This window comes from Vigna angularis, chromosome 10 (genome assembly GCF_016808095.1).
Source record: "Vigna angularis cultivar LongXiaoDou No.4 chromosome 10, ASM1680809v1, whole genome shotgun sequence".
Lineage (NCBI taxonomy): Eukaryota > Viridiplantae > Streptophyta > Magnoliopsida > Fabales > Fabaceae > Vigna > Vigna angularis.
This window is the reverse complement of record NC_068979.1, coordinates 9,031,251-9,150,169: the sequence shown is the minus strand read 5'-3', so window position 1 is coordinate 9,150,169 and position 118,919 is coordinate 9,031,251. Positions and strand designations below refer to the sequence as shown.

Sequence of the window (118,919 nt, the reverse complement as noted above, 5' to 3'; positions counted from 1 at the left end):
GTGGTGTAAAATAAGAAACGTGGGACTTTGTATGTTTGTTAATGCCACTTTATAAAGTATACAATCAAAATGTATTTTTTTATTTTACATCCAAATTACATAATCCGAAGTATAAAATTTGTACTCTAGCTTGTATAGTTTAAATTATTTCCAAATTAAACATTCTAAAACTCAAAATGATAAAAGGGTAAAATTGAAATTTTCAAATATATGGAATTATTGTGCTGGAAGAAAGTACGAAAGGGAAGTAAGAAACGCCCTTCGATTTGATGATTTACCATCAATGATAACCCAAGAAGAAAATTTGTCTCCGAAACAGCCTATTATACTACATTAACATAACATTAAACTTTTTAGATTACTCTTAGTTCTATAAAATTTTATAAGGTTAAATATGTTTTTCGTCTTTTTAAGTATCACACGATTTTGGTTTTAGTTCCTATTCGAAACTTTGATGGTTTTTAATCCTCATAGTTTTGAAACTCTTACTATTAGTCCTTAAAATTGGACGGCGTTAACTTTTAGTAGATGTGGTAAACGGCGAGACCACGTTTTATCCAAGCTGTCCTCTCCCCTATCTGCTACGTTGGTTTTCTTTTTATTTATTGTACTTTTTGATATTTGCAGGATGCGCTTAATTGGTTGGATCCACACTTGCCAACTTTATTATATTCAATGCAAGAATGACCATTTTGCAGGAATACTCCTCTCTGGTTCTGACTTGAAATCTTTGGCCCCGTTGCTCCCAAACAAATATGGGTTCCAGGTTCAGCAAATGCGAAGGAAGGTGAAGGAGGGATGTCGGGGAAGAAATAAATAGAGGAGAAGTCATGTCCTCTCTGCTATCTATCTTTTCCCCAATCTAATTTATCTCTATCTCTTTCCTCGTTCGTTTCCGATTATCATGGCTGAAAACGTGGTGGCCAATAGGAAGCATTGCAACACCAACGATGTAGTTTCGGACGGCGGTGCCAAGAGGAAGAACGCGACATGGGTCCAGCCACTGCATTGGCCCTCACGCGTCACGAGTTTGGGGAGCACGGCGGCGTCAACCTGTCCATCGAGGCCTCCGCCGCGTTCACAGACATGGAGCCGGAAATCCTTCGCCGAAATCTTCGACTAAAACTACTTTTCCCCAATTGAAAAAAAAAATCTCCCTTATTCAAGATGGTTAGGAATTTCGCTATTCAACGCTTAATCATCTCCCTTAATGTTAGGATTTTCTTTCCTTTTTTTATTTTTTTAAATTTATTTTTATACTTCCTTTCAATTTTCATTGTCGGGTTTGCAAAAGTTGTACAGTTAGGGTTGGGGGTGTGTTTGAAGGAAAGAGCAGATTTTGAATCTGGGTTTTTGTTGGATGGTGGAGAATATGGATATAAAAAAGGGTCTCTGATTCCGCTTTTGGTGACGACCACTGTTAGGTTTGGTCTTGGTGAAACCACTGCTTCTACAGTTGCCAATGCAGCTGTTGGCTTGGATGAAAATGGAGACTCAAAGAGGGAACAGTGGTGGGTGTGAAAGAGATGAGAAACCTCAAACGTGACACACACCTGGCTCACTGTTAGCCACCTCATACAAAAATTTAACGCCGTTTAATTTTAAGGACTAATTATAATAGTTTCAAAACTAAAAGGACTAAAAACCATCAAAGTTTCGAGTAGGGACTAAAACCAAAATCGTGTGATACTTAAGGGACGAAAAACATATTTAACCCAATTTTATATCTACATAATTATCATATTATGTTGTTTGAGGGTGTATGAGATTGAGTGTTTATTTCAAATAGTTTTTTTTTATTTTTTAGTTTTCTTATTTATTCAGATACTTCAATCAATTGAACGTACGTTGTTTAGATACTTCAATCGATTGGATGTACTTACTAAAAATATTATGATGCTCAAGTTAATTCGATACTCAATCAATTTAGAAACTATGATAAATACGTGGTAAAAATCCCAACAATCATACTTTAACTTGTATTTATAAGTTTCTCAGTAACTTTTTCATTAGAGTCAATCTAATTACAGTCTAATTTTGTTAAACATAATTATTGACTTGTTTAGTTTACTTAAATGATTAACTAAATCTAATCCACACTGAATAATTTCTTTTCAGAGATTGGGGTAGTATAATCAGTATGCACCCACCAGTACACATATAGTACATGTATAAATCAATTTTTGATAGCAAATTTTTTAAAATTGTATTTGTTGTTCGATCTTTCCGATGCTTTAAGTTCGTGTAGGTAATCTCCATTACATGTGTGCAATTTCTACTGAAATTAATTCACATATTATTTTCTTCACTAATATTTATATATATATATATATGGGGTTTGCTAACGTGCGTACGCCTGTTTTTCAGTTGGTACGTTTTAGCAATGTGTACCGGATTTTAGTAGACAAAAATATCCTTATATATCATTGATTCTAAGTTTTAAGGTTAAGGGTATTTTAATAATTTTCATTCTCAAAACTAAAAAAAAAGAAACCCCCCAAACCCTTACTCACCTCTCTCATTTCTCTCAATCCTTTCTCTTTCATCTCTCTCACTCCAACCTTTTCTCTTTTCTCTGTCATCCCTACCTTTTCTCTTTTCTCTGTCATCCCTACTGTAGTTCCAATTGAAAAAATCAGAAACATTTGCCTTTAAACAATTTGCCTTTGTAAAGAGTTGAGTCATTGACATATTCACCTTCAGGCAAAGGTTCACTCAAGATCTCTTCAATTTCACCATCTTCACTAACCCTCATCATCTGCATATGTTGAATCATCATCTCTAAAAAGACCCTCCAGGCCAATTACCAATTCTTTTGGATGTCATTATGCTTGTGAAAATTAGATAAAATTATATACGACAAAAATTATAAAATGAAAACTCATTATAAAGTCATTTTTTGTAAGAAATTGTTTAACATTGAGTATTTCTGATTTTTTTCCAGGCCAATTACCAATTCCTTTGATGTCTGCTTGTGAAAATTGGATAAGACAAAAATTATAAAATAAAAACTCATTATAAAATCATTTTTTGTAAGAAATTGTTTAACAACGAGTATTTCTGATTTTTTCCAAGTCAATTACCAATTCCTTTATGCTTGTGAAAATTGGATAAAATTAGATAAGACAAAAATTATAAGATGAAAACTCATTATAAAATCATTTTTTTTGTAAGATTGTTTAACGACAAGTGTTTTTTATTTTTTCAATAGGGGCTACAGTAGGGATGACAAAGAAAAGATTGGAGTGAGAAAAATGAAAGAGAAATGGTTGAGAGAAATTTTTGATTTTTTCAATTGGGGCTACAGTAGGGATGATAGAGAAAAGATTGGAGTGAGAAAGATGAAAGAGAAAGGGTTGAGAGGAATGAGAGAGGTGAGTAAGGGTTTGGGGTTTTTTTTTTTTTTTTTTAGTTTTCAGAATGAAAATTATTAAAATACCCTTAACCTTAAAACTTAGAATCCATGATATATAAGGATATTTTTGTCTAATAAAATCCGGTACACATTGCTAAAACGTACCAACTGAAAAATAGGCGTGCGCGCGTTAGCAAACTTCTATATATATATATATATATAATATGTGTTATATAATTATATAATTATATAATTTTTTACATTTAAATATGCTTTTAATTTTTTAAGATGCCAAACTTGAATTTATTCATTTTTAAAACTTTAATACATTTTAGTTTTTAAACTTTAAAAATGATTAAACTTTAATCTAATTACTTTAATTTTGTTTTACATATGTTTCATGTTAGTATTGTTTAATACGTTTAAAAACGTATTTAATACGTGAAAAAATGTAAAGTAATTGATTTGAAAGAAATACAGTTATTTATTTGTAAAATTTGAGATTAAAATGTATTAAAACTTTATATAAAAATAAATTGTAATTAAATTTCTTTTTTAAAGGAAAATACTAAAAAAGATCCATTGGTGAATCTTACTTTTTCTTATTTGATTATTATAGCTGCATAGAAGTGAGATCCAGTAAAATACAAAATTTTTAGATATTTTAAAGAAGAAAATTTTAGAAAAAAGAAGTATGATGTTGATGAAACACTTAAAGAATTCAGAAAAGAAGTGTATATTAGAAAAAAAAATGAACGTCAGCATAAGATTGAAAGAGAATAAGTTGATGAACTAATGTCAACGGCCATCGATATTTACTGAGAAAACAAGTAGGAAAACCCAATCTCAAAACAGCAACCTCACTTATTGGAAGGAAGATAGTGACAGATACACTGAAACATCCCAATAGCAACAAAATTTAGCCTAAACACATGCAACTCTTCCTGTTCATTCCAAATTTTCTTCTTTCATGTCTATATATAAAATACGTTTCATAAGTTCTCATGGAAACAATCATTATATTTAATTAATCATATTTAAAAATATATTTTAACTGAAGGTAACACCAGTTTATTCTATATTAATAGTTACAAACTTTACAAGTCAATTTTATAAAATTAAATTAAATTTAAAATTTATTTTTAAGATGATATTAAAATTATTCAAAACTTATTTACAATATTTGTTCAATTTATTATATTATCAACTATCGAGAGATTTTATTATTTATTGGATGCCACTTCTTATAAAGGATCATTCAATATCTAGTTTTATATTTAAGAAGTATACATCTCAGTATGAATAGATGTGTTGAATTATCACTTCGACTATGAATAAAACAATTTTACAATACAATATAAACAAGGGAATGCAATATCATTTTACAAATTAATTTTGTAATACTCATAGTAACTTATACAACAACAAAAATTAATAATAAAGAAAATACAATTTAAGTTTTACTAGAATTCACATCAGTAAAATTTGCATATACTCATATTATTATTTTATATATTTTTAATTGATGTAAAATATTCAATATTCAATTATAACTAAAAATATTTATACACTTAACAAAAGTAAAAATTATTATTATATTTATATATATAGTTTATTTTGCATGGAAATATCATTTTAACATGTAAAACAATTTTATATTTTATGGATTCCTAACAAGCTAAAAAAAAACTATTGGCTCTCTTTTAAGCATTACTTCATGCTTCTTTGTAAAACTAATTCATAAATTTATTCAAAATAAACAACTTTGCTTTGAATGGTCCTTTATTTGACATAATTTGGTCTATACAAAATTGAAATATTGATAAAAATATTAACAATTTACATTTATTGTATTGATTAAATAGTTTTTAATATAAATTAGTATATACATTTACATATCATGTAAAATGTAATATCAGTATGTATTTCACTATTAGTATAGACAAATAATATTTTTATCAACTGTTTAATATTTTCGGCTATTCTAATAAGTGAAATCTTCTTGCTTAATATCTTTTGTCATCAATAAATAATAATATTTTTTTGAACTTAAATAAGTTGTTGGCAACTTCAAAATTGATTTGTATTGATATCTTAAAAAAAATATCTCTTATATCCAACATCTGATAAATATGTTTATTCTAATATTTACTTTATTACTTAAAATTTTGAATACTGTTAAAATGTTAATTTTGACAATGTTATGCTAACATATATATATATATATATATATATATATACTTATATTTATATCCTTATATGTTAATGCAAAAAATAACGAAATTATTGTATGGAACAAATTAAACGTATTTATTAAATGTTGAATACTAAAATATTTTAAATATGTGAATTTTAATACGAGAAAATTTTAAAGAGCAAAAGACTTATTTAACCTTAAATTGTTCAAGTAACTCTTAAGTTTGTTTATAGAATAATATTAAATCTGTTCTTAAGTTATATGACGATGACAGATGAAATTTATGTTGACATATCGATCATGACAAGTTATGATAATAGATATGCACCATGTCATAATTAATATTGATTTATATATATTTAAAAAGAACCCAGGAGTAATAATTGACCATTTTGAATTAAAATAGTAAAAATAGTTAGATAATTAAAAAAAAGATAAAACCAAATAAATTTGTTTGCATAACTTTTCTCTCGAAACTTTTATATAAGAAAAAAAAACAGAATTAATTAATTCTAAAATTAAAATTATAATTCAAAATTATTATATATAATAATTTTTGTTTTTTAATTTATATTTTAATCTAAAATACTTATTTTATTTTATTGTGAGAGTTGTTATATAAAAAAGATTTTTATTTATGCTCTAATAAAGTTTTCTCTTGAAAATCAATGTGATGAGCTTGATTATAACGTAGCAAAGTTTGGTTGCTCAATAATATAATACCAGCTGAATGTTGTGTTTCTCATTATAAGCTATTCTTTCCTAATTGTTAAAAGTTGTATTTATTAGATAGCAAGTTACGTTGAATACGGAAGCTAATAAGGACTCGGTCTTCAACAAAAGCAATCATAAGTGAAATGAAACTATAAAAATAAATAAATGTTTTTCTTTCCTTGAGTGAAAAATTATTATAAAACAATAGGAAAAATATACACATTTTTCAGACACTTTTAGGTAATTTCATTCGACAGCATAGAATTAGATTAGATGATAAAAATATCTGTATATAAAATTTGCGGTGAATAATTAATATCTATAAGTATTTCTTAATTATAAATAATTGATATTTTAATATTTATTTATAAAGGGATTGGTGTGAGTATTATATTATCTATATTTACAGATATTATCATTTAAAAAATTAAATTAAAGTTTAATTTATATTCTATTAAATTAAATTTAATTAAAATTAAAAAATTAATTTATATTTTATTAAATTAAATTTTAATTTATACTTAATTTAATTTATATTTTTTATTTTGTAATTTTATTTTAAAAAAAATTTATAAAAACTTTTTTTTAATATCTGGAGTATTTACATATATAAGCTGATTTTAAAATATTAACAAATATTTTTTAAACAGATATATATTATAAATAAAAAAATAAACAATTAATAAAAAAATTTGTTAGAGATGAAATATTGGATAAACATTATTGAAAACCGATGCGATCCATTGTCATCGGTACCTGGAATTCTATGATTACAGATAATAGAAGTCACCTAACAACACAATTAAAATCAATTAGCAAAAAGTAGAAAAATAGTAATATAACTAGAGGTCCTATTTCGGTAGGTCTTATCTGGAGGTTGATATGATTAGATTAGATTAGATACAGTAATCTTAATTAACACAAATAATAATTATTAGTTGGAAGGTAGCATAAAATGAAAGGAAAGAAAACATTACCATATAGATAATCTGAGTTCTAATGTATTTGGTAAATTTTAAAATAATTAATATATTAATAAAAGTGTAGTTTCTTTTTTATAGAAAAAAATAAATAAGTAAAGAAAATGACTTAAGCGTAGGTGTACATTACCATGTCTCCAAAATAATTCATATAATAACATTGAACTTGCACCTATTTGCTTATTGACTCCTCAACTTTGGTCAAACTTGGAGGAGAGAAAAGAACAATCTCTCTTCCTCTCTCTCTCACTATATATATATATATATATATATATATACACGAAACTCATTCTTCTGAGGCAACTATCTTCTCTCTCTCCTTCCAACTAACTTCTTCGTAGCAGTTCTTTTGCAGAAAATTTCTGTGACTCCAGGTTTCCATTTCTTCTTTCTTCTTTCATTTCAACTGTAATTTTCCATTCACAAAGCATGTTTTCGTTTCATATACATTAATCACTGTTTAGAAATCTTAATTTATTTCTTTTCCCTTCTCACTTTCAAAGCCTTTCTTTTTCGGATGCTTTCTGTAATCATCATATACGTAAAAGATAATCCGTTTCGTCGGAAACTTTTTCCCTGCTGAGATCTTCTTAATTTGGGGACGCTCGTGTGTTGCATTTTTACCTGTATGCATGTTTCCGACGCTTGTGTGTTATATACGTATAAATGTACGTATGTAGAATTATAACCTTCTAGATACTGTAGATTTACTGCTTCTTATGTACTTTAGTGTTGTTCATATTTGTTATTAGGATGTGAATTATTATGCAGTTTTTCATCAGATTGCCACTGATATCATTAAAACTCTAACTTATAATTAAGAAAAAACAACACCAATATTGGAAATACCAAAAAATATACCTAATTTTTTTCACGTATATGTCTATGAATAAAAAGTTTTAAGTTGTCCAATAGAAATAAATAGAATAGACAGAAATAGTAAATGAGACTCCCCCATTTTTAAAACCCATAATTATTTTTTATCTTTATCAAAATAACAGCAGAAGTATACTTTGGAGACCACGCTGTATAAAGAAAGTAGGTATTGAAATTTCGATATATACGGCAGCAAAAGTGTAAGTACACATACCAAGCCTCTGATGATAGAATATAGCAGAACTTTCTTTAATATTCTGATAGAGTTATATTTCAATTTTACAACTACTGCAGACACGTGGTATCTAAGAAAATAAGTTTTCTGAAACAGTTTTATAAGCTTTTTTTAGATGTATTTTGCTTATTTTCTTTTGACACCACATCTAATGACTCGGCATTTTTGTATATTTGATCAAGTACCATCATATATCAGATCTAGTTTTTTCACCAAAAAGGAATGTTTGTTACTCTTATTCAGAAAACTAATTAAAAAACATTGTAAAAATCTCACCCTTCCATGCATTCATGTTCATATAAAACCTACTTGTCTTATAGAAGATTTATTGAATATATAATCATATGAAACCCTAATATATAATTGATTCCTAGCGTGAACTTTTTCTTTGGTACAATTTATATTCATAATTACTAATTAAAAAAACACATCTTGCCTTTTTTGGATGGAGGGATATCAACCTTTTATTTTTTGGCTTTTTTGTTGAGTTTGTCTTCATATTTTTTCTTTTATTCAAACAGTACAAGTATGAGATGTACACTTATGGTACCCAGCTAAAAACAAATAAACCGAAATCAGAAAAGATATGTGATCCCATCTATAAATAAATTGAAAAACTAAATTATTTTCAAAATAGATTATGGGTCTGGTATTTTGTTGTGTTGCCATCAATCATTCACCTTTTGAGATAACACTGCAATAAACAGTGGTGGGCTGAAGTTTGAACGTGAAGGCCAAACACGGAACAAAACCACCACTTGGGGAAGGTAGATCTGGGAACGTGCCAAAAACTCTAAAAAGTGAACTATATTCAAACTGTACCATTATATTCTTTCTTGTCGTTATTCACATGGAGAGATTTTAAAAATTTAATAAAGCAATTACCGAAATTAGGAAGTTGGACATTATGGTACATTATGTTGTTATAAATAAATTACTATGAAATCGCGCGGTGTAAAATTAGAAATGTGGGACTTGTATGTTTGTTAATGTCACTTTATAAAGTACACTTTACAGCTTCTTTCTGTGCATGTTTAAGATGTACTCGTAAGTTGGAGAGGAATCTGTCACAACGTTATACGTCCGTATAAAAGATTTCATTTGATTTCAGAAACCCTGTTGTCTCAGGAATCAACGCCTAACGTAACACTGCACCATCTACTCCGACGAATTTGAGGATATTGTCGTGATCTTTGGCTTTGTCTCTAGGAACTGATTTGAAATAATTCACTAGTTTTTTAATTAAAATTTGTTAACACGTTTAAAAACTGATTTGGTGATAAACCACGGCCAGTTGCAGTTTTCGAAACTAAACTCACTAGTTAGTCCGGTAAATATATTGAATATGATACTCACCAATTGGCTGTGACCCCACTTGAAAACACTAGTCAATCATTGGTTACTGTGACACTTTATCACTTTTTTTTTCTGTTCTGGATTCGAATGATTTATGGCTGTTCTTTCCTGTTTATATAGAGGAAAATAAAGCTGGAAAAAAGAGTCCAGTAGTAATATTAAGCAAAGAAAAGAAGTAGATCAGCACAAGAACATCAAAGGAAGATGGGTTTTGTGGAACTGTTGGAGGTGGCTTCTATGCCAATTATTCAAGTCCTTCTTGTCAGTGCATTGGGAGCTTTGATGGCAACTCGGTATTTCGATAATCTTCTTTCGCCTGATATCCGGAAAGCTTTGAACAAGGTAAGATATATGCACGTCATGTAAAACTTGTATGTAATGTTTATTGTGCTAATATACGCCTGTTAAATGTTCCTCCATTATCAGACAACAAATGCAACACAGATTCTGCATGGTTCTTATCAAACATAGTAACCTTTTTTTTGTCGTGTTTTTCTTTCCCTGTTTTGCAGATTGTCTTCCTTATATTCACTCCTTCACTTATATTTTCCAGTTTCGCCAAGAGTGTTTCACTTGAAGATATGATATCATGGTACGAACCGAGAGATTTAGTTTCAACTCTCAAATACTTCGTATGATTTTGAGTCAGTTTTAGAGAAACGCTGATCAGAATGAAAACAGTTTTTGTCAAACATGTAAGAACTATATTTTCAGTCAAAGTTTCTTTATGAACCAATTTTCGTATAAAAGAGATGAGCCAATCCGTCAAATCCTGTGTTATATATTACTAGTTTTATCCATCTATATACTTATTTTTATAAAAGTGACGTTCACTTTTCGTGCCTCCGCCAGCAATGTACTAAAATCTTCACTCATTTTCAAAAAAGGAAACGGATCATATGACCATGTTTGCATTGTTTATTTCTGTCAGAATATAATAACCTCTGTTAGGGGCAGAGAAGATGAGAAATCTCACTCGCTGGCACTGCAGACTACGGAGACATAAGCTTCATTAATTATAACGCAGACTTTGATGTTGTAACATATTTTTGTCACTGATAGTACTGTTGTATTTTTCTGTGCATGTTTGATGATTGAGAGTAGAGTATAAGTAACATATTATTTTTGTATTAATTGGTTGTTTTCGGCCTAACTTTCCATGCAGGTGGTTTATGCCAGTTAACGTTGGACTTACCTTCTTAATTGGAGGAATCATCGGATGGATACTTGTGAAATTACTGAAGCCTAATCTGAAAGTGGAAGGTCTTATTATTGCTGCGTGTTCATCAGGTATGTCATGGCATAGTATGTTCAGAAAGAGTAAAATTTGAAGGAATAAGAAGCTGAAGGTGGAAAAATTGACTATGTATTTAGACATGGATGCATATCTTGATACACTGTAAAATTTATGTCACCATCCCCAATACTTCTTTTTTCATTCCTTCTAAGCCGTGTCTCAATAATTTTATGAGATAAACTTCATCTAATATGTTCTTGTTTCATGAATCCTTCTTTTATCAGGAAACTTGGGGAACCTTCCTCTTGTTATTATCCCTGCTATCTGTGACGAGAAGGGAGGACCATTTGGTGAGCGTGATGTTTGCCGCAGTAATGGACTCTCTTATGCATCTTTCTCTATGGCGGTGAGGCCTCTACTTTCTTACAGTTAAAATTTTGCTAATAGCATATTGTGTTGTGTATCTTATTATCTCGTCTTGTTTTGTTAATTGTACGTAGCTTGGTGGCATCTTCATCTGGACCTACACTTTACAGACTATAAAAAGCAGATCATTGAAATTTAAGGCACTCGAGGCTGCTGAGATCATGAAGGTTCCCAACAAAGAGTTTGATGCTAATGCAGAAACTCTCCTTCTCAAGGATAATGACATCCAAAACACCATAGAAGTGCCCACATCTACCTATTATGGTGACACTGAAAACCAAATTGTAAGACCAACAACTCATGCACTCTCATAGCTATACTTGTTTCAGTAGGAGGGAAGATTTTGAAAATGAAAACTAGTTTACATTTATTCGGCATCAGTTTAATAAAGAATGTGAGAATCTATCTAACTATATGAAAGTGATTATCCACACAGTTCATTTAGTATAATCCTATTTATTCTTTTTTGATACCTGCTCAAAGTATGCATATATCACATATCTGTATCAAACATCCTCGAATACAACTAGTTAATAAAAGGGATGTGAATTCTCAGCCTGTAGACCAAGATCAGTCCAGTGGATCAGAGAAGACCGAATCGCTATGGCATAGAATAGTGGAAGTTATTAGTCAGTTTCTGGAAGAACTCATGTCACCACCAGCAATTGCAACAGTGAGTTTCCTTTTTCTTCTGCTTTCCTTTCTGTTTACTTTGTTAGATTCTTTTCTGGATTTTGGTCTGTAGTTTGTACTACTTCAATGTAATATGGCATTCACCTACTTCCTTATTTGCACTATCAGTTTCTTGGTTTTCTCTTTGGTGGGGTTGCATGGCTAAGGAACCTAATAATCGGAGACAGTGCTCCACTGCGTGTCATCCAAGACTCTCTCCAATTACTAGGGTACGTGACTTTGCTCACAAGACCAAATTGTTCTGCAGTGCAAGTTCTTTTCCAACCAAGCTGTTATCTGATTGAACTCATTGTTTTTCAGGAATGGAACCATTCCTTGCATCACCCTTTTGCTTGGTGGTAACCTCACTCAAGGTATAAAAAAACTAGCCACCATATATATCATATAGCATACTCTTTAACCAATTGCATGGTCCAAAACCTGACTTATCTAAACTTTGTCTTGAAATTACAGTAGGCTTGAAATCGTCTGCTATCAAACCATTGACCCTCATCAGCATCATCATAGGCCGACTTTTCCTGCTACCTTTGATTGGACTGTTCATTGTAAAAGCAGCAGCAAATTTTGGCTTACTCCCGGTTGATCCTTTGTTTCAGTATGTGCTGGTGATGCAGTATGCCATGCCACCGGCTATGAATATCAGTAAGTCAAAAATTGCATTCCACGTACACATGCTTTTAATTGAAGTATCTTTTCTTGATCTTTCATATGCTATAGATTTCTCATTGACAAAATTCAATGCATTCATTACGCAGGTACCATGGCTCAGCTGTTTGATGTAGGAAATGAAGAGTGTTCAGTTATACTGTTATGGACATATAGTGCTGCAGCCATAGCACTCACTGCTTGGTCAACATTCCTCTTGTGGGTATTATCTTAAGGTGTCTTTGGTTCCTGATGACTTTACTAAAACAAAAAAGAGAAAAAAAAAATACAGAAACTCTTCAGAAGATCAAACTCTTGTACATACTATGGCTGTGTGACTGACTCTGTTATACAGCAGTTTTCTTTCACCCCTTCTGTTCTGTTCGAGGTCACATGAAGAAAGAGGAATTTTTAGTGTAATTTTGGCTTTGGTTGTTCTTGTATCAACCTCTGCTACACAACAAGGAAGTTAGATGACTGAAGAGTCAGTCTTCTATGATTAGGTTTTTAGTGTTTTTCTATTTATATAGTTCTCGTTTGGAAAAAGAATAGAAGGTCCAATTTTTCTCATTCTTTGTATTTTATTCATTTTTGTTTCAATTCTTGCAGTTGTAATTTAGTAACGAGTCTATGTTTAATAATAATAAATTGTTATAAAAGTTTCAGTAACTAGTCTTAATTATTGTTTGATAAAAGTTTGTTAAATAATATTTAAGATATTAAAAAACTTTTGGTCGGATTCTATTTTATTTGAATGTTCATATCTTGCAATATAAGAAAGTTATTATTTATAGATTTTCATGGGACAAAGAGCTAATACAAGAATATTAAAGAGTAATTCAGATTTAGGATTTACAGAACTTTTGATAACCAAATTCTTAAAAATCTCATACCTTACAATATTTTATTTTTATACATTTCAAATGCTTATTATTTCTCGATTATAAAAACATACAAAAAAAAAAAATTCGTCCAAGACATGCTTAAATTACAAGAAAATTGATAGGGAAATGCATCTTCTTCCTACGACGTCTTGCGTTTTCATAAATATTTTCTGGAATTTAATTTTTTTATATAAAAATACACAATTTAAAATATATTTTGTATTTTTTATTTTAAATATATGCTTTAAAATATTTTTTGTATTTTAAAATAGAAAAATTATATTTTAATTTGTACAATACAAAATATATTTATATTTTAGATTATATAATTAAAAATGTAAAAAGTTATATTATAAATTCTAAAATCTAAAATATAAAATATGTATGGAGTTACAGGTTGGAATTATAGAGGTGCTAAAAGAAATGGCCGTTGTGAAATGATAAAATGAAATTTTGATTCATTGTCATAAGTTGAATAGAAGGTGTCAGAAATTTACACTTTTATTCTTCACATGGTGCAATTGAATGTATGTTGAAGTAATTGAATTCTTTAATATATTTGATTTTGATGTTGTTTGAGTCATGGAATGAAAGTAAGAATTCTTTATTAGTCTCTTTTAATATTATTGACTATGTTAGTAAATGCAGTTAAGAAATACAAAGTTATTAAGTTAAGAATGTTTAAAAGTAATACATATTTACTTTGAATTTAAAAAAAACGAAAAATTAAATTAAAATTAAATAAAGTTAAATTTATTTTTAATTTTAAAATTTTAACATACAAAATTAAAACTTATATTTTTTTAAAATTTTAATTTAATTTAATTTAATATTTAAATTTAAAAATAAATAAATATATTCAATGACATTAACTTCTATTATTATATGACATGTTAGTATTTGAGTGAAAGATAATTTCATAGTTAAAATAAAATTAACGTACATGACTATATTTAAATTATATCAAAATTTAAGAAAAAATAAATTTTAATTTTACGTTTAAATTTAGAGATTAAAAATAAATTTAAACAGATAAATTTTAATTTTACATTTAAATTTAAAAATTAAAAACAAATTTAATCAAATTAAATATTAAATTTTATTAAATTTGTGTGTTCTATTAAATCTTTGAAATTAAAAATAAATTTAATAAACTAAAATTTAATTAAAAATAAATTTAATTAAATTTTTACTACAAATTTCTATTAAAAAGAAATTAAATTAAATTAAAAAGAAATTTTATTAATTTTGTGTGTTCTATTAAATTTAATTAAATTTTTCTGTTATATTTTTTCATTACATGAAATGGTATAAGTTATTCCTAATAAATTTTCATTTCATTTATTTAAAATTAAAATAAATTATTTAGATATTAATTTGATATTGTAACACCCAAACGGAATGTGAAGTGTATAATAATAAAGTACAAATTATATAACATTTTTGTTAAATTTATTTATTTATTTACTTTTAACAATGCAGAAACAAAACCTATGTTCGTACATTACGCAAAACAAATGTTAATTATCTTTTACAATCATTAAATTAAGTACACTTAAATAAAAATAATATAAAATCCCAACAAATATTATATCCGGTCTTTCTTGTCGAGCTACTTCAAAACCATTTACTCTCGTACAATAATTGCAAATTAAATCACAACTACAACATACAAAGATGAACAACCAGAAATATCATATAATATAACAGAGTATAAACATATTAAAACAGACTAACAAACCATAACATCATATATTGACACAAGATATCATCACAACGTTTCACAAAATTAATGTTGTTCCCTTGTAATTCGCCATCACAACATGTCCTCATTAAAAGGTGATTTGAGTCATCTTTCATCGCAACTTCAAATATATTCCCCTGACTCTTCAAGGACTAACGAATCAAAATACAGATACTATATGCATTAGCACACTATACTCAACACAAGCCAAAGTCATTAGACGAGACATCTACCCTTTTTATTTCCTTGCGCAAAAGAAAAAGTGACACTCAAATCTCTGTCTCATACAAAACATAAACTTATATTATAACGATATGCTCACACATTCGACGAAATTACAAACAAATAACATAATTTACGTGCACAACAAAAACTCATACATATTCTCAACAACATATATTAAAACCAAGCAAAAAATAGACCAAACAACATAACCCAAAGATCTCAATGATTGACTAAGAGAATTTGTTTTACTTAAGCACCCCCCCTGAAATTACCAACTTCACACCCTTGTCCATTAAAACAAAATTTTTGATGCACCCCATGTAATTACTAAGTTCACATCCCTATCCACTAAAACAAAATTTCTTATACACCCCCTCCCCTTTTTACTAAATACAATTTTTTTCAAGTTTTTATTTAATTTTTCTCTCACTCTTATGGTAGGCTCTACGTGGTATACCAATTACTCAACTTTGTCACCTTTTACTCCCTCCCTTTCACGTAAAACACACCCGCCTCTTCCTATTCTCTTCTCTTTTACTTTCATTTTCATTTTTCTTCACACATAAGAGACACTTCATCCTCTCTTCTTATTTTATTTTTCAACTACCCCAACATTTAACTCCATTCCTTCATTTCTCTCTAAACTCTAGTAAGGCACACATTTCTTTCTACTCTTTTATTTTACTTCTTCATACAACCCCAAAACTCAACAACTCACAACTCTAACCACACTTTTAACACTCACTTATTCACTCATCTCTTTTATTAAAAGGAAGAGAAAATTCACCCCTTCACACTCCACATACTCTAAATTTAGAGTGTAGGATGTATGTCACATGCAAACCATAAAAACATAATAAGAAGACTTTCAAATATAACAAAGAAACACAATATATATATATATACACACACACAACTATGAAACACAACAAGAAACCAAAACATGCATTCTTTCACATCCACCACAAGCTTTGAAATATCCATGATACCCATTTTGCACATGCACATGGTTACACCCTTTATATGCAACATCAAAATACAACCCATGCAAGCATCCCATCTTTCATATATAGCATGACAACGAAAATCCCACCCTTTACAAAATATAGATATATCTATGGTTCTCCCTTCACATACAACAACAAAGCATATACCCATGCAAACCCCATCAAGTAACCATGCAAGTTAGAGATTGAAACTAACCCCAACTCCATGCAAAACATATTTCATAGTTGTACCCCTTACATGCAACAACCAAACATATTTCATGGTCACTCCCTTTACCTTTAGTTTTCCATAAAATCTTCAAGAGTTCTTTGATGTCCTAACTCCTCTCCTCTTGTTGCAACACCAAGGTCACTCCAGCTCTTGGCTCCTCTCCAACACACTACTTTGGGTAGCAAAAACATAAACCTTTTTCACCACTCACAAACACTCAGTTTTTTGTGTAGGAACAAAAGTAGTGTTTTCCCTCTAACTTTAACTTACATTCCAACTGACCCTCCTAAATATAACTTGTTTTTGAAGTAAATTGAAACACTCTGCCAAGGAGTCACATGCCCCCAAAAACATACCATACAAAAACAAAGTAATAAAGTTAGGAAGAGACAAAACCCAATACTCTCTTTTGCCAACAAAACAGTGACATCCTTTGCAAAAAAAAAAAAAATCTTCATCAATCTGTAGAGTTTATTTAGAGTTTAAAATTTAGGATTTAGTACTGACATTAATTGATTAATGTTATTAATGTAATTGATTAAAAAGATAGTTTTTGCAATTTTTTCTTTTAAATTTGATTCATTGCGCCAAAACTAACTATAATTAAAATGAGATTAAAATTGATTTTATGAATATTCTAAGTTTTACTATCAATTTAAACGTACACATACTCTATTAAGATCTACTTATTCTATACCATTCACTGCATATGACATTATAAAAAATAATAACTTAATCTTCTTTTTGACACAGTAACAAAAGGATTTAGAAAGACTCATTCTAATGGGTTATGAATTTCACCCAAGTCTAATCATATACTATAACTAGATTATGTCATTTAACATTGACAAATGCGATTTTTGTCACCAGAAGTCAATATGTTCAAGTGGTGGTCTTTGTATGAAATACTATTCGTTTGTACTTTTGAAGAAAATTTTATCATATTTGTCTTCTATACATGCATAAGGGAGAAAATTGTCTTTAAATAATAAGATTGACAAATTTGAACATGATACAAGAAGGAATTATACTACTATTAATAACTTGTTTACTTCACCGGTTGATTTGATTAAAAGGAAAGATTGTTTTCTTCAAACTATTATTAATATTGCACAACGGAAAGATTTAGAAGAGCGTGTTACGGTTAATAACCAAGAAGAGAGAGGTGAATTGATTCTTTTAAAAATTGTGATTTTCTTATAGAACTTTTATCAAATAGTTGGTAAAATAAAAGTGCAAAGATGGGGAAAATCACACAATATTTTATCCTGATTCGAATCATAAGATTTTACGTATAGTCGTTAATCACTATAAATAGTGATTAACTTTTTCACTAAAATAGTATCGTTGTAGATTATAATAAGATTATATAAATATTAAAGGACAGAGAAAACCTTCCTTCAACACACAATGGAAGAACCTGCTCAATCAACTTGAAGAGAACCGCTTCAACCTTAGACCCACTAAGCGCAAGCTTCTCCTATTCACCAGACTTGATTTGAGTATACTAACACTTGAGAACTTCATCAAACTTTTCTTTATTCTTAAATGACTTAGTTAACCTCTTAGAGGTTTAAGAAGGTGTATATAAAGCCCAGGACTCTGGAACTGAAAGGTCTGTTCCTAACTGTCAATGATAATCGATTATCATAAGTGATAATCGATTATTTACTGCCGTTATGGGATTTTCAAAAAAGTGATAATCGATTATTCTAAGAGATAATAGATTATTTACGCATCCTGGACAATATTAAATCAAACAGTGATAAACGATTATTCTGTGTAATAATTGATTATTTACCTAAGTAACTTTTTTCTAAATTGACTCGTGATAATTGATTATCACATGAAATAATTGATTATCTGTGTAATGAATCCCTAAGAAAGGAAACTTTTAAGTATTTTTACATCATCAAAACTAATCCTATACAATTTGTTTCTACAAAAATGCTTTAAACATAGATGCACCAAAAGTCTTCAATTCTTCCGCTTTTAACATCATCAAAACTTCATAATAACTTCAAGATACCAATGTTCCTCATTGGTAACACAAACCTTTTCTTTTTCACAAATAAGAGATATAATTTCTGATCTCGCTCTTTTATTTAATGTAGTTTTGCTAATATAGCTTATTGTGATTCAGATGTAAGCACCTATCAATTCATACTTCCTAACTTTGTTGCTTCTATATTTGTGTCAACACTCAATTTTGTCCGGGTTGTAAAAAATGTGTTTTTATTGGTTTTTTTATTATTTTTCTTTATTTCACCTTCTTGTTTTATTCTATTTTTATGTATTCAGATTTTTGCTTTTAATTCAATTTCTTTTTTTTTTCTTATCCGCAATTTGTTTTAATAGAGTTAATTAATCAAAATAATTAAAAAATTGAAAAATAAAATTAAAACTGAAAATAATAAAAAAAAAATAAAATAAAATTGAAAAAAAAATAGAAAACGTGGAAAAGGGCGCGTATGGAAGGCGTGTCTGAGGGGAGGGGACAAGGTGGTTAAGGAGAATTTTTCCAAGATTTTTGGAAAAAGGGGGACCAGGTAGTTAGAAGGGGATTTTGCCAAGATTTTGGGGAGCAGAATTTTGTTGGATCAGAGAGAGAAAAAAAGGAAAAAGGGTGCACACGAGAAACCATCATCTGGGATCATCACCCAGAATCATCATCGGCACTGGCACCGGCAAGAGGAGGTCACCGGATACACAGCTAGCAGTAGCAGCAGCCATAGCAGCAGGTAGGTCTTTTGTTCACCTGTATGTTCAAATTCATCATGTATGCTTACTGCATAAGCTCCATGCACCCTTGTCTCGCCAGCCCATGCACCATTGTCACAGAATCATCTATCCCACTCATGCTCATATGCACACTACACACTCATCGTTTCCAATACCAAATGGACAAGATTCAACCAACATTAAACCCATCAGTAAACATTAAAAAATTAGGGGAGGCAGAGAGGGAAAAATGGTGTTGCAGGGGGGCATTAGGCCTTCGAGAAAATCCTCGAATGGGGAGGAAGAGGGTGGCTGATTGTTTCGTGGTTGGCGGTTTGGAAGTAGTAGTCTGCTGTGTGGTGGTGGCAGTGGCGTCGCTTAGGTCGTCCTGGTAGGTGATGGTGACCGTGTGGGTGGCCGAGAAGGTGGACGAGTATAGGCACGGGGGGGGGGGGAACATTATCGTGACAGTGGTCGTGTTCGTCGTGGAGGTTTTAGCAATGGTGAAGTTGATGTTGATGGATGATGATAGCACGAGCGGATCGGAGATGAAGACGGAGGAAAACCATCCCTGAGAATCTCTGGTTTTCGAAGAGAGAGAAGTGGAGACGGTGGTGTCTTGGCTGACGGTGGTTCTGGTGGTGCGAGGGGTAGCCGGAGAGGCCAAGGCGCGTTTTGTTTGAGGTGACGGTGGCCGGCTATGGCAGAGGTGGTGATCAGTTGTGGTGCTGAACAAGAGACCTTGAATCTCTGGAGAAGGTGCGAACTGGCGTGAAGGAGTGGGAATGAGGATGAATCTCTGAACCCCTAGGAAATTCTAGGTTAGAAAGCATTGGACTGTGCCAGGCCCAGAAATGACCGTACGTCCGGGAGCCTTGGGCCTCTTTTGGAACGCTCGTTATATAGCGTCCGTTCGCCATCTCCCCAACACGAACGCTCGTTATCAAAATGAACGAGCGCTCGTTAACCTTAAGCCTTTACGTCCGTTCGCCATTCAATAACGAACGTTCGTCCTTAAGCTTCCATTTTTGACCGTCCGTTCGTCGTTTCAAACAACGAGCGTTCGTCCTTAAGCTTCCATATCTCAACGTCCGTTCGTCATGTCAATAACGAACGTTCGTCCTTAAGCTTCCATTTTTGAACGTCCGTTCGTCATGTCAGTAACGAACGTTCGTTCTTAAGCTTCCATTGTTGAACGTTCGTTCGTCATTTCAATAACGAGCGTTCGTCACTCAGCCTCAATTTCTCAACGTCCGTTCGTCATCTCTTCAACGAGCGTTCGTTATTCAGCCTTCGTTCCCAACGTCCGTCCGTTATATCTCTCGACGAACGCTCGTCATTCAGCTCACATTTCTAAACGTCCGTCCGTTATATCCCCCAACGGACGTTCGTCCTCTCCCCAACGAACGCTCGCTATCCTTAATATTATCCCCCAACGGACGTTCGTCCTCTCCCCAACGAACGCTCGCTATCCTTAATATTGTCCCCAACGTCCGTTCAGTCTCTCCAATTTCTTTTGTTTATTTATTTTTCTTTATTGTCTTATTTTATTTTGTTCTATTTATTTATTTTAGACATTTACTTATCCTAAAATATATATTTAATAATACAATATTGATAGTTTAAATAAAAAGAATTTACAAGAAAAGCTTTAAAGGTTTAAAGCGCACGTGTGACCGCTCGCGTCGTCCTTGTGCTAAAAACCTTTTCTTCTTTTCTTAAATAAAATTTCAAAAATACGTTTTAAAGGTTTAAGCACATGTGTGACCGCTCGCGTCGTCCTTGTGCTAAAAACCTCTTCTTCTTCCTTAAATAAATTTACAAGAAAAGTTTTAAAGGTTTAAGCGCACGTGTGACCGCTCGCATCGTCCTTGTGCTAAAAACTTTTCTTCTTTTCTTAAATAAAATTTCAAAAATATGTTTTAAAGGTTTAAACACACGTGTGACCGCTCGCGTCCTCCTTGTGTTAAAAACCTTTTCTTCTTTTCTTAAATAAAATTTCAAAAATATGTTTTAAAGGTTTAAACACACGTGTGATCGCTCGCGTCCTCCTTGTGTTAAAAACCTTTTCTTCTTTTCTTAAATAAAATTTCAAAAATACGTTTTGAAGGTTAAGCACACGTGTGACCGCTCGCGTCGTCCTTGTGCTAAAAACCTTTTCTTCTTTTCTTAAATAAAATTTCCAAAAATATGTTTTAAAGGTTGAACACTCGTGTGATCGCTCGCATCGTCCTAGTGTTCAATACCTTTCTCTCTTATTTACGTAATATTAAACGAGGGTATGAGTGCTCGTGCGATCGTCCGCATCAGCCTAGCACTCAATACTCTCAAGTCTTCCTAAATAAGTAGATAACGGTATGAGTGCTCGTGTGATCGTTCACATCGTCCTAGTGCTTAATATCGTTATCTATCTTTTAAAAAAATAATAATAATTAAAAATATTTAAATATCATTTTAAAGGTATGAGTACTCGTGCGACCGTTCGCGTCGGCCTAGTACTCATTACCTTTTTTTTCTCGAAAATATAAAAAAACATAAAATCCTCAAAAATTAAAAACATCTGGTTTCAAACAACAAACAGTCTTTCAACCTAGAACTACGTAACCCTGATTTCTCATTTTGAATGAGAATACGTAGGAGCAAGGTCAATCCTTGTCGGGCCCACAAAACTAAAAAATATATTTTGTTTATTTAGAATTTTATTTTAAGGGATAGTTAAGCATTTTGAAAACCACATTATATTCGCGTATTTAGTTAAAGGTACTGCCTTATGGGCAGGCGTTGTAGGGTGCTAATACCTTCCTTACACGTAACCGACTCCCGAACCCAGAATCTGGTTTTCGCGGAACGTGTCTTATCATTTTATTGTTTTTTCGTAGTTTTCCAGAATAAACTATGGTGGCGACTCCAAAATCTCTTTTCAAAACCCGTTTCTTTTTGGATCGTCGTCCCGTCGCGATTCCGGTTGCGACAGATGGCGACTCCACTGGGGACTGTTAGAGAGTCGAGCCATTTAATTAAATGCGCGAATTCGATGTGGTTTTGCTTATGTGTTTTTCTTTCCCTTTTCTCTATTATTTGGAATAACTGCAATAATTTTTGAATATTGAACCCTAGGGTAAACAATATGTTTATATCTGCCTGGGAATTTTTTCGGTTGTTTTGCAGGTGAGGGTTTGGGTGTGCATAATTTTCTCCCTTCACACACACACTTCTAGCATATCATGAGTGGGGCCCTATACCCGGGTCTGAGCGTAGCTTAGAATTAGAGGAGTTGTGTAGCGGTGTCACTCTGGGATGTACTTCCTGTTTGGCTATCGTGAGAACTCCAGCTAGAGTCTGTTCTCTTCATATGTGTTTCCACACCTAGTTGATTACTCGACTGTTGTGGAGATGCTATGAAGGGGGCCATAGCTTTAGTGACCTTTGACCTTTAGGTTCAGGGAATCATCCTTGTAAGATTGCATATACTTGACCTTGAACTCTAAGCAGTGAACCTTTGGTAGGGCACGATGGGAGGAATATGTACTTCTGTAACCCTCACGCTGTTCATTTTTTTTATGACATTACATTTCATACCATGCATGTGCTTTGTTTCGTCATTTTATCGTGCATCATATTCATACATCATTTAGTAACATGTTAATTTTAAAGGAAATCACAGGTACCTACTTGACTTCATACGAGATGGATGTTAACACAAGATCCGATGCTACACGACACACCAACTCTTCCGATTTAAGAAAGAAGTATAGTCTAAGGACCCATGTTGGAAATTTGACCGGGCTAATAAACTTGGGCAAGAGGCTTAAAACTATGAAGAGGGAAACCTTTCAGAGAAGATATGGAAATTTGTTGAATTTAATGGAGGTTGAAGTACAAATACCCGCTATCACAGCCTTGGCACAATATTATGATTCTCCGTTTCGATGTTTCACATTTCAAGACTTTCAGTTGGCGCCAACCATAGAGGAGTTCGAGCATATCTTGGGTTTGCCATTGGAAGGCACCACTCCCTATCAACATTTAGAGCATCATGCCTCTATACCCACCATTGCTGCCATTATGAAATTACATCCCAAGGAGCTTGAAGACAGGATGATGATGAGGAATCAAGTGCATGGGTTATCACAGGGATATCTAGAGCAATATTTACATCATCTGGCTGATAAAGAGGATTGGGAAACTTTCATGGATGTATTAGCCCTCACCATATATGGAATTGTCTTGTTTCCCAAAATAGAAGAATTCGTGGATTACACTGCGATAGATGTCTTCGTGGCGAATAAAACCAGATCAGAAAATCCTGTAACAGCAGTTCTTGCGGATGTTTATGGGACCTTGAGTTTTTGCCATGAGAGAAAGGGTAAGAAGATTCTTTGTTGCTTACCGGCGTTGTATACATGGATGACAACTCGCGTGTTTAAGGAGATGGTCGATGTCAAGAGGCTATCGGAGACTTTGTCACACCAAGGGCTTAAAGGTAAAGGAGGAAACGATTGGGCCCGATTCCTTGCTGGCTTGAGCGAAAGAAGTATAAAATGGCGCCTTCCTTGGCTCAGAAATAAACTGGCTATCCAGCATTGTGGTAGTTTTCCTAATGTGCCTCTCATAGGTGCCCGGTACTGTATAAATTACAACCCTCTTTTGGTGCAAAGACAATTTGGGCATCCCATGAAAGGGGCACCTTCATCAGATTACCTTGCTACCCTACTCATTTATTACGAAGATGGGCATTTCATCGAACTGTTGAGAAAAATTAAAAGCGCCTGGGAAAATGTTGTTCGAGCAGAGAAGGACTTGAGGGATGGAGTAGTGGATAGCAGGGTTAGTTATCACACCTGGATTCTGGAGAGAGTGAAAGTAGTCAAGCTGCCTTTCAAGTCAATCAAGGATCAATCAGCTAGTGAAGGACCATCCCAAGCTCCAGAAAGTGAAGAGGTGCAACAACTAAAAACTGAGATGGAGAAATTGAAAATTAGGAATGCTAGGTTGGAAAACGAATTACAAAGGGCGCGTAATGATCTTGTGGATATGAAAAATGATAATGAAGAAAAGTCGCGGGCTTATGAAAATCTTGTCAAAAGCCAGAAGGCTGAGAGGGATTACACATTTCGAGTGAAACAGGATCTAGCTGCCGCGAGTAAGGAATTATCCATGAGGGTAAATGTAAGACCCTTGTAAACTCAAAATTTTACCAAGTTGTAAAAATTTCAAGTTGTAGTGTAAAATAGAATGCTGTCAAAATTTGACATGGTTTACTATTTTATGTATAACTTTTTTTACAATTAGTATTTTGGGTTGATTCGTTTTCCATTGGAAAGTAGACTCAAAGAGCTTCGATTCGGGTACTCATACGCCTAATTCCGACTTCGGGAAGGGGTTCAACCGAACTGTCAAAGTTGTGACAGATGTGCTGTTTGAGTTTTTCTTTGCTGGAATAATCGATTAACAGCTGTAGTTAATCGATTATTACAGAGAAATTTCGTGTTTTAGCCTCTGGACTCGTGTTAATCGATTAGCTACGTCAGTTATGGAAACATAACAGCCTGGAACACGTTTTTTTTGAGCGTGCAAGGTTGGGGAATCTTCCCACAAACCATTCTTTCCGGATTTTGGGGCTGGAAAATGGATTAGGATGGCCAGATGTTGGTCTTTTATTGCTAAATTACAATATCTTGGGTCCTTGCTTGTCTTGGAGCCATTTCTTTAAATCCAAATCAGATTTGGAAATTTGGGGAGAGTGGAGAGCTTTTTGGTGTGAGGAGAACAAAACTCTAAGTGTGCAGAGGTGTTGGAGCTTGCTTGGTCTACCAAGGAAAGGAGGAGTTACTCTCTTGGAAGAAGAAGTTAAGATCTTCAAAAGGTAAGGGGAGCTAATCTATGTATTTTACTTTGTGGAAAATTTGTATGAATTGGATGAAATGTTTTAAGCATATGGAGATGATGTTAGATTGATCCTTGATCTTTGGTTTTCTGTTTGAATCTATGGACTTGTTATTATCAATATGATAAGGTGAGATAATTAAATGATGGATTGAGAATTCTGAATATGAAAGAAGCTTGAAGGTAAAGTTGTAAGGGAAGTTAGATTTAATCTATGAATTCTGCATAAGTTGGATGATGAAATAATTGTGTAAAGTGATGAATATATGTGAATTGGATGATGGAAATTCGTTCTAGCATGTTGGTATATGCGTAAATGAAGTTTTGATGGATTTGGGTGTGAATTAGGGTGGTAAACAAGGAAGTTTTAACTCACTTTTCATGGAATACGAAAATTGTGTGTTTTGCTTAGTTAATGAATTTTTGGTTGGATGAATTGATGGAAGTATGAGATGATTATTGGAATTGTGTATGTTGGATCTGTGTTGACATGAAAATTCGGTGGTAGTGCTGTTAGAAAGGAAATCAAGTGTCTTTATGGTCAATTTGGGCTATTTTAGAGGAAGTGAGGTAGGGATTTTGAGTAAATAAGATCTGCAGTGTTCCTGGACTGTTTGGGGAGTCTAGACAAGTCTATTGTGACTTGTTAGAAACATAAAAGTGGTCTAAAACATGTTCCAAGTAGTAGAATCAAATTTGGGTCCCTAAGTTGTTGAAGTTAGTGTTTTGGAGCTGAAAGTGAACTTTAATCACTTAAAAATGGTAGTAGAAATGCTTAGAATCATTTGGACAAGTTTAATTAAGTCTAAAACGAGAATTAAGAGTCTAAGAAGTTGAGAAAAGTGGTTAGAAATGGTCAAGGGAGGTTCTGCTACCATTCTGCAGAATTCTGCAGAATTCTGCATGATGCGAAAACTGACCGTTCGTCCATTTCGGATTTGGACGATCGGTCATGCCATGTGCTGAGTGGAGTTCGATCAAATGTTGGTTTGGTTAACGTTCGTTCTTGGTAGTAGCGTTCGGTCATAATCATGCTTTGGCTTAGGCATTTAGCGTTCGTCCTTGTCTGGAGAGCGTTCGGTTTTAGGGGATGATATTAATAGCGTTCGGTCATTGGTTTAAATAACGATCACTCAAGTTATGGTTTAGTAACGATCGCTCAGGTGTTGGTTAGTAGCGTTCGTTCATTCGCTGGTTTAGTAGTGTTCGGTCAGTTGATGGTTTAATTAGTGTTCGGTCTTCATAAGGTTTGATCGTGGAGCGCTCGTTCAATCAGTGTTGAATTCAATATGGTGTTCTGTTTTGAGCGTTCGGCCTAGTGTTTGATCTCACAGTGTTCGTCCATGAAGCGCTAGCATTAACAGCGTTCGTCCCAATAGTGCTCGACTAAGAGTAACAACGCTCGTCCCAATAGTGCCGACTAAGAGTAACAGCGTTCGTCCAAACGGTGTCCGTCCAATGGTTTATGACGTTCGTCCAAATAGTTAACTCGCACCTGCACCTTGCAGAATTTGTTTTCGATAGTTTTGGGGGTTCCAGATGTCCGTTTTGGATGTTCTCTAGGTCGTTTTGGGGGTTTTTGACCCTTCCGGAACTGTTGGTGATGGTTTCAAAGCTGTTTGAGTTACCTAAATATGGGTATTAAAAGGATATAAAGAAAATGTGTTATGTGTACATTGTTTTGAGTTGTTAGATATATCTATTTGATATGGAAATGTTGTGTGATCGGTTTGACATTGCATATTGATATGAGAATGATGTTTGGATGGTTAAGTACTGTTGAAATCATGGTTGTATATGATTTGATTATGAGTTTCATGTTAAATGAAGAATTGAGGTTATTAATGATATGGTATTGTGATAATCTCACTTATGCATTTGAATATAGGTTTAATCATTCACTAAGTCCCTATTTTCGCATGGAATCTCAATTTCGTCCCTTTCTTTCTAAAAATATCAATTGGGTCCCAATTTTATGAAAATTGCAACAAATCGATCCTTGCCGTTAAATAGTGTCAAACGGCGTTAAAAAAATTGATGAGTGAATGCTGAGATGACGAACGAGCGCTCGTCCAGCAGCGAACGAGCGCTCGTCCAACAGCGAACGAGCGCTCGTCTAGCAACGAACGAGCGCTCGTCCAGCAGCGAACGAACGCTCGTCGACCACCGAACGAACGGTCGTCTAGTGTGGAACGAACGGTTGTCCAACAGTAAGAGGTCGACGAGCGTCCGTTCTCTGGTGGACGAGCGTTCGTTCGCTGCTGGACGAGCGCTCGTTCGCTGCTGGACGAGCGCTCGTTCGCTGCTGGACGAGCGCTCGTTCGCTGCTGGACGAGCGCTCGTTCGCTGCTGGACGAGCGCTCGTTCGCTGCTGGACGAGCGCTCGTTCGCTGCTGGACGAGCGCTCGTTCGCTGCTGGACGAGCGCTCGTTCGCTGCTGGACGAGCGCTCGTTCGTCATCTCAGCATTCACTCATCAATTTTTTTAACGCCGTTTGGCCAAATTAACGGAAAGGATCGATTTGTTGCAATTTTCATAAAATTGGGACCCAATTGATATTTTCAGAAAGAAAGGGACGAAATTGAGATTCCATGCGAAAATAGGGACTTAGTGAATGATTAAACCTTGAATATATTGAATATATGTTAAGTTCATGGTTGGCGAATATGTGATGATGATATGATATGGGCGTTATGGTATGGTTGGATTGGTATTGTAAGGATTATTGTATATGGGTATTTTGGTCAGATGATGTTATTAAACGAGTGGTGGATAGTAAGCGTTGTGCGTGTTGTCCCGGGGAATCTCTTTAGGTGAGTGATGGGGGGTATACTTGCACTTGTCCGGGGAAGCTCTTGTTCAGAGTGATGGAGGGTGACATTGTGTACTTGCCCGGGGAATCTCCCTATAGAGTGATGGGAAGCAGCACTACACATTGGGGTAATGTGTAACCGCTCGGGGAATCTCTTACATTTATGTAAGAGTGATGGGGGTGACGTGGGGTACTAGTCCGGTGAAGCTCGAGATAATTAAATTGGCGTTGTGCTTGCGGGCCCGGGGAATCTCTTTAGGCGAGTGATGAGGGGTATACTTGCACTTGTCCGGGGAAGCTCTTGATTAGAGTGATGGAGGGTGACTTGTGTACTTGCTCAGGGAATCTCCCTATAGAGTGATGGGAAGCAGCACTACACATTAGGGTAATGTGTAACGGCCCGGGGAAGCTCTGAAAAGAGTGATGGGAGTGACGCTAGTACATATTGGTGTATGTATTTTGATTGATCTGTAATAGTGGTGTATGCATTTTAAATTGATATTTTGATACATATTGGTATATGCATACGGTTAGAGCATAATTCGTACTTGGGTATATAGTTTGATCTGGTTAAGGTGTGGATGATAGCATGTTATTATGAGTATGTTTATGATGTATAAGAATTGTATTTTTGTTAGCTCACCCTTGCTTGTTTGTGCATGTGAATGCGATGATCGTATAATGTGTGATGTTATACGGGAGCAGATGTTATTACAGATGTGATGGCTGATGCTTCTGAACATGCATAAAGGATGAAAGAGAGATGGGATAGATGACTTGGGAATGTATTTTAATATTTTATTCGATCCTGACTATTTGAACATTTTATTTTCGGAATAATCGGTTTGTAATAAATAACGTACTATTTTTCCGTTGACGTTGAATATTAAAATTTGAATTTTTACTTACGTGTTTTACGAAAAAAATTAGTCGACGTAACACCAAATTTCGGGGTGTTACAGTAAATGAGAAGAAGGTGGCTTTAGAAGAGGGAAAGGAGTGGAAGCACCTCTACGAAGAAGCCAAAAGAGATAAACGAGAAGCCCTGAAGAGATTAAGAGAAGCGCAGATTCAGATAGAAAAAGCGGGGCATGAGATGAAAGAGATGGCCATGTCGTTTGAGGCGGATATGAATAGGGAGCGTTGGAAGCTAACAGAAGCAGAGGAAGAGCATCGAACTCTGATAAAACAAATGGAGGAATATATCGAGGAACAGGAGGAGCAATGGAGGTCGATAGAATTTGAAGAAAGGCATCAGGCCTTGATAAAGCGAATGGAAGAGCACATCGCCGAGCAAGAAATGGCTGTAAAGCACTGGAAGGAAAGATTCTCTCAGTTGGCTGCTTTGGCAAACAGGGCAATTGAAGACATCCCCAGGATGGTGTCGAATGCTGAAGCAAGCACTCATTTTTGTAACTCACCAGCGGAAATAGAATTGTTTATTAATCATTGTAAATGGTTGGTGGGAGAGATGAAATCTTTCATTGCCCGGGCGCGGGATTGATGTACATCAGAATCGTGTGTTTTGTTCCTTAGACGATGTAATGGATCAAATTTTCTTTAAATGAAAGATAGGGGATGTTTGGTATCGGCTTGTGTTAATTTTCCATCAGTATTGTCATTATTATCCTGTGATTTCCATTTATCACTAGCATGCATCATGTTTTCTTTTTGCATTTTTCATCCTTATCTAATTTAATTTAATAAAAATAATCAGCAGTACAAGTGAGAGAACAACGACAAGTTTTCCAAGACATCCGTACAGGACCAGAGCTAACTCAAAGGTCATGGAAGATTGGGAGCAGTCACACGAATCTATTAAGGCTGATGTCAGCCAGTTAAAGGATCAGATGGCTTAGATTTTGGCGGCTCTCGAAGCCCTGAAGACTACGGGAGGGGTGACCCCTGCGCAAGTTGAGGGAAGTGCTCAATATTACCCTCCGTTGTTCAATGCTGGGAGCCAATCTGTTTCATTCCCAATGTATGGATTGCCTCCAGGTTACACCCCACCTGTGGGAGAATACACAGAGGGGGAGCAGACTTCATTCTCTTTCCCTACCACTGCTAACGTACCGCTAATCAGTACTCAAGGGCCTGTTGTAATGTCTGCACCTATGGTAAATGAAGGGATGCATGCAAGCATGACTGATGGAATACGAGTAACCCCGGTGCCACCTGTGATTACCGGAGAGGGCTTTTCTACAAGGGCTGCGCCATATACTTTGTTTCAGGGGGTAACTAGTAATGTTGATGGGGCAAAGGATAAACTGGAGAGCCTAGAGGCAAGATTGAGGGCTGTTGAGGGGTATGAAAGTTATGGATTTGGGGATGTTTCTAGATTGAGCTTGGTTCCTGGCGTCAAAATACCACATAAGTTCAAAGCGCCAGATTTTGAGAAGTATAAGGGAAATACATGCCCAAAGAGCCATCTAACCATGTTTTGCAGAAAGATGGCTGCATATGCTTATGACGAGCAGCTGCTCATCCATGTTTTTCAAGATAGTTTGGCTGGAGTGGCGTTAAACTGGTATACCCATTTGGAGCCGACTCGAATTCGTTGTTGGGCGGACTTGGCTGATGCTTTTGTGAAGCAGTATATATACAATACACATGTTGCGCCAGATCGTTTACAGCTGCAAAACATGTCGAAGAAAGACAACAAAAGTTTTAAGGAGTATGCTCAGCGGTGGAGGGAATTGGCTGCACAAGTTGAGCCACCTTTGTATGATAGAGAAATGGTGGCAATGTTTGTAAATACGCTCCAACCACCATTTTATGAACATATGGTGGGAAATGTATCTTCAAATTTTGCCGATATCATCGTGATAGGTGAGCGGATAGAGATCGGGTTGAAAAATGGGAAGATTGCATATGGCTCGTCGGTGGTTGCAAATTCCAAAAAACCCAATTTCAACTCAGGGAAAAGAAAAGAGGGAGATGTGCATGCAACATCTGCAACCCCCGTGTGGAGAGGTCAGGCTCCCACTCATAACTATCGACCATACTGGGATCAACATCCACATGCAGCTAACGCGTCATTTGGTCATCAAATTAGGCCTCAACAACAACCAGGGTACTATCAACCACAATACATTCCGACGAATGATTGGAGGGGAGGGGCAAACGTAGGTTCCAATATGAATGTGGGTCCAAATACTTATCCAAGAAGGAACCAAGAAAGAAATTATGTTAACTTTACCCCAATTCCTACAACTTATACAGAATTATTGCCTCATCTTATCAAACAAGGGCTAGTTGTCGTTTGTCCCCTGAAGCCTTTGCAGCCTCCGTACCCAAGAGGTTATGATGCAGATGCAAAGTGTAGTTATCATGGAGGGGCTGCTGGTCATTCCACTGAGAGGTGTCTGGCTTTCAAGCATAAAGTGCAGACTCTAATTGATTCTGGGTGGTTAAAGTTCCAAGAGGATAAGCCTAATGTCGAGGCTAATCCTTTATCTGGGCATGGAAGTGCTTCGACGAATGCTGTCGAAGTGAAAGAACATGAGCTGGTGAGAAATGTGAAAGAAGTCAGGAGCTCTAGGAGGTTTATTTTGGAGGCGTTGCTGAAAGTGGGTATCTTGAAGGGTGATTATGATGAGAGTATGGCATGCGCGCTCCACCCAGAGGCTGAGCACTCTATTGAGGAGTGTGTTGAGTTTGAAGAAATTATGCAAGACCTGCTAGATCATGGCCTGATGCAGGTATGCTACAAGAATGAGGAGGGAGATGTATTTGCACAAACTGGTGATGAATCCGACATGATTTTACCAAAACCATTGGTGATTCATTTCACTAAGACTACCTCTATCCCACCAACTCAAGGAAGGTCGCCTGTGGTTATCCATGTACCAGCCCCTTTTCCTTACAAGAACGAAAAAGCCGTCCCATGGAGGTATGGGACGCATGCGTCAGGCGAAACGCAAAGCGTTAACCCTGTCGTCAAAAACATATCAGGGATAGGGGGAATGACTAGGAGTGGTCGAATTTTCACATCACCAGAGTTGGCACGAGAAAGGGTTAATGATAAGGAAGCAACGATGGCCGCGAAGGCAAAAGAATTCTTAAAGGGGAAGGGTGCACAGACAGAGGAGATCCCCGACAAGGAAGAGAGGAGAGAAGTTTCTGAAGAGGAGGCTTGTGAATTTTTAAAATTCATACAACAAAGTGAGTATAAGGTGGTGGAACAGTTAAACCATATGTCTGCTCGTATATCCTTGTTAGACTTGCTCATGCATTCGGCATCACACAGAAAGTTGCTAATGAAGATACTCAGTGAGGCTCACGTGGAGCAAGGTATTTCGTTGAATAAATTCGAGGGTATTGTTGGCAATATTGTTGCTAATAATTATCTCACATTTACGGATGAAGAGATACCAGCTGAGGGAAGAGGGCATAACAAGGCTCTTCACGTCTCGGTGAAATGCCTGGATCATGTTATTGCGCGTGTTTTAGTGGACAATGGGTCCTCTTTGAATGTTATGCCGAAAGCAACCTTGGAAAAGCTACCTTGCGAAGGAATGCATATGAGACCGAGTTCAATGATTGTGAGGGCGTTTGATGGTAGCAAACGAGAGGTGATGGGAGAGGTGGATTTACCAATGCAAGTTGGCCCTTGTGTCTTTCAAATAACGTTCCAGGTTATGGATATCCTGCCAGCTTATAGTTGTCTGTTGGGGCGCCCATGGATTCATTCGGCTGGAGTTGTGCCTTCTACACTACACCAGAAGTTGAAGTATGTGATGGGAGATAAGCTGGTGATAGTATCAGGTGTTACCAATAAGGAGTATTGGTAAATCTTGAAGAAATTTGTTTTGATGATGCTACAAGAAGTTTTAGTTGAAGAAGATATTAGAATTAGTTAAAAGCAATTTGTAGAAATTAAATGTAGTAGGAAATTCTTGTAAACCTTGTAAACTTGCATTTTTAACTGCAATAATCGATTATGGAATGGCAATAATCGATTATCACAAAGTCATACAGGAATAATCGATTATCTCTTCATATAATCGATTATCACATTTTGAAAACCCTGTAACGGACTTGAATAATCGATTATCACTTACAATAATCGATTATTCATGGCAGTTGGGAGCTGACCTTTGGCATTCAGTGTACTTGGCTATATATTTTGATTTGGAGAAATCAGAATAAAATGTTGTTGAACAGAAGCTCTTGCAGAATACTGTTTGTCAGAGGAAGTTCTCAGAAGCTATAGTTCAAGTTCCCTTGCTTGGTCTCGTGAACAGGAGAGGCTCGTGTGTCGTGTGTCGATAGTCGGAGCAAGCTCTCTTCGAGTTAGCAAGGTGCTTTGCCTGGTCTCGTGAATAGGAGAAGCTCGCGTTTCGTTTGTCGATAGTCGGAGCGGTTCTCTTCGAGTTGGCAGAGTGTTCTTCTTCCGGTTCGTTCGTCGAAGGAAGGTTTATTTATCTGCTTTATTCACTATTTGTTGTAATCTGTGAAACCATTTTTAGTGAAAAAGGTTAATCACTATTTATAGTGATTAACGACTGGACGTAGAATCTTTTGATTCGAACCAGGATAAAAATTATGTGTTGATCTTCTTATTCCCTACACTCATTTTATTGTACGTACATCAACTGTTTGATAAATTTTCTCTAAGAAAATTGTTTTTCTAAAACGGACCATTAAACTTGATTTGTGACCGTAACACGCTTTCTAAGCATTTTATTCCGCTGCGCGACTCTATAACGGTACCGATTGTTCCAACATCAGGAGAAGAGGATCTTCTTGTGAGTGGGCCATCATCCACACGCTACATTGAGGCAGCTGAAGAAGCTCTCGAGACAGCCTTCCAATCGTTGGAGATTGTGGGAAATGCTTGTGTGGAACCGTTTTCAGTAAATCCTCGTCTATCATGTGCTTCTATTATGATGGCCAAGATTATGATAAAAGAGGGCTATGTATATGGGGAAGGTTTGGGCAAATATCGGCAAGGGCGAGCATTCCCTCTTGAAATCGTTGAAAACAAGAACAGATATGGCTTAGGGTACAAACCTACCAAGGAAGACCGGAAAAGGATGATTGAAGAAAGAAAAGAGCGCAGTCTGGCCCGTGTAGAAAGACGAGGGCCCAGAGAGAGCAAAATTCACATTGTTGACATCAAGGAAAGCTTCCGCAGTGTTGGGTGGATCAATGCTGACCAGATAGCAGCTGTGGAGGATGAAGAAGGGCCTCAAAGTTTGAGCTTTGTGTGGGCTTGCTCCCTTGATACTCAACTCAACAATTGGGAAACACTTGATTTACCTGTGATGCTTAATGTGAACAAAATGTAATAGTTTTAATTAAGCTTATAGTTTCGATTGGGGCTTTAGAACTAAAGTTTTGCGGATAGACTTTTTTCTTTTCACTCAGCGTGACAATAAAGTTGCATTTCATCATCATTTGGCATTTTTCTTTGTTTATCTTATTTATTTATACTTTTTCATAAATTTAAATGATGCAGATGTGACAATGATTGTTTTGAAAATAACGATGTCAATGTTCCTAATTTTGAGCACCCTATCAATAATACGGAAGATGATTTCGAAGATAATGTGGAACCCTCTCCGGAATTGTTGAGATCAGTGGAACAAGAATCTAAGGAGATAAAACCCCATCAGGAGGAGATTGAAATACTCAACTTGGGAGAGAAGGATGAGATAAAGGAGGTGAAAATCGGTACTAGTATGCAAACGGAAGTGAGGGAAAGATTGCGTGTCCTGTTGAAGGAGTTTAAAGATGTGTTCGCGTGGTCTTACAATGACATGCCGGGTCTAGATACCAATATTGTGCAGCATAAGCTCGCACTCAAGCCGGAATGCCCTCCAGTTAAGCAAAAACTGAGAAGAATGAAGCCGGAAATGTCCCTAAAAATTAAAGAAGAAGTCCAAAAGCAATTTGACGCAGGATTTTTGGCTGTGGCAAGATACCCACAATGGGTAGCGAATGTTGTACCAGTGCCTAAGAAGGATGGGAAGGTTCGAATGTGTGTTGACTATCGTGATTTGAATCGTGCAAGTCCGAAAGATAATTTCCCGTTACCACACATCGATACTCTGGTTGATAATACGGCCAAATTTTCGTTGTTTTCGTTCATGGACGGATTCTCAGGATATAATCAAATTAAAATGGCACCGGAAGATATGGAGAAAACGACCTTTATCACGTTATGGGGAACATTCTGTTATAAGGTGATGTCTTTCGGACTCAAAAATGCTGGAGCAACATACCAAAGGGCAATGGTGACACTTTTTCATGATATGATGCATAAGGAAATTGAAGTTTATGTGGATGACATGATTGCAAAGTCGGAATCAGAAGAGGAGCATATTTTCAATCTAAGGAAATTATTTGAGAGACTGAGAAAGTACAAACTCAGGTTAAATCCTACCAAATGCACGTTTGGAGTAAAGTCTGGAAAATTGTTGGGCTTTATTGTCAGCCAAAGAGGGATAGAAGTTGATCCTGACAAAGTAAGAGCGATAACGGAAATGCCTGCGCCCAGAACAGAAAAGGAGGTTCGAGGTTTTTTGGGAAGATTGAACTACATTGCTAGGTTCATCTCCCAATTAACTGCTACTTGTGAACCAATGTTCAAGTTACTACGGAAAAATCAGGCCGTAGTCTGGAATGAAGATTGTCAAGTTGCTTTTGAAAAGGTCAAACAATACCTGCAAGACCCTCCTGTATTGCGTCCACCTATGCCAGGAAGACCGCTCATTTTGTATTTGACCGTATTGGACAATTCAATGGGTTGTGTATTGGGTCAGCATGATGAAGACGGAAAAAGAAAGCATGCTATATATTACTTGAGCAAGAGATTCACAGATTGCGAACAACGATATTCGTCGTTAGAGCGAACTTGTTGTGCACTGGCATGGGCTGCTCATCGTTTAAGGCAATACATGTTGAGTCACTCTACTTGGTTGATATCTAAAATGGATCCTATCAAGTATATTTTCGAGAAGCCCGCTCTCACTAGAAGGATAGCTCGATGGCAGATGCTACTATCGGAGTACGACATTGTATATGTTACTCAGAAATCTATCAAGGGTAGCGCTTTAGCGGAATATTTAGCCCATCAGCCCATTAATGATTATCAGCCAATGCAACCTGAATTTCCTGATGAAGATATCATGGCTTTATTTGCTGAGAACAAAGAGGACAAAAATGAAAAAGCTTGGACGGTATTATTCGATGGGGCCTCGAATGTAATGGGGCATGGAATAGGGGCAGTGCTTATCTCTCCTAAGAATCAATACATTCCAATGACGGCAAGGTTGTGTTTTAATTGCACGAATAATATCGCAGAATATGAAGCCTGTGCTTTGGGTATCCGAGCAGCAATAGAGTCTAAAGCAAAAATTCTGGATGTATATGGAGATTCAGCTTTGGTCATCCATCAATTGAAGGGAGAATGGGAGACTAGGGATACAAAATTAATTCCATACCAAGCTTACATCAGGGGATTAATTGAGTATTTCGATTCTATCACTTTTAATCATATACCGCGAGAAGATAATCAATTAGCAGACGCGTTGGCTACTTTGTCATTGATGTTTGAAGTTGATCAGGATGCAGAATTGCCAATGATTGAAATGAAGAGTCATGCGGAGCCAGCGTATTGTCATTTCATCGAGGAGGAGGTAGATGGTAAACCTTGGTACTTTGATATCAAGCATTATCTTAAGACTCGAGAATATCCAGAGAAGGCATCCGAAAACGATAAAAGGGCGCTAAGGAGGTTGGTTGGCAGCTTCATTTTGAGTGGGGATATTTTATATAAGAGGAATCATGACATGGTTCTCCTTAGATGTGTAGATGCAAAAGAAGCCGAACTGATACTAAAAGAAGTGCACGAGGGTACATTTGGCACGCACATGAATGGGCATTCAATGGCTAGGAAGATACTGAGAGCAGGGTATTTTTGGTTGACTATGGAAAATGATTGCTGTACACATGTGAGAAAGTGTGAGAAATGCCAGGTGTACGCAAATAATATCAATATGCCACCCACGACCTTGAACGTGTTGTCTGCACCGTGGCCCTTTTCGATGTGGGGAATAGATGTCATCGGAGCTATAGAGCCAAAGGCGTCAAATGGACACCGTTTCATATTAGTCGCAATCGACTACTTCACCAAGTGGGTTGAGGCTGCTTCTTATGCTAATGTGACTAGAAAGGTGGTGACCAAGTTCATTAAAAAGGAGTTGATTTGCAGATACGGGCTCCCTAACAGGATCATCACCGATAATGCCACTAACTTGAATAACCAGATGATGACGGAGTTATGTGAGGAGTTCAAAATTCATCATCTTAATTCTTCTCCTTATCGCCCAAAGATGAATGGGGCAGTGGAGGCTGCTAACAAAAATATCAAGAAGATTGTGCAGAAGATGGTGATCACATATAAGGATTGGCATGAAATGCTTCCTTTTGCTTTACATGGTTATCGCACTTCGGTACGAACATCGACTGGGGCAACGCCTTTCTCGCTTGTATATGGAATGGAGGCAGTACTTCCGTTTGAAGTGGAAATTCCGTCCTTACGAGTTTTAATGGAAACCCAATTAGAAGAGGCGGAATGGGTTCAAGCTCGTTTCGACCAGCTCAATCTCATCGACGAAAAAAGATTAACAGTAGTATGTCATGGAAAATTGTACCAAAGAAGAATGAAGAAGGCATTTGACAAAAAGGTACACCCAAGAGAATTTCATGAAGGTGAGCTGGTGTTGAAGAAGATTCTACCCATACAAAAGGATCATAGAGGCAAATGGACTCCAAATTATGAAGGGCCATTTGTAGTGAAGAAAGCATTTTCTGGTGGGGCACTAATTCTCACAAGAATGGACGGAGAGGAGTTACCATTGCCAGTTAATTCTGATGCAGTAAAAAAGTTTTACGCATGATGATTCCGTGATAGTGGTTGCTATTAAGGGGATGTTGATATTATCGTTAAAGATTATTGTACTCTGTGTTTTTTTTAATAAATGAAGTTCGCGTAGTTCATTCATATTTTGGTTGTTTGCATTCCATCTGAAATATTGCATGTCACGCTGAGCTGTTAAGTAGTCAAAGGAAAATGAAAATGAAAATAAATAAGCGCTTGTTGATAAAAGCATCACAGGTATATCAGGTTGGTGAGCTTGGTCCTGGAGGATGTCGAAAAAGGAAAACGAAAAAAAGAAGGTCACATGTTGAGTTTGTTGTTAATAAAGTTGTCAAGGACATAGTATTTTCGAAAAAGGAGTTTTGAAAAAATATCGTTGGTGAGCCTTTTCCTGATTCAAGGTTTTGGGTGTAACCGGTGTTCTTTTCTTGATAAAGCATCTGCATTCACATTACTTGAACCCTAATTTTTTCGTTTCCCACAAGACGAAGGATTTCGCCATATGCCTAATATTGGGGCAGTTTTCATCATGTTACATATCACCGATAATCCGTTGATTAGGGAGATATTAAAAAAAAACAAAAAAAAAAAGGAAAAATGAAGTTGATGTGTCAAGCACTACATAGTTTAGTTTCAGGGTTAAATTCAAGAGAAAGTCAGACAAACAAGATTCGGAGTGACGTGTGGCCGTTTTTCGTTATCCAATCGTCAAAAAACAGTTCATCCAATTGCACCCCTTTTGAGCCAAAATGCATAATTGTTTTCATCACCCTAGACAAGAATCATTAACAGGTCGACGTCAATTTAAAAGGGTACATCATAAGCATCCAAAGATGAGAAAAAATGAATGAAAAGGAAAGTATCATAAAGGATCACAACAGGGGCAACGATAAGAATGATCCAAAAGGGAAAGAAAGAAAAAACAACAATAAATATGCCTGAAGTTCAAATCCCTAAAGACAGTTGACGGGACACCTTGCAAATGATTCTTGTCTAAAGACTTTAACCGTCAAACAATTATTTGGGCCTTCATTATCCTTTCTTTCAAAACCCTTTGACCTTTAACCACGGTACAAGCCCATAAAAGTCCACGCTGACTGAAGACTGTTGATCCTAATCTTTCTCACGAATTTAACTTTGAAACAAAATGATGTGGTGAACGACACAATTCAGTGTTATTTTCAAAAAAAAAAAAAAAAAAAAAAAAAAAAGAGGTCTCCCTGTCAATCGAAGATCATCCAATTTGGGGGGAATCCTTTATACTCAAATCTTTTCACTTTTCCATTGTGCAAAATTGGGGCAGTATGGGAGCACAATATGTTAATATCACTTTTCCCCAAATGAGGGGCACACATACGTTAATTTTTGCTCACAGAAAATCATTATTCATTTGTTTTTCATAGCCATTCTTCCACATCATACAGGGTTCAAGTTAATTTGGATTGCAAAAAGCGATAAAAAGAATTTTAACTCAGGGTTACACTTTCTTCCTGCTCATTAAAGGGTTCTATACCAATCAACGTTGTTTTAAGGAATGCGTTTTGAACATACATTGTGTTTGATGACAATATTAACAATGGATTCCAAGCATGGAATTTTAAAAAAATAAATAAATAAATAAATAAAAAATAATAAAAAAAAAAATGATGAAAAGCGAGAGTAAAAGAAAAGACCAAAATGAAGGTCTCATGTGTCCATGCATCCATGCATCATCATGAGATAACATCATCTTAGAGGAAGCGAGGAGAATTGTTTGCAAAATCTTCATGTTTTACTTGGCATTTATCAACTTTTCAAAGTTACAAATCATGGTTTTAGTTTTCTGTTATCGACCCTCTGCATGGCAATGGTCAGATTTAAATTTCTGTTCTGTGAGTTTGGCCCTCTGCGAGGCAATGGTCAAATCCAGGTTTTAATTTTCTGTTATCGACCCTCTGCATGGCAATGGTCGGATTTAAATTTCTGTTCTGTGAGTTTGGCCCTCTGCGAGGCAATGGTCAAATCCAGGTTTTAATTTTTTGTTATCGACCCTCTGCATGGCAATGGTCGGATTTAAATTTTTGTTTTGTGAGTTTGGCCCTCTGCGAGGCACTGGTCAAATCCAGGTTTTAATTTTCTGTTATCGACCCTCTGCATGGCAATGGTCGGGTTTAAATTTCTGTTCTGTGAGTTTGGCCCTCTGCGAGGCAATGGTCAAGTCCAGGTTTTAATTTTCTGTTATCGACCCTCTGCATGGCAATGGTCGGATTTAAATTTCTGTTCTGTGAGTTTGGCCCTCTGCGAGGCAATGGTCAAATCCAGGTTTTAATTTTCTGTTATCGACCCTCTGCATGGCAATGGTCGGATTTAAATTTCTGTTCTGTGAGTTTGGCCCTCTGCGAGGCAATGGTCAAATCCAGGTTTTAATTTTCTGTTATCGACCCTCTGCATGGCAATGGTCGGATTTAGATTTCTGTTCTGTGAGTTTGGCCCTCTGCGAGGCAATGGTCAAATCCAGGTGTTAGTTTTCTGTTATCGGCCCTCTGCATGGCAATGGTCGGATTTAAATTTTTGTTCTGTGAGTTTGGCCCTCTGCGAGGCAATGGTCAAATCCAGGTTTTAGTTTTTTGTTACTGATACTTTAATTGACATTGGTCATTTGGCATCGTGACTTGAATTATTTTGTTCGTTTTCTTTCATGATTGAAACCCGGACAAAATTAGTGTCTTTATCTTTACTTAGCTTTACTTAAATAATACGAAAAGATTAAATTTTCATATTATTTAGTAATATCTAAGTAAAGAGGGGCAGCTTTCAACACTCAATTTTGTCTGGGTTGTAAAAAATGTGTTTTTATTGGTTTTTTTATTATTTTTCTTTATTTCACCTTCTTGTTTTATTCTATTTTTATGTATTCAGATTTTTGCTTTTAATTCAATTTCTTTTTTTTTTCTTATCCGCAATTTGTTTTAATAGAGTTAATTAATCAAAATAATTAAAAAATTGAAAAATAAAATTAAAACTGAAAATAAAAAAAAAATAAAATAAAATTGAAAAAAAAAATAGAAAACGTGGAAAAGGGCGTGTATGGAAGGCGTGTCTGAGGGGAGGGGACAAGGTGGTTAAGGAGAATTTTTCCAAGATTTTTGGAAAAAGGGGGACCAGGTAGTTAGAAGGGGATTTTGCCAAGATTTTGGGGAGCAGAATTTTGTTGGATCAGAGAGAGAAAAAAAGGAAAAAGGGTGCACACGAGAAACCATCATCTGGGATCATCACCCAGAATCATCATCGGCACTGGCACCGGCAAGAGGAGGTCACCGGATACACAGCTAGCAGTAGCAGCAGCCATAGCAGCAGGTAGGTCTTTTGTTCACCTGTATGTTCAAATTCATCATGTATGCTTACTGCATAAGCTCCATGCACCCCTGTCTCGCCAGCCCATGCACCATTGTCACAGAATCATCTATCCCACTCATGCTCATATGCACACTACACACTCATCGTTTCCAATACCAAATGGACAAGATTCAACCAACATTAAACCCATCAGTAAACATTAAAAAATTAGGGGAGGCAGAGAGGGAAAAATGGTGTTGTAGGGGGGCATTAGGCCTTCGAGAAAATCCTCGAATGGGGAGGAAGAGGGTGGCTGATTGTTTCGTGGTTGGCGGTTTGGAAGTAGTAGTCTGCTGTGTGGTGGTGGCAGTGGCGTCGCTTAGGTCGTCCTGGTAGGTGATGGTGACCGTGTGGGTGGCCGAGGAGGTGGACGAGTATAGGCACGGGGGGGGAACATTATCGTGACAGTGGTCGTGTTCGTCGTGGAGGTTTTAGCAATGGTGAAGTTGATGTTGATGGATGATGATAGCACGAGCGGATCGGAGATGAAGACGGAGGAAAACCATCCCTGAGAATCTCTGGTTTTCGAAGAGAGAGAAGTGGAGACGGTGGTGTCTTGGCTGACGGTGGTTCTGGTGGTGCGAGGGGTAGCCGGAGAGGCCAAGGCGCGTTTTGTTTGAGGTGACGGTGGCCGGCTATGGCAGAGGTGGTGATCAGTTGTGGTGCTGAACAAGAGACCTTGAATCTCTGGAGAAGGTGCGAACTGGCGTGAAGGAGTGGGAATGAGGATGAATCTCTGAACCCCTAGGAAATTCTAGGTTAGAAAGCATTGGACTGGGCCAGGCCCAGAAATGACCGTACGTTCGGGAGCCTTGGGCCTCTTTTGGAACGCTCGTTATATAGCGTCCGTTCGTCATCTCCCCAACACGAACGCTCGTTATCAAAATGAACGAGCGCTCGTTAACCTTAAGCCTTTACGTCCGTTCGCCATTCAATAACGAACGTTCGTCCTTAAGCTTCCATTTTTGACTGTTCGTTCGTCGTTTCAAACAACGAGCGTTCGTCCTTAAGCTTCCATATCTCAACGTCCGTTCGTCATGTCAGTAACGAACGTTCGTTCTTAAGCTTCCATTGTTGAACGTTCGTTCGTCATTTCAATAACGAGCGTTCGTCACTCAGCCTCAATTTCTCAACGTCCGTTCGTCATCTCTTCAACGAGCGTTTATTATTCAGCCTTCGTTCCCAACGTCCGTCCGTTATATCTCTCGACGAACGCTCGTCATTCAGCTCACATTTCTAAACGTCCGTCCGTTATATCCCCCAACGGACGTTCGTCCTCTCCCCAACGAACGCTCGCTATCCTTAATATTATCCCCCAACGGACGTTCGTCATCTCCCCAACGAACGCTCGCTATCCTTAATATTGTCCCCAACGTCCATTCAGTCTCTCCAATTTCTTTTGTTTATTTATTTTTCTTTATTGTCTTATTTTATTTTGTTCTATTTATTTATTTTAGACATTTACTTATCCTAAAATATATATTTAATAATACAATATTGATAGTTTAAATAAAAAGAATTTACAAGAAAAGCTTTAAAGGTTTAAAGCGCACGTGTGACCGCTCGCGTCGTCCTTGTGCTAAAAACCTTTTCTTCTTTTCTTAAATAAAATTTCAAAAATACGTTTTAAAGGTTTAAGCACATGTGTGACCGCTCGCGTCGTCCTTGTGCTAAAAACCTCTTCTTCTTCCTTAAATAAATTTACAAGAAAAGTTTTAAAGGTTTAAGCGCACGTGTGACCGCTCGCATCGTCCTTGTGCTAAAAACTTTTCTTCTTTTCTTAAATAAAATTTCAAAAATATGTTTTAAAGGTTTAAACACACGTGTGACCGCTCGCGTCCTCCTTGTGTTAAAAACCTTTTCTTCTTTTCTTAAATAAAATTTCAAAAATATGTTTTAAAGGTTTAAACACACGTGTGACCGCTCGCGTCCTCCTTGTGTTAAAAACCTTTTCTTCTTTTCTTAAATAAAATTTCAAAAATACGTTTTGAAGGTTAAGCACACGTGTGACCGCTCGCGTCGTCCTTGTGCTAAAAACCTTTTCTTCTTTTCTTAAATAAAATTTCCAAAAATATGTTTTAAAGGTTGAACACTCGTGTGATCGCTCGCATCGTCCTAGTGTTCAATACCTTTCTCTCTTATTTACGTAATATTAAACGAGGGTATGAGTGCTCGTGCGATCGTCCGCATCAGCCTAGCACTCAATACTCTCAAGTCTTCCTAAATAAGTAGATAACGGTATGAGTGCTCGTGTGATTGTTCGCATCGTCCTAGTGCTTAATATCGTTATCTATCTTTTTAAAAAATAATAATAATTAAAAATATTTAAATATCATTTTAAAGGTATGAGTACTCGTGCGACCGTTCGCGTCGGCCTAGTACTCATTACCTTCTTTTTTCTCGAAAATATAAAAAAACATAAAATCCTCAAAAATTAAAAACATCTGGTTTCAAACAACAAACAGTCTTTCAACCTAGAACTACGTAACCCTGATTTCTCATTTTGAATGAGAATACGTAGGAGCAAGGTCAATCCTTGTCGGGCCCACAAAACTAAAAAATATATTTTGTTTATTTAGAATTTTATTTTAAGGGATAGTTAAGCATTTTGAAAACCACATTATATTCGCGTATTTAGTTAAAGGTACTGTCTTATGGGCAGGCGTTGTAGGGTGCTAATACCTTCCTTACACGTAACCGACTCCCGAACCCAGAATCTGGTTTTCGCGGACCGTGTCTTATCATTTTATGGTTTTTTCGTAGTTTTCCAGAATAAACTATGGTGGCGACTCCAAAATCTCTTTTCAGAACCCGTTTCTTTTTGGATCGTCGTCCCGTCGCGATTCCGGTTGCGACAATTTGGTTATAAATGAAACACGTTTTCCATGATGGGTACCTTATGTAATTAAATAAATGAAGTCGTAATCGCCTACATAAAATTATTTTCTAGAAGATAAAAAATCAATATGATACCAACAATGTTTCAAAGTCTGTTATTTTTTCTTTCGACATTCTGTTTTTCAGTATGAAACAAGATGAAAATCCAAAAAGAAACTCTTATTGTCAATCTTCATCTTCTATGAATTTAATTGTTAAATAAGAAAGGGTATAACAATAACAGGGAATGCAAACCATATATTCATCACATCGATATTTTTTTTTACTTCAAAAAAAAGTGTTACACTGAGTTGCAGATTTAGTTACTTGACATATGTCGACATAACATAAACTCAATATAAAAATTTTATAAGGAACTAGCCTGAAACATATTTACTAGGATGGCATAAGTCTTAATTCTTACCAATACAAATTTAAGGGCTGGTATCCAAAATTTCGTATAAGTTTGTTCTTAACAGACACAACCAACCCCATCTCTCTGTATCTATATAACAAAGTACCCCCATGTCAACTCCACAGATTTCCTACAACAAGGCTGTACTCATGGGATTGGCAAAGAAATGCTCTCGGCAAATTAACTTTGGTTGGCTGGATGTGCTTCCAATAAGACCTTGAAGTACAGTGGGTCCCCCATCAAATACATTTTGAAGCATCTTCCTCACAATTAGATGTTTATCTAGAACCATCATTTCCAAGAGAGTTCTACAGTTCTGTCAGAAACCCGAATTAGCATATACACTTAAAACCAACATACAAACACGGTAGCATAAGCAATGACAACATAAAAAATCATATCAACGTTGCTCAAAATCACAAAATGAAAAACAAAAGGGCGTAGTTACAACTACACTGAGATTTGTTTTCATTACACTTACATATTGTTTTCACCACAACACACAACTTTGTTGGATCTCGGCGTAGTTACAACCACACCGAGATTTGTTTTCATTACACTTACATATTGTTTTCACCATAACACATAACTTTGTTGGATCTATAGAGAAGGAGATGCATCGGAAAGACACAATACCAATGAAATCTGAGTCCAACCACATAAGGGATTGACACCACATTCTACCCAAAACCTTAATACAATGAGTTAATAGGTCTTTCATCTTTATATAGTGCTCTACTTTCTTATTTCTATCCAATGCGGGACTTAGACTCACACTTGGATTCCCAACAATCTTCCCCTCAAGGGTGAGTCCCTTCCACATAGGTACACTCCCCCTCCAGCAGAAACATTCCCAACCAACCACAACCACGAGTAGCCCTTCGTACCGCCATTCATCTTAACGGGACTTGCTTACCTGAATACCCTTTGTCGGGAATACTTTCGGTATAGGGACCATTATACTCGTCTGAGCCGGTCATCAAGACTAACCATCGGCTCTAATACCACTATTGGGTCTATCAAGGAAGAGGTTCATCAGGAAGACACAAACACCAATGAGATACGAGCTCAACTATACAAGGGATTGACACCACTCTCTACCCAAAACCTTAAGGTAATGAGTTAATGCGTTTTTCATCTTTATATAGTGCTCTACTTTCTCATTTCTATCCAATATAGGACTTAGACTCACACTTGGATTCCCAACAAACTCCTTTATCAAGGTCTACCATGAATGCAATTGTAATACTTTTAAAATTTAAGGTGGTAATGTATAATGTGAAAATGGCCGACAATGTAACTTTTAAAAACTAAAGGAAGGTTTATGTAGAATTTACAGTAAACAAAAAAAAAACTGAAGTTCGAAATTTAAAAAAAAAAAGAGAAAAAACTGAAGTTCCAATGTAATTGAAGAAAACCACAAGGGGTGTTAGTGTAATTTAGTCAAAAAAAAGAAAAAAATAGTATAAAGCCTTATATTATGTTTATGATCTTTCCTATTATATTTATATAGCTCTATTTGATAAATGACATTGTAATTGTTGTACAAATTAATTAGGTTTAATACCTATTTTGGTCCCTAGGTTTGTACAAAGTAGTCCTACCTTTTTTCAGATGTTCACAGTTGTCTCATTTTGTAAAAATGGTTCAAATTGATCCGTTTTGCTCACAGTTGCCACGTATTTATGCCATTAGCGTTTTTAACGTTGTAAGCAAAAAGAATCAAGTTGAACCATTTTTATAAAATATGGGACAATTGTGAACATCTGAAAAAAGGTAAGACCACTTTGAACAAACCTACCAAACTTAAGGGACACAAATAGGTATTAAACCAATTGATTACAATATATAGGGAGATAAAAAATAGGAAAATATCATACCAACTATTTTTTATATTAGATATTGGCTTTGTTCACTACGTGCCTCTTCTTCATTATAAATAAGAATATTCATCTGTCTCCAATGGACACAACCCATTATATTCCTTGATTTCTCTCTCTTCAACATGGTACATGTGCATCCTATATAGTTTGACTATATTTCTAGTCAATGTAAGATCTTCAACATACTCCTCTATTCTAAGGGCTAGACATTTCAAACATGAGATTTGATATTTGTAAATGGTAGGTGACATGATGATTCCAACAAACCTTACTAGGTTAATCTTATTAGGTTAGACTCTGATATGCTGTTGAAAGGATTAGTGTCAAATCAGATTAGTGCCAAAACAGCTCATACAGGATTGTCCTGGTATAGTACACCATATTGAGAATAGAGAAACCTAAAGAAATATAATGAAGAAGCAATACAATAATAATGAACAGAATCAATATCTAATAGTGAAAAATATTTGGTAAAATATTTCCTTATCTGATCATAACATAATCAGCTTTTTTCTCTAACATTCCACCTTAAGCTAAAAAATAACACAAGCTTGTTATAAATATCATCAACATAAGACCTATTGGGAGACTTAGTAAACATGTCAAAGCTAATAATAGCAAAGCTAATAGATATTTTCTAGAAATGAATTTCTCTAAGTCAAAGTAGCCATCAATCTTCAATATATTTTATCCTTTCAAATCATATATCTTTAACAGTAATAAATTTGAGCTATACATCAAGAAACTTCTCTAGTTTTATAGTATACCTAGATCATCCCTCGTTAGCTTCTTTTCAGGTAGGATGGAAGGATAAAAACTGTGATTGCAAAATACGCATGCGCATACACTGGGTGCCATGTAGAAATAGATTTTGTATGCCACTGAAGTTTATAGTACAATTTTAATCTAGAGGAGTGGAGGCATAATTCAATAATACCTTGGGAAAAGGATTATTGACTCCAACTTAAAATTATTCTTTAAGGAGAAAATGAAAATAAGACTGTAACTAGACTGCTAACTAGCAATTTCAGAATAAAAGCGCAGAATTTTGAAAGTTTAGTAGAGTACCTGTGGATTCAACACGTGCATGTGACGTAGAATATCATCCTAATACATACAAATGACATTGTCAGTATATTTTTCCCTTTACTAATGAAGAATTAAAAATTGTAAAACTTGATTTCCATTGCATCTCAAGTTATTATGTAATCACTTATTTTTAATACATGTACTGCCATCAATCTTTTTTCATATTTTTCATTATAATATTTATGTAACGATTGTTTCAAACTGGTGGTTTCCTCTGTTATTATTACATTACTGTTTTTCTTCTCATTTTCCATTTTGCAGGTAATGGTACATGATTTAGAGGAATAATAAAGAAAACAATTAGCAGCATATATCAATAAATGTGACAAACAATTTAACACTAGATACACTATAGTTTGATGCAGGCCCCCAAACATTCAGAATGAACTAAATCAAAAGGATGGACACTATTTGTATTACTAGGAGGATATGTGACGCGATGGTGTTTTGCAAGTTGACATACATCACATTTAAATGACTCAACAAACTCTTTTGAAAATAAGGAAAGGAACATGGACTTCAGAACAAAAAAGGAGGGATGTTCTAGACGACAGCGGGGAAGCCAAATACTGAGAGGACTCGAAGGCAGTGCAAGATTGTAGACTAGAGGTACCTCATTGTGTAGTAATACTATCTTTAGTTTCTAAGTTGTTAAAATAATACAACCCTCCCTATTCCTTAACAGTTCCAATTGTCTTCCCTGTGACAAGATCTTGGAAAACACAATGAGTGGGAAAGAACGTTACAAAGCACTCAGGTCATGGGTAAGTATTTGAACGGAAATAGGATTATTAGAAAGGTTTCGAACATAAAGAACATTTTGAAGGTTGAGAAATGGCAAAAGAGAAACATTATTACATCCAGTTGTTGGAATACGAGTCTCATTGGCAACAATAAAGTGGTTACTGAAAAGAGAAACAAGTGATGTTAAAAGAGATGAATGAGGGGTCATATGGTCTATGGCACCAGAGTCGAGAATCCAAGAGTCCTTACAAAATTTTTTAGAAACATTACTTGAGATCTAAAAGAGAGAAAAAATGTTTCTCAAAGACTTATTTCATTTCTACTCTTAAGCTTACATTTATAGAACTAGAGAGAGTGCTCTCTAGTTGTAATCCACTTAATACAACTCACACACAACTCATACACACTCATACACACTCACACACAGCTCATACACACTCACCCATAAACCAATATTCTAACACTCCCCCTCAAGCTGGAGCATACAAATTGTATGTGCCAAGCTTGGAACAAATAAACTCAATCCGAGGTCCCCTTAATGACTTAGTCAACATATCTGCAAGTTGGTCATTTGATCCAACAAACTCAGTACATATTTCTTTTGACAATAATTTTTCCCGAACAAAATGACAGTCAATTTCTATATGTTTGGTTCTCTCGTGAAACACTGGATTTGATGCAATGTGAAGAGCAGCTTGGTTATCACAATACATCTTCATACTCTGGATGTCACAGAAGTTAAGTTCTTGAAGGAACTGCTTCACCCATATAAGTTCACATGTTAATGAAGCCATTGCCCTATATTCAGCTTCAGCTGTTGATCGAGCCACTACATTTTGTTTCTTACTTTTCCATGAGATAATGTTTCCTCCAAGGAAAACACAATATCCAGTAGTAGATCGTCTATCAATAGGAGAACCTGCCCAATCAGCATCACAATATCCTGATACCTGAAGGCTTCCTTTTTCTTCGTATAACAGCCCTTGCCCAGGAGCCTTTTTTAGATACCTTAGAATGCGAATGATAGCATTCCAATGGCCAACACATGGAGCTTGCATGAACTGACTAACCACTCCAACTGCAAAAGATAGATCCGGCCTTGTAATAGTAAGATAGATTAGTTTTCCAACTAGCCTCCTATATCTCTCTGGGTCGGAGAATAACTCACCTTCTTCTGTTGTTAATTTTTGATTTGGATCCATAGGGCTATCAACCGGTCTACAATCAATCATGCCTGTTTCTTGCAAAATATCCAGAGCATACTTCCTTTGGGAGATTACAACTCCATCTTTTGACTGAGCTACTTCAATGCCTAGGAAGTATTTGAGGCTCCCAAGATCCTTGGTTTGGAAATGTCTACACAAATACTCTTTCAATTGAGATATTCCAGCAGTATCATTTCCTGTAATAACTATATCATCAACATATACTATCAAGTAAACACATTTCCCTGGAGACGAATGATAATAAAAGACTGAATGATCTGCTTCACTGCGTTTTAGCCCAAATTTTTGAACAATGGAGCTAAACTTTCCAAACCATGCACGTGGTGATTGCTTGAGCCCATATAGAGATCGGTTCAATTTACAAACCATACCAGACTCCCCCTGAGCAACAAACCCAGGAGGTTGCTCCATATAAACTTCTTCCTCAAGATCACCATGGAGAAAGGCATTTTTGATATCCAATTGATGAAGTTGCCAATGACGAATGGCTGCCATTGCAAAGAACAATCGAATGGTAGTCATCTTTGCCACGGGAGAAAAGGTATCACAATAATCAAGACCATAAACCTGAGTGTACCCTTTTGCAACCAGTCGAGCTTTGAGTCTATCAATGTCACCATTAGGACCGACTTTAATTGCATATACCCATCGACAACCAACAGCCTTTTTGCCTGGGGGAAGTGGCACAAGCTCCCAAGTATGACTGTGGTCAAGAGCCTGCATTTCTTCAATCATTGCTTGTCGCCATCCAGGATGATCAAGTGCTTCTTTCACACTTTTAGGAATAACCACAGAAGATACTGAGGATAAAAGTGAATAAAAAGAGGGCGACACTCTGTGATAACTAAGAAAATTATAAATGGGATGAGGGTTTCGAGTGGAACGAGTACCTTTTCTGAGAGCAATGGGTCAACCAGAATCATCTTCACCAGGAGGCGTGACAGGAGATGGTGATGGAGAAGAATCTGAAGAAGGAGATCCACCATTTTCTGGAAGAGGATTATCCATCGGGGTACTGTGTCCAAGGATATCAGTATGTGGAGAGGAAGGTTCGGGAGGACCTTGGGTATGACTTGGATTGACAGAGGTATTGGAGATATTAGACTCAACCACTGGAAGAGGGAGTACTTGGTGGAGGATGTGAACATCTTGAACAGATGGAGAGAAGAAAGGTGTCTGTTCAAAGAAGGTAACATTAGCAGACATGTAGTACTTTTTGGTTTCAGGAGAGTAACATCGATACCCTTTTTGAAGTCGAGAATAGCCCAAAAAGACACATTTGATCGCACGAGCCGAGAGCTTGTCGAGCCCCGGAGACATGTCGTGAACAAAACAAACACAACCAAAGACTCGAGGAGAGGTGTGAAAGAGAGGGTCATTGGGAAAGAGAATGGAGAAAGGAACTTTATTATTGAGAGAGGAGGAGGGCATCCTATTAATAAGAAAACATGCAGTTAAGATGGCATCCCCCCAGTGATGAACAGGAATATGAGCACCAAGCAAAAGGGTACGAGCCGTTTCAACCAAGTGTCTATTTTTTCTTTCGGCTATACCATTTTGTTGGGGTGTATGAGGACAAGTGGACTGATGTAAAATACCATGGGAGCTAAGAAGTGAAGAAAAAGTTGATGAGAAATACTCTTTAGCGTTATCACTTCTTAAGACTTTAATTACTTGACCAAATTGGTTCTTGATTTCATTCAAAAAGGATGTGAAAATGGGTAACAATTCAGAGCGATCTTTCATCAGATAAACCCAAGTACATCTAGAATACTCATCAATAAAGGTAACAAAATACCGAAAACCAAAAGAAGAGACGCGACTAGGTCCCCAGACATCAGAATGAATAATAGAAAAACTAGAAGTACACATTGATTGAGATCTTTTAGGGAAGACAGATCTAACATGTTTTCCTAGTTGACAGGACTCACATTCTAAGGTCTGAAGACCACTAAGTTCAGGACACATCTTTTTTAATTTTGACAAGTTAGGATGGCCAAACCGATCATGTAACACTTTAGGGGGAAGAGCAGCAACACAAGATACCCGTGGACGAAATCCAAAATGGTATAAACCTCCAGCTTCATATCCTTCTCCAATCTGTCTCCCCGAGCCACGCTCCTGTATAACAAAAGATTTTGAATCAAACGTTATTGAACAATTTAGTATTTTGGTTAACTGACTTAGGGAAATTAAATTGAATGGACAGTTAGGTACAAAAAGAACGGATTTCAGAGTTAGAGAAGGAGACAGGGAAACTTGACCGACTCCCTTTGAACAAGTTTTAGAGCCATTTGCAAGGGTAATGAAATGAGGTTTTTCTTGAAGGGAAAGATTTGAGAACAATGAGGTATTACCAGAAATGTGATCAGAAGCACCCGAGTCAATTACCCATGAATTTGGACCTGCCATGGATTGAGAAATGCAAGCTGTGGACGTACTTGAGGACTGAGATGATTGTGCCAAGCTGTTAGACTTTAAGCGCAGATACTCTTGATACTCTTCCTCAGTAAACTTGGAGTTGGAAATGGAAGTTTCAGCCTGAGATATATTGGCAGTTTTTGAAGGAAAGCCATGCAAGGAGTAGCAGTTTTCTCGGATGTGACCCATCCTCTTACAGTAAGAGCACTGTTGATTTCCCCGACCTCCACGTCCTCCTCCTCTAGTTCCACGTCCTCCTCTTCCTCGCGTGGCAACCATGAGAGATGGTGCTATTGTTTCATGAGCTTCCTGAGACTGAGGCACAGGAACACGAAGAAGACGTGTGGTTAAGGCTTCCATAGAAGGGACTTCATGACTTGTCAGAAGTTGATCTCTGATGTGATTCAAATCTGGATGCAAAGCACGGAGGATCATCACCATATAATACTTGTCAAGCTTCTTTTTGATATCTTCCGAAGATTCCACTTCCAAGAACATTCTCAATTCTTCCACAGCTGCTTGGGCTTCAGTCATGAAGGAGACCATATCATGGTCTGTCATTTTGAGACAGGCGAGCTTGTTTGCGGTATCATAGAGACGTTGAATATCATTAGCATAAATGCTTTGAGCTTTCTTCCAAAAAGTGTGACATGTCTTGAAGGCTCTAAGAGATATCAAAAGTCGGGGTTCCACAGATTGCCACAAGAGGGCACACAATTGAAAATCAGCTTGTTTCCATTGTTCAGCTATGTCAGAAGGTACTTGACTCCCATCCTGCTCAAGGTGGTCATAACGTCCTTGACCAAGGAACCACATTTCTACAGCAGCAGACCAAGACATATAATTCTTTCCATTTAGCTTTTCGGAAGTGATTGAGGGACTTCCAGAGAAAGAAAGAACACTTCCAAATGCCATTCTTTGATAAAAACAGGAGAGGAAATCAGAAAATCCGTGAAGGACCAGAAAACCCTAGAGGGTTTCTTAAGGTTTTCTTAAAAGGGAGCTTCTGGACCCACCAAAGTAAGATTTTGAGGGTCAAAATGGATAGAGGAGCTGAGGGCGACGGCTATGGAGGTGGTGCGTAAACTTTCTGGTGAGCAGAGGGCGGCGCGTGGACAGCACACGCCTATTCGCAGCGCGCAAAGAGGTGGCGCGTGACGGAGCGTGGAGGAGAATCAGGCGAACCCACCGGCATGGTTGGCTGTCGCGTGAAGAGGCGAACCAGATCCAGTGGTCGCCGGGCGGAACAGTGGCGGCGGTCGGCGGCGGTCGGCGGCGGTCGGCGGATAGCGGCAGACGGTAGCGGACAGATACCAGGATGGCGGCCAAGTTGAAAAATTTGAAATTGCAGTTGACAGCTGCAAATAGTGGCGAGACAGCCGCAGACAACGACGAACGGCACCGGACAGGTGCAACCAGCAGTGACCGTGCTGGTGAACAACACACGGAAACCAGAGCAGGATGAACCCGCTCTGATACCAACTTGAGATCTAAAAGAGAGAAAAAATGTTTCTCAAAGACTTATTTCATTTCTACTCTTAAGCTTACATTTATAGAACTAGAGAGAGTGCTCTCTAGTTGTAATCCACTTAATACAACTCACACACAACTCATACACACTCATACACACTCACACACAGCTCATACACACTCACCCATAAACCAATATTCTAACAACATTAAAAGAGGAATTGAAGTTTTTATCAATATGGCTAAAGAGTAAGTACTAGATGGTGACTTACATATACACTTCATGAGAGATTTTAAATGTTCAATTTCAACACGTAGTACATGTATCTAAAGTTAGAGGATCAACATTGCTAAATGGAGCTACCATGCTTAAGTAAATAATAAGGATTCTTGTAGGTTTCTTGAAACCAGAAATCAGAAAACACACACTTGGCAGCACCAAACACACAGAAACACTGAAACAGTCTTGTATTATTATTCTTGTAAGAAAAGAATACAATTCCTCAAGGGAGTTGTCTCCCCTCACACAGGAAAACCACTGTCCTGTCACTAAGGTACAATCAACTCAACATAACATCCCTAGACACCCCTTTCCCTATTTAAAGACTCCTCCTAATCTGCACATAACACCCCACCAAGACAGTTATCCTACCCCTGCTTCCTAACTGTCCTAACAGACCCCAACCGTTTATGCTTTACTTTGTCCTTTCCTCCTTTCCTAAACCCTCCAAATCCTACCAGTTAAGGAAGGAATTGAAGTTTTAAACATAGAGAGAAAAAGTATATTTTAGTTTCACTAAAACAGAACCCATATCAATATGATAAAAATGCTAAGATGACACTATTCGAATTATTGCAACTAAAGAAATGGAATAAGTCTCAATCCATACAAATTGAGTTAATAGTAGAAAGAAAGTATCCAGGGAAAAGTGTTAAGACCTAAGAAGTTGCTAGTGTTCCATGCCAATAAAATAAAGTCCAATATTTGCTGAATAAGTTAACCTAATTCGTTTCTAAAGGATATAAACTCAGGTTGCAAAACAAGGATAAGATAAAAACAAATCATTTTTCATTATTCCTTTACGCCCCTCTTAATAATTAGAGGCAAGAGCACTCACAGCAGAGCTGATCACATTTCAAAGTTTTATGAAATTTTAAATACATTAAATAAAAAAGACATTGTAAAGTTTGCGTACCTCCAACATCCCTGGGTTTTGCATCACTATCCCAAGAACACGACGTCGAAGTCCTCTATAAACAACGTTGTTGATGGTTCCATCTCCATTGATCCATGGCAATATTGGTACACATGACTCACACGAAGAAAATTTGAGAGTTTCTTTCTCGTGATCGACTCTGGATAAGCCTAGTCTGTCTTGCTTGCAGCTTTCATTCCTGTCACTGGCTTGATTTTCAGGATCCACATCCTCACGTGGAAGATTGAGTATTGTCACTCTATGCGCATTATCAATAGTCCTTTCGCTTGGAGTATGAATAGATGAAGTATCCCTTTTATCTGATTTGTAAATCTCAGATGTATGATCACTTTCCTCAATAGCTTTTGTTGAGGAAGGTTGTACAAGATGATGAAAAGCAGACCCAGATATCAAAAAGTACTTGTGACGGTACACGACATCAACGACACGGATAGTATCATAAGCATTGACCTATGCAGTAAAGAGAATCTTGTTATAGAAAGTGGTGGGAAAGAAACAAATAAGAAAAATAAAAATGAAGCATTTTAATCCAGCTTGAGAATAAGTTGTTATGAATTTCTGCAAAAATCTTTCAATTTCTTCAGAGGGAAAACAGCTATTGTAAACCACTTCAGCAATATAAATGTGTCTGTGTAAATACATGTGTATGTATGTATATATATGTGCACATGAGCATGAGGGCGGGGAATCTGGTAGAAGAATACATCTACATTGATTTTATCAGTTTTAGAGCAATAAATCTGAATTAATCAAGTTCATATGCATTCAGAATTAGGTTCATTTATTTCTATTATAGGAGATTCGTTTTTCTGCTTATTTCCATACTCGTAGCAGAATCAGTATTTTAACTCAGCATAAGTATCCTTATGTACTAGGACTCAGAATATTGAGAAGAATAAAAAGTATTTTCTCTATTCATATATGGTATCAGATATGACTCTGACACTTTCAACCATGTTGAAGATGGCAATGCAAATGCATCTAGAACCTCGAAAGAGGTTATAAGGAATGTTTAGTCATGGTCTTCCACAACAGTGATGATGGTTTCCAAAGGTGGTCATGCTTTCCAAACCAGTCCAGAGGAGATTATATGAGCTTCCATCTACTTCAAAGATAAGCCTGCCTGTTGTGACCATGAAGCCGAATTTTAAGAGCATACAACGACCAGATTCGGTATGGGAGATGACTTCAGAGAAGGATCAAGCATTGCCTCCATTATATCATTATCTGTCAAAGATGGATTTTGTATTGGAATATCAATAGGTTGTGAAAAACGTTGAATTACCTGAAGTGTAGGAGAAACATCCCAGACTTTGGCAGTTAAGAGGTATTGATGAAGGAATATTGACGATGGTGGGAAGGTTACCACTATGTCGTCATTTGAATGAAAAATTGTATAATATGGGACTGACTTGAAAAGAGAGGTCTACAGACACAAAATACCTATGAAGATCAGGAGAGAAACATTGATACCGAATTTGAGAGTGATGATATCTCACAAGGACACACTCAAATGACTAAGAAGAAAGTTTATCTCAACTAGGTGTGAGGTTATGTATAAAGCATGCGGAAGAAGAATGTATAGAGGGGAATGAGGAAAAAGGATAGAGTGGGGTATCCAATCTATAAGGACAAATGTTGGCATCCGGTTAATGAGATAAGATATTGTAAGGACAACATCTCCCCAAAAATGGCAAGGAAAATGACTGAAGATGATAGGATACTGGGTGATAGGATAGAAGGCAAGGGAGCCGAATGGTAGGAGGCAAACGGAAGCAAGCCGAACGGTAGATGGCGGTGAAGAGCTAGAGCCGAACGGTAGGAGGTAGGGGGAAGCAAGCCGACCGGTGGAAGGTGGTAAAGAGTTGGAGCCAAACGGTAGGAGACAGGGGGAAGCAAGCCGAACGGAAGGCGGTGAAGAGTTAGAGCCGATCGGTTGAAGAGTGACTATCCTAACTGGGACAACATTTAGGATGGGCGGGAAATAATTATAGTAAATAAGGCCACATCCTAGGGAAATATTCAGTATAAGTTAATTATAGTAAATAGAGCTATATCCTAGGGAAATATTCAGTATAAGTTAATTATAGTAAATAGAATTATATCCTAGGAAAATATTCAGTATAAGTTAATTATAGTAAATAGAATTATATTCTAGGGAAATATTTAATATAAATAAAGCTAGATGCTATTGTTTAGGGCATGCTTTTGATTATTGATTATTGAGTCTTATGACAGGCGACTATGCTCCTATGAGGGAGGTTATGCTTCCAAGTAATTGAAGGAGGTTATGCTCCCAATTACCCTTGTTTACTTTTGTTTATTCAGATATTACCATCAATAAAAGAAATTCATTCGTTTATTATCATTCGTTCATTGTTTTGTTTCGTGTTGTGAGAGGTTGTTCTGGTTAGGTTTCGTACTCAAGTACGTAACAGAAGAGGAAGTGTATATGTAGTTTCAATGATGTCTGTTTGTGACTAAAAGGGCGATTAAGGCCATAAAGAACAAAGTCAATAAAAGTAAGGGATGAGAGGGGTTGGGTAGTACCAATGTTCCAAGCTTGTTTTTTTAAACCATTGATCACAGTTATAAAAAGAAAATTGACAGCTTTAGTAAAAGAAGAAACAAAAGAACGATTATAGATATGTGATCGATTGCACAAGACCCAATAACTCAGGGATCAAGAGAAGGTGATTCAGAGAGACGAGCAGAAGAATTACCAGTGTGTCACTAAAGTAACGTTACTACTTAATTGGTGTGTCACATACCATTTGATAAAGTCTTAAAATGTTGTTGGAGATGGATCAGTCGGGTATACAAGAGCAACAAATGACTCAGTGGTGGAAGTGGAATAGTTAGCCGTCCTTCTTCTCAATACTAACAATATAGTTTGGAAAAGGGGGGGAATCTATTTTGGAGGTTGATGTGGTGTTGGAAGACATTATTTTCCTGAAAAAGCTAGAGGAAAAAAATCCTTAATGGTTTGCTAAAGTTCATAAATACAGGTGTTTAAATTGACTTGGGACATAGATCATACACCCAAATCCTAGTTCCGGTGTTTAAATTGACTTTGATCTATGTGAGAAATAGAGAAGATTGGGAGAGAATATCCCTTGTGTGTTTAGCCTACACATAGGGTAGTTTATTTATATTGTAAGATATGGGCCAATGCCCTTAATACAGAATAGACTAAGCCCAAATAACAGAAACACACATCTTAACATCTAACACTCCCCCTCAAGCTGGAGCATATAAATCATATGTTCCAAGCTTGTCACAAAGATAATCAATTCTAGGTCCTCGTAAGGACTTAGTGAATATTCTGCCAACTGGTTGCTTGAGTTAACAAACTCAGTCTTGATATCTCCGGATATGATTTTTTCTCGAATAAAATGACAATCAACTTCTATGTGTTTGGTTCTCTCATGGAAGACAGGGTTAGAGCTAATATGGAGAGCAGCTTGATTATCACATATAAGTATCATGTGAGTGACATCTCCAAATTTCAATTCACTAAGCAATTGTTTAAGCCACACAAGCTCGCAAGTAGCTGATGCCATAGCTCTATATTCTGCTTCTGCACTCGACCTTGCCACAACACTTTGCTTCTTACTTTTCCAAGATATCAAGTTGCTACCAATAGAGACACAATATCCAGAAGTAGACCTCCTATCAGAAGGGAAACCAGCCCAATCAGCATCTGAATAGCAAACGATTTTTGTATCGTTGTTAGGGCCATATAGCAAACCTTTTCCAGGTGATCTTTTAATATACTTCAGTATACGAACAACTGCATCCCAATGGTCTTCACATGGGGAGTTTAGAAATTGACTCACCACACTAACTGCGAAGGAAATGTCAGGACGTGTAACAGTAAGATAGTTTAATTTACCAACTAGTCTTCTGTACCGTTCAGGATCTGAGAAAGGCTCCCCCTGATTTGGTAGGAGTTTGATGTTAGGGTCCATAGGTGTCTCAACAGATTTACAGTTCATTAACCCTGTTTCCTCCAAGATGTCTAACGCATACTTCCTCTGAGATATGACAATACCATCATTGGATTGTGCTACTTCAATACCCAAAAAGTACCGGAGTTTGCCAAGTTCTTTGGTTTGAAAATGATGACAAAGGTGTTGTTTCATCTGAGAGATGCCAAGATAGTCGCTTCCTGTGAGAACAATATCATCGACATACACTATTAAGTAGATACATCCAGCACTCGAGTGGCGATAGAACACTGAATGATCCGCTTCACTGCGAGACATACCAAATTGTTGAACAACACAACTGAATTTACCAAACCAGGCCCGAGGAGACTGTTTTAGGCCATATAAGGATTTGCGAAGACGACATACCAATCCAGATGACTCCCCCTGAGCAACAAAGCCAGGCGGTTGTTCCATATAAATTTCTTCCTGCAAATCACCATTGAGGAAAGCATTTTTGACATCAAGTTAGTAAAGAGGCCATTGTCGAAGAGCGGTCATGGCAATGAAAAGGCGAACAGAGGTCATTTTTGACACTGGAGAAAAAGTATCACCATAATCCAAACCAAAAATCTGTGTATAGCCTTTGGCAACCAGTCGAGCTTTCAGACGATCAATTGTGCCATCAGGACCAACCTTGATAGCATACACTCACCTGCAACCAACAACAGACTTTCCAGATGGTAATTGGACAAGCTCCCAAGTTCCACTTTCCTGTAAAGCACTTAATTCATCTATCATAGCTTGACGCCAACCAGGATGAGTTAAGGCATCACCCACAGATTTGGGAGAGAATAGAGAAGATTGGGAGAGAATATCTCTTGTGTGTTTAGCCTACACATAGGGTAGTTTATTTATATTGTAAGATATGGGCCAATGCCCTTAATACAGAATAGACTAAGCCCAAATAACAGAAACACACATCTTAACATCTAACAATCTACAAATCACAAGTTACTTAAAATAATGGTTTGGTAAACTGGTTGTGTTTGAACATATGATTTTGGGTCTCAAACCATTGTTTGAGTAGAAGAAGGGGGAAATAGATGCTTTCCATTGGGTCAAACCATGGGTTGAAATCAGACACTCTATAAATTATAGAAAAAAGAAAAGAGGGAGAAACCTTTAATGTTAGCCCAAATGCTTGAAGAGCATCAACAATCGAGCCATGTACCTCAACTCCTGAACCACACCGGAAGAAAAATAATCAATCTCAAGTTTAAATAAATGAAAAACTGCATACATTAGTCAATGTTATACATTGTTAAATCACCGCATCTATACCTGGAAGGTTTATAACCTTGGAAATTTCTCCCATGCTTAATCCTTGGTCACCAGCCTTTTGGATGGCAGCATAAACAACCCTAAAGACCTCAGCACAAATGCCATATGCATGTTCTGGATTGGAATACTCTGACAACAATAGTCGCGCATAACCTGCCATAGCTTCCCAGGGTGATTCAGTATGATTTTCTTCTAGTGGCATAGGTTCACAAGATTTACCGGTTTCAAATATATGGTCAGAAACAGAATAGTCACCAGTTTGGCTAATGCTTAATTGTAAATCACCCCCAAAAGGTTGGCCATTGTTATCATTATCCTTGAACAAATTTAAAATATCAACTTTTGATATTGTTGTTCGGTATGCAGAAACAGCAATACCAGGAAAACCTTTTTCCCGACGAGAAATAATTTCACCTTCTACTCCGAAAAAGGATTTTGGTTTCTTAACTTTATCACCATATGAAGATTCAGTAACATCATATTTACGCTTTGCATTTCTCAAATCTTCAGCCTCTCCAATACCGTTGTCTGGTAGGCATGGCAAAATTGAAATGTCACCTGATGAAACTAAAGCAAACAAATGAAAAATGTCTCCACATTGTAAATCTCCAGAAATATTGGCACCCACTTCTGTGAGGTCTTTGCCTCTTTCCTCCAGCCATGCAGAAAATTTAACAGCCTGCTTTCCAGTATTAAATGGAAATGGTGACTTCAAAACGCTCTGCAAGAACTGTTGTGAAAGTTCAAAACGTTCACTGCCAGTGCCCCCAACCTGTCAAATGTTAATGTAATTAAACCCTTAGTAAAACACACTTGGGCACACACACAAACTAAAAGAACTCTATATCAAAAAAGTTGAGTCAGAAATTTTATGAAAACTATAACTTGTGTGTTTATTTCTTGTCATTCTCAACCTAACAAAATCATGATACATAAATCAATGAAGCTTGCAATGAAAGATAACCTAACAACCGACTAATAGAAGACCAATACTAATCAGCTAATAGAAAACCACTTGTCTAACAAACTGTGCTAGCAAAAAATTTAACAGAATAGCTAACGAACATGCTGTAGTGACAAAGGCCACTCAGGTTACAAACAAAAGACCAGTTGTCTAACAAACTATGCTAACAGAAAATATAATAATAGCTAACTAACTAGCTGATGTGGCAAAGACCACCCAGTTTACAGACAAGATTTTTACTCTTCTCTATTATTCTATTACTCCATCGACAAACTCAGATTTGAGAGGATTTCAAAACCTTTACTTTGCCCCTAATGAAAATAATCAGACTTAGGTAGAGGATTTGTAAGAAAACAGACAATTTGAACTGAGATAGACACATAAACAATATGTACACCCACTGGTCTCACATTGTTAGGAGTCAGGACCAAGGGAAGTTCAAATACTTCTTCCTCCTTCAACCTTCCGTGATGCCTTTTAAAGAAAAAACCATTACGAAACTCCAAACTTCAAAGCAAACAATGCCCGGATGCAGTGTATCTCATCAGACTTGTTGTCGAAACATTGGCGGCATCTGTAGGGAACGAAAATGATTTCCCTTAGTCATCCATTGGGAGATGAACCCCCCTTCCCCTTAGACCTCAATTGGGGGGCTTATGTTTTAGTATACCCAATAGTCTCACATTGCTTATGAGTCGAGGTCAAGGAAAGTTTAAATACCCCTTACTCCTTCAACCCTCTGGTGATAAGGTTTGGAACCAATGTTGAGCGTTTGGCGGCATCGAAACAGACGGGGACGGTGGATGAGTATGTACAAGACTTCAAAGTCATACCCCAATAACTTTGCTATCTAGTGGTTTTGTGTAGTTATTCTCTGCTCCAACAAATATTTCAAGCTACACTGATTTGTATGCACTATAAATTTTTGTCCCAACAAGTAGGGTCTCCAATGTTGGATCGCCAAGACTAAAGCCATCAACTCTTTTTCATATATTGACTTATTTAAAGATCCCTCCGACAATGCCTTACTAAAGAAAGCAATGGGCTTCTTCTCTTGCGTCAACATTGCCCCTATTCCTCCCCCTCAAGCATCACATTCTATATGAAAAGTCTGGTTAAAGTCTAGCAGCGTTAAAACTGGTGTCGAGGTCACCGCCTCCTTCAACCGAGTCATCGCAACTCTGGCCCGTTCGGTCCAGGCAAATTTCCCCTTTTTCAACAATTATGTTAGGGGTTTGGCTATCTTGCCGTAGTCCTTCACGAACCTCCTATAATATCCAGTCAAACCCAAAAACCTTCTCAAGCCCTTCAAGGTTCTCAGCTCCTCCCACTCCCGAACGGCCTTGGTCTTATCCGGTTCCATCTCTACACCCTTCGCTGAAATCTTATGTCCTAGATATCGAATCTATGTCCGCCCGAAGTCACACTTCTTCTTATTAGCCACCCACTTACTCTGCTCCAACACTTGTAATACTAGTTTGACATGGTCCATGTGTTCTCCCCACGTCAAACTGTACACTAATATATCGTCAAAGAAAACCAGCACAAACTTCCACAAATATGGTTGCAATAGGACGTTCATGGCGCTCTAAAAAGTGGTCGGCACGTTGGTGAGGCCGAACGGCATAACCAGAAACTCATAATGACCCTGATGAGTCCTGAAAGCGGTCTTATGAATATCCCCCTCGCCCATCCGAATTTGATGGTATTCGGCCTTTAAGTCGATCTTGGAGAAGTATCTAGCCCCCCGTAATTCATCTAGCAGCTCCTCTATCACCGGAATCGGAAATTTGTCCGGTATAGTCGCACGGTTCAGAGCTCTATAATCTACACAGAACCGCCGGCTTCCATCCTTCTTCTTGACCAAGATGACCGAGCTGGAATAAGGGCTGGTACTTGGCCGAATGACCCCTGCTTTCAACATGTCTGCAACCTGTTTTTCTATTTCTCCCTTCATTAAGTGCAGATATCTATAGGGTCGAAAGTTCACTAGCTCAACCCCTTCCTTGAGGGAAATTTGATGTACCATTCCCCGTTCGGGAGGCAACCCATTCACCTCCTGAAAAACCCCCGAGTGTAACTTCAAAATCTCTTCCAACTCCCTTTTTTTCTCCTCTGACAACTCTCTATGCCCTTTCTTATCTTCCACCTTGTCGGCCTGACTCAAATCCCACACCAGGGTCCAAATTTCCACCTCTGTCAGCTTCAATAAAGCTTTAGGTTCAATCACCCGCCTAGCCAAGGTAGGATCCTCTCTGATCTTCACCTTCTTCCCTTCCTGACTATAGACCATTGTCATTTCTCCCCAATTCATCATCACTTCGCCCAGTTTTGCTAACCACTCCACTCCTAGAATGACGTCCACTCCTCCCAATTCGAACAAATGAAATCTCTCCTCCACTACGGCTTCTTCTAAGGTGATTAGAACCTTCTCACAACATCCACGGGTCGTCTTCCTTTGACCATCCCCCAGACTCACCTGATAAGGGGATGTCTCCTTAACTTGCAAACCCAGATCGGCTGCCAAACCCTTATCAATAAAATTGTGGTTGGCACCACTATCTATCAGCACCAACACCTTTCTCTCCCCAATCTTTCCCTGCAACTTCATGGTCTTTGGCTGGGTTAAGCCTTTGGCCGAAAAGGCCAACAATTCCATTTGCCTCTGTTCCCGTTCGGTTACTTCCTCCTCCTGTTGGTCATTCCCTCATCTCGTTCGGTCATTCCCTCTTCATCGCCCTCTTCATCCTCTACTAATAGTACCACTTGCAGGCTCCTTTCTGGACAATGGTGACCGGGTGCGAATGGTCCCCCACACCAAAAACATCACCCCTCTTCTCTTCTCTTCAGGAACTCAGGATAGGGCAGGTTCCTCACTGTTCGGCTTCTATTGTCGCTCATACCGTTCGGTCTAGTGTTACCGTTCATTGCGACTCCTTCTCTTCTCACCGATCCTACGCTTTCTGCCCCGCTCGGTCGACTCGGATTAGGGCGACTGATTTTGTTTCTTGTTACTGCCCCGATTGCTCGTCCCAAAGATTGCGAATTCTTGGTCGCATTCCAACTTCCCCCTCTCGCTCCACGCATGGCGTCCTCCACGTCTCTCGCGATCCTCATTGCCATTGTCAGTTGTTGCAGAGCGTGGATCGAACCTTCCCCTTAATATCCTCGTGCAGTCCGGCGAGGAAATATCCCAACACCTGCTCCTCCAATACGCCACGAGCTTGCCCCACCAATATTTCAGACTGTCGGACATAATCTTCCACGGTGTCCTCCTATCGCAGCGTCGCCAGTCGTTCAAACACCGTCCCACGAAATCCACCTCCAAACCGGCTAATCATGGCTACTTTAAGGCCCTCCCAAGAACGATTCTTGGCCTTTTCTTTCCAAAACTTGAACCAATACCCAACACTGCCCTCCATGCTTATGTATTCGAGTTCCACCTTCTCTTCCTCCGCCACTTTCTGAATATCGAAAAACCGTTCCGCCCAATTGATCCAATTGAGTGGTTCCAGCCCTTCGAACGTGGGTAAGTCCACCCTTTTCCTCCAATTACTTTGTACCTCCTGGTGATCGCCGCTGTGATCGTGGGTTCAGGTCCCACCATGATCCCCACCCACTCTCCCTTCAATATCTTCCTCGCACCGTCGCTGGTTCCCGTTTACGGAAGCCTATCGTTGGTTCCCGTTTACGGAAGCCTGACTTCCCCCTGATGGTCCTTCGTTGTTGTGAGCCCGCGCCCCCATCATCCTCATTAGTTCTTGCAAGTCCCGACGCACTGCGGCAGATTCTACCTTCATCACTTCCATCGTAATCTCCAGAGCCTCCAATCGTCCCTCTGCGCTTCCCTCCATTCTTCGCTTCGCACCCAATTTGGATCTGGCAGGTCGGACCAAATTGATAGGTTTCTACTCAAGAAACCTTCTCAATCAACAATAAACGTACCAAAAACACACACCAACTACTGAAATGCCTCTTCTTGTATTAACAGTAACCAGAATGAAATGTACAAAGAACACTGAGAGCCTAACCTCCCCCTTACAGGATAACAATTCCTGTTAGAAACTACAATCAATCAAAGACCCCTCCAACCGTTATTCAAAAGCTATTTATACCAAGTCAATTCCCGTTTTTCCTAACTGCCAAGGCAGTTAGGCTATTAATATTTCTTTCTTCTCTCATACACTCTCAACCTGCTAACATGGGTAACCCTAGACACAATATAATCATGATAAATAGGGTAACCCTAGACACAATATAATCATAATCATGATAATTAGGATAACCCTAGACACAATATAATCATGATAAATAGGATAACCCTAGACACAGTATAATCATGATAATTAGAGTAAATATCCTAACAATGTGTATATTTATAATCTGTACTGCATTCAATAGAATGGAATCCAATTCTAAGTTTAACATACAGGAATTAATTTCTTAATTAGCTAAAATTCAGTAAGAGTTAATAAGAGGTATACTTGTTTTTATCTCTCATTTCATGGGCTTAATTTTAATACTAACAACAAGAGTACAAACATTTTCTCACCAAATTAAGTTAACACTGACACAAGATTTTATTAGAAGCCACCTTGAAAAATATAACCACGTTACATTTCATTTTTAACAGGTTAAGCTGCAACTTTTTAGTAAAATAAAGATCACTTCTTTACAACAGGTTTTAGAGTTTGGTTATGTCAGTTTACACACCTACAAACATTTTATGATGAAGCGTTCAGAATATAATTTGTAAAATATGGGCAAAATTATAGGGAAAGATAATAATCAGTATATGCATTACCAGGCTTATGTCTATTTCACAAGATGACCGATGTAAAGATGACTACATTAACTAACAGCACAAAGACAAGTACATAAACATCAAATTTATATATGATGCATTTAATAAAACCAATGAGATTTAGAACACCTTACCATAATTTTTTTCTCTCTAAGATAGTTAAAAGCAGCAAATAGATCATGTTCTGAATATCGCCGAAGAATGTCTGCTAGTAAATTTGGTGGCTGAGGACCACTTGAGGTGCTTAAGAAAACAAGTTTAAATAACTCTACAGCATTTGAAATAGCCAATGATTCATTTACTTGTCCATAAACATTAGCCATATTATTCAGAAACCTAGTAAATTTTTTATCAAGTCGACGACGACGATGTGATCTTTGGGAGGAAAGCAAATGGGCCTTCCCATCATGACTCTGAACAATTTCACAAGGAATAGCTGATGTACTTTCTTCATTTTCTTGAGATTCCTGTCCAAAAAAGATTTTTTAGTTGGTGTGTCAGACAGATTTCAGAATACCTGATGACTGTAAACCATAAATTATTAAAAGAAGGGAAAAAGATTCATCCAAGAAGGATAAAGAGAAGAAAGCAAAAGGAAAATAATGAAATTAAAACTTAAATACAAGATTCAGCAAGAAATATGTTAAGTCTTTTTTAGATACTCAGAATCAATGACTTGACCCAACTGTTGTTAAAGTCTTAGAGAATTACATGGCCATCAGCGTTCACATTTATATCTGAGCACCCTTCATATTGCAATTGGCCCTTTTGGGAAGAGGCATCCAGCTTAGCCATCATCTTGCAGTGAAGAATCTCCTCAAGGGCTTTCTTGATATTTTTGTTCTCAAAGTCATCCCAAGCTTCTCTATTTAGACTTCTCATTTGAATTTCAACATCTGGACTAGAATTATTTGAGATACCTCTACAGGATTGAGAACGCACAAACTCTTTGCATTCATCTGAGTTTAAGGACATGTTCTGGGACTTCTGCAGATGTTTTGCATATCGTTCACTAAGTATGTTACAGAGTTTATTCACTGCTTTCCTAAATCCCAAGTTAGCATTCAACAAATTCATTCTTCTCATACAAGCACTTGGAGAAGTTGGTAGATCAGAAATCAACGTCCAATCTACACGATGATATTTGGCACCAAGAACAGCACGGTGTTTAACATATTGGATCACCAACTGCCTGAAATGACATAAAATCATACATAATCAGACCACAAGTATGATAATGATATATTTATAGCCTTACAGGAGAGACAGACAACTAATAATCTGAAATACAGTAAATATGCCAAACTTACAGAATAATAGAATGGACACAGACAGGGTTGAAAAGTACTTGTTATATTATTAAATACTAATCCTTGACACTTTGATGCTATTTATACATTATAGTTGAAGCCATTTTTTTTAGAAAATGTTCTGGTTAATAAAAAATTGTTTCATAAAATCAGTACTAATATCAATTATAAATAATTTCTTTAGTTTTTATCCTTTGCAAGTTAATCACAATTCTTAAAATAACTATTCCACATCAATTAGAGTCACAATAGTTTTTGTAAGAAGTTATCACAAAAATACACACGACAAAGAACTCTCTTTTGATTTAAGTTTGCATGTTTGCATTACGGTTCCACTAATAATGCTAATAAAGTAAGACCATACAGACATCATATTTATAAATTCAGAACAAACTAAAAAGTTAAGCAAGAAAAAGAGCTGACTTATTTCATTCAATTTGGCTATAATATATAAATGGTCCAACTTCAGAGAGCCATTATTTCCACACCTAATCTAAACTAAAATAAATGTCACTTAGATTTAGCAAGGTCCCTAAAATTTCTCTTACCTATCTGTTTTGTCTGACCAAATGAATCTTCTATGACGTGTTAGCTTCACTTTGTTGACAAACTGGTTAATGAAGGGGGTACAGCCTTCAGGCACACTTTCCTCAAATTCTTGCATATCTGTGGCACAGTCTCCTAAGTTCACGTCCAAATTAGGTGATTCTTCAATGTGCATGTCCACAACATCAGTTAATGCATCAATTCTGGCATGTTTTGTGGGCCTGAGATCAGTGGATTTGACTTTCCTACGACAAGAAGAATTACCCATGCCTTCAGGTGAAGTATCCTCTTTCTCATCATCTTTAAACTGATTAACAAAATGGCGACGACGCTTGCTTGAAAACATGCTATGTACCTATAAGTGGTAGTAATAGGAAAGATTTTCAAGAGTCACTCATATTGAAACAGTGGTAACAATACAATGAGTTGAAATTTTACCATAAAATACAAATAAAAATCAATTTTCTCTTTTGAAAAGTTTTAAATTCTGAGAGTTCATTTCTATTTACAGTTTTCAGCATAATACCAGACTGTCTCAAACTATAAGCAGAAACAAAATCAAGAAACGAAGTGTTTAAGAAATTTCATCCAGTTAATTTCCTGCAGGTTTCTAGTCAACTACAACTACACAATCTTGCTTCCTTAGATAAATGAAAAATAATACTATTTTGGGAGAAACGTATTAAAGTGATAAACACATTAAGGAAAGCGCAAAATGATATTATATCCTCAAGGATATACTCACCTATAATACTGAATTTTTATAAGGGGGGAGTGGGGGGGAGATTGAAACTGATTGCATTTGCCTTTCCAAAAGGGATAAACAACAAAACCAAGTCTACAACTTGAAACAAACTAACCTGCTCCATGGTAAGATTCAAATCTTTAGCAATCTTCTCGGAGTCCCTATATGAAATTTTTTCACTGAAATTATCCTTCGTTACATGCTTTAAAAGCTCAGCACGTTGTTCTGCTGTCATAACATGAGTAGATGCCCATGAACGGAAGCGGAAAAGCTAACAATAAACAAGTCCTATATTCAGAGTTTGAACTGATACCATGATATCAAAATATAATATTGGTTAAGAAATAAGGCATTAAAATTGAGAAATATTGAAATTGTGCACCGAAGATAAACTTGTAGGTTACCTCATGGACCACAGATCCAGGAAATGCATATAAAGCAGCTTTTCGATCAGCAGTAGCATAGTGATACTCCAATGTTTTCCAATATTCATTGACTGCATCTCTATTAGACAAAGTAAAATCATGTCTGACTCTTGGTCGAAGATCAAGAGATATAAAATTTAAGGATGCTGCATCATTTGAAATGGGTTCCTCAATATAAGGCCTAAGCTCCATGGTGTGAGTATGAGGGGTTTTGATTCCATCTCTAGATTTCAAATCAGTTACCATGTGAATCAACTACACAAACAAATTCACATCAAGCATGCATCAATAAAATTTTAAATTAAATGGCAATCTTACTTATTTCTGTTAACTTTTTCCTCTAATTGGTAATTAGCAACTCTTCATCTTTCAGAAAATTAATTGAACGTGGGAGAAAAGAAGAACAAACTTATTCTACATACAGTAAGTAGATTATGACATAAAACAAGATGAACAAAACTAAGTTGCAGCATCAACAGCCAACCACTCAAATAAAAGTGAAAAGTACAAATAACTTAGCAGGGATGAAAAACAAGTAAAATAACCATGTTGAGAATAAATCAGATACATAAAAGTTTTACGAGCCATGAGAAGGAATACAGAGTAAGTTTGAGTTAATCAGTTTGTGACAAACATGCACTGCCTAACCAACTGGTTAAGTAAAATGGTTTTGTTTTACTTCAGAATTTGTAAGTATTTCATTAACATTTTTAACACTAGTGCAGCCAATCAAGTGAATAAAATAGTAATCTGGTTGGCTTCTATTCGTATGTGTGATTTTAGAGTAATAAAAATAGGAGGAAGAACAATTCTTCTGTATAATATTGAGTAATAAAAAATGTAAAAGTATAGGCATGGCTGCCAATTACATAATAAATGCAGAAGGGAAAGTAAATTAAAAAGGAATAGAACGAAATAAGAGAGATTTTATTTTAACCCAAAACCAACCAAATCAGAATAATATTGTTAATTATTCAATCTTTTAGAAAATAAAATCCAGTTGTCTAATTACTTCCTAATATCTATATACAACTGTAAACATTATGCATAAGTACTTCAAATCATACCTGATTAACCACTGGTTACCCATCAATCTATCTAGTTTCTTCCCCTTCCTTTCACTCTTAATAAAAACACAAATCATAGGACATAACATAAAACATAATTGAGTAAAAAGCTCTTTAGACTTTTGTCAGGAAAACATTTGTAGTAAAGGAAATTCACAAACTCAAAATCAGCATGCTAAATGTGACAAATTATGCACTGACATCACTGGTTGAGTAGCTCTCCCAACTCCCTACCACAGCAACATAGGGTAGGGATGAATGGAACTAACTGAGCACGGAGATAGAAAACAGAGAGAAAAAAGACAATCCTTAACTTTGACTGGAAAAAAAAAGTTTCCAGTCACAATCTTTCCCTAAGAGAGATAAAAGAAAGTAGTTTTGTCCACCAATGATGACTGCAACATGTCAAGGAATTGATAATTTTTATTTGGTGAAGTTGACTCTAGACCCTAGCATGTTAAGTGATTGAATACTCCACCAACCTCAGTCGGAGACAGTAATAGATGGAACCAGGAAAATAAAAATAATTGCTAAAGATATAAACTTTCCAATTAAATACAAAGACTTCAATTTAACTCAATAGGCATACCTTTAATCGCCGTAAAATGTCAATAACTAATGACAGCCTTCCCTTTGCTTGACCATCCATCAAACACTTGTACTCCTCAAGAGGGAGATCAGCCAGACGTAAACCCATCTTGCACATTTCAATCATTTCTTCATATTTTCTAGTAGACCCAACCACTTGTAAGAATAGTTCAATTGGCATTTCTTTAATAACTTCTTCTAGAGAAAATAGTTTTCTGCTACTGAGAGGAGTATCAGTTAGCTCATTTTCACATATTTTAGATGATAAAGCATCAACATGGCCAGTTGACCTATGCAGACAATCCCAAATATAACTATGCAGCAGCTTAGCACGAATCATTTTTGCTAATACAAATCCATTTACGCGCATGGCCTCTGCTTTATTAACCTGCCCATCTGCAACCATAACACTTTGACTTTTCTGAATATCCTCCATTACAGGTATCAATTCATCATTTTTCTGATGCGAAATACTTTTCCTGCGAATATAATTATTAAATGATCGTACTCTATCTTGAATTTCATCAAATAACTCTGGAGATAGACTCATGGATGGATGCACAACTACCACACAATCTTTTGTCCTGGAATATTCAGAAATAACAGGCGAATGTACTGTTATGCATTTGACCTGCTCTTGTTCTTGAAGTTTGCTTAATATTCGGTCCATAGTCTTGCGATCCACTTTTGTAGACTTATCCTTCTCAAAGCTATTAAGCCACCTATTTAGTTCAGGTTTCAAAATGAATCTTTCATCCTGCATGAGGAAAAATGCAAAAATGACTTAGGAACTATGGATATAAATTTTAAGGAAAAAAATATTTACTTTATGTGCAATAGTAATAGGAAGGGGAAGAAAGACAAACCTTTAGCCTTTCAAGTATCCTGTTTGCCCTTCTAGTGTTATCCACACTTAAAGATAAACTTGCATGTCTTTTGTATGATCCAGTAGAAAATGGTTTCAACACATCAGATGGAAATGCCCCTGATGGTGCATTGTCTGCATCCACTGATGAACAGACCAATTCGCAGTGAGAAATCGTACCTCTTTGATCAAGGACCAAATCTTGCAAGTCTGTTGACGTTTCTACAATGTTTGACTCAGTATTTCTAGGAGATACACTTGATAATTTTGAACCAACTAATATATCTTCCAATTTTGCTTGATCAGCAAGTTCTGTACTGGCAGTCGAAGCCACAAATTCAGATATTATTTTTGAATTGTCAGGCACATGATTTAAAATCTTATTTTCATCAAGCTTGCAAATAAGTTCAACTTCTGGTTCAAGGTTGAAATTTTTAGAAGTCCAAACTCGAATTGTCTTAGATTTTAGGCATTGTTCCTCCTTCACTTTCATTCCAAATCTATAGCACAAATTTACAAGTCGAATGTGGTTCTTTTTCAGTTCAATCCCAAGCCTCTCACAAATCTGTTACAAAAAACACGCAATATATTTAGTGAAAAGGCAACAATATTCAAATTTAAGGAATCACCACAAAGAAGCCGCAATGATAAAAAAATCTTCACTTGAAGCCAGAAAGATGAAAAGAACAAGGAGCTCATTTCAGTCAAAAGTGTTCACAAGTGAATTGCAGTCGACAGACAAAAAGAGAAAGGTGGTCCAGCAGTAGATATTATATGTTAAATGTAAAACATTTGTGGTATAGAAGATTTAAATCCCACGCGTATAACTTTTGCTTATTCTTTCTCTTTTTCAGCAATTACCAAATAGGATAATATAAGAATAAAAATTGTACCTCCTTCAAAGTGATACCACAAGATCCTGCAGCATCAATAATATCAAAAATTTGATGCTCAATGGGAAGCTCCACATGCTGATCAATACATGTTTTTCCGGAGTTCAACTTTTTATCTTCATTTCCAGATCCAGCAGTTATTGGATCAAGTAGCCGCAGGCAAGCCTCAATCTGCAAACACTTAAAGACTTACATTTAGATTACCCCCAGAATATAAAGTTAAGCCTAAAAGGGGAGATGGAAAGAATTGCCTGATCCACTGAAGGTATAAAGTACAAAATGTTCAATTGATATGAAGAGTATCATTTCACTGTGTAACCATTAGGCATAAAACATATCAATCTACAGTAATCTAAAAGACTGAAGAATAAGTGAAAAAAGAGATTTGGTTACTCAGACAATCAATAATATTAACTCACGACAAGAATAGGGAGAATTTGTCATCACAGCCATGTTTATATGAAAGGATTGTATTAAAGAACAGACCACCACTTAACCCCATCTTATGTTTTCAGGAAATTAACCAATTAGGTTCATTCTTGTCTTGCAACAGTAAAAATGTCATACTTAAAAATCTATTGCAAACTCTAACCATTTGTTTTTACCCTTAATAATACGTTTTTACTGTTTTTATCCTTAATGATACAGATTGTTAAAGCACAGAACCACAACTTAACCAAATTTTATGTTTTCAGGCAATGAATTAATCAAATTCATCCTTGTATTGCAATAGTAAAAATATTTCCTACTTAGAATTATAGGGCAAAAAGGACACATTGCAAATTCTAACAATCTGTTTTTACCCTTAATGAGACTTTTTATTCATTATTTATTTTTTCACATAATAATGTGACTAATAAGTTGAGTTTCCTTCCTAGAAGAAGAAGAAGAAGAAGATTTGTAATGCTTGCCAGGAAAGACATCGCAGAGACAATTGTAATCTACAGCAGAGACTAACAATTCATCAAAATAAGACATAAAAGTAATGATACAGTGTGTAAACTAACCAACCTTGCCATTCACCTTGGCATCAAACTGCTCCAAAATACCATCTGCTTTCAACCTTTGTGAAATCTGGTCACACAAGAGCAATAAGGCAATCTGGAAATAGCAGAAGACATAATTATAATTTGGTAAGTCCAAAGTCAAGAAAAACATACTTGTCTCCAAGCCCTTTGTTTTTGACGCGATCCACAGTAATCAAGATCCTTCTTAATATCCGACACGAGAAGAACCTTGAAGAAATATATCACAATAAAAATATGAGCATAGATGATGATATGAAGTGGTCTGGTTGGTAACTATAAAGAGAATTGAACGAAAAATAACCTTGCCATTGGCTTTTTCAAGTTTGTCACATATAGCTTTCATTTGAGGTGAATAATCCTTTAGATGAACATCTGTTTGAAACGTTGTTCCATCTGCATCCTCCTCTTCATCATCTGGGGAGTTGAATTTAGTAATTTCAAACTCAAACCTCTGATGACAGGAAAGTTGTTTCGCATAGCGACGTAAGTATACTAAATGGGTAGTTACACACGGGTAATTTTTGGATTCACCGAAACTGGAGATTTGTTTCTTTTTCTCAATCGCAGAGCGCTTAACAATCAAACCTTGGCACTCAAGACTCCTCAACACATAGTGGAAGTTATTGGCATCAATGTGCAACTGTTTAGCAAGCTGAGCTTGAGTGATACCATTGCCTCTAGCATTAGCAAGAAGGTGAAGGACACGCGTTTGGGCATGTTGGAGTGATTGTGACTCGTACAGACCAACAAAGTTGTCAACAAGGCTTGATTGAGGAAAGATCTTTAAATTGAGCTTCTCAGCATCCTCTAATTCCGAAGAAGATGGTTGTGGTTCAAAACGGAGACCCGGAATGCGTACTAGGTTCGTCCATATGGCTCTTTTGACGATGCGATTTAGATGGAGATTGGTGGATGAAAGAGTGGGTGAGCCTTGCAGTTTGACCCATAAGGCTGCAAGAGTGATCCCATCTTCAATCCCACCACATATCTCTTCCACTGCTGCATTGACAACGGAGTCCATTCTCTTCTCTACACTTTAGTAAGTAGTTTGATAAGATGAAACCAATCAATAATGCTCAAAAACTGGACAAAGCTGTCTAATCCCTAAATTCATTCTTCATTTGCTCAATGTGACTTTCATTTAGGGTTGGCTGTAACGTCCCAATTTCGGGAGTCACTTAAGTGCATCAAAGTCCAAGAATTCGCAAAGATAAAGTTTTAAAATTTCAAAGGAACTTAATTTATTATAACTTTAAAACATACTTGTCCATAATCTCAAATTAATTAAAGAAAACATCAACATTTTTCTGGCAGCAACAGCATACAACAGCAACATTTTTCTGGTTTTAAAACTTGTTTCTAAGTACTTCAATCAATACCAATTTACACTACACCCATAACTTCCCTAATAATATTCTTTCCTATTTATTCCTTACTACTCAAATTCCAACCGCATCAAACCTATCACTTTGTTTTTCATCAAAATGTAATCATACAAATAAAATTATTATACCATCCACATTTCAGAATATACATAAACTTACTGATTCAACCACCTACTCAATTACTCTCCCCTAGAACACTTCCTATCATACAAATTTCGCATCTTCAGACTATAACAAAACCATTTATAATTCAATAATAACTATTCAAAGCAAATGATTACCCCATGCTCCCTTCAATTCACGTCTTACCTTTTCCAGATCACACACCCAGTTTTAATTCAACCATATATCCTACTTTATCCCTTTGTAAACCATCTCCAAGGTATATATAAATTATTTCAACTCATAACAAACCCCCAATTCATTTCCACAGAACATATATGAATTTCAGATTGAGACTACTCAATTTCAATACCATTGAGGCCAAACAAGAATTCATACAATCAAGCATAACACCATCAATTTAAATAACTAAATTCCAATTAATTCATTTCAAAAGTTCCAGTGCAGTAAACAAACACTTCCATTCATACTTTCACCTAACATATAACCATAAATCTCTATTTCCTTATTTCAGATTTAATAAGTGAACAAAACATCCAATGTACATTCCTCCATAATTCAAAAACCACGCACGTACAACTTTCATTCCAACAACTTAGTTTCATTTCCATTAAACATAATACTATAACTATAAACTTACTTCTTAACCCAATCTTTTCTATAATACCTAAACCTCTAAATTGATAAAACCACTTCTACCCTATACACTTGTTTAATTAAGATTACTAATCTCATACGTTCCAAACTCCTAATGCCATTCCAATTCAGAATAACAAAACGCCACGATGCGTACACAATTTTCCAACACATTCTTAATTCTACTATAATTACCAACTTCCAAAGATAACCCATTATATACCCATATCCATCAACAACTATCCTATTCTTCTTTCCATTTAAGAGAAGCTATACATATATAATATTACCATATTACATTAATCCCATAAACAGATACGAAACAGGAGACACATGTATCATTATATTTTACTACTATTCAAACAGAAAATAAAGGAGAACTATCATCTTCTCGTACCCTATAACAGTCCAAACATCAAATTACCTATTTTTCACCCCCAATTTGTATATTCCGTAAACACAAAAACACATGCCAATATTCATACAATATTCCACAATCTAGTGTATCATAATATACTCAATTACCCAAAACGATTCAACATCAATTTAACAATTATTTCATACTCAAATCATCAATACCCATATGACCATAAAGGAATAGCGAGAAACATACCATTCAACCCACACACAATTAAACATACTAAATAGCTCCCCGTACCTGGAAACTTTGTTCGTCCTCACTACTCAACTCTTTCCACCAAGTTCCGCGTTTCGCACTTCACTCGAACAACTTCCTAAATTGCAACCCGTGCCTTGTAATCTCTCTCTCTCACTCTTAAGTTCTAAACGTTTGCTTTGGTGTGTTTAAACCCCCAATTTATTGCCCTATTTATAAGCTCTCACCATCACTCTGAATTAAAAATTGATGATTGTGATATGGGATTCGTCTCTTGAATTGAGAGTGTTGTTTTGTTAACTGATGTTTGGGTCTTCTTTGGTTGCGCGAGTTGTGTCCATGAAGGGCTGGTGGATGCCGCGGTGGCCGGCGGTGGCAGGAGAGGATTTTGGGGGAATTGTGATGGATTTGGGGATTTGAAAGTGAATCATTGATTGGTTTGATAAATAAAAAATTTATTTAATAAGTAAAAATTAAAAAATATTAAAATAACTATAATTATTAGAGTAATATAAAATAATAATTATTAATGCTATATTTAATTCTAAAAATATTTATAATAAAAAAAATCGTAATTGAATATAAAAGATACTTTTAAAGTTTATAAATATAATTTAAAAGAAACTAATAAAATATTTTTTGATGAAAATAATTTTAAATAATAAAATAAAAAAACATATATTTTAAAAAATAATTTTAAATTATATTTTAATAATTATTAAGATAAAAATATCTATTATATAATATTAATATTTTAAATTAAATTAGATTATTATTAAATTTTAAATCTAAAAAAAAAATTAAAAAAATATGAATAAATATAATTATTAAAGTTAAAAATACTATAAATTATATTAGAATTTTAAATTAAATTAAATAATTATTAAATTTTAAATAAAAAGAAAAATTTTAAAAAATTTGTTTCTCGAAATCTCTTAACATATTTTAAGGATATCAGTAATTTTTAAAATTTAGCTTTTTATATAAAATTTGATAATTATTTGATTTAATTTAATATTTTAATATAATTTAATATATCTAAATATATTAAATCAAATTTTATATAATTATTTTTTTATTACTCTTTTGATTTTAATCATTTATTTTTATTCTTTTAATATAATTATTATTAATATAAAATCATATTTTAATAATTAATAAAATATAAAAATATATTAAATAATATTAGAATTTTAATTAAATTAAATAATTATAAAGTTTTAGTTAAAAAATAAAATTTTAAAAAATATTTATCGATATCCGTTAACATATTTTAATAGATTTTGATATTCGATAAACAAATGTTTTTTATAATTGGTTATGTTCACTATTTTTGAAGGGTGTAGAAAGTTTGTGTAGTTTACAAAGGGGTAAGAAGGGTGTAGTAAGAATGTAAAATGTACAAAAAATGTGTGTAGGGTGTAGAACCTTCCTACACTCATTTAATAGCTTTCTTATATACTCTTTACACCCTTTTGACACATTTTTTTCATCATTCTTACACATTTCTTACATCCTTTCTACATCTTTCATACACCCTACATTTTACACTCGTTTTACACTTTTCCCACACTATTTATAATCCTTTTTCCCACACCTTTGTTGCATCCTTCTTACATATCTCTTATACCCTTACACCACTTTTACATCCGTTTTACACCATTCCTACAGTGTTTTCTACACCCTTCTTACTCTTTTTTAAAATCTCATTACACCCTTCCAACATCTTACATCATACATTTTTACTACACCCTTCGTACATCCTCCCCACTCCCTTCCTGTACCCTTTTCTACATCTCTTCCTACACCCTATACCTTGCACCCTACACACTTCCTACACCATTTTTATTCTTTTCCCATACCTTGTCCACACCCTTTATGCATCCTTCCTACACCCTATTTACAACTTACACCGTACACCCTTCTTATACTCTTTGTTCACCATTTTTACACCTTTGTTAAGTCATTCCTACATTCATTCTACATATTTCATATACCTTCTCTACACTCTTATTACGCTTTATACCCTAAACATTTTCTACACTCTTTCTACACTTTATCTTCACCTTTCCCACTCCATTTATATACCCTTTCTACACCCCCTATACCATTCCTACACTTTACACGCTACACCCTTCTTACAAAATTTCTACATCGTTTCTACACCCTTCCTACACCTTTCTTTCACAATTCCTACATCGTTCCTATGTCTTTTCTACATCTTTCCTGCACTTCTTTTACACACTTACTACATTTTTTCTACACCATTCCTATGCCCTAACTAAACACTACACACTACACCTTTTCCACACCATTCTGACACCATTTGTACACCCTTCACATATCCTTCCTATACTCTTCCTACACCATTCTTGCACCTTTCTACACCCTTACATTCTACTTGCATCCTCCACACTCCTACACCTTTTCTACACCCTTATGACTTCCTTTACATACCCTTTCTACATCTTTTCTACACTCCTTCTACATCCTTTCTATAAACTTTCTACACTTACATCTTACACCCATTTAACAACTTTCCTACACCCTTCATACATCTTAACAAACCAGGTATCAAGTTTTGGGTGCCCAAACCAAAACAAATCGTAAGCAAAGATATTAAAAATACAAACAAATGATGCAAAAGACACATAAATTACACACACTCACCCACACACACACACACATAAACACACATGTACAGACACACATATTACACACAAACACATAAATAAATTACACACACATACATATATTGCACACACGAACACACATACACACACACAAAAACACATACGCAAACACACCCAAATGTCTTTACACATAAACAAACAAACATCCACCTGTTACCAATGAGGAGCATTGGTGTCTTGAAGATATTATGGTTTTGATGATGCTACAAGATGAAGAACTTGAAGACTTTTGTTTTACTTATTTTAAAATCATTTTGTAGAATTAATTGTATAGGAATTACTTTGTTGATGTAAGAACACTTAGAAGTTTTCCTGTTTAGAGAGTCTTTGCGCAGATAATCGATTATTGGGTGTGATAATCGATTATCATGAACCTGTTTGGAAAATAATTGCTCGCGCAAATAATCGATTATTGCTCAGGATAATCGATTACTCCAGTCCGAGTCAGTATTGCCCAAGTCGCGCAAATAATCGATTATTTCCAGGATAATCGATTATCTCTTTTTTGAAAACCCCATAACGGACATAAATAATCGATTATCACTTATGATAATCGATTATCACTGGCAGCTGAGAGATGTCTTTTCAGTTTCTGACCCTACACGAACCTAGGCTTATAAATAGAGATCTTCACAACTCTTAGAATTTAACTTTTCATTTTGAGAGTATTAGAGTTGTGTGCCTAAGGGAAGTTCTCTGTGAGTGAAAAGGGAATCTATGCCATTTTGAGAATACAGTTTGTTTGAGGAAGTTCTAAAAGTGATAGTGTGCTCTTGCCAAGTCTTGTGAAAATGAAAAGCTTGCGCTTTGTGTATCAAAGGTCGGAGCGGTTCTCTTCAAGTTGGCTGAGTTGTCGCTTTCGGTTCGTTTGTCGAACGAAAGGTGTTCTCGTTTCTTAATCTTTACTTCATATTTTGTAATCTGTACAAACATTATTTTAGTGAAAAGGTTAATCACTATTCATAGTGATTAACAACTGGACGTAGAATCTTTTGATTCGAACCAGGATTAAATTTTTGTGTTGATTTTCTTGAACTCTACGCTCTTTAAACTCTTATCAGATCAACTGTTTGATAAAACGTTAAAGAGAAAATTAAAGGAACCATTTTTAAAATTGACCGAACAAGTTATTTGCTTTTAACAATTTGTATCATACTCTGAGTTTTATTATTTCCGCTGTGCAATATCGGTATTGATTGTTACGACAATTGGTTCAGAGCTTGCTTTGATAGTTTTTCAAATTTTTCGAAAATGGGCGGTCATAACCAAGTTTATGCTGAGAGTGCTTCTATTGATAAACCTCCTTTGTTTACGGGGGAAAATTATGCGTTTTGGAAAATAAGAATGCAAAGGTTACTGTGATAACTGAGTCTCAGGACTTGACGTCCATGTTTATGGCTGTGCTTTTTGGAAAGTTGAGAGAGCACGAGCTCGAGTTGAATAGACTGAGTGTTGAGGAAGCCCAAGGAAAGAAGAAAACACTGGCCTTCAAATCTGAACATTCAAAAATTAACAGTTTAGAAAAGGATGAGGAATATAAAGATGGAGACTCAGACGACGAAGATATGATTCACATGTTTAGAAAATTCAACAAGTTCATGAAATCTAAAGGCAAGGAACAAATTAGAAAGGACCGGAACAAGAAACAAAGATCTTCTTCAAATTACAGGTGTTATGATTGCGGAGAAAAGGGGCACGTTAATGCAGATTGTCCAAACCTCAAAAAGGGTGAAGAAAAGAAGTCTTTCAAGAATAAGAATGCTTATGTTGCTTGGAAGGATAATGCATCAAGCACTTATAGTCCAAGTGTCTTCAATGAACAAGCCAACTTGTGTTTGACGGTTACTATTGATGACACTACAAGCCAAGTAAGTTGCTCTAGCCTTGACACTAGTAAATTTGATGTACAAAAGGCTTTTCTTGAATTGCTTGATGAATCTGAAAAATTGAATGCTGCTCATAAAAATTTGAAAAAGGAATTTAAAGAATTTCAAATTAAATATGAGAAGGCATTAGATGAGGAAGTAAGTTTGAGAAATAAAATTTGCAACTTGGAAATGACAGAGTCTTCAAATGTTGAACATCCTGTTGAATGTCTTTCATGTAAGAGTCATATGGTTGATATTGATATTATTGAAAATCTTCTTAAAGTTGCAACTGGAAATAATAATGTTGAAATGTCTATAACTGTTAAAAAGATTTATTAAAACAAAAGTGTTTTTAAAAGTAAGAACCAAATTAAAAGAACCTGTAGGGTATGGGTTGAAAAAGGAACTGTCTGTTATAGAAATTCAAATGTTGTCACATGTTTCTACTGTATGAAAAAGGGGCACACTTCAAATAAATGTAGAATAAAACATTTTGATGTTCCTAATAGAAAATATGTTTAGATTCCTGTTATAAAGTAATTTGTCTCTAACCTCTAAGGACCCAAATGAGATTATGGGGACCAAAACTCTATTGTTTTGTTTTGCAGGTTAATTTTTCAAAAGGAAAAGAAGGCTCTATGGTATCCTGGTAATTTTTAATACCTTTGAAAATAATTTATGAATGCTAGATGTGTCTTGGGTTGAAAACTTGACCTAAATTTGCATTTTTCAAAAATTAACGTAAATAATCGATTACCAAGGGATGATAATCGATTATCAAGGGCATTTTCACTCTAACGTACAAATTTGTCTCGCAAATAATTGATTATTTAAAGTAATAATCGATTATCTTAAGTTAAAACGTAAAAAAAAATTAATTTTTTTTTCAAGGAATCTGTTCTTGGTTTTAAGGAGAATATTACTTTTAGGGGTAGCATAAAGATTAGATGTTTGTCTGATTATGATAAAAAAAGGGGGGAAATCTATTTTTGATTAACATCTTATGTCATAATTCTTGTGATAACTAGTACCTATTTAAGGGGGAGATATATGAGTTTGTTTGATATCTTGTTATTTATCTATACTCTACATCAATTACTCTTTTTTCCTTATAATATTTGAATGACATCTGGTACTCAACAGTTTTATAATATTTGAATTGCATCTATTCTTTTGTTGGGGGGGGGGGGGGGGGGACAACATTTGAGGGGGAGTATTTATTTTTACTTTTTGCTTATGATCATAAGGGGGGAGAAAAATTTCAATTAGTACAGTTATTACTAACATGTTTATTTGTTTGTAAGTCTAAAATCTATGCAGGAAATTAGAAATCCTTTTAATCAAGAGATTTTTTATCATCATCAAAAAGGGGGAGATTGTTACCAATGAGGAGCATTGATGTCTTGAAGATATTATGGTTTTGATGATGCTACAAGATGAAGAACTTGAAGACTTTTGTTTTACTTATTTTAAAAGCATTTTGTTGATGTAAGAACACTTAGAAGTAATTGTATAGGAATTACTTTGTTGATGTAAGAACACTTAGAAGTTTTCCTGTTTATAAAGTCTTTGCGCAGATAATCGATTATTGGGTGTGATAATCGATTATCATGAGCCTGTTTGGAAAATAATTGCTCGCACAAATAATTGATTATTGCTCAGGATAATCGATTATTCCAATCCGAGTCAGTATTGCCCAAGTCGCGCAAATAATCGATTATTCCCCGGGGTAATCAATTATCACTTTTTTGAAAACCTCATAACGGACATAAATAATCGATTCTCACTTATGGTAATCGATTATCACTGGCAGTTGGGAGATATCTTTTCAGTTTCTGACCCTGCACAAACCTAGGCTTATAAATAGAGGTCTTCACAACTCTTAGAATTTAACTTTTCATTTTGAGAGTATTAGAGTTCTGTGCCTAAGGGAAGCTCTCTATGAGTGAAAAGAGAATTTATGCCATTTTGAGAATACAGTTTGTCTGAGGAAGTTCTCAAAGTGATAGTGTACTCTTGCAAGGTCTTGTGAAAAGGAGAAGCTGTCAGAGCGGTTGTAGCGGAATTGTTAGCGTGGGATAACAAACCAAGAGGGTTCTTAATACGAACGTATGCCTTTTAATTTCTACTAAATTAAACTTACCAAGCAAATAATAAAGACAAATAAAGAGAGTAAGGTTGAGAGGATTTTGCACAGATGATTTTATCCTGGTTCGGATCTTACCAATCCTACGTCCAGTCGCTTATCTCAAAACAAGATAAACAGTTTACTACTCACAAAACAATTACAAATTACAATCACAAAGAAACAATTTGTAAAAGTTTAGAAACCACATCTCTTGATACCACAAGAGATGAACCTGCACCTCCTTTGAGTCTTCACAAAGGATGAACACCTCTTCCGAATACTTCACGAAAGATGAACTTCCTCTTCCGAACACCTCCTCAGACACACCAAGGATGAACCCTCTATTTCTTCTGTCACCGTAGCAGCACTTCACCAGCTCCACAGACACGAGTTTCACAAGCCAAACAAGAGCACACAAGTCTCAATGATTTCAAAGATCTAGAGCACAAGGGAAGAGTTGTTGTTGATGGAAAATGAGAGCCTATTTATAGACTCACGCAAATACTCTTTTGTTCTTCGTAATTAGCCATTTAACGCTTTTAATCGATTAATATTACTGTTAATCGATTAAAATGAGTGCAACGACTAGTTTTCAAAAGCAGGAAAACTCCAACGGTTAGCTTTAATCGATTATTCTCAGGATTAATCGATCATCTAATCGATTAAAACTTGCTTTAATCGATTATTCCTGATCTGATTGGGTTTTCAGCACCTGCACCGTTTTAATCGATTAATACTTGATTTAATCGATTAAAACCGTGTGTATTTGATTCTGAACAGCAAATACAAAGTATGAAAGTACAAGAATCAAAACCTACTACAAATCTAAGTCCTAAACATTAAACTACAATTATTACAAAAGCTTTTAATAGCAAAACAAGTCTTCAAAGGATCTTCTTGAATCTTGATATATCTTGACTTGATTTGGACATCATCAAAACTTCATCTTCATCATTTTGCTAACAGAAGCTCGCGCTTTGTGTGTCAAAGGTCGGAGCGGTTCTCTTCAAGTTGGCTGAGTTGTCTCTTCCGGTTCGTTTGTCGAAGGAAGGTTCTTCCGTTCGTTTGTCGAAGAAAGGTTCTTTCGTTCGTTTGTCGAACGAAAGGTGTTCTCATTTCTTAATCTTTACTTCATATCTTGTAATCTGTACAAACATTATTTTAGTGAAAAAGGTTAATCACTATTCATAGTGATTAACAACTAGACGTAGAATCTTTTGATTCGAACCAGGATAAAATTTCTGTGTTGATTTTCTTGAACTCTATACTCTTTAAACTCTTAGCACATCAACTGTTTGATAAAACGTTTAAGAGAAAATTAAAGGAACCATTTTCAAAATTGACCGAACAAGTTCTTTGCTTTTAACAATCTGTATCGTACTCTGAGTTTTATTATTTCCGCTGCGCAATATCGGTACTGATTGTTATGACACCACCCACTCACACAAACACACACATACACAAACACGAACACACATACACAAATAAATCTACAAACACACACATGCACAAACATACACACACATATATTACACCCAAACAATCACACAAACACATACACACACCTTTATTACACACATACACACATTTATTACACACATTTATTACACACACTCACACACACACAGTAGCTGTAACAGTTACTGTAATGGTAACAATAACGGTAACGATAACGATAATGGTAGCATAAAGGGTAGCGATATTGATAACGATATCGATAAAGCTAACGATAACGATAACAGTAACGATAACGGTAAAAATTACTATAACGATAACTGTAGTTGTATCGGTAACGTTAAAAGTAACAATAACGGTAATCATAACGGTAAAGGTAATGGTAACGGTATCGATAACAGTAACTGTAACGGTAGTGGTAACGATAATTGTAACGGTAGCGATAACGATAACGGTAACAATAGCAACAACCATTCATCATGGACATAAAACAAATTCAAAGAGTTCGTCAATAAAAATTCAATTCATACTATGTAGAAACGAAACAATTTCAAATAACAAGTAATAAACAATCAAACATAACACCACAATATAATTAAACCACCACAAGATCATAAAAGTTCATAATTTTCCAGCCAACATCAAACCCAACTAAATTTTTTGTGACATAAATTCAATTACATAATACCGACATTCATAAAAGTTCCTAAATTTTTTGCGACGTTAATTAAAATAATAATACCATTCCAGAAATCCAATTATATAATACCGAAATTAATAAAATAAACAACAAAATAAAGTAAATTCAATTACATTATTTCTAAAATTTATAGCACAAACTCTTTTTCCATTCTCGCGTCTCTCTATCATGCATCTGGAGCATCTGTAACATCTCTTGCTCCCGTATAACCAAAAGTTATACCATTATCGCAAGACACACACACAACCACAAACACAAATAAATATGGGTAAGTTATCATAGCATAACAAATAACGATAAAATTTGTACATAGGAAGTAAGTACAACTTAATAACAAATCAGTCATCTACAACACTATCATACTAACATAATCAATTCTACATCATGATCATCATCAACATCCTCATTAATTATAACAAGATTATACCATCAACATCCTTATCCATATCGTTTCCAAACACATCGTCACTACGAATCATCTTCACATGTACCTCCATTAGAACTAACCTCATCATGAATAACACTATGAGCCTTCACCATACCATAACTTCATAGTGAAAAGAATCAGTCACACTCATGTATCCTACCTCACAACCCTGTAGCCTCCCCTACAAGCCCCGTATAGCCTCCCCTACAAGTTTGCTCGAGTAGTCCCACCATCCTAGCTAAGGAACATGTTTCCTGCCACACAAGGACAAGACAAACACCATCACCCCCATATAAAGAAGGCTTGGTACCTGAGCACCCCCTTTTCGCACACAAGGCCAAAGGAAGTCGTTATCTCGCATAAGATGATCGATAGTCATAGACTTTACTAGGTATAGTAAGTAGACCTATCCCTCACTCTTATGCTCATCAACCACACACTCAGGTGTAACTCCAACACTTACCCATTTCAATCATCAGTCAAAGTTCATCATATACCAAAATAAAACAACTATTCGCATTCTTTGTCTAACCTTGTTCATTATCTAAAGTCTTATTCAAAACCCAATGTACTCAACATGAACCTCTCATGAGTTCCACTTCAACAGTAGATTACAAAACAAATAAATAAATACCATTCAATATCAAACAAAAAATAATAAATCATTTATTATTTTAATTAATCATTAAAATCTCATTAATCTCCTTTTTGAACCAAATTAATTTCTATTTCTAATTTTACTTTTAATTAATTTGATTCCCAGTTGATTTAAAATCTTATTACTTTCCTTTTAAAATCAAATAAATTTCTATTTCCAATTTTATTTCCATCATTTTAATTTTATTTTCAATTCTATTTCAACTTCCATTTCTCATATTACTTTATACTTATTTATGGACTTAAATTTCATTTTTACTTTTATCATTATCATTATTATTTTTATTTATTATGTCTTCATCATTTTTTTCTAAATCAAGACCTCCCATGTAGGCAAAACCAAGCCCAAGGCCCAAAAAGTTCAAACTCGGAACCTGCAGCCTAAATAGGTTCAAACTGAACCAACCACGACCCAACACTAGTAGCCACCACGAGCCCCTGGCCGCAACCCATTAATGCTCATTGGTCCATCTTACACCATCATCATCAAAGGTCCCCAATTACAAATAACAGAGAACCCTAGAAATCTAAATCAAATATCCCAATTTCAAGATCGAAATACAAGAACAAAAAACCCCAAAAAAAAATTTCTAAATCATAACTCAAAACTATACAACCACTCTTCACGAATCATCCTATAATACCCCAAGACAAAATGCATACACCAAATCATTGCAAGAACGAGGACAATACACTCTCATCACCATTTATGTAAAGAATCAATTAAACAGAAAAGAACCCACTCAAAATTAAAAAGGAGGAGGGAAGTAAACTTACATAGAATCATACGCTTATTTATAATTTTTGCACCTCGGTAAAATACCATGAAACCTCTATTCCTAGGATTTAAACTCACAAGAAATGTCTTGAGTAGGAATTAAATCAATCACCTCTGACACTTTTCTACGTGCACTCACCATTACATCATTTTCCTTTTGTTGATAATAAACAATATTACTTAAGCCTTATTTTACGTTTTTTCGAAAAATAAAATAAAAACTAATATTAATTATTTTTTTATTCATTTTCTTAATGCTTTCTACATACCAATACACATCATAATTAAATATTTAAGACCACCAACTATAAAAATAAAATAGCAAATACTTTTATTTTCTACAGATCTTACATATACTAGTGATTTTAATTTTATTTTATTTTTAAAGAAATAAATTAAATGTATATAAAATATAAAATTATATTAATATTTTTAAATATGTAATTTTATTAAGAGTCTTTAATAAAACAAACTTAAATATTATTTTCAGTTTTAAAATTAATTACTTTATAATTAATAATTTTAAAGTTTTAATTCATATTTAATTTTATTAAAATGAAATCAAAGCATTATTATAACTTGTTGTATTACTTAATTATTTTTTCTCGTTAATTAAATATTGATTTAATTAAATTTTAAATTTTAATCTATTTATATATTTTCGATTATTTTCTCTTCACATAGTACTTAAAATGTTTTTCAATTGAGACTCATCTATTTTTTGTGAATTAATGAGGTGAGTGTTACTTATCATATTACTTATTTTATGTTTTAAGTATTAAAAAATTATAAAATTTTATAATTATTTTAAATAATATTACACAGTAATAATACTTTATATTAACCATAAAAATAATACATATTTTTCATAAAATGACAGAATAAAATAACAGGTAAAATACTAATCAGATCGTACCAAATATTTAAATAAAAATATAAAATTTTTAAATATTAATCTTACGATAAAATTTAATATCAACTCGTTAAAAATACACAATATAAACTGAGTTAAATCGTAGATATTACATACATTTTCGTCGTTGTTGCATTTAATGTTTCATTTTTCATCCTGATTTTCTTCATTTCCTTAACTTTGCGCTCGGATGGTAATCTAAACACGAGAGGAAATTGACTCAGCTGAATATTGTTTTCAACGCATAATTTTGAATTCTTGTGCCTGGGTTTTACAATTCCTGCGTTTGACGAAAGACAACAGTATTTTGATGTCGTTGATCTTGTTTCCCGACATCGCAGATGATTGCTTCCGTTCTAAGCTCTCCGTTTTCCCTATTTCTTCTCATTTTTCTCTTCTTCAGCCTTTCCACCTCACAATCCCAACTTTTGCTGCCTTCTTCTCCGCCCTCAGTTAAACCGGCCACCGCACTCGTCGCCGCCCTGGATGGTACCGTGTATTTGTTGGATAGTGATTCTGGAAGGGTTTTTTGGTCTTTTTCAACTGGATCTCCAATCTACTATTCCTATCATGCTCCCATCAATAATCCTAACCACAACTTCACCGCCTTCGTTGAATGTGGAGATGATTGGGAATTAATCGTCCACGACGCTCACTTGGGTAAAAAGGTATTGCCCTTTAACATGTCAAATACTTCATTGCTTTTTTCTGCACTCCCTGTTACTCTAATTTCCTCTCATATAACTGAGAAGCATTAGGTTTGTGATGATTTATAATTTATTTCTTGTAATTGCAAATTCACGAGTCTAGTTTGTGTGTCTACTTGGATTATCATCTGGATTCAATTAGAAATTGTATTTAGGACCTTCTTCATGCGTGCAGAGACTATCGAAATCGATTGAAGAGTATGTTGCTTCTACCCCTATCAAGACAAAGGATGGAGCATCTGTATTTGGTCACAAGAGAACCACTATGTATGTAGTTAATGCTAAAACTGGAGGGCTATACCGAACCTACTCTGAACATGATCATGCTTCTAATGCGGTGTCGAGTTATGATGACCGGCTGCATGTTGCAAGTACGAAGGATAATGTTCTTGTTGATCCTGTACAGTTGAATCCACCTGAGTACTTGCTTGAGATAACTAGGACGGATTATACTTTGCAATCCGTTGTTCCTGGTTCTGGAATAGTTTTGTGGACTATGAAAGTGGCTGAATTTAAGGCTGCATTGGTTTGTTCACATACTGAAAATCCTTCTGGAAGGATTTCATTAGATGCAGAGGATGGGTATGTTTTGGACGGTGGCTTAGATTTTGCCATGCCCTATGCATGTTGGGACATGAAACTGAATGAAGTATACCGCCAACGCAAGAAATTTTTGATAGAACCTGCTGACCCTGAGAGATTATCTGAGGTTTATGAAGAGGTTGATATGCTTCCGTTTCATAGTTCAGAGCTCATGCTTCCATCACAACCAGCTACTGATAAATTTGTTCTAGGTCGGGAGGGAATGCCGATGCTATCTTTGCCTATGCCAAATCCTTTGTCTTCTTTGCAACACAAAATTGGCTTCTATGAGGGCAATGATAATGTTCCTATGCTCCCTCGCTCTCTTATGGAGACCACTACAGAAGAAGTTGATCCAGGCAGGGTGATTAAATGGTCAAAAACAATACCTCTTGTATTATTTACCATCTTTCTTGGTTCTTTTATTATATATCATTCTCTTGTCTTTACCAATAAAGACCAGAACAGGGAGACAAATTCAAAAAGTCCACCTCCTAAGAAGAAGAAAGCTCGCAAGTCAATAAAGAACAACATTATTTCTGTCACACAGAATAAGCAATCGTTGTTGGCCCAGGAGGAGGGCACATTCAAACTTAACGAAACAAACTCCAGTACACAGGTGCAACTTGATGGACGCAGGATTGGTAAACTATTTGTATCTAATAAAGAAATTGCCAAGGGAAGCAATGGTACTGTTGTCCTTGAGGGGACATACGAAGGTCGGACAGTTGCTGTCAAACGTCTTGTTCAAAGTCATCATGATGTGGCCCATAAAGAAATCCAAAATCTCATTGCATCTGACAGGCATCCAAACATTGTCCGATGGTATGGGGTGGAATGCGATCATGATTTTGTTTACCTTGCTCTGGAACGCTGTACTTGCAACTTGGACGATTTGATTCATTCGCACTCTGATATATCAGAAAATCCAGCAGTTAGAACTTCTCAAATGAAGACAGAGGAGAATGATATGCACTATCTTTGGAAAACAAACGGTTTTCCATCACCTCTGTTACTGAAACTGATGAGGTGAGTGAAAATATTAAAAACACTTGTTGATTGTTATGGATGTGATGTACACAAGGTGACAATGAATACATTTTCCTAGGTTAGGGAAATATTATATTTCTCTTGGCTTATGTGTAAAAATGGTGAGAGTTGCTAGAATTCTACCTGAAATTGAAGGTAAAGAGATATCTTTGTGCATAGATGTTGGAAGTCCCACATCTACTAGAGATAAGGCCAAATTATAATATATAAGTGATGTGCAAACCTCATCCTACAAGCCGGTTTTGTGGGGTTGAGTTAGGCTTAAAACCCACTTCTAACATGGGATCAGAACCAGGTTAGAGCCTATCCTAGCGAGTTCTAAGTGAGCATTCTATTCTTCTATTTCACCCGCTATCGGGCCGTTATCGGACCACCCAATTTCTACTATCACGCACGAGATGTCTATACCTCGGCGTGAAGGGGGTGTGTTGGAAGTCCCACATCGACTAAAGATAAGGCTAAATTATAATATATAAGTGAGGTGCAAACCTTACCCTACAAGCCGGTTTTGTGGGGTTGAATTAGGCTTAAAACCCACTTCTAACAAAGGTAAAAAGATATCTTTGTGCATGGATGAGTGTCATAGTAGCCAACTAGGTTAGCAACTTCTGCAATTGGCATGCACTTAATGTTTTGCTATTAGAAATGGAACTACGATAACATTTTTTCAATAGACTACACAAGCTAAAGTTTGACATGGTAGTTTAGTTCTCAGCTAAAGAGATCTATCTTGTTAAGGTCAAGTGGAGGAGCATTTCTACAACTAGGGAGAAAATGGAAGGATCTATTGTCAATGGGGATCTAAAGATGGTAGCTTTCATAAAGAGAGTATGAAATAATTGACTAGAATAACTTGGGAATTAATTTGTCATAAGAGAATCCAATAGGATAAGAAAACATGAGTACTACATATGAATAAAAAAGATAAGATAGCAAAGATTGGTGGAAATGGTAGACATGACAAAAAGAGATAAGAATATGCAGGGAGGGTCCTGTTTAATTTTCATTTAGGATGTCTCGCAGTTGATTCAAGTCAATGGAGGCTGATAGTTGTTATGACTTAGTAATTACTCAACCACGACATTCATTTTGATAAGTCTTGTTTATTTTCTCAAGACATCATCTTGACTTTCACGTTATTGAAACACAGGGATATAGTTTCTGGGCTTGTTCATTTGCATGAACTAGGGATAATCCATCGGGATTTGAAACCTCAAAATGTTTTGATATTAAAAGAAAGATTATTGGTTGCAAAGCTTTCTGACATGGGAATTAGCAAACGTCTTCTCGAAGATATGTCTTCTCTAGGTGAAAGTGTTACAGGTGAGTAGAAGAATTTATTTGTGTTTTTTAAGCATTGACTATATGAACGACTAATGTTGTCTAATGAGATGGCTGTCATTGTATGATTTTAGTGATGTACAAGTGTCTTTCACATGTTAGTTTTGCTTTATTTTTACACAAACTTTTCAGGAATTTCTTTAGTTTTGTTCATATTTTTTGCTGAACTCAAAATATGTTAATCCAAACATACATAGTCTTATGCTGCATTAATTTACAAGTCTTAGTCAATTATTTGTTCTTATTCTTAATCTTACAATAAGGTTTAATGTGTTAATTGCATGTAGGCTGTGGCAGTTCAGGCTGGCAAGCACCAGAGCAACTTGTTCAAGGGCGTCAAACACGAGCTGTGGATTTATTTAGTTTAGGTTGTGTTCTCTTTTTCTGCATGACTGCGGGAAGGCATCCATTTGGAGAGCGGCTTGAGCGTGATGTCAATATTGTTAAAAATCAAAAAGATCTTTTCTTAGTGGAGTTTATTCCTGAAGCTGAGGATCTTATTTCTTGTTTGTTAAACCCTAATCCTGATCTTAGGTATATCATTCTCATCCAAAATCAGTTTTAGGAAAATAGAGTTTATACCTTTCATATTTATTAATAATAATTGGCATCTCTTTCTGAATGACTTGATTGTTGTGTAGCATAAATTCTAATACACTATCACCTCTCTGGAAAATTCAGCTTTTGATTTTGCTACATGTTGTCCATGTATGAAATGTCAATATAAATAATAAAACAGGAGCTTTATTCTATTTTGATAAATCTGTAGAAATCTGTGTATATATGCTTGATATTTGTCAGACTGCCTTTAAGTTGAGCCCAAGATTGGTGAAAATGGGTTGGATGAAAAGGATGTGATTTATAATGTAGTTATTCATCTCAACTATGATGCAAAAAACTGTCTTTCAGTTTGCGACGGACCTAATGCAATAATTGTCAGGGGTACTTAATTACGTTGATCTCTAATGTATGTTACAAAAAAATCTGAATTTAATGGCATTAGCCGGGCAACTTCAACTGGCTTTTTAATTCCAATAGCAGTTTGGAAATTGCCAGATATTTCTTAATGTGTGGATACTCATTTTGATGTTGTGGCCATTGATGAAGTTCAAAGCAAGAAGCTTGTTGGAAAGTATCTCTTATTTAAGAAAATTAAATCTCTTCAGTGAAAATATAATCTATTTAGGATCTATACTATTCTGATGTGTAATCTGGATGAACAGTTATGTTTCTTTGTTCTCTTATTTACTGTATATCTATATAAGTGCAAATTGTGAGGAAAGGTGGTTGCCATTCACATGCATGCTGATACATGGCTGCAGCAAAAATATTATCCTGGAAGGTTATCACAGGGGATGATTATGTTGCATACAATTGCTAAATTTACATGAGATTTGATTGCCTAAATTATGATAAGATTTAGTGGGATTGTCTGATAACTTTCAATGATTAGAGAGACTGAACTTGTGCATTTTTGTGTTTGTTTTTGTCTTGTTATAAGCATACAATTCATTGACGAAATTATTTCATTTGTTGTCAGGCCAATGGCGATTGAAGTATTGCAACATCCTCTCTTTTGGAGCTCTGAGATGAGACTTTCATTTTTGCGTGATGTAAGTGATAGGGTGGAACTTGAAGATAGAGAATCCGCATCTGATCTTTTGAAGTCGTTAGAAAGCATTGCTTCACTGGCTTTAGGTGCAAAATGGGATGAGAAGTTAGATCCTGATTTCATCACTAACATTGGTCGATACCGGAGATATAAATTTGACAGCGTGCGGGACTTGTTGAGGGTCATGAGAAATAAGCTAAATCATTACAGGGAACTGCCTCAAGAAATCCAGGTTTTTTTCTTGAACTACATTTTCTCGTAATAATTTTTTACTCCAGCTGAAGTCAATGAAACTATTTGTTCACTTATGAGTCTCAGTATCCAGAATTTTATTAAATAGTACAATGCTGTTTTTAACAAATGTAGAAATTAGCTAAAGTGAAAAAAAAATGTAGCTCTTGTATCAAAATCAGCTCCAGATGTTGTGGTGAGCTTCATTTTTAAAATACATTCCTGATACCAGTTTTGTCAGTTGATTCTGAATATCTTGTGACTGTATTTTAGTAACTGTTCGCTTTAATAATATTTTTTTCTTTTAATAATATCCACAATTTTTTGTTCTAATAAACCCTTGTAACTCCTCCCAATATCCAAACCATGTCGTACAAAATTTATTTTCAGCTAAAACCATATCTGAATGCTGATGTTTTATCATAATGGCAATTGTCACTTAAACAGCATATTCATTTGATAAAATATAGCAGTAAAGCATATTTATTAGAGAGAATGTAACACAGTAAAGCAATTATTTACATTATGAAGTATATCGTGCATTGAATCTTAAACCCAGTACTTCGACCCTTACTGCACATTATCACAGTGATAATTCTGATCATTGGTAGCCATGACAGTATTGTGAGTTTGTGGTTACTGATGTTGTTATCGTGTGTGATGGTTGGGAACTGCAGCAATGTTGGTTATTCTTAGAAATCCTGCTCTTTGTTGATTGAATTAGTGAATAGCAATTGCATTTTTGTTTGATTGTGCTTCAGTTTAAGTTTTAAATTTTCGCAATGAATTTCATTAAAATCAATCAATTGAATCTCCATTAACATATGGTACAATCCTTCAGATCTTTAACATATATGAGGTTTATTCCTTATTCTTATTCTCGGTAAAAGACAAATTATACTTACACTCTTTAAGGTTTAATGAAATTATGCTCACTAAGAAATTATACTCAATATATAAAGCAAATTATACTTGATATTCCTTCTTTTTTAACCACTCTTGGACCTCCGTATATAATGTACCCTTTCTGGTTAGAAAACATTCCAATACAACTCAGAAAAGATGAAGGAGAAGCAGAAGTATACTATTGCCATTTTCGGGAAGGATTTAGTATTTGTACTCTTTTCCAGCATAATGTCATATTTTTCCCAATTTTATGGTTCTTTTATAACTCACTGATTTCTTTATAAATTGAGGGAGGTCAGTGTGAGATTAAAAATGAGAGGCTCTTCAGTGTAATTTCATTAACTTGAGGGAATGTGAGTGTAATGTGTTGTAATACATACTAACCAATGCTGATGACCCATGAATTATTTGCTCATCTGTATGTGTGGCTTCTAATTTATTTCTTCTTTCTTATTAGGAACTGATTGGACCTGTCCCGGAAGGATTCAATGACTACTTTGCAAGTCGATTCCCAAGGCTCTTGATTGAAGTGTACAAAGTTATATACAGAAATTGCAAGAACGACGAATGCTTTCAAAGATATTTTAGATACATTAACTAGTGCCTTCGCTTTTGTCAGTCGGAAAAGATAGGTCGGTCTGAAGCGAAATGTATTTAGATTTACAGAACGGAGGAAGATTTGTAATGTACATATGTTGTCACTCTTCATAGATTAGCTAACCCAAAGTTACAGTGGAATTCCATCTGTATTGTCCCTAGTGCTTAGAGGATTCAGCTAAATGTACATTAATGTATTCTTCAATGGTTACTTTTTTACTGTAACGGAGTCATACAAAATTAAGAATTATAAAAACTTTAAAATCTTTCACAATTTCACACATTGGAGACCTAGTTTTGGAGGTCTATACAAACAGGAATTGGAAGCAAGCAGTTAGTTTGCCCATTAGTTCATGTAAAATTGTTTATTATTATTATTAAGACATCTCAAACATCCCGGATTGAAAATTTAAACTAATTTCGCTCTACATTGAGTATTCTACATTGAAAGTCTTGTGTCTACTTCCAAACTGACATTATATACAGGTTCAGCTTTTGGTCTCGGATTTTCTTTTTAAACTTTATTTATTTTAGAATATGTTAATAAAATAGTTTGTATGAAACTACGTTAACTCTTATGGTCTATATATTTATGATGAATTCTTATATTCAACTCGTGCGTGGCTCACAAATTATGAATTGGTGTTTGTTTGTATAAGATTTGTTTCTGGTTTTTTATTTGACCCTCGTCATCGGTCCTTTACATTCGTTATGTGGTTGTGGTGCACAATGAACTGCACAGCTAATTCAATTCTATTCACCAATAAAAAAAAACGAGAGAAATAAACAATGTCACATAACTAAATAGATTAAAACATTAACTAAAAGCAGTTAGTCAAATATAAACTGATGTAATGTTATAATCCATTGGCCACATACGCTATTATAAATGACACTTTTATTGTGATTACAATCAGCAAGAAATTGAAAATGATTAATAAATATATAGTATCTGGTATAAACTGAAAACCCTTTTTTCTGCATATATAAAGAATATAAACCAAGTTAAAAGAAGAAGTGTTACATATAGCTACCAAAAGTTTTAATTTATCCTACATATATTTACTTAAAAAAGAAAAAAAATCAAAACAAAAACTATGTACTAGTAGTCCACTAGTTGCAGTAGGAATGAATAGTGTTGCTGATCCATGTAGACATGTTGGTCATAATAGTTCACTAGCATATTCACTTCTGCGTGAAGCATTTTCCTTATTCGAGTTGATGGATGAGCTTCCTGTAGAGCTTCGGTATGAGATCCTCTCCATTTTCCTTCTCTTGGACCGGCTCTTCACAGTCTCTTCTTTCTCATCTGCAAATGAAAGGAAAGTCTTGAGACGTGAAGATCTTGATGATGATCCTATGCTTTGGCCACCAATGGACTCAGGTTCCTCTAAGTAGTGCTTCTGGTATTGCCTCAAAATCTGTATAAGATACATGAAGAGTGCAAACAAGCACGCAACTCCACAGATCGCATAGAGCCCCCAAAAGCTTTTAAGTTGGAGTCTTTCCACTTCAAGCTTTGACCCTTGTGATAAGCAAGCACTACTCAAAAGCCATTTGTCATGGATCCTTTGCAAATCTCCATTATCTATCATTTGCAATATGGCAGTTGACAGGTCAACTGCTAATGGCGAGTCCCGTGGGAAGGCCTAAAGAAAAATGAACCAAAACAAGCCATGTTACCAAAGCTGGCAAATTCAAATATGGGAACCAACAACTAAGGATTGATTCCAAGGACTAGCACTGAGCATGTTGCACTCAAAATGTAAAAGAACTACCGAAAAGTTGTTCTACACATTCATCCAATCACAAACTAGTGTGTATGGCAAATTTGTTGATTTTTACTATGATTGCCTTGAAAATCTCATCAACAGTGAAAGTTGATCAAGTAAAGCTAATAATAATAATATATAAAGTCCATTGACAGTAGCAGGTATGTATACAACATGAGCTATCATATTATTAAGAAAGTGAATTTTATACTTAACTCAACTTCATAAAAATAGCTTGTAAGGTGAGGTTTACACTCATTTATATACTATGAAATCACCTTATTTCTAGTAAATGTGCAATCTCTAACACTCCCTCACGCCTAGGCATATACATCTCGAGTATGAGATTAACATTAATAGATGATCTGATAGTAGATGGTATAATAAACTCAACAAATAACAAATTTTTAAATAACGGGTGACACAATAAGCCTAACAAACATAATAAATCTCACTAGGATAGGCTTGAAACCATGACTTTGATATCCTGTTAAAAAGTAGATTTAGCACCTAACTCAACTTTACAAAATCAGTTTGCATCCACTTATATACTATGAAATCGTCTTATCTCTAGTAAATATGAGATTTTCAATACATGTAGTTACACTTGCTTCTTGGAAGAAAGAAAAAAACCATGGCAAATAGTAAAGGTGAGTGATACTTACAAATCCCCAACCATTTCTCGTGAACTCCTGACCTACGACACTTAAATCACAACGGCTGGAGAGGAAGATGTCAGTGTAGGCACGCTCATCAATGTAAGCAGCAACACCGCCATTTTCGGGACCATTTTTCAGTGCTTTAGCAATTTCTTCTGGTGTTGTCAGAGGAACTAGCCTGGACTCCTCAATATGAATTTCCTGAACTAAGTAGTTTTTTGCAAAAGAACCCTGCGTGTAGCCTATAGGCACTTTGCTGTTTACTAGACTTTCAATGCCTTTAATGGGAGAATAAAGTTGTTGCACTGTGAGGATTGAGGTCAGACTTGCCGTATAACTTGAGTTAATTATAAGAACTACAAATAACCATATAATCAACACCACACGACCAAGTGTACTCACTGTATTTTCCCCTGCATGGTATCCAGAAAACCAGATTCATTAATCCAAGGGAAGCTATCCCTTTGACAATATATGTTAGAAAAGACAAAATCTGGCACTTACTGTGGGAAAAGAACATTGTTGAAAAACTAAACCTGCCAAAAGAAAATCAAACCAGTTACAAACATAACAATCAAAGCTGTATACACATAGATATAATAGGGAAATTGAGACTTCTTCATAATTACAGTATGTATCATTAACATAGGATGAGTTTTAAAATAGGTTCAAAAAGGAAAAGTACCAGATTTCCTTACCATAAAACGGTAATTACTTGTTTTTTGGGTGGTCCTCTAAATTCATCATTCACCCTATGCTCCAAAATCCAAACAACAGCTCCTACTAGTATGAAAAAGGCAGCTGTCACAAACCACATCTTTGGTGTAAAAGGGGCCAAAAAGGCCAAAGCATTGGATTCTGCCTTCCCAATGGGTGCTACTACCACTAGACCAGACTCAATATATGGCTGAGTAAAATCCACCATCCTTGTTCTTTCTGTAGTAATTGCAATGTCTCCTACTGCACCATCAAATTCCTGCATGAGATGAAGAAAATTGGTCTTAGAAGATTGCCATAAAACATCCAAACTGCACAAAAGGTTATCGGCATGACACTCACACCCGTTGTGATCAGACGGACAAGCTCAGTCATACTAGGATTGTTCTTACCATCCCCGTATGAGATGAACCTGTAGGGGACAGCATAAGGCAAGAGATTCACTGCAGCAAGAAATACATCAATGCAGAATCCCTCAAACATGTCAGAGCCTTTTATCTGTGAGACAAACTCGTGGTAACTAACACCTCTTGGTACTCCAATCTTTAAGAGCCTTCCATTGTTTGGGAAAACCCAACCACGAGGTTTCTCATCTGTGTTTCCAGGCCAAATCACAGGAAACAGCTTTTGATTTTTCCTGGGCAGATTGACTGGTTTGGAATAAAGAGTTTCTGGAGGAACAACTGATAAACCAGAGTGATTAGACCAATAACCGATCCGTCGAGTTCCTGTTCCAATCACATTAATGATTTCATATGCAGGATTAGCAAGGTTTCTATCGGATGTATACTTGAATGGACCTGATACACCAGTCATGTTTACCTCATAGATCTTTCTACGTAACAGATTTCCTTCATTAAAGATTTTCAAGGCCTCAAGATTCAAGTTGTTTCCATGTATGTTAGACAGCTTTGAATCCGTTGAGAATGTAATTTGGTTACCTTCTTTGAAAAATGCATCAAGAGCATGAGCAAGTGCATAAACAGTGTCATATGCATAGATAGGTAAAAAACTCAATCCAAGCTTGACATTGGCAGTATTTGCCCTGGTCAAGTTTTTCCACCTAGAAACAAAACTTCTTCTGCGCTGTGAATTTAGCGTGTAGATACGTGGTGTAAGAACTCCTTGAATTTCATCCATTGAATCAGGAGAGAGAGGATAGTTAATATCAAGCAGAGCAGAGAGGAAAGAAGTGGCTATCCAGACATAACCAGTTCCCATCATCCCAAGATTCTTTGCAACTGTGAGCACCTGGGGGCCAAGTTGAGTATTGCCATGAACAACTATTATCCGTGATTCTGCCAGAGCCACCTGAACAAGCACATTACTAATCTCTTCCATAGATGCTTGGGGCCTCAAAGCTGCTTTATATGATATCTTGCAACGCCTCTCCGCAAGCTTATCTCCTAATGTGCTAATTCCATTTCTCCCATTATCATCATCAGGAAAGACAGCGATAACATCTTTCCAGCCATAGTAGTCAACAAGGTCTGCTATTGCAGTCATTTGATAAAGATCACTATGGCAAGTTCTAATGAAGAATGGGAATTGAAGCGAAGAAAGAGTAGGGTCAAGAGCTGAAAATGACAGAAGAGGAACTTGGAGCTCATTTGCAATATGAGTTATGACATGAGCTGTTACAGAACTATGGGGGCCTATTATCGCCACTGTCTGTCTTGCCATGACCTGCAAAACTGTTATCAAGCAGAGCTATAATTTGACAGAGTTGAAGTAACTTCATCTGTGGCTGAGAAAGATTATTTTTAAGGCTTTAACACATAACAAGGGTGATACTGTGAAAGACATACCCTCGGCAATGCTCAGGAAACCTCTGTACTTAGAATCTTCTTGCAGTGAGAGGTTTAGCTTGGTTCTACCAAGAATATTTGGATCGGAATTTATATCTTCAAACGCAGCTTCTAATGCAACTTTTATAGTTCTACCAACACTGGTATTGTAAGAGAAGAGAGCCCCAATATTTACAACTTCTGGTACTGTAGAATTTTGCCTGCCACTCCCATTTGAAAAGCATCCAATGGACAGAACCATGAAAACCAAGGGCCAAACTTTACTCATGTTGGACAAGGAACCTGTAAAACAATAGCTACCAATGAACAACCTCCTCCACAAACAACTGAAGCATATCCCCAATTTTGTTTTATTTTCAAAAAGAAAGCACAGCTACTAAACTAAGATCTTTAAAAGAGGTAGTGACAAAACCCCCCCAATATAGTATAGCTCACAAACTCAAAAGCCAAATCTTAAACACGCATCAAATATAAAGAAATCTTAGAAAAACATTCGATGGAAAAGAAGAAAACAGTAAAGTGCCCAAACAAATACAGGATTGCAACACAGCAAAAAAGAAAAAGAACTTTACTCAAAAGGGTCATACATACCTGGTAGATTCACAAAAAGGGAGGTGGCACCTATGCATAGTACACCAAAAAGACAAACTTTAACCAGTGGCCAATACTTACACAGGGAGATGAAGCAAAAAGTAAAAGCAAAGAGAGACCATGAAAAGCATAGTGGGTTATGGAGAATCTGGGCACTGATGAAAAGTAAAGAAAATGGAGGGAGTAAATTGGCAATAAGGCTAATAAGGTTGATGATGATAGATATACTCCATGAAAACTAATGCCACTGGGCATAACTTGTTCTTCTTGTTTTTTATTTGAGTGATGATGTGCAATAATGACCCTTGGCACCACATTGAATTTTAACCTCAAAGTGTGAAATTGCTTGGAAACAGTTGGAGATAATTGTCGTGTTCACAAACAGCACAAGATTTAAACCCCTTCCACACTTTAAGGACAGTCCTCTCCCAAAGGACTGCACTCTTATGAAGCCGTGTCAATGACGTGTACTTTTCTTCACCGGAATATAAAATTTCCACATAATCATAATTCGTATATTTACTATAAAATAATAATAATAATAATAATAATAATAATAAAAATAAAGTTGATTTTTCATGTGAAACACATGGCATGGCAGCATCTTTGGCTCAAATTGTTAAGTTATTGGTGAGTGGGGCGTGTAGTGTAATAATTATATAATGTACCATTAAAGTGATGTAAGAATGCTTCGGGACCAATGGATTTTAAACTATACAAAATATATATTATTATCACATGAATATGATATTATATTACTAAATAAGTATAAGAAAAAAGTGGTTAGGAAAAGATATTTCTGGAATATTGCGTTGACTGGGTGGAGAGGACGGAGAGAGTGTTTCATTCATAGTAGAATGTCGTGTCGTTCTCAACCAACAAAATGAAGTGAAAAGAAAAAAGAGAATAAGAGAATAAAACAAAAGTGATTAGATATAGTTTATTATCTTTTATGCTGTTTTTGTTACTAATAATTTAATGACTGATTTTATGAACTTTTCTTGTTTATTTTTTTTTTCATAATTAATCTAATGATTCTTCAATACACCTTTTAAATCGAGCTTGAAAATCAAACTAGATCCAATAGTATATGATATCGTAAATTTAAATTTCGATGGCATATTAGTATAATGAAGTTTATCTTTAGTTATATGTTATAAATTGATTTATTTTTAATCGATGTTAACGTACACCTTCCTAATAAAAATATTGTATGTTCATATCAACATTACATGTTCAAATATTTATTAGTATTAATCATTGTTTTTAATAATAAATAAAAGAGTTATAAACATCCTCGAATGATGCAAAAGTCAATAAAAGAATAGAAAAATGGGAAATCGTGGAACTAACTAAATCCAGCAGAAACTTTGTAAAAAAAATTGGCAACTTGATAAACACTCTGAATATGCGCACATGTTCACTCTATGCATGCATTAACTTCAGACCTATTTCACCCCTAAAATATTTAAAAGGATTTTTTATTTAGAAAATAACATAAATAATTAACTTAAACTTATATTAAAGCAATAAATATACTATTTAGTTTGACATGATAATCCGTGAACTTGTTCTTTTGAGTGGATTTGAGCAGATTTAAAGATAAATTTTTTTGTCGTTTATTTGAGTGAATTTGGAGGTAAATGAGAGTAAATTTGAAAATAAATTTTTTTAATTTGTCACGTCAATACAATTCTATATTAATTCTCACAAATTTTATTTCCAAATTCATTCTCATTTACCTCCAAATTCACTCAAATAAACGACAAAAAATTTTATCTTCAAATTCTCTCAAATCCACTCAAAAGAACAAAGCTGTAGTGTTGTTTGAGTTTCTGATACATATCGTAATAGTCATTTTTACAAGAATGGATCTTCAATAAAAATAGGATTAGATCATGAGTCCACCTTAAAAATCATTTAATAAATATATAAGTCTCCAAATTTATATCAATATTTATATTTGTATGTTTTTCAAAACAAATTAAAGATACAATAAAAATATATTTAAATGTTAATTTCATGTGTCACAAGTAACAGTTTAGTTATAAAATCGACATATAACCATAACTTCTTATAAACAAATTCTATTAATTGAGTTATAAGGAATTATTCCGCTAATGAGATGTAATTTTCCCCATACTAATTATCTTTTTAAAATAAGTTAATTATCATTAAAAAATGATTTTTTTATAATATCAAAAAGAAAAGAAGAGAAATTGTGTCGTGACAATGGTCATGGTTTAGAAAAACAAATTTTTATGAGTTACTCTAAATTGATCACATTTTCTCTCTAATTTTTTATTATTTTTTATATTTTTTTTGGTAAAATAGTTTCTTGATTTCTAACACAGATAATACTCTAACACTTAACGTAATGTTTATTTAAAAAGATTTTTGACACATAATTAACCAGATATTTGAAAACTAACATTATCAATACCATTACTTGTATTTACAGAAATGGTTGGACATTCAACATATTATCAATACCATTATTTGTATTTACATGGTTGTTAGACTCGACATTGTTTATGAATTAATCATGGTCTAAGTATATCTTAACGATCATGCTTAACATTAATTACTTCTAATTATTTGGGTACTTGTTTTCTGTGGTTGTCGAACTAGTCCTGAAACTCAAGTTAGGGTTAGCTGATGAAGAGCCTAGAAAGTATGGGTTTCCATAAATGTTTTAAAGAAAATATCATTTTCTTCGGTGTCTGGGCCATGCTCGAGCGTGTGCTCAAAGTTGGAAATTTTCATTTAACCCTGTATAATTCATAGATAAACCTTTCAAGAACAAACAACCATGAGAGAGAGAAAACAATCTACGACAAATAATGTTAGAAAAATAAAAATTGTTTGTTCGTGTATAATTAAAGCTTAAGCTGTGAATCCTTGTATAAAGTTTAAAGTTGATCCTTTTTTTTCAAATATTGATAAAAACCATCTTTGATTCTTAAAAATTTAAGTAAATTAATATTGATGATAAACTAATAAAGTCATTAATTACAAATATAATTATAATTATAATTTATAATAGTTAAAAAATAAAACAAAATATTAAAAAAATATGAATAAAGTAAATGATGTTGAAATAACTTATTTAATTAGAGGAGGAAAAAGGCCAGGTTATTAAGGTAAGACAATGTGCTAACGTTGTTAAAAAGTTTTTGTTAGCTGAATTTTGATAGAAAATTGTTAAAGAAAAAATGCATAGAAGGATGGAGATTGATATGATATGAAATGATAATAGAAAATTGATGATAGATTGCAAGAGGTTGGAGTAGCACAAGGCCATGTATCCGGTCAACTGGTAACACAAATGGCAGCAGAAGAAGCCACATGTCACTTCCTTTCAAGCGCTACAATGGCGACCGCAAAACTTGCATTTGCCAATCACTTTATATATACTCATCTCAACGGTTTCCCCTTCTCTCTCATATCCATTTATAACTATATTGGTCTTCGTTTTTCTACTCTTAATCTTCTCTCTTTGCCACAACCATTTCTTCCTTTCTCTGCACGCTACCCCTTCACTTGAGTTTTTCTTTTTTGCTTCGATCAAGTGTCTGCCACGTTTCCAATAGCTGTCTCTGCCTGTCTGATCTTCTGGGGTCGTTTAAAAATGGCTTCTTTCTCGTGTGTGGCGTTTGTTTGAATGGTTTTGCAGAAGCTTCTGGTATAAGGGATAAATAACATAAATAAATGAAAAATCAAATTTTTAAGCTTTTTGTTTGGTTGTGGTTGTGATTGATTGGTGGATCGTGATATGGGACAAGGACATGTTGCACGTGTGAGGCAGATACAATGAGTGGTGTTGGTGGTGGATGCCCCTGCCCCAGGGGTATTAGTGATGGTGCCATGGAGGATCTGAATGGGGATACGGTGGGGAATTTGAATCAGAATGCAGCGAAGCCTCCGAGAGACCATTCTGTTATGCGACATTTCAGCAGCTCTTCTTGGTCTGCAGAGCCGGTTAGTGTAATCAAATTGAAATTTCATGTTTCTGTTCTTGTTGGTTGGATATCATCAAGATTCAACACCTCTGTAGCATTTTGATGGCTTCACACAATTTGGTTGAAAGAAAACCAGGATTTAGGAAAACTTGGAACATATTGGTTCCTCTCATATATTGTTTTGATATTATACTAGGACTTGTTGGTAGAGTAGTTGTATTATTACAAAAGAGGCTTTTGGCGTGTTTGGTTCCACCTTTGAGATGTAGTTTTATGCGTTTATTGAGAAGCTAATAGTTATAACTTCCGTATCCCAGATATGTTTTTCCTATTTCTCAAACATTTTTTTCAGAGGTGCATGTGGATCCGATTGAATCTGCAGCTAATTGCAAAAGGGTCGATAAAGTTTCTGGTGATTTATAAAACCTGCAATCCTTAGGATGTTTTTTCTTGAAATTTAAAATGGCATTTTACTATTAAACTTTTGAGCAATTTGTTGATTCATGTCCTTGTTTTGATCAGTTTGTTTCAAGTATAGTGAAAGCATAGAAAGAGAATTCCATGGAAAGAAAATGGATTGTTTATATGTTCAAGCTGCTGCTATACATATATTTTGACGTGGTCCTGGCTAGTAATTATGCCCTATCTTCTTCTGTCCAGGAATCAAATATTAATATTATTGGACTTAAATCAAGCACAGAAAAAAAATCAGACTTTCCACTTGAAATTCGATCTGGAAGCTATTCCGATAAAGGACCAAAGCAGTACATGGAGGATGAATTCATATGCATTGATACTCTTAGTGAAGGTGACGGTCTAGGAGCAAACCTTCCTTCTCCTGCAGCATTTTATGGGGTATGTTTCTTGTGTTGAGTTAGATCGATCCTATTATTCACCTAATGAAGTGGGCAAATTCTCTTCATAAGCGGAACAATCTATAAGATATGAATGAATTCCCCATCACTGATTAACCACAGTGACCTAAAAGATTTACAAATATTAATACATCATAGAGATTATTTCTTTGATTACCATGTTTTGATTGGTATTCCAATCTGGTTGCCTTTTGCATGTCCCTTAGATTAGGCATTCATGGGGATTGATGATATACAGGTATTTGATGGACATGGTGGCGTTGATGCAGCAGCATTCACGAGAAAGAACATCCTCAAGTTTATAGTTGAAGATGCTCATTTCCCATCTAGCATTAAGAAAGCAATTAAGAGTGCATTTGTGAAGGCTGATCTTGCTTTTAGAGATGCCAGTTCTCTTGATAGCTCTTCAGGCACCACCGCTCTGATAGCCCTTATGCTGGGAAGGTAGGGACTGACAACCATATGATTAGAACAATGATTTTTAGACACTGTTGGTAGTTGCATACATGAATTTGAATGCATGCTGCTATTACATGCTAATTCTACTAGTAATCTATTTTGCAGTTCCATGCTGATTGCCAATGCAGGAGATTCTCGTGCTGTGTTGGGCAAACGGGGCAGAGCAGTTGAACTTTCCAAAGACCATAAACCAAATTGCACTTCTGAAAGATTAAGAATTGAAAAACTTGGTGGAGTGATCTACGATGGATACCTCAACGGCCAACTATCAGTGGCTCGGGCTCTTGGAGATTGGCACATAAAAGGCAGCAAAGGTTCTAAGAGTCCTCTAAGCTCGGAGCCGGAGCTGGAGGAGATCGTGCTGACCGAAGAAGATGAGTTTTTGATAATGGGCTGTGATGGATTGTGGGATGTGATGAGCAGCCAGTGCGCTGTGACAATGGTGAGGAGGGAGATGATGCAGCATAATGATCCCAACAAATGTGCAAAAGTACTTGTTACTGAGGCCCTCCAACGCAACACTTGTGACAACCTCACAGTTGTGATTGTGAGTTTCTCCAAAGATCCACCTCCTAAAATTGAAATTCCTAGATCATGTAGGAGGAGGAGTATTTCTGCTGAGGGCCTTGATCTTCTCAAGGGTGTTTTGAATGGTAGATGAATAAATGAAGTTGCTGATTTGTACAGATTATTGAGTAGGGTGTTCTTCAGTGGGGATTTTTCTGAGTAACTGCTACCCCTGCTGCACTTGAACATTGTTGTTTGCTTAAATGTCAATAATAATGATTTGTATTTTCCGCCCTTAGTTTATCTTTTACAACATTTTCAAGTCATTGTAAATTTGTTAAGAACATTCACTGTGTTTTCTTATTGTTGACCTGTCTTTGCCTTTACACATGCAAATTAAAGGAAAAACTGACAATCACTTCTCAAGTTGAAAATGATTCTGTTCAAAAGACAAATGGACAGAATACTTAGAAGGATTGATAGTGTTAAACAAGGGTGTTCATGTGCACCATCATTGCTACAATCTTGTCAGTGATATTTTCTCCATCACTACTAATTCCCTGGAATCCTTGTTGTGCAATCACATTTTCATAGAAGCTAATGCTCCAGCGCCAAAGAATTTTTCATGCTATTCCTATTTGGCTATTTCTTCTTCCTAAGTTCCGATAATATCAACACACACTTTTGTTTTGGAATGAAAGGAAACACTTTCTTAAAAACTTAAGAGTGATTTGTCAAGAATCTAAGTATAAGTTAAAAGGCGCAATAATAAAAATGAAAAAGTTAAGTAATATAAAAAAATATAAAGGAAAAAGCCAAAAACATTAAGATTTTGTGTGAAAAGTGGTGTCAGCTATTATAGATGTAAAGATTCTCAAGAAGGATAGACAAAAAAGACTCCTTTTTTTCTTCAACGGGAGCACTTTTGCATTGAGAAGGGCGATTTGTTCAGCGGGAAAGATCATTGCTTGGAGCAAGATTTTTTACTCTTAATAGTATTTGTACTTAACCTCGGTTGATGAAATGCATAAACTTTGGAAAGCATTGGCATATCGTGGATCCTCCTCAACCCCTTATCAAAGGCGTTTTCAATTCCAAACGAGTTCATCTACATCTTCATACTCTTCTTCTGTACCAAGCGAGGAGCATGTTTCACAGCTGATACTGGACCAGAAATCTGCTACCCAAGCACTGGAATGCTTCAGGTGGGCGTCCACCGTCCCCAACTTCGCCCATTCTCAATCCACGTACCGCGCCGTGATTCACAAGCTCTGCACCTTCCGCCGTTTCGACACTGTCAAGCAACTGCTCGACGAAATGCCCCAATCACTCGGTGCGCCACCCAATGATGCTATTTTTGTCACCATCATCCGCGGCCTCGGCCGAGCGCGGATGATTAGAACGGTAATCAAAGTGCTTGACTTGGCGTACAAGTTCCACGGCAGCCCCTCCCTCAAGATTTTCAATTCAATTTTGGATGTGCTTGTGAAGGAGGATATTGACATGGCTAGGGAGTTTTATAGGAAGAGCATGATGGCGAGTGGAGTTGAGGGGGATGATTACACTTTTGGGATTTTAATGAAAGGGCTGTGCCTAACTAATAGGATAGGTGAAGGTTTTAAGCTCTTGCAGCTTATTAAGTCTAGAGGGGTTACTCCAAACACTGTGGTTTACAACACTTTGCTGCATGCACTTTGTAGGAATGGGAAGGTTGGGAGGGCTAGGAGCTTGATGAGTGAGATGGAGGAGCCTAATGATGTTACCTTTAATATTTTGATATCTGGGTACTGTAAGGAAGGGAATTCAGTTCAGTCTCTTGTCCTGCTGGAGAAGAGTTTTAGCCTGGGATTTGTGCCTGATGTTGTCACTGTTACTAAGGTGCTGGAAATTCTATGCAATGCTGGCCGCGCCACAGAGGCCGCTGACGTTTTAGAGAGAGTTGAGAGCATGGGAGGTTCGCTAGATGTTGTGGCTTACAACACCTTGATCAAGGGGTTTTGTGGAGTGGGGAAGGTGAAGGTTGGGCTTCATTTTTTGAAGCAGATGGAGAGCAAAGGCTGTCTTCCAAATGTGGATACCTATAATGCACTGATATCTAGCTTTTGTGAGTCTGGGATGTTGGATTTGGCTCTTGATCTTTTTAATGATATGAAAATAGATGGGATCAAATGGAACTTTGTTACATTTGACTCAGTAATTAGGGGTCTGTGCTCAGAAGGAAGAATTGAAGAAGGTTTTTCTATTTTGGAGCTAATGGAGGAAAGCAAAGAAGGCTCTAAAGGGCACATCAGTCCTTACAATAGCATAATATATGGCCTGTTTAAGCAAAATCGATTTGATGAGGCAGCTGGGTTTCTAACAAAGATGGGGAACTTGTTCCCTAGAGCTGTTGACAGAAGCATGAAGATTTTAGAGCACTGCCAGAAGGGGTCTATTGAGGATGCAAAGAGGGTATATGATCAGATGACTGATGAAGGTGGAATTCCAAGTATTTTAGTTTATAACTGCCTTGTTCATGGATTTTCCAAACAAGGTAGTGTCCGAGAGGCAGTTGAGCTGATGAATGAAATGATTGCTAACAACTGTTTTCCTATGCCATCTACATTTAATGCTGTCATCACAGAGTTTTGCAGACAGGGAAAAGTTGAGAATGCCTTGAAGTTGGTGGAAGACATCACCGCAAGAGGTTGTGCACCCAATACAGAAACATACAGTCCTCTGATTGATGTCTTATGTAGGAAAGGGGACCTTCAAAAAGCCATGCAAGTCTTTAGAGAAATGGTAGACAAGGGCATCCTTCCTGACCCTTTTATTTGGAATTCACTACTACACTGTCCGAATCAAGAAAGAAGTGTCAATAAGAATATATTCAACATAGATGACATACTCTAGTACTCAGGTGGATATTGCAAACTCTGTCCCACAATCAATTTCTTACCTTCGTACTCTTAATACTCCACACATAAGTATTCAGGAATTGTTTATTTGGTGGAAATCGGTTGACTTCCACCAATGGTTTTTAAATCTAACACCAAGTGTTTTGGTCGTTTACTCCGAGTTAATTGCTACAAACCTTATCTCAATGAATATGGGTGTACATACCTTCTTGAATTGTCTTACATAAAGCTCTCCATTTCTAGTTGTGGAGTGTAGACTAAATTTCTCTTGGTTATCCGTGTACTAATGAAATTCTGTATTTGTGTACGTGCATTGTTAGCAAAAAACTTCACGTTTTCTTCTGGTTAAACGACAAAATTATGAATGGGTACACCGACACATGACCAATTAGTTGGCAATGGGTAGGCTATTAGTTAGCTTGTCACTATCACAGACGAGGGATATTTGAGTTTTTTATTTGATCTTCATCTTTAAGATTTACATCAAATGAATTATTTCCACTCCCTATCACACTTGACATGACTTTTTTGTACAAAATTTAGACGCCTGAAAAAAAGATGAACGAAAGAGAAACAAAGTTGTGTCCTTTCTCTAATGGGGACCAACAAAAAAAGCCTTGGCTTTTAGTGAATAAATAGAATAGTAATGATGAAAGTAAGTTCCCTTATAAATATCTCTGAGTTCACTGTACGATATTCATATTATATAGCTAGCAAGTACCTACCAGACAACGATATTTCTAAATTGAAAATGTTAATAAAAAGGATAAGAAGAATAACAAATGTCTTTTTAATAATCGGTTTCTTGAAAATATTAGGAACATATAAAAGATTGGATTAGAGTAATCGGATTTTATTGGAAGGAAAAGAAAGAAAAGTTGAACCAATATGTAAGATAGGCATACCACTATTTCACTGTTTCATCACTTGTATAAGTTGCCTTTGATGCGAAATTGTAACTATATGAGGTGAGAAGCATCGCTACCAGGCTACCACAAGGATCATTAACAGTGGAAGGATACAACAGAGGTCTGTCGGTATTTTCTGAACATGCACATTTCCAAGCATTCTTCTTGAGACAGTAGCAAGAACTCAATTTCTTCCACCATATAAGAGCTTACAAAGAAGTTATGAAGCTGTCATATTCATTGATAACTTATAAGTGTCTAATTTATTTAATTTTATACACGTTTTAGACACTTAAAATTGTACGTAAATTATTTAATTTGAGCCAATCCTCTTTTACATAGAAATTACAAAATGAGAGATTGAGAATCAGATAAATTAAAAACTAATATAACTTTTTGAAAAAATTGAAGAAATGGTAGCTTCGTAAAATATTGTCCGTTTTGGATCAAGTACTCATATATTTACTTTTGGTACCACTCTAAAATGCCTCTTACCAATGGATGTATCTTATGTATATATAAACTCATGTTCATCTCTTATTTTATCCGATGCAGGACTTTATTTGTACCCAACACACAATTCAAGAGTGATGTTGGCGCTAAAGTCACATGAGAAAACGTTCACAACAAGGAAACCTTGAACACAAGAATTATGAATTAAACCATGAACGAAATTCTTCCATCATAGAAACCTCTGGTCACTAGTACAAAAACAGCTTATAACGTCACGCGTTCAACGTCCAACCACTGAATAACCAAAGTTAAAAATGAGCGGTGACATTTTTGTAAATAAATGCAATTATTAAACGTCGTTCAGAATTGTAATTCGAAGTAAAAGGATATAAAATGTCAAATGACTTTTAAATTCGATGTCAAAAGGTTAGTGAATTTAATAAAAATTTGAGCGGGAGATTGAAAATTCATTCACTTTATCTTAGCGCGCGATACCCTCTTCTCTTCTCAAACTTTTTTCGAACGAAGTTTGACAAGCATCACATGTAATTTTTTTTTCATTTGATACAAATGCATTTTAATTAATTACTTTTTGTATGTTAAAGAGTGGTGTCGATTTCTTGTATAGTTGACTCAGATGTTATTGATATTTGTGTAACTCATAGGGAACCTCCTCCTCGATAGACCCAACAAATTAATTACTCTATATATAATTTTTTTTTGTTTTAACCGATTATTTTTGTGCTCTTATCCTTCATAGGCGCATTCTGTTTTCTCTCTCACTATGACAAAACTTTATTCTAACGAACTCACCTTTTGGGGTTAGTTTTCATTTTCGTTTTGAAGAACTTATTTGTTGAACTTGTTTGTTGTTGTTGTTTAGTTGAACTTGTTTGTTGTTGTTTTTGTTTAGTTGAACTTGTTTGTTGTTGTTGTTTGATTGAACTTGTTTGTTGTTGGTTATTATTGTTTGTTGTTGATACTACACTACACGTATATAGTTCATCCTTTATAAAATACCAAAAACTGAAATTTGTTGATTTTTTAAAAAAATTGATTAACGTCATAATATTGACAAAATTCGAAGTTAATTTAATGTCGAATTTTTTAAACTCGGCGTAAATTTAACGTCTTCTAATATGATGTTGTTCACGAATTTGTCATTAAAAGCCCAAAATATTCAATGTTGTACGCGATTTTTGTACTAGTGAGTGTTAACCATCAAAGAATGAGTTTGAGCTAGAAGAAAACCACAATGAAAGGAAACCCAAATGTTGATCACCATGACATGAGCTGAAGCCAAACTTTAAAAGTCTATAAAAACATAGTCATGTTATATTTATTGTAATTAGATTTAGCTTCTTTCTAGGATTCTTTTAGAACACATTTTTATACATTGTAAAATCTTTCCGAGAGATAGGAAGAGGGATATCAACTCTTAGTTCTTACACTCAAATTCATCATAAATAACTGAACTCTTTTGTGTTGGGATTAGATGTAGCCTCTTTGATTTTCTATATGATAATGATTTCTATATATATATTCAAAATGTTTTACTCAATATTAATAATTTGATTTTATTTATTTGTTTGGATGAACTCATCATTCATCTTACTTGTTATTATTATATACTAGGAATATATCTAACTATTTTAACTAAGTCTAAAATTTTGATCTTAATGCAGTGATTTATTCAATCAGGGGTTGAGGAGTTGCATTGAGTCTTGACGCTTGTAGTTGAGAAACTCTTGATTGATTTTATTGTTTAAAAGATTTCAAAATTTGGAAATTGTGATAGTATATCACGATTTTCCAAAAATTTCATGACTTTGAAATTCTTAAGGTAGCAAGAGTCAAAATGTTGTCATCATCCAATTTGAGAGAAATAGGTATGTTGAATGTGTGAAGAAGAAGAAAAAAGAAAGGTTTAAAAATATTTTATAAAATGTATAGCGAGAGATAAAAGATTAAAAATTAAAAAGTTTTTTCGTACTATGTAAGGTATTAAAAAGAATATAAAAAAATTATATATATTAACTAAGAAAGATTCCATATAATATATGTATAATGGAGAAATAGATATAACAAAAATATAGATTGTTATATTTGTTTATTTATAACATTAATAACTAGCATAAGAGTACCTCCTCTTATGTGTTATTTCTATTTCTACAATACTCTTACTATACTACTCTAAATAATCTTAATTTGATATAATTTGCAAATATGGCAACCTCTCATAAAAAGCTATTGAAATTATAACTACAAAGAAAAAATAAAAACAATAAAATACCTAAAATATATTAAGCTTTTCTTTTAATTTAGTATCTAATCAAATGCTGAAAAATTTATTATTGATCTTTTCAAACATTTTGGTTGACCTATCAGTGAGATGAGATGAAAACTTCATTCTTTTTTAAATATTGAGTAAAAAATTATAACATGTTTCATTTAAATTAAAATAGAGCATAGTTCATTTTTAAATAGAACATACGATTTCATGGGAGTGGAAGATCTCATTTTCTTATAATAAGATCCAAGTAATGAATATATTCAAATACAATGAGAAGGTTGACTATAAGAAGCTAAAGCCCTCCTTAAATTCAATAGTCTTTTTAATATTAGAATAGAAGTTGCACGTGTGAATTAATTTGCTATTAAAAAAACGTGTATATTAATTTAGATTTTTTTTTACCTTTTACAGTTTAAAAGAGTTAGATCTGCCTTGACTCTGAAGAAAATGAGGTCAAATAATTATTTAAAAGGAAACAGACGCTTATACTATTTTAAGAGCTCATGCAGCATGCACGTTATCATCATCATATATTAAACATAAAATAATAGAATAAGAACCACTAACCTGGACTCTTCTACTGTTGAGATTGAATTTCCTTTATTTATTAAAAATTGAGAAAAATAAAGAAAAAAATACCCATCTTTTGAAGAATGACTAGAAGATTACATAAAATCCACAAAAAATGAATTAAAAAAATAAATAAAATAAAAGGTAGAGAGAAGCCTAACATCATTCCAGTCATAGAAAAGCATAGCCGCCACAAAACTTTATTCAACAACCCTACTTGTTATCATGTATATAATGGCGGATAGACATTGAAACTGAAACAAGAAAATATCATAACTTGAGCATCAGATTCAAGTCCCTCTGCAGCAATATTCCAAAATTCTGACAAGGAAACAGCAGCGATTGACGTTAATTTGTTGTGATAGAACAGAGTTGAGAATTGAGAAGTGTGGAGTAACAGAAAGAAGCAATGGTGTTCTCCAAGGAAGCTGGATCGTCTTCCTACTCCCTTCCACCATACCCCAGAGAAGACACCCCTCTCCTCGGGAAGGCTCCGCCTTTGTCCTCCAATCCCAAGACCTTCGCTAACATCTTCATCTCCATCGTCGGCGCCGGCGTGTTGGGCCTCCCTTACAGCTTCAAGCAAACGGGCTGGCTCATGGGTCTGCTCATGCTCTTCTCCGTCGCTTTCCTCACCTACCACTGCATGATGCTCCTCGTCCACACGCGCCGCAAACTCGAATCTTTAACGGGCTTCACCAAAATCGCCTCCTTTGGCGACCTGGGTTTTACGATCTGCGGCCCAGTGGGCCGCTTCGCCGTCGACGCCATGATCGTCCTCTCCCAATCCGGCTTTTGCGTCAGCTACCTCATCTTCATTTCCTCCACCCTCGCGTTCCTCACCAACAACGAAACGACGCCGGTTTTCCTAGGTTTCACCCCCAAGGTTCTGTTCCTCTGGGCCTGCTTCCCCTTCCAGTTAGGACTGATTTCGGTTCGCACTTTGACTCATTTGGCTCCGCTGAGTATCTTCGCCGACGTGGTTGATCTTGTTGCGAAGAGTGTTGTCATGGTCGAGGATGTTTTTGTTTCCGTTAAGAATAGGCCAGATTTGAAAGTTTTCGGGGGTTTGTCTGTGTTTTTGTACGGTATAGGTGTGGCTGTGTATGCTTTTGAGGGAATCGGGATGGTTCTGCCGTTGGAAAGTGAAGCGAAGGATAAGGAGAAGTTCGGTAGGATTTTGGGTTTGGGGATGGGATCGATTTCAGTGTTGTTTGGTTTGTTTGGGGGTTTAGGTTACTTTGCGTTTGGGGAAGAAACTAAGGGTATTATCACAACCAATTTGGGTCCTGGGGTGATTAGTTTTTTGGTTCAGTTAGGGCTTTGTATCAATTTGTTTTTCACTTTTCCGATTATGATGAATCCTGTGAATGAGGTGATGGAAAGAAGATTCTGTGGGTCTAGGTACAGCTTGTGGTTGAGATGGCTCATGGTGTTGGTGATTAGTTTGGTGGCGCTTTTGGTGCCTAATTTTGCAGATTTTCTGTCCCTGGTCGGAAGCAGTGTGTGTGTGGTATTGAGTTTTGTGTTGCCTGCAATGTTTCATCTTATTGTTTTTAAGCAGGAGTTGGGTTGGAAGTGTTTTGTTTGGGATGGAGCAATTGTGGTTTTTGGGTTTGTGATTGCAGTTACTGGGACTTACACTTCTGTGATGGAGATTCTTTCACCCACATCTTAATCATTCGGTTCAAAACTTGTTAGAACATGTCTGGATAACTCTTTTGGAGGAAGATAAAGATACCCTTCTGTATCTTTTTTTCTTCTGAATCTGTTAATGAATAGAGAGTAATGCTAATCCAAAGATGTCTTTGATTATTTGAATATATTGGAGAAACTAAGCTTATACATGTTTTAAGTATATGCTTGATGTTTGATTCCGTGACAGTGATTGTTGTCGAAAGATGCTGAAGGAATTCTTGTTGGAAATGATGCTCCTGAATAAAGTGTTCAGTTTGCTGAGTGATTTGTTGATCACCAGCTAGAATAAAGCCGTGCCAATTCTTTGTTGCTGGTTCACTTTTTGTGAAAGTTGTAGCATATGGATGTGAAAGGTTTTTTTAGAAGAAATTAAGATTCTTATATATCTCAAACTTTAATATATTTTTGTTCGCATATATTTTTCTTAAACTAAGTGAACTAATATTTGTGTTTAGCATTATAAATTGTTCAAAAGGTTGACTTTAAATATTGTAAATTAAATATTTTTTTCTTTAATTTTTAATAAAACTGGAATTTTTTTTTTCAAAATTTTGATTTAATTTAATTTCTTAATTTTAAAAATATAAATATATGAATTTAGTTTTTTAACTAAATTTTATTAAATTTATTTTATGTTTTAGAAACATTTTTTAATAATATTTAAATTTTTTATCTTGTTTAACACTTTTTTTCAATATTAAATTGAGAAATATGTTTAAAATTTTAAATAAACTTAATAAAATTTAGTTAAAAAATTAAATTTATATCATTATAACTAAATTAGTTTAAAATTTTTAAAAAATTAATTTCAATTTTTACTTAAAATTAAACAATCAAAAAAATATACTTAACTCAATATTATTCCAAATATCAATAAAAATTTCGTTCTATTAAATTAGAAAAATTATATTTATTAATAATAAAAGTTCTGGATAAATTAAAAAATTATATTTAATTGAAGACAAATTATAATTAATAAATTTCAATCTTAGATTTAAATTAAAAGCATATTTAATCAAAAAGAAAAAATTAATGAAAGTGGGCATTTGTTTCTTTATGTCATCCAATTCAATGAAGCAATGCAAGCATATGGGTCTAGAATGGCGGCCATGTCGATTGTCTCTTACTTGTAAAACCTGAATTTGAGCAAAAAATGTCACTGTTTTTGAGTTAGATTTAGCACAATTAATTGTTTCATAGTATTAAATTTTTATAGTACCGAATTTATGGTTCTAAATCATTGCAAAAGAAATGTGGATCAACGTGTAATGAGGGCAATTAAGAAAGACAGCAACCCATGATCTTTTTTTCTAAATGAACATTGAATCGAAACTTTATGGAAACTGTGACCATTGAAAATTAAAGAAAAAAATAACTTAGATCCTAAATCCGACAACATTAAGGTAGTTCGTCCATTTAACACAGGAAAAAATTGCACGTATGAAAGACTCGTTTTTAAAGTTTAAAATTGACACAAGTTTGTTTTATATGTTTAATAAAATAACACGACAATATTTCTACTTTTACATAAATATTCATATTTTTTCATACTTTTAATAAACTAGTAGTATTCAATAAAATTATATATCAACTTGTAAAATGTAATAATTAATCTATACATAATTGATCGTTAATGAGTAATAATTTATGTTATGTTTTATAAAATTTAAAATAATAAGTTTATATATATATATATATATATATATATATATATATATATATATATATATATATATATATATATATATATATATATATATATATATAAATGAAACAATTTTAAAAACTGGTATAACTGTCTAAGATTAACGAATGAATTTTTAAATTTATCGCAATACAACTTTTACTAAAAGCATATTGAAAGAATCCATATTAATCAAATCGGGGAATTTCAAAGGAAGTCATATTTACTTATATTTTAAGGGGTTTAGAACATAAATCATATATATTGATTTATATTTCAATAAATAAAGTTTATCCGATCAAAAATTTTATCGTGTAAGTTTTAACTAAAACAAAGGAAGTATTAACTAAAAGAAAACATTTTAACTTAAAAAAAATCATATTACATAATTATCTTTTTATAAGATATATTTGATGAGACAAATTGTTAATAGCTTATTTCATTATAGTTTAGGAAGTTTTTGTAAGAACTTTCAACTAAGCTTATTTTAAGATTTTTTTTAGTTTTTAAATTACAAACTATTTTATTTAACTTGTAGTTTGTCATTAGTTTAATTTTTTTAATGTTAGCACGTAACAGATATAACATTTTACACACAATACAATTTGTAATAATTTAAATTAAAAAAAGAAGCATTTAAATTAAAAATAATAATTTAAATAAAATTACTTAACTAAATAAAAAGGTTAATAAAAATTATAAAAATATAATTATGTAATAATTTATTCCTTCTAAAGATGTAACATCCCAAAAATGGCAAAAAAATTTGCACCCGTGGATATCCGTGGATAAAACCCGCGAGGGATAGTTAATATCCGCAGATATTTACTACTTACGGGTTGCGGGTAGCAGATATTTTAATACCCGTTTATAAACGGGTCGAGTGCGGGTATTATATTATCCGTACCTGCAGATATTTGTTACTTGCAAAAAATAAAAATAAAAATTTAATTTATATTTTATTAAGTTAAATTTAATTAAAATTAACATTAATTTATATTTTATAAAGTTAAATTTAATTAAAATTAAATTTTAATTTATATTTAATTTAATTTAATTTATGTTATATTTTATATAATTTTTGTAATTTTATTTAAATTTTATTTTAATATTTTATAAAAATATATTTTTTCAAATATTTGTAGGTATTCGAGGGCATCCACGGGTCTCCGCGGGTTTTAAAATATTCGCGGATATTTTTTAAGCGGATATCTATGCGGATATCGGGTGGACTTTTTTTGTCGGGTCGGGTTGCGGGTAGGTACTATCTGTGCCCAACCCGACACATTGTCATCCCTAGTTTAACTATATAATAGTCATCACAAATTTAATATGATAGATCAGTTGTAGACAAAAATATAAAGTAGGATTTTAAGTCATCAAAAAACAACAATAAAGTGAAATTTTATATACAAACGAGTTAACTAAAAATATAAACATAATAGCTAACTATAAAAACCAAACATCCGCAATCGCTCCATCTAACGTCTGCTCAAGAGTAAACTCATCACCCTTTACTCACACCCATCAGACGATCATAGCCAAGAAAGAATCAAGTAACATACACACAATCACAAAGAAAAGGGTAAGCTAGATTCAAAGACAATTGATATAAACTTAACACATTTCATGTAAGGATCAATTGTAATATAATTCAAGTTAAACATATTAACATACAACGACTTAGACTAGACTGTCCAGACTTAGAATAATGTTGAGCTATGGCGAATTATGCACTTGTGGTGACCTCTGCTGCTTTGCAAAGCCCTTGCCAAATGAGTTTCACCCTACCACACGTCACAAGGTTACTATATTGCGTTGTAGGTCATACTGGAAGCACTTGACTAAAACCTCCTGCTACTCTCACCACATGTATTTAAGAATGTATTACCATTAAAGTGTTAGGGAAACCCCCAAGACTAGGCTACCTGCATTCATTCTAACAACGCTTGAACCACACCAAGAAGTTCCACCTTGGAACCAACTTTCCAAACTTGGAAATCATTTGAAACCATATACATATCCATTTACTTTCGAATTTGCAATATCTTAACATATAACATCATTGATTATACTTCCAAGAACCATAAACAATCCAACAAATTATCAAAAATCACTTAAAACATCATTATAGAAGAATACAGGGTGACGCTTAGGTGTCCCAAAATTGGTGCTCAACACCCAAAAACAGAAAGATAGTGCCTAGGCGCTGGAAAGCTGATGCTCAGTGCCTGAAACCAGACAGATAGCGCCCAGGCGCCAGGACCCCAGCGCTTAACGCCATGATAGATGCACAAACACAAATTTTCTGACTTTGAACACTTTACTCCGAACTCCTAAAGA

At 35.3% G+C, this 118,919-nt stretch overlaps 10 protein-coding genes across 14 annotated transcripts; 6 read left to right on the top strand and 4 right to left on the bottom strand.

Moving 5' to 3' along the window:
• Positions 1-7,527: 7,527 nt before the first annotated feature.
• On the top strand, positions 7,528-13,379 carry LOC108335386 (protein PIN-LIKES 7). 2 transcript variants are annotated; one of them, XM_017571399.2, is made up of 11 exons: positions 7,528-7,620; positions 9,834-10,055; positions 10,226-10,305; positions 10,879-11,003; positions 11,235-11,356; positions 11,451-11,660; positions 11,933-12,049; positions 12,178-12,278; positions 12,370-12,422; positions 12,523-12,711; positions 12,825-13,379. In XM_017571399.2, exons 2-11 carry the CDS (start codon positions 9,918-9,920, stop codon positions 12,947-12,949), a joined length of 1,260 nt encoding a protein of 419 aa, XP_017426888.1. In that variant the 5' UTR covers positions 7,528-7,620; positions 9,834-9,917; the 3' UTR covers positions 12,950-13,379. The 2 variants fall into 2 exon arrangements, with proteins under 2 accessions (XP_017426888.1, XP_017426889.1); XM_017571400.2 differs by lacking the exons at positions 7,528-7,620; positions 9,834-10,055; positions 10,226-10,305 and adding an exon at positions 10,329-10,408.
• A 9,814-nt stretch (positions 13,380-23,193) lies between these two features.
• Positions 23,194-38,112, top strand: LOC108346575 (uncharacterized). Its single transcript, XM_052869959.1, has 7 exons — positions 23,194-24,669; positions 24,799-24,854; positions 29,135-29,616; positions 30,083-32,971; positions 33,938-34,493; positions 34,668-36,856; positions 36,911-38,112. Exons 1-7 carry the CDS (start codon positions 23,194-23,196, stop codon positions 38,110-38,112), a joined length of 8,850 nt encoding a protein of 2,949 aa, XP_052725919.1.
• Positions 38,113-44,710: 6,598 nt separating this feature from the next.
• Positions 44,711-76,495, bottom strand: LOC108335638 (uncharacterized). 4 transcript variants are annotated; one of them, XM_017571690.2, is made up of 17 exons: positions 76,121-76,495; positions 73,620-74,352; positions 73,451-73,525; positions 73,302-73,364; positions 72,291-72,461; positions 71,399-71,962; positions 70,534-71,289; positions 68,857-69,132; positions 68,568-68,723; positions 67,710-68,062; positions 66,563-67,043; positions 65,986-66,318; positions 60,084-60,855; positions 59,923-59,981; positions 54,790-55,260; positions 47,712-47,750; positions 44,711-45,076 (listed from the first exon to the last, which is right to left on the bottom strand). In XM_017571690.2, exons 2-17 carry the CDS (start codon positions 74,337-74,339, stop codon positions 44,891-44,893), a joined length of 5,475 nt encoding a protein of 1,824 aa, XP_017427179.1. In that variant the 5' UTR covers positions 74,340-74,352; positions 76,121-76,495; the 3' UTR covers positions 44,711-44,890. The 4 variants fall into 4 exon arrangements, with proteins under 4 accessions (XP_017427179.1, XP_017427178.1, XP_017427180.1 ...); XM_017571689.2 differs by having other exon boundaries at positions 73,620-74,347; XM_017571691.2 differs by having other exon boundaries at positions 44,711-45,068; positions 73,620-74,347.
• On the bottom strand, positions 51,686-54,777 carry LOC128194239 (uncharacterized). Its single transcript, XM_052869326.1, has 2 exons — positions 52,060-54,777; positions 51,686-51,823 (listed from the first exon to the last, which is right to left on the bottom strand). The coding sequence occupies exons 1-2, from the start codon at positions 53,036-53,038 to the stop codon at positions 51,786-51,788; spliced, it is 1,017 nt and encodes a 338-aa protein (XP_052725286.1). The 5' UTR covers positions 53,039-54,777; the 3' UTR covers positions 51,686-51,785.
• On the bottom strand, positions 55,270-59,891 carry LOC128194238 (uncharacterized mitochondrial protein AtMg00810-like). Its single transcript, XM_052869325.1, has one exon. The coding sequence runs from the start codon at positions 59,214-59,216 to the stop codon at positions 58,038-58,040; it is 1,179 nt and encodes a 392-aa protein (XP_052725285.1). The 5' UTR covers positions 59,217-59,891; the 3' UTR covers positions 55,270-58,037.
• An 11,316-nt stretch (positions 76,496-87,811) lies between the features above and the next one.
• Positions 87,812-94,948, top strand: LOC108335820 (serine/threonine-protein kinase/endoribonuclease IRE1a). Its single transcript, XM_052869323.1, has 6 exons — positions 87,812-88,365; positions 88,580-90,015; positions 91,187-91,359; positions 91,665-91,911; positions 92,918-93,221; positions 94,584-94,948. The coding sequence occupies exons 1-6, from the start codon at positions 88,039-88,041 to the stop codon at positions 94,725-94,727; spliced, it is 2,631 nt and encodes an 876-aa protein (XP_052725283.1). The 5' UTR covers positions 87,812-88,038; the 3' UTR covers positions 94,728-94,948.
• Positions 94,949-95,681: 733 nt separating this feature from the next.
• Positions 95,682-100,651, bottom strand: LOC108335937 (glutamate receptor 3.6). Its single transcript, XM_017572168.2, has 7 exons — positions 100,271-100,651; positions 99,680-99,961; positions 98,214-99,565; positions 97,853-98,130; positions 97,659-97,690; positions 97,161-97,567; positions 95,682-96,372 (listed from the first exon to the last, which is right to left on the bottom strand). The coding sequence occupies exons 2-7, from the start codon at positions 99,945-99,947 to the stop codon at positions 95,887-95,889; spliced, it is 2,823 nt and encodes a 940-aa protein (XP_017427657.1). The 5' UTR covers positions 99,948-99,961; positions 100,271-100,651; the 3' UTR covers positions 95,682-95,886.
• Positions 100,652-103,515: 2,864 nt separating this feature from the next.
• On the top strand, positions 103,516-106,371 carry LOC108335388 (probable protein phosphatase 2C 47). The gene is made up of 4 exons (XM_017571405.2): positions 103,516-104,251; positions 104,893-105,087; positions 105,346-105,551; positions 105,672-106,371. Exons 1-4 carry the CDS (start codon positions 104,084-104,086, stop codon positions 106,225-106,227), a joined length of 1,125 nt encoding a protein of 374 aa, XP_017426894.1. The 5' UTR covers positions 103,516-104,083; the 3' UTR covers positions 106,228-106,371.
• A 145-nt stretch (positions 106,372-106,516) lies between these two features.
• On the top strand, positions 106,517-109,286 carry LOC108335267 (pentatricopeptide repeat-containing protein At2g17525, mitochondrial). Its single transcript, XM_017571246.2, has one exon. The coding sequence runs from the start codon at positions 107,097-107,099 to the stop codon at positions 108,963-108,965; it is 1,869 nt and encodes a 622-aa protein (XP_017426735.1). The 5' UTR covers positions 106,517-107,096; the 3' UTR covers positions 108,966-109,286.
• A 4,131-nt stretch (positions 109,287-113,417) lies between these two features.
• LOC108335046 (amino acid transporter AVT3A) lies at positions 113,418-115,210 on the top strand. The gene has a single exon (XM_017570966.2). It carries the CDS (start codon positions 113,604-113,606, stop codon positions 114,870-114,872), a length of 1,269 nt encoding a protein of 422 aa, XP_017426455.1. The 5' UTR covers positions 113,418-113,603; the 3' UTR covers positions 114,873-115,210.
• Positions 115,211-118,919: the final 3,709 nt, after the last annotated feature.

What these genes read in the sequence shown, in the direction of transcription:
- LOC128194239 (XM_052869326.1), bottom strand. Translation starts at nt 53,038, where the DNA reads ATGGCATTTGGAAGTGTTCTTTCTTTCTCTGGAAGTCCCTCAATCACT. An exon ending in TGCTTCTGATCACATTTCTG is followed by an intron (nt 51,824 to 52,059) that starts GTAATACCTCAT and finishes TTTGTTATACAG; the next exon opens with GAGCGTGGCTCGGGGAGACA.
- LOC108335937 (XM_017572168.2), bottom strand. Translation starts at nt 99,947, where the DNA reads ATGAGTAAAGTTTGGCCCTTGGTTTTCATGGTTCTGTCCATTGGATGC. An exon ending in TCCGTCTGATCACAACGGGT is followed by an intron (nt 98,131 to 98,213) that starts GTGAGTGTCATG and finishes CATCTCATGCAG; the next exon opens with GAATTTGATGGTGCAGTAGG. An exon ending in CGAGAAATGGTTGGGGATTT is followed by an intron (nt 96,373 to 97,160) that starts GTAAGTATCACT and finishes ATTTTTCTTTAG; the next exon opens with GCCTTCCCACGGGACTCGCC.
- LOC108335046 (XM_017570966.2), top strand. Translation starts at nt 113,604, where the DNA reads ATGGTGTTCTCCAAGGAAGCTGGATCGTCTTCCTACTCCCTTCCACCA.
- LOC128194238 (XM_052869325.1), bottom strand. Translation starts at nt 59,216, where the DNA reads ATGGAACAACCGCCTGGCTTTGTTGCTCAGGGGGAGTCATCTGGATTG.
- LOC108335267 (XM_017571246.2), top strand. Translation starts at nt 107,097, where the DNA reads ATGCATAAACTTTGGAAAGCATTGGCATATCGTGGATCCTCCTCAACC.
- LOC108335386 (XM_017571399.2), top strand. Translation starts at nt 9,918, where the DNA reads ATGGGTTTTGTGGAACTGTTGGAGGTGGCTTCTATGCCAATTATTCAA. An exon ending in ATGCATCTTTCTCTATGGCG is followed by an intron (nt 11,357 to 11,450) that starts GTGAGGCCTCTA and finishes AATTGTACGTAG; the next exon opens with CTTGGTGGCATCTTCATCTG. An exon ending in GTGACACTGAAAACCAAATT is followed by an intron (nt 11,661 to 11,932) that starts GTAAGACCAACA and finishes GTGAATTCTCAG; the next exon opens with CCTGTAGACCAAGATCAGTC.
- LOC108335638 (XM_017571690.2), bottom strand. Translation starts at nt 74,339, where the DNA reads ATGGACTCCGTTGTCAATGCAGCAGTGGAAGAGATATGTGGTGGGATT. An exon ending in TTGAAAAAGCCAATGGCAAG is followed by an intron (nt 73,526 to 73,619) that starts GTTATTTTTCGT and finishes TATTTCTTCAAG; the next exon opens with GTTCTTCTCGTGTCGGATAT. An exon ending in ATGTGAACGCTGATGGCCAT is followed by an intron (nt 66,319 to 66,562) that starts GTAATTCTCTAA and finishes TTTTTTGGACAG; the next exon opens with GAATCTCAAGAAAATGAAGA.
- LOC108335388 (XM_017571405.2), top strand. Translation starts at nt 104,084, where the DNA reads ATGAGTGGTGTTGGTGGTGGATGCCCCTGCCCCAGGGGTATTAGTGAT. An exon ending in CTCCTGCAGCATTTTATGGG is followed by an intron (nt 105,088 to 105,345) that starts GTATGTTTCTTG and finishes GATGATATACAG; the next exon opens with GTATTTGATGGACATGGTGG. An exon ending in ATAGCCCTTATGCTGGGAAG is followed by an intron (nt 105,552 to 105,671) that starts GTAGGGACTGAC and finishes TCTATTTTGCAG; the next exon opens with TTCCATGCTGATTGCCAATG.
- LOC108335820 (XM_052869323.1), top strand. Translation starts at nt 88,039, where the DNA reads ATGATTGCTTCCGTTCTAAGCTCTCCGTTTTCCCTATTTCTTCTCATT. An exon ending in TCTAGGTGAAAGTGTTACAG is followed by an intron (nt 91,360 to 91,664) that starts GTGAGTAGAAGA and finishes AATTGCATGTAG; the next exon opens with GCTGTGGCAGTTCAGGCTGG. An exon ending in AACCCTAATCCTGATCTTAG is followed by an intron (nt 91,912 to 92,917) that starts GTATATCATTCT and finishes ATTTGTTGTCAG; the next exon opens with GCCAATGGCGATTGAAGTAT.
- LOC108346575 (XM_052869959.1), top strand. Translation starts at nt 23,194, where the DNA reads ATGGATGTTAACACAAGATCCGATGCTACACGACACACCAACTCTTCC. An exon ending in CTCAAAGAGCTTCGATTCGG is followed by an intron (nt 24,855 to 29,134) that starts GTACTCATACGC and finishes GAAAAAAATTAG; the next exon opens with TCGACGTAACACCAAATTTC. An exon ending in TAAGCTGGTGATAGTATCAG is followed by an intron (nt 32,972 to 33,937) that starts GTGTTACCAATA and finishes TTCCAACATCAG; the next exon opens with GAGAAGAGGATCTTCTTGTG.